The following is a 144,179-nucleotide window of genomic DNA, read 5'->3' as shown; positions in this document are numbered from 1 at the left end:
GATAGATTGGGTTAGCGTATGGCAGTGATGGCGAACCTATGGCACGCGTGCCAGAGAGGGCACGCAGAGCCCTCTATGCTGGCACGGTTGCGGTCTCCCGGATCGCTCACTAACGGGGAATCCGGTACAGGATTCCCCGTTAGTGAGCAATCGCTGCTTTCAGCTGGATGTGCAAATGCACATCCAGCTGAAAGCTGTCAGTGTAGGCCGCGCGGTACGCACGGCCTACATTGACTATACAGAGTGTGACCTCTGCACTGGTGCGGACATGATGACGTAAGTCATCAGCGCCCGTAGTGAATAGGTGAGAGAGAGGATGCCTGGCGGCCCTTCAGGTAAGTATATATGTGTATTGTCTGGGGAGGGGGCTGCTCTGGACCATTTTGTGCTGTTGGGGAGAGGGAACTACTGTGGAATATTTCATGCTGTGTGGGGAGGGGGCTACTGTGGAATATTTCATGTTGTGTGGGGAAGGGGCTACTGTGGACCATTTCGTGCTGTTTGGGGAGGGGGAACTACTGTGGACCATTTCATGCTGTGTGGGCAGGGGGCTACTGAGGACCGTCTCATGCTGTGTGGGGAGGGGGCTACTGTGGAATATTTCATGCTGTGTGGGGAGGGGGCTACTGTGGAATATTTCATGTTGTGTGGGGAAGGGGCTACTGTGGACCATTTCGTGCTGTTTGGGGAGGGGGAACTACTGTGGACCATTTCATGCTGTGTGGGCAGGGGGCTACTGAGGACCATCTCATGCTGTGTGGGGAGGGGGCTACTGTGGAATATTTCATGCTGTCTGGGCAGGGGGCTACTGAGGACCATCTCATGCTGTGTGGAGAGGGGGCTACTGTGGAATATTTCATGCTGTCTAGGCAGGGGGCTACTGAGGACCATCTCATGCTGTGTGGGGAGGGGGCTACTGTGGAATATTTCATGCTGTGTGGGGAGGGGGCTACTGTGGACCACTTCATGCTGTGTGGGGAGGGGGCTACTGTGGACCACTTCATGCTGTGTGGGGAGGGGGCTACTGTGGACCACTTCATGCTGTGTGGGAAGGGGGCTACTATGGAGTATACAGGTATAATCCCTTGGGGGGGGGGGCCACCGCGGGGCAGATTGTACTGTCTGTGGGGGCCACTGCAGGGCAGATTGTAGTGTGTGTGGGGGCCACTGCGGAGCAGATTGTCCTGTGTCTGTGGGGGCCACTGCAGGGCAGATTGTACTGATTTTGTTTTGTTTTTTTTATGTAGATTGTGAGTCCCACATAGAGCTCACAATGTACATTTTCCCTATCAGTATGACTTTGGAATATGGGATGGAAATCCATGCAAACACGGGGAGAACATACAAACTCCTTGCAGTTGGTTTTATGCCCTTGGTGGGATTCGAACACCAGGATTCCAGCGCTGCAAAGCTGCAGTGCTAACCACTGAGCCACCGTGTGGCCCCCTGGCAGATTGTACTGTCTGTGGGGGCCACTGCAGGGCAGATTGTACTGTGTGTGGGGGCCACTGCGAGGCAGATTGTACTGTGTGTGTGTGGGCCACTGCAGGGCAGATTGTACTGTGTGTTGGGGCCACTGCGGGACAGATTGTACTGTGTGTGTGGGGGCCACTGCAGGGCAGATTGTACTGTGTGTGTGGGGGCCACTGCGGGGCAGATTGTACTGTGTACAGACCTTTCATTACAAGCTCTGTAAAGCCCAATTCACACGACTGTAATTTGTGAGTCCGCAATTGTGGATCCAAATAGTTTTAAGGTTAAATTGCCGTGTTGGCACTCCGTGATAATTTATTGGGTTTTGGGTTACAGTTTGGGCACTCGGTCTCAAAAAGGTTCGCCATCACTGGTGTATGGCATATTTCACTTTTCGACATAGGAATTATCTTAATTATAGTTCCAGCCAGGCCGTTTATTAGAGGAATATAAAATCAAAAATCATAAGTAATGATTAGTTAGTTACTTGTTAAGGGTGAAGTATAGATCAGATACTATTTAGAACATAGGGTGAGGTTAAGTGCGTTTTTTTTTTTTTTTTTTTCCCCTGTTCACCCTGTGGTTACCGGTATATACGGCTGTAACTGAACCTATAGGTATTTGTAGTAGTTAGGGCTGGCTTCTAATAAAGCGGAGTAGCTCTAAATTTGATTGGCTGGCATAAGAAAATGGGCGGTTCTATGTTTGAGAGGCGGGTGCTGAGAATACAGAACCAGTAGTGAATGTAGCTCGAGTGCTGATTGGTTGGCGTCTGCCATAAGCAGTTTTCATTCAGGTCCGCTGATGGTAGGCGGGGCCTACGCCACTATCTGAGACTAAATAAACTTATAGATAGTTGGAGTAACCAGAATCGGTTGGTAGTGAAGTGTAGTAGCTCTAATTTGGATTGGTCGGTGTAAGAAAAATGGGCGGGTCCACGTCTGAGAGGTTTACACTGGCGGCATAGAGCTAGCAGTGAATGTAGCTCAAGTGATGATTGGCTGGTGTCTACGATAAGCAGTCTTTCTTTAGGTCCGCCGAGAATGGGCGGAGCTTCTATCGTTATGCTTAATAGACGTATACTGATAATGTAGAACCAGCAGTGAATGTAGCTCGAGTGCTGATTGGCTGGCGCCTGCCACAAGCAGTTTCCATTCAGGTCCGCCGATGATGGGCGGGGTTTATGCCACTATCTGAGATGAAACCAACGTACAGGCAGCTGGAATAGCCAGGGTTGGCTTGCAGCGAAGCGTAGTAGCTTTAAGTTTGATTGGTGGGTCTATGTCCACGAAATTTACACTGGTAGTGTAGAGCCAGCAGGGAATGTAGCTCAAACGATGATTGGCTGGCATCTATGATAAGTAGTCTTCCTTCAGGTCCGCCGAAAAAGGGCGGAGCCTATGCCGCTATTTGAAATGAAACCAAGTAGCTCCGTCCGCGATTGGTTAGAGTAAGAAGATAGGCGTGTCTAGAATACAGACAAGAATTGGGAGAAGCGGTCTTCTTTCAAGTCCGCCGATGAGGGCGTGGCTAAAGCGATTCTAAGCCTATCAGAGGATAGATATGTTCCAGGAGAATAAAAGTCACAAAAAAGTTTATAAAGTAATAAAGTTAAGGCGATATGATGTTATAAGTGTTTGTTCTGATTTGTTGATAATGTTTTTAAAAGATTTTTAATGTTGTGTCTTTTTTTGAAGTGTCATATTAACGTGATGTTTGTAGGAGTGGCAAAATTGCGTATCCTGTTAAATAGCGGGCGGAAACGCTTAGTTGGAGGGAGCCTGATGAAGTGCAGCATGCACGAAACGATCGTCGCTTCTGTCAGATCTTGTTTCATCTATATTTAATCCCGTATGTGAGTGACACAATGTGTGTTCTTTTTTAATGGAATGAATTAAAATTTTGTCAAGTTTTAACTACTGGCTGGCTAGTGCCCTGCTTTTTTTTCTATGTTGCTGTGTATCCTTAATAGCTCAACCCCTTTAAGACCGACATCCCTCAGACATTCCGACAACCAGAATGCAGTCTGTTTTTTCCTGTTTATGTCAGACCCGGATAGGTATTTGTCTCCATTACTTTGAGTCTTTCTTCCTACAGCTCCAGGGAGCTACAATTGGACTTTGTTATCCCTTGCGTGAATTTGCTCCTCGGGCTGTGGAAGAGGAAAGTTTTTCATGTCAAACCTGCGCCAATGATTGACCAACTGAGTCCAATTTTTGTATTGGAAAATTGATGACGTGGAGGACTTAACTCTTTTGATTAACTCCTTACTGAGAATGTTGTTAATGATTTTTTTAAAAAAAATTTGCCATGTCATGATATTTTTAGAAATTAGTCAATCGTAAGTTTTTTCACCTCGCTCACAAAGCCTAATAGTAAATTACTAGAGATGAGCGAACAGTGTTCTATCGAACACATGTTCGATCGGATATCAGGGTGTTCGCCATGTTCGAATCGAATCGAACACCACGTGGTAAAGTGCGCCAAAATTCGATTCCCCTCCCACCTTCCCTGGCGCCTTTTTTGCACCAATAACAGCGCAGGGGAGGTGGGACAGGAACTACGACACTGGGGGCATTGAAAAAAATTGGAAAAAGTCATTGGCTGCCGAAATCAGGTGACCTCCATTTTAGACGAATAGTGGATTTCAAATCCGGGTCATATGAGAATGTGAACTTTGTGACTATGAGACAGGGATAGCTGTACAGGCAGGGATAGCTAGGGATAACCTTTATTTAGGGGGGAATGTTATTAAAAATAACTTTTTGGGGCTCTATCGGGTGTGTAATTGTGATTTTTGTGAGATAAACTTTTTCCCATAGGGATGCATTGGCCAGCGCTGATTGGCCGAATTCCGTACTCTGGCCAATCAGTGCTGGCCAATGCATTCTATTAGCTTGATGAAGCAGAGTGTGCACAAGGGTTCAAGCGCACCCTCGGCTCTGATGTAGCAGAGCCGAGGCTGCACAAGGGTTCAAGCGCACCCTCGGCTCTGATGTAGGAGAGCCGAGGGTGCACTTGAACCCTTGTGCACCCTCAGCTCTGCTACATCAGAGCCGAGGGTGCGCTTGAACCCTTGTGCACACTCTGCTTCATCAAGCTAATAGAATGCATTGGCCAGCGCTGATTGGCCAATGTATTCTATTAGCCTGATGAAGTAGAGCTGAATGTGTGTGCTAAGCACACACATTCAGCTCTACTTCATCGGGCTAATAGAATGCATTGGCCAGCGCTGATTGGCCAGAGTACGGAACTCGACCAATCAGCGCTGGCTCTGCTGGAGGAGGCGGAGTCTAAGATCGCTCCACACCAGTCTCCATTCAGGTCCGACCTTAGACTCCGCCTCCTCCGGCAGAGCCAGCGCTGATTGGCCGAATTCCGTACTCTGGCCAATCAGCACTGGCTAATGCATTGTATTGGCTTGATGAAGCAGTGCTGAATGTGTGTGCTTAGCACACACATTCAGCTCTACTTCATCGGGCTAATAGAATGCATTGGCCAGCGCTGATTGGCCGAATTCCGTACTCTGGCCAATCAGCACTGGCTAATGCATTGTATTGGCTTGATGAAGCAGTGCTGAATGTGTGTGCTTAGCACACACATTCAGCTCTACTTCATCGGGCTAATAGAATGCATTGGCCAATCAGCGCTGGCCAATGCATTCTATTAGCGTGAACTGAGTTTGCACAGGGGTTCTAGTGCACCCTCGGCTCTGCTACATCAGATTGCTACATCTGATGTAGCAGTGCCGAGTGTGCATCAGATGTGTAGTTGAGCAAAACTGACTCAGCACTGCTAAGTCTGCATTCGCATAGGAATGCATTGGCCAGCCTTCGGCCAATCAGCGCTGGCTCTGCCGGAGGAGGCGGAGTCTAAGGTCGGACCTGAATGGAGACTGGTGTGGAGCTATCTTAGACTCCGCCTCCTCCAGCAGAGCCAGCGCTGATTGGTCGAGTTCCGTACTCTGGCCAATCAGCACTGGCCAATGCATTTCTATGGGGAAAAGTTAGCTTGCGAAAATCGCAAACTGACAGGGATTTCCATGAAATAAAGTGACTTTTATGCCCCCAGACATGCTTCCCCTGCTGTCCCAGTGTCATTCCAGGGTGTTGGTATCATTTCCTGGGGTGTCATAGTGGACTTGGTGACCCTCCAGACACGAATTTGGGTTTCCCCCTTAACGAGTTTATGTTCCCCATAGACTATAATGGGGTTCGAAACCCATTCGAACACTCGAACAGTGAGCGGCTGTTCGAATCGAATTTCGAACCTCGAACATTTTAGTGTTCGCTCATCTCTATAAATTACCACTTGCCAATTCTTTAGGGTCTTTGTGGCAGTCAGTCTTATTTATATGAAAGACAAAATGAAGAGGATTACAATAGAAGATAACACCTTTATAGATGACATCACTGAGCTATCATTGCAATCACTACTGACAATAGATGATGTCACAGCTTATCTACCTCCCATGGGCTACGTTCACAAGACAGTTATAGGGGGCTTTTAGTTGGACATTTGTCCCCTGTCCTGTGGATAGAGAATAAGCATCTTTAATCCACTAACATGACATCCTGCTCCTATTAGACTTTGTTATCTTGAAGCACGACAGTGTTAAAAGAGCTCCCCAAGTAGAAGAGTGTAGAGGCAGAAATTCATTGTATGTGTTTTCCTGCAGCTCCTTCTCCCCCCTCCCCTCTCCACCACAAGAAGGAAACATATACTTGTACATATATATTCACATGTACTATGATTGGATGTCCACCCTATGGATTTGTGACAGGGTTATGCATCTTCGTTCTACCTATATAATATTCCATATTGTACTGACCTACCTCTTGATATCATCTACAGTATCCTGATTAGTTTCTCTTATACTGTATAAAATATTCTACATTCAAGCTAAGCTTATTCTATCAAGTTACCGCCAATGGTTATACTTTACATTGTCGCGGAACCTGCTCCTAAACAAATGATCTGCGGCACTGGAATAAAAAAATGGATAGTCCGAGACCTGTTTAGATAATGTTACATGTGAGTGTCCAAGAATGATTTATATTTTAAGCTACTTTAGACTTTAATCCCTGTGCAGACCAAGACCTAGATCTTATCATGTCTCCGAGCTTAGCTGTATAATGAGATTTTGGCCTACTTCTGTCCCTTCCTAGAGTTGAAAAAGTAAATAAAGCACTTCAAAACATTGGCCGATACACGGATATACAGGAATGATGGCAACCAAGCACAAATAACTGAGAATCCCGGCCACATGGATGTGTCAGCCAATATTCTCTGCTTCTTCAAAATTGTACTGTCATTGGAATAAGTGAGATAAATGTCAGGGTGGAGGTCTGAATGTTTTGTGCCTGGATTGCCGGTGAGGGCAGAATGTTGGTCGTGTCGAGGAGTTGATGCAATAGAGGGGAATCCTAGAGCAGTGTTTCTTAACCTCTTCAAGTTAAGTGCCCATCTTATAAGTGACAGTGCCCCGATGTGTAACATAAGAGTCCCCACCTATAATATAATGGCCCCACATGTAGCATAATAGCCCCCACAGTGCCTCATATTTAACATAATGGCTCCCACAGTATCCCCAACACAACAAGCCCCGCCTTCTCCCAGCATCTGTAACACTAGCCTAGGGAGGCGGGGGCGCGTACGGTGCTCTACCGGCGTGTGAATGACAGAGGAGAAGACAGAGAACAACGTCCAGGAGCTCCAGGGAGCGGCAGCGGTTCTGTGCAGGTAAGGTTGAGCAATCGGAATTCCGTTCCCGATCTTTTTTAGACGGGATCAGAACCCGATCGCGATCGTGAAATTTACTCAATCTCCGATCGGGATTCGATCTTTTCTGATCCCGATCAATCAACCCTAATCAGAAGGCGTCAAGAGTTCACATGTAGTGTCTGAGGGTTTCTTAGAAATACACTACTATACAGGAGAGGGTGCTATAGGGTTAATCAGGCACCCCTTTCACCGCTAAAATAACCCAGGACATAATGACTATGCATTTATAGCATGGTGGCTCATTGGTTAGCACTGTTGCCTTTGCAGTGCTGGAGTCTTGTGTTTGCGTGGGTTTCCTCCAGGTACTCCGGTTTCCTTCCACACTCTAAAGACATAATGATAGGGAATGTATATTGACAGCCCTATATGTGACAGTGACTGTTGATGTCTGTAAAGTGCTGCGGAATAAGATGACACTACTGTATATAAGTAATGGCACTACTGTATATAAGTAAGCATAATACAGTATGTTAATTCTTCGTCACATTGTGATGCAGTGCGGTGGAATATGTGAGTGCTATATAAATAAAATAATTAATTAATTAATTAAAGATGGGGCAAATAACTGGAGTTTAACAGGATTCATAGCTGGTAATTGGGTTAGAATAAAGGTAATGTAGATGGCGCTTTGTTTTGCAGTGGGGCGTTGTGGCTTGTAATAATAACCCTCTGGCAACGGGGATGAAATTGAATCTGTTATTACTAGAGATGAGCGAACACTAAAATGTTCGAGGTTCGAAATTCGATTCGAACAGCCGCTCACTGTTCGAGTGTTCGAATGGGTTTCGAACCCCATTATAGTCTATGGGGAACATAAACTCGTTAAGGGGGAAACCCAAATTCGTGTCTGGAGGGTCACCAAGTCCACTATGACACCCCAGGAAATGATACCAACACCCTGGAATGACACTGGGACAGCAGGGGAAGCATGTCTGGGGGCATAAAAGTCACTTTATTTCATGGAAATCCCTGTCAGTTTGCGATTTTCGCAAGCTAACTTTTCCCCATAGAAATGCATTGGCCAGTGCTGATTGGCCAGAGTACGGAACTCGACCAATCAGCGCTGGCTCTGCTGGAGGAGGCGGAGTCTAAGATAGCTCCACACCAGTCTCCATTCAGGTCCGACCTTAGACTCCGCCTCCTCCGGCAGAGCCAGCGCTGATTGGCCGAAGGCTGGCCAATGCATTCCTATGCGAATGCAGACTTAGCAGTGCTGAGTCAGTTTTGCTCAACTACACATCTGATGCACACTCGGCACTGCTACATCAGATGTAGCAATCTGATGTAGCAGAGCCGAGGGTGCACTAGAACCCCTGTGCAAACTCAGTTCACGCTAATAGAATGCATTGGCCAGCGCTGATTGGCCAATGCATTCTATTAGCCCGATGAAGTAGAGCTGAATGTGTGTGCTAAGCACACACATTCAGCACTGCTTCATCAAGCCAATACAATGCATTAGCCAGTGCTGATTGGCCAGAGTACGGAATTCGGCCAATCAGCGCTGGCCAATGCATTCTATTAGCCCGATGAAGTAGAGCTGAATGTGTGTGCTAAGCACACACATTCAGCACTGCTTCATCAAGCCAATACAATGCATTAGCCAGTGCTGATTGGCCAGAGTACGGAATTCGGCCAATCAGCGCTGGCTCTGCTGGAGGAGGCGGAGTCTAAGGTCGGACCTGAATGGAGACTGGTGTGGAGCGATCTTAGACTCCGCCTCCTCCAGCAGAGCCAGCGCTGATTGGCCGAATTCCGTACTCTGGCCAATCAGCACTGGCTAATGCATTGTATTGGCGTGATGAAGCAGTGCTGAATGTGTGTGCTTAGCACACACATTCAGCTCTACTTCATCGGGCTAATAGAATGCATTGGCCAGCGCTGATTGGCCGAATTCCGTACTCTGGCCAATCAGTGCTGGCCAATGCATTCTATTAGCTTGATGAAGCAGAGTGTGCACAAGGGTTCAAGCGCACCCTCGGCTCTGATGTAGCAGAGCCGAGGCTGCACAAGGGTTCAAGCGCACCCTCGGCTCTGATGTAGGAGAGCCGAGGGTGCACTTGAACCCTTGTGCAGCCTCGGCTCTGCTACATCAGAGCCGAGGGTGCGCTTGAACCCTTGTGCACACTCTGCTTCATCAAGCTAATAGAATGCATTGGCCAGCGCTGATTGGCCAATGTATTCTATTAGCCTGATGAAGTAGAGCTGAATGTGTGTGCTAAGCACACACATTCAGCTCTACTTCATCGGGCTAATAGAATGCATTGGCCAGCGCTGATTGGCCGAATTCCGTACTCTGGCCAATCAGCGCTGGCCAATGCATTCTATTAGCTTGATGAAGCAGAGTGTGCACAAGGGTTCAAGCGCACCCTCGGCTCTGATGTAGGAGAGCCGAGGGTGCACTTGAACCCTTGTGCACCCTCAGCTCTGCTACATCAGAGCCGAGGGTGCACTTGAACCCTTGTGCACACTCTGCTTCATCAAGCTAATAGAATGCATTGGCCAGCGCTGATTGGCCAATGTATTCTATTAGCCTGATGAAGTAGAGCTGAATGTGTGTGCTAAGCACACACATTCAGCTCTACTTCATCGGGCTAATAGAATGCATTGGCCAGCGCTGATTGGCCGAATTCCGTACTCTGGCCAATCAGCGTTGGCCAATGCATTCTATTAGCTTGATGAAGCAGAGTGTGCACAAGGGTTCAAGCGCACCCTCGGCTCTGATGTAGCAGAGCCGAGGCTGCACAAGGGTTCAAGTGCACCCTCGGCTCTCCTACATCAGAGCCGAGGGTGCGCTTGAACCCTTGTGCAGCCTCGGCTCTGCTACATCAGAGCCGAGGGTGCGCTTGAACCCTTGTGCACACTCTGCTTCATCAAGCTAATAGAATGCATTGGCCAGCGCTGATTGGCCAATGTATTCTATTAGCCTGATGAAGTAGAGCTGAATGTGTGTGCTAAGCACACACATTCAGCTCTACTTCATCGGGCTAATAGAATGCATTGGCCAGCGCTGATTGGCCAGAGTACGGAACTCGACCAATCAGCGCTGGCTCTGCTGGAGGAGGCGGAGTCTAAGATCGCTCCACACCAGTCTCCATTCAGGTCCGACCTTAGACTCCGCCTCCTCCAGCAGAGCCAGCGCTGATTGGCCGAATTCCGTACTCTGGCCAATCAGCAGTGGCTAATGCATTGTATTGGCGTGATGAAGCAGTGCTGAATGTGTGTGCTTAGCACACACATTCAGCTCTACTTCATCGGGCTAATAGAATGCATTGGCCAATCAGCGCTGGCCAATGCATTCTATTAGCGTGAACTGAGTTTGCACAGGGGTTCTAGTGCACCCTCGGCTCTGCTACATCAGATTGCTACATCTGATGTAGCAGTGCCGAGTGTGCATCAGATGTGTAGTTGAGCAAAACTGACTCAGCACTGCTAAGTCTCTGCATTCGCATAGGAATGCATTGGCCAGCCTTCGGCCAATCAGCGCTGGCTCTGCCGGAGGAGGCGGAGTCTAAGGTCGGACCTGAATGGAGACTGGTGTGGAGCGATCTTAGACTCCGCCTCCTCCAGCAGAGCCAGCGCTGATTGGTCGAGTTCCGTACTCTGGCCAATCAGCGCTGGCCAATGCATTCTATTAGCTTGATGAAGCAGAGTGTGCACAAGGGTTCAAGCGCACCCTCGGCTCTGATGTAGCAGAGCTGAGGGTGCACAAGGGTTCAAGTGCACCCTCGGCTCTCCTACATCAGAGCCGAGGGTGCGCTTGAACCCTTGTGCAGCCTCGGCTCTGCTACATCAGAGCCGAGGGTGCGCTTGAACCCTTGTGCACACTCTGCTTCATCAAGCTAATAGAATGCATTGGCCAGCACTGATTGGCCAGAGTACGGAATTCGGCCAATCAGCGCTGGCCAATGCATCCCTATGGGAAAAAGTTTATCTCACAAAAATCACAATTACACACCCGATAGAGCCCCAAAAAGTTATTTTTAATAACATTCCCCCCTAAATAAAGGTTATCCCTAGCTATCCCTGCCTGTACAGCTATCCCTGTCTCATAGTCACAAAGTTCACATTCTCATATGACCCGGATTTGAAATCCACTATTCGTCTAAAATGGAGGTCACCTGATTTCGGCAGCCAATGACTTTTTCCAATTTTTTTCAATGCCCCCAGTGTCGTAGTTCCTGTCCCACCTCCCCTGCGCTGTTATTGGTGCAAAAAAGGCGCCAGGGAAGGTGGGAGGGGAATCGAATTTTGGCGCACTTTACCACGTGGTGTTCGATTCGATTCGAACATGGCGAACACCCTGATATCCGATCGAACATGTGTTCGATAGAACACTGTTCGCTCATCTCTAGTTATTACCAAAATTAAGTGAATAAAGAAGTAATCTAGATCAAAGCAGTATTTGGTGCGACCTTTGCACCTTGGAGGAGCAGTGCTGGAAGTGATGGTATGGCCTACTGATATCATCATCATCATGCAGTCTGTCTGGGATGACATGAAGAGACAGACGGATTGGAGCAAGCCTATCTCGTTCCATTGGTAGTCAGGAGTAACATTGTAATTGTGATTGTATAACTGTCTGAATCTGCTGTTAGAGATGAAAGGAGAAGATCATGTTATGTGAATATTGGCATAAGATTAGTAAAGTAATACATCTTCAAAGCTGCCCAAGTTATCCAGCCTATCTAAACTGTGAAATGTTCTTATTATAAAACAAGAGGTCCATTGTCTTTTAAGCTGTGATATTTCCAGGAAGGCTCCACATGAATCAGTGATAATGTATTTAGTGATCCTCACATTACTTATCCTCACATTAACCATGTTACATTCTTTATCCTCACCATAACAAAGTAAAGCGTGCTCAGGAGTCACATCACAAACTCTGCCTTACTATTCATCTACAGCTGCCTATGTGTACCCGATATCAGGGGATAAAGGGTCTACAACCCGCTCTTCAGGAATAAAACCAATTCCGTCCACGTTACCCTCCAACCTTTAGAGTATTCTCTTTAATAACGTTGTATTACTTTGTATTGATGATGTAGTTCTATATATTTTCTTCCATATCTCGCTTTTTAACTCTACTGAATTACTTAGGGATAGGATCAGTGACCCAAATCGGCCACATTGCCTACAAAACTCTCCCATAGAAATCAATAGGCCTAAGGTTGACACAACTGTGTCCAGTGGCGTAAATAGGAATGAACAATTATTATACTCTGGGGTCTTATCAGGCCCCAGAGTATAATAATCAAAGACCCAGGGGAGGATACGAACATAAAAACCACTGTTACTTACCTCTCCCTGGCTCCAGTGAAATCCTTGATGATATCGGCCATCTTCAATGATGTATGGGACGTCACTTGAGCCGGGCTTGAGTTGTGATGCATAATGACACAAGACCGGCCCATGTGACATCAGGGACATCACACAAGTAGGCCTGAAGCCTGCCTGGAGCCATAAGAGGTCATTAACAGTTTTTTTATATTCTCTCACCTCCCCTGGGCCTCTGATCATTATACTCAGGGATCTGAAAAGTATAATAATAGTGTTTGTGGGCCCACGGCCTCACGTACCAATTCCGGCTCCAGGAACCAGGATTGGTAAGTAAATAGGGCCCGTTACCCGTTACTCCAGCAGGTAAGGGCCTATTAAAAAATATAAAAATGCAGCAGTAGCGGCTGTCGCTGGGCCCCCTAATGTCCAGGGCCCTATGGCAACCGCCACTACTGCTACCCCGGTATTTACGTCCTGACTGTGTCCATGTTGCTGATCCATGGTTGTATAGCACAGCTGCCCATGACTTCACAGCCCCGTTCCCTTCCTTCAGTGAGTCTGGACGGCAAAATGGACAGGTCTAGGTCCTGTCCTGAGTTTTGCCCTGGGTTCACTGCCACATACATCATCCCATGATAATAAATGGATGGGTACATGCGGCCATAGAGAAGAATGGGTCAATGTGTTAGCTGTGATGTATTCATGCATACATCATTCATTCTAAAAGTTAATCCATGCATGCACTTTGTTAGGCACTGTTTGCATTTAGCCTTGTTTTATGACATAAGCTCTGACGCACGGCTAGACTTGTTATACAGCCAAAAGCACTAGCACTTATATACGCCATTGTCATATGGTCTGTCCCTTAATGTACAATACAGATATGGACACACAAGTCATTTCATCTCTCATGTACAGTATTGACTCTAAAAGTCTCCCAAGTACTGTTTCCCTTTTACTTCGAGTCTCTTCTGGGTGGCCATAAATCAGATTATGTGTGTGACAGATCGTACATAGGATGAGAGGAATATAAACGCAGTTGTCTTTGTTTCAGTAAAACAATTTGAAGTGTAATAAATATCTGTGAGATTTCTATATACAGATAGAGGTTTTGTTCTGTTTCCTTCTGTAGGGTGCACATTGTGCTCTACGCCACTATTCACATTGGGTAAATATTTACAGGTCTCCCTAGTATAAAAGTAATGTGATGATAAATAAAGGAGGTCACTGGGAACAATCCTTTATACAAAGGCTGGAAGGTCTGGTGACTTTATGAACTGAGTAATCTCCAAGTTAGTTGCAGAAATGATAGTGATATAATCATGCATAGATGAGATTAATTCAGCAAATTGTGCAATGTGGCCGGATGGAATACTTTTGTAGTCAACAATTATCCAGAGGATCCCGTAGTCCCGGTATATAGCTGTCTCAGGGGGTCCTCGTAGGTTACAGTCAGAGGGGTAGCATTGCTTAGATTTTGTTAGATTCCACCACTGGGTTTCCATCAACCTTTCCAGTACTTTTGTGGCCAGAAGTGTGCTAGCTGCAGTCCTAGTATCAAGTCAACAGATTTTGGGACCCTGAAGGTATCATGGCTTTGTTATAAATGGGAGCCTGTTAGGGAATTGCCCAGTAATTCCCCAGTAGCTGTTGAACCCTGGGACGGGACACAAGAGACAGTGAGCCCTAAACTGAAGCCTCCAACTGTCCCTTCCTATTGCCAGGCCCTATCCTACGTAATAGGCTGCAACCACGAAGACAGTCCCTTCCTAAGTGATACACAAAACGCAGACAGGACGAACAACAACAAAGGGAGGTCAGCTAACCAAGGGTCAGTAACAGTCGAGTGATGCAGTGCCAATTCGGAGTCCAAAGATTAGTCAGTAGGGGAAACCAAAGGTCAAGGATAAGAATGCAAGCAAAAATAGGGACAGTACGGAGCAAGTATGCACAAGGCAATAGCAAGCACTGGTGTGAATGAGAGTCAAGACTAAATAGGGAGGAAGAACCTGCCCCTGGAATTGACAGGAAGGCAGGCTGTCAATCATACGAATTAACACTTCAAAAACAGAGGCAAACAAGGGCAAATGACGGGTGTGGTGCAAATACAATCACAGAACTAAAGCCGTGTTCATACAGTGCGACCAAAAACTTTAAGCCAAGAACCAAACTGCACACGCCTCCTGCACCGCCGCACATGAGCAGAGGGTGGCGCAGAGACCCGAACAGGCAGAGATGTTACAGAGCCATAATGCGCAGCATGCTAGCTCAGTGGTTAGCACTGGTATCTTGTAGTGCTGGGACTGAATCCGACCAAGGGCAACATTTGTATGGAGTTTGTATATTGTCCCCATGTTTGCATGGGCTTACTCCAGTTTCCTCCCACATGCCAAATATATATTGATAGGTAAATTTTCTTCCCATACAAAACAACTGACCCCCTGCACCTCTCTCCGGTCTCCTCTGTCTACTTCTCACTGTTTAAAGATATGTTTAGTGACAAAAGAGGTTTGTAAACATTTAATAGAACCTATAGGCATATAATGGGAAACTACAACGCCCTACACATTGTAATCTGCTAAATATCATGCTGCTCTATGGTCAACATCAAACTCTTCCCTACATAACCCTCGAATTAAAATAAGAATCTAATATTATCTTACTCCGTATTCTCTTTCAATTCTACTTATTCTATTTTTAACAATATCTAAAGTAATTTCCATCTTTTAACATTTTTTGTGAAGGATAAAATCAAAGGCTGAGATTTTCTACTATAAGTAGGGGTGTAACTTGAGGGGGTGCAGGGGTTCAGTTGCATCGGGGCCAGGAGCCTTAGGGGGCCCATAAGCGCTGACATCAGTATTGAGATTGCAGCTTCCATCTGGCCCATAAGCAAAGGAGACCCACAGATTACCCTAACCACACTAAGGGGGATTAAACTCCTTATCACCCGTAACCATCACTAACAAGAATTCGCTGTAGGAATGACGTAGGGGGCCCTGGACATAAGATTGCACCATGGCCCACAAGACTTTAGTTACGCCACTGGCTATAAGGCTATATTCACATGACTATGCTTATTTCATCCCTTGCGGCATGCATGTTTTTTTGCAGACTTGTTGCCCTGTTTCTGAACCAGCAAAAAGCAGCATGCATTACAGTTTCGTGGATCACGGACAGCCATGAATTCTAAACTCCTGACAATAGATACAGTTAAAAAAATCTATAAAATCAGGCGCTCTCTTGTCACCAGTTCCAGAAGATGAGGAGCAAACAGGGATAGAGGTGAGTAATACAGTTCAACAAAGCCATTTACTAAGTATGTGCTGTATGTGGTAAATATCTCATACCTACAGGATTATCCCATAAAACATGAAGAATCGCTCAACATTACTTTCAACTCTACGTACAAATCCCTCCATCACCATGATGTACGGGCTGTGCTTGACTGCTCAGTATTATCCTGTTACTCGTATACTCTAGTATGTGACCTGGTCTGCAGTCAGGGCCGCCTCGAAGTTAGCCAGATTTCAGCAGTGTTCCCCGAGGCGGAGGAAAAGGATTCTGGGGAAGGTTCGGAGAGGGATTAGCTGTATGTTTAATTTGATGTCGTATCACAAGTGTTTATGGGGCTTTGCCATCTGTGAAAGTTTTAGGAAAGTTCTGTAATATCAAAAACAATGGTTGTGTAATATTTGTATTCCCGGCTTGTTTGTTTTACAGTTGTTTTCTTAGTTCTGTTTTGCTTGTCTTGGGGCGGGGGGCTTATACTCACATGTGCGGATGTAATGAAGCAGATGAGATTAATCAAATGTTTAGATTTTCCCAGAATTGTTGTATTTCTCAAGTGAAGAATCTAATCCTGACAATTAAGCCTTGTAAATGGGAAGCATCAAACATTTTGGAAACAACCCTTCGTTAGAGTTTTCAAGTTTCATACCAATTATAAGAGACAATGTTATTGTTTGTATAAAAAAATTGTCCAATTGTCCAATATACTTTTTGTATCAATTCCTCACAGTTTTCTAGATCTCTGCTTGCTGTCTTTCATTCTGCTTACAGCTATGGATAAAAATCAGTCCATGTTCATGTGATGTACAGTCCATGGTCATGTGATGTACTGGTCATGTGATATACAATCCATGGTCATGTGATGTACAGTCCATGGTCATGTGATGTACAGACCATGGTCATGTGATATACAATCCATGGTCATATAATATACAGTCCATACCATTTGATGTACAGTCCAAGGTCATGTGATGTACAGTCCATGGCCATGTGGTGTACACTCCATGGTCAAGTGATATACAGTTCACGGTCATGTAATACAGTACATGGCCATATGATGTACAGTCCATGGTCATGTGATGTATAATCCATGGTCATGTGATATACAGTCCATGGTCATGTGATGAACACACAGGCGCCTAAGAATGCTCCCTAGTACTAATCTATGGACGAGTACAGTCGGGGGGTGTTCCTCACAGCTTAGTGTCATCGCTGGGCGGTAAGGATCGCCCCTTTGACAGTATAGGGCTATGGACAAGTACTGTCAGGGATAACATTCTTCACAGCCCAGCTAGACTGTCAGGTATGCCCTTCTGACAGTGGGCAGACATCGGTAACGGCACCGATATCTCCAGCCTTGGGGCACATAACGGGAAAGCCGACAGTGCATTGAATTCAGCGCCCTGTCGGCTTTCTAGCGGTATATAAAACCACATGTGCACATGAAAGGTCCTCTTTAAGCTTTACGACATAGATCCAAGTGACAAAAGAATAGAAAAACTTACATTGTTTTTAGGGAGTTACTGTACATACTGATGACCTATCCTTAGGAATTCACCCTCGAAATATTGTAAAATTGAGTGTCTAAACAGAGTCAAAATGGGGACTGTCTTGTTCAGTTTTGCCCCACTAAACTAACCACTAGGCAATTTACAGAAGAAACAATAGTGACTTAATGTAAAGCATGAACATAGAAGCCACATCGTATCTCATCTGTTCTGTTCTAGTTCTCCTCTCCAGGCTGAATTACTAAGCCATGCTGATGTCAGAGCGCCATGGTTTCATTCATTGTTTAGCTGTACTGTACTTCTTCTACCTCTGGGTCTAGTGCTTGTTTATATTCACTGTGAATTGTGCGCCATGGTTGTGATCTCCAATGAGGATGTGCTTTTAGTGCATAATATATTATATAATCATTGTACTGTCGGTAACAAGTATTGTAATGTATTCCAAACTAATAAATAAACCTGAACATTATACAAGACGTGAAAGGAGAATCTTTAACTAAATGTCATAAAATGAAAAAAACGTTAAAAAAAATTATAAAATTTCACTAAAGGTGTTTAATAATGACATTCATAATGGAGAAATCACAGCGGGGAATTCAGTCCATTATCCCTTTACTGTCACACACTAAATTGTCTCTCCTGCGCCGGGCTCCAGAATGGGATAACATCTTTAATTAGCTGTTCACATTGCGCAGCTGCTCTCTATAAGGAGCTTACTGGACTTGGGTCTGAGAGTTCATCGACAAGGGATCTTTAAACTAATAATAATATCTTTATGTAGTGTCAGTATATTCTGTAGCACTTTACAAATGAGAGGGTACATGAACAGGCAACATGAGATACTCAAATGTGACAAAGAATGAACATATCATACAATATGAACGAGGGCCTGTTCCCAAGAGCTTACAATCTATGGAGAGGAGTCAGGTTCTGAAGGTTTAGCTTAGGATAAGAAATGTCAGTGTAGTGTGCAGAGTTCTTGTGATAAACCTGCCTAAATAGATATGAATTTAGGGCAGCTTTGAAGCTGTTGCGGTTGGGTAGTAATCTGATTGTCCTGGGTAAAGCATTCCAGAGGACCGGTGCAGCTCGAGAAAAGTCTTGGAAATGGGAGTATAAATATGGCGCCCGCTCAGGAGTGGAGCAGGTCTATTTAACACAGTAGAGACTTGCTATAAGTGCCTGTGATCCGATATATTCTGATGACAGTGTTCAAGACTTCAGGTGACGTGGTCAGATGTATCCATGTCACTTGAAAAGTTCCGTGGTCAATTGTGAGCATGACGCTTGAGGAATTCTGTTCACTTTCCAACTGGCTTCCTTGCCTGAGATTACAGGAGTTGGTTGGTTGCTCTAACAGCCTGTGGACGGCTTTAAAATTCATGCAAGGATTTTTCGATAGACTGCAATAGCATTGTATTCTATAACACAAGCAATCTAATGGTTGAAGATCCCTGGGGGCTAAATTTATATATATATTTTTTAAAAAATTCAAGTTACACCCTTTCCTGTAAAAGGAAATAAACACATTAGGCATCCGAACATCACAAAATACCCAGACTATAAAAATATAAAATTATTTATTCCATATGGCAAATGACGTAACAGGAAAAAAAATTGAAAAAGCTCCAATCGCCATTTCATTTCATGTATGTACGTCTCAAATATATTTGGTTGAAAAGTGATATAAACTCATACATACTCCAAAATTATATGAATAAAAACATCTAACGCTGCAAAAGAGACACCTTACACAGATATATTATAGGTTAACAGATATATTATCAGATACGTCCTGATATGGCTCTTTGATTGAAAAAATTAAAATGTTATGGATTTTGGAAGATGATGAGTCAAAAAAATGCAAATGCGAAAAATGGATTCAGCATGAATGGGTTAAAGATGCTTTTGCTTGAGTCTTAGGTCACATTCAGACGACCGAGGAGCAAAGCTTGTAAAAGTATCTTTATTAAAGCCTTTGTCCTACAACGCATTTCGGAACCCTCACCGGTCCTTTTCTCAAGTGTCCAATAGGTCAGCATAACAAATGAGAGTAGAGGACTGGACAGATATAGACATACAGGTTAAAAGGATTTCACCCACCTGACCAATATTCAAGTCACATCAAAACGATGTAAATCAATCAATAAAATTCATTGGAATTCATTGAATTTATTTGCTTGATTTGCATGGTTTTGATGTGACTTGAATATTGTTCAGGTGGGTGACATCCTTTTCACCTGTATGTCTATATCTGTCCAGTCCTTTACTCTCATTTGTTATGCTGACCTATTGGACACTTGAGAAAAGGACTGGTGAGGGTCCCGAAAAGCGTTGTAGGACAAAGGCTTTAATAAAGATTAGGGTTGAGCGATCGTGTTCGGAAAAGATCGCATTCTGATCGGCGATCGAGAAAATTTCACGATCGCGATCGGAATTCCGAACACGATCTTTTTAGGTGGGATCGAGATCGGTGATTATTTCCCACAATGCTTTGCTACTGGCCAAGCATTGTGGGAAAAGCTAACAATGTTAGCCTTCACACTGAGTATACGCTCCGCTCATTCTGAGCGGAGCGTATATTCAGTGTGAAGGCTCCGCTGCGGTTCCATAGGAATGAATGGAAGCAGTCGGTACACAGCCTTAACCCCTGCACGCCGGCTGCATCCATTCATTCTAATGGGAGACTAGCTAACATCTCTAGTAGCTACTTACCTGCAGAGATGGCTGGTCCGGTGCCCGGTGTTCTCGTTCTTCTTCGCCTAGCTGCCCCCGCCTCCCAGGTTAGTGTTAAAGAGCTAGGAAGAAGGCGGGGTTTGTGACTTAGGAGAGTGTGGGCGGGTACAGTGCGGGGAGACATGACGTCTCCCCTCCCAGTACCCGCCCACACTCTCTTAACCCGCCCACACTCTCCTAACCTGGGAGGCAGGGGACAGTGAGGTGAAGAAGAACGAGAACACCGGGCACCGAACCAGCCATGTCTGCAGATAAGTGGACACCAGGGGGACTAAGTAGCCAGAGGATTTAAAAAAAAAAATCCTCTGGCTACTTAGTGATTAAAAAAAATCACTACACAGCGTGGATTCTAACAATTAAAGTGTTCACTTGTTAGATTCCATGCTATATAGTGAATAGGATTGTTTTTAAAATCCGATCTCCGATTAGTAAAAAAATCCCATTGACTTGCATTGGGATCGAAATTGGGATTGAGATCGGGTTCGAATGAAAAATTATTTCAAAATCGATCCTGAAAAGTCAAGATCGGCTTAACCCCAATAAAGATACTTTTACCAGATTTCGGAGGTAAGCGCGGATCTTTACTCATTCCTTCACTCCAGTGGAGAGTTGTTTGGTTTGGTCCTGTTTCTGGTCCCAAGGGCAAAGGTCAAATCAAATATTGATGGGATTTAGATTTCTCTTTTCTTCACTCACTTCATTTTGTTAGTTGACAAAAAATAAACTATTAACCCTTCTATTTCTGAACACATTCTTACTTCCCATAATTTTAGATGCAGGCTCGCTCAGATCCGTCTGTCTCAGTATATACGGTAATACTTTTGGACAGAACAATAGTTATAGCTGAAGTAATCTTTCCAATCTGATAAAGACCATAATTCTTTATAGGCTGTAAAAATTGTTCCCGATCGCTCTACAAAACATTTGTGTATTACAGCATTGAGTGCTAATTCCCCCCATGAGACCATCCATTGGAAATGTTCTAGCCTTGGCAGGCCGTGATGATATGTTACCTCACTTCATTTGTTCTTACTGCACCAAGTTGTCAATTTAACATGTTTTCCTATTTTTCACTCCTAAAAACAATTCAATACATGATTTAATATAAAATTTAGCAAATGATCTGGCCCCGTCCCAATGGATAAACACAGGTGGCGTGAAACACTCTTTTCCCTTAGTAACCCGTCTTATGGAGACCAAATATGATTATCACATGATATTCATTTGTTGAAAGAACCTGCTAATCATTAATGTCTGACTCTCCGATTAAACTGGAAACATAAGACAGTCGCAATATGTCCTTCCAAAGGCCCGTGTTTACAGAAGAAAATATCGGGTTGCCAAAGTCTTGTTTGTAAGCTCGCTATTGCCATTGTCACAGTTTAAAATGTTTCCCTTTAGATTTAAAGGGAATGTGTCACTGGACAGATTTTTATTCTACACTTATTTAAGATTTGTGTAGAAATTTTTAAAATTTAAATTATTAAATTTAATAATTTAATTGAATTACATAATGTTTTTTTTAAAAAAATTTACGTTATCTATATTAAAAAAATCTTAAAAATCCTGCAAGTCCGATTCTTGCCACTAAGCCAAATAATATAGTGATAATTCCTTTTTTCTATAGCCACCTGATTTATCAGTACACTGATGGTCTCGTGTATGTATGAACATAAGACCTTTGTTTTTTAAAATGCAGATTGTGAGCCCCATATAGGGATCACAATATACATTTTTTTTCCCTATCAGTATGTCTTTTTGTAGAATGGGAGGAAATCCACGCAAACATGGGGAGAACATACAAACTCCTTGCAGTGAACCAAGGAACACTGAGCCACCATGCTGCCCCAACATAAGACCTTTGTGACCTGTGGAGAACCCATATCTAGAAAACTCTTCCTAATTCTCTAGAACATTGTCCATCACCAGAAAACAGGAAGTCACAGATTATTTTAGGCTTAGTGGTATGAATGGCACAATTTTTAGAATTTTTTTTTTTAAATATAGATAATAACAAAAAGAGAATTTAAAAATATCACCAATTTTTTTTTTTTTTTTTAAAAACAAGTTTATCCCTTTCCCAACATCCAACTGTAACAACTGTTTCGGTGGATGTCAGGTGTTTAAATATGCTGGCTGGTCAAGATTGTTGGCTGCTAACACCTGACATCCTCCGTAACAGTTCGGTAGATATTGAGAAAGGGTTAAATATATTTTAAAACATTTTTGACGACCAGGAGTCCAGTGCTATACCTATTGTAGGGGTTGTGCTTGGGATAGTAGCTCATCCCCATTCACTTGAATGGAACTGAGCTGTTGCTGTACCACGTGACCAATGAAGATGACCTCATCGGCACAGGAAAGGGGTTGCAACAGCTGATCGTCAGGGGATCCCAATGTCAGACCGCCACAGATCACATATGGATGATCAAGTCTTGGAAACCCCCTTTAAATGATCTCCAGTTTAAGGACTCCAATCTCTTATGAATATCGTGAAATGTTAGCACAAGTCTTGAAAAGCTTCAGTGCATGGAGAAAAATACAGTAGGATAGTTAGCATATCATTTTATGATAAAGTATCAGAAAATCATTGCACTTTTAGAAACAGTGCTCATTTTGTGATATATATCATACACGTATATGGAAATGTACAGACAAGAGAACAGGTATGGAAAGATACATCTGTATACATAACCTAGGACCAATGTCAGAAGTCAATGAGTGATCAGATAGTAAAGCAGGTCAAAGGTGAAGAGCTGAAATCTGCTGGCAGTAGTTTGTATTTGGTTCTAATTTCCCATGTTTTTAATCCTTTATGGTATATACGCCATATATGCTAGATGTAAAAAAGTAGAAATGATCTCTGCAATAATAAATACAATGGCCATAGATTACATTCATTACATACTATAAAGCAAAACATTGACAAAAGAAAATACAAAACATTCAAAAATGAGTATAATCCTACAGGTATAATTGTCAGGAAACATGGCTTCAGTGTCAGGTTGTATGGAAACCTGAAATGTAACCATGGCAGCAAAAATAAAAAGGATAATTCTAAGATTTACAGAAGCCAAGATGGATTTGAAAACGTCTCCAGCTCTGCTACGCTCTGCGATCATATGTTTCAGTGTTCATGGCTAATCATAAGGACCTCTGGTGCCAAGGCAAAAGAAGAAAATGACTGTCAACTATTCAGAACAAATCTATCTGCAGTATCTGAAACCTATGTATCTCATTTGTAAGACTATTGCCTTTAAGGATACATTATACATTATTACCTATCAACTTTCTTCCTCTAGGGTTCTATTTCACAGAATCCCCTACCTCCCAACTTTTGAAGAACCGAAAGAGGGACAAAATTTAACCCCACCCACTTTTGTGTTGACTCCACCCACTCGTTAATTTTTCATGTGCCCGCACACAGTATAATCCTCCTACAGTCACCCGTAAATTATATGTCCCCCCCTCTATCTCTCCCCCAGTTTCATATACACCCTTCATCTGCCCCCAGTTTCATGTCCCTCTTCCATCTCTGCCCCCAGATTCATGTCCCTCCATCTCTGCCCCCAGATTCATGTCCTCTCCATCTCTGCCCCCAGATTCATGTCCCCACATCTCTGCCCCCAGATTCATGTCCCCACATCTCTGCCCCCAGATTCATGTCCCACATTTCTGCCCCCAGATTCATGTCCCCCATCTCTGCCCCCAGATTCATGTCCCCCATCTCTGCCCTCAGATTCATGTCCTCTCCATCTCTGCCCCCAGATTCATGTCCCCACATCTCTGTCCCCAGATTCATGTCCCTCCATCTCTGCCCCCAGTTTCATGTCCACTCCATCTCTGCCCCCAGATTCATGTCCCTCCATCTCTGCCCCCAGATTCATGTCCCCACATCTCTGCCCCCAGTTTCATGTCCACTCCATCTCTGCCCCCAGATTCATGTCCCTCCATATCTGCCCCCAGATTCATGTCCCCCCATCTCTGCCCCCAGATTCATGTCCCTCCATCTCTGCCCCCAGATTCATGTCCCCCAATCTCTGCCCCCAGATTCATGTCCTCTCCATCTCTGCCCCCAGATTCATGTCCCCACATCTCTGCCCCCAGATTCATGTCCCACATCTCTGCCCCCAGATTCATGTCCCTCCATCTCTGCCCCCAAATTCATGTCCTCTCCATCTCTGCCCCCAGATTCATGTCCCCCATCTCTGCCCCCAGTTTCATGTCCACTCCATCTCTGCCCCCAGATTCATGTCCCTCCATCTCTGCCCCAGATTCATGTCCCCACATCACTGCCCCCAGTTTCATGTCCCTCCATCTCTGCCCCCAGATTCATGTCCTCTCCATCTCTGCCCCCAGTGTCATGCCGTCCTCTCCATCTCTGCCCCCAGTGTCATACCGTCCTCTCCTTCATCTGCCCCCAGATTCACGTTCCACCTCCACATTAAACTTACCTTCTCCTCCGCTCCCTCGCCGCTCTCTGCCCGCCTCTCTCGCTGACACATGCGGCTGAAGGAAGGAGCTGACACAGTTCAGCTCCTCGCTTCGCCGCTGCCCGCCTCTCTCCCTGACACATGCGGCTGAAGCTGCTCGCGTGCTCGCTTCGCCACTGCGTCTCTCTCTCGCTGACACATGCGGCTGAAGCGAGGAGCTGACCTGTGTCAGCTCCTCGCTTCGCCGCTGCCGCCGGCTCCTGGCTTGTACATCGCGTCTATAGGCCAGGAGCCGGCGGCAGCACCGAAGCGAGGAGCTCCTCGCTTCAGCCGCATGTGTCAGCGAGAGAGACGCAGTGGCGAAGCGAGCATGCGAGCAGCTTCAGCCGCATGTGTCAGGGAGAGAGGCGGGCAGCGGCGAAGCGAGGAGCTGACCTGTGTCAGCTCCTTGCTTCAGCCGCATATGTGTTCAACTCAGATCTGCGTCCTCTGGACGCAGATCTGAGTTGAAATCGGGACATACCTCCCTCCAACCGGGACCGCGGGACATGTCACCCAAATCAAGACTATCCCGCGGAAATTGGGACGGTTGGGAGGTATGGAAACCTCAGGTATTCCTGGCTGGTTCCGACTCAGGGTCACATGATTGGAACCAGCACCTGAAATACAAGTTGATCTGCTTCCTTCCTTCTCGCATGTTCACAGGTATTATTTATTCTATGGGGTCTGTCTTTATTATGACAATGATCTAGTCTGCCTGCCTCTAGTAGTACAAGTAATGCTAGTGCACATAGGAGAGGAGGGAGGAGGTGGATCAATTTTAAGGCCAGTGGTGGTTCACATCACATGCCTTTATGTTGAAGACATCCTGGAAATCTGAGCTTTGGGCAAAATAGAACCCCAGAAGATGTATATACTCGAGCATAAGCCAAATTTTTCAGCACTGTTTTTGTGCTGAAAAAGCCCCCCTCAGCTTATACTCGAGTCAGCAAAAAAAACAAAAAAAAACATTTTTTGGGGGGTTCTATGACCAGCTGCAATAGTAATGTATAGAATTTCCCATAAAATAGTGAAAGAAAAAAAAAGCTTTAAAAAAAGTAATAAAAAAATAAAGTAAATAAAAGTTGTAAATCCCTCCTTTTCCTAGAATACATATAAAAGTAGAAAATAACTGTGACACACATACACATTAGGTCTCCCTGTGTCTGACAGTGCCCGGTCTACTGAATATAGGGGATCTGCAGTGCTCCTGTTCCGTCGGGAGGGGTTAATAGGAGCACTGCAGATACCCTATATTCAGCCAGGCTGAATTTCAAGTGGGGGAAAAAAAAACCCAGTCCTCAAGCTCAGGGAAGGGGCAGACAGACAACCAAAACACCCCCTCCCCTTCCCCAGCAACTACTGCACCCAAAAACTCCAACCATTTTAATTTTTGAAATTTTCCAGTAGCTGCTGCATTTCCCCCCCTCGGCTTATACTCGAGTCAATAAGTTTTCCCAGTTTTTTGTTGTAAAATTAGGGGCTTATATTTGGGTCGGCTTATACTCGAGTATATACGGTAAGTTAAAAAAAGTTAAAGGGCAAAATTAATGAGAAAGGGCACAGTGATAGGGAGTTGTATCATTCCAAACTATGCAAAGTATAGGGCACTAAGTAAGCACTAGGGTAACAACTGCCTGACCCTATTTTTAAAGTGGTAGGGCACTGCTGTTTTTCATTCCTACCTTCCTAAAGCCATAAAAAATCATCATAGCCATAAGAAGATTTGTTTAATAAGCAATACTGCCTTTATTCTGGTGGGTTTTGCTTAATAGACTAGTAGAGCTTAAAGAGGATTGCTCTGTATCACTAAAGTTAGTAACATACACCCCGACCACCTATTGTGCCGATGCTTACATTTTTACAGCTCTGTAAGGGCTAAGAAATCTCATTCATGGCCAAATCCATTGGTAACTGATCAAGACAAAAAAACTGTCACCACTAATACTGAATTCACACCATCGCTTGTATTCCATTCGGGGATTCCGTTCCTGAATCCACTGTCCTGCAAGCAGGACTTTTCTCTATGCATTTTTCGGGAGGGCTGACCTCAGTATAGTCTATGGAGTCCACGGGTTTCTGCAGGTAACTGTTTTTTAAGCAGATTGGGTTTCCATTTTTTGGGCTCCCAAATGGACCCAAATATCAGAGACCCGAACGAAGTGTGAACCTAGCGTAAGATGGTTAGAAATGTATTTATTTTTTACAAAAAGTGCTCAATTTTAATTTGCTACATATTTATATATGGTTATGTTTAAGTTACAGCTCCCTTTAAGGAGGTTGTGCAGGATTAGAACATGGCGGCTTTGTTCCTAAACCAGTACTGCATCTGTCACCGGTTGTATTTGGTATTGTGTCCCTACCCTACTGCTATTCCAGACATAATCCCATGGACAAGTGATTTGGAGAAAAGATGCCATGTTTTTCTTATCCTGGGGTGCGGAATCTGTTTGCTCCCTGACATTTAGCCTTGACCCTCTTGGAGGGACAGACTGAACTGGAGGCTACACTTAAGTCATGGTCTTCTTGAAGCTTCAATGTAACATAAGCATGTGCCAATATATTTTATGGTTATTAGATTACAGAATAAGGTTTTTTGTAAAGGCAGCAGCATCCATAATGTAAAAAGATTCTGCATTTTATATCACCATCATAATATACATGTATTAGGCTGTTATGATACATTGATCATGCAATGTAAGGCATGAAGCAATTACGTCCAGCCTGGTTTTTCCCTATTGATCAATCTGCCTCTGTGCATATGCCATTTTATTTATAGCATATCGATGTATCAGCGCTTCCTCCTTCTAATCATCATTGCAGCCAGTTACCTAGCTCTATGAACTTGCTCCAGGCTTGAATTTGTCCAGTTTGAGTTGGGCCATGTAAAGTTCACTGAGAATTGTCTGTCCGTGTTAGTGGCCTGCAGATGACCTACTGCGCACAACAGATATAGTTTCTTGAACGTGCTAATGATGCCCAAGTTCAGTGAGCAGAGAACACAGAGCAAGTGTGGGTGGCCAATTTAATCTGCTGTGTGTGTACAGTAGACAAATAGGAGTCTGTGCAGTCATGTGACGCAGAATGGGTATTCAGTATAAAGGAAATAGTGACACCGCAGATTAATTCATCAGTAAAATATTCATCGAATAATTCACGTCATGCCCTTCCGTGATGGCTGTAACAATGTTGTCAATATTATCTAACCGTGAGACAACCCCTTTCACATAGAAGCCATGGTAGCTTCAGGAAATGCCCTATTATTTTAGATCTATTTAGGTTTTCCCATTAAGGACATCTTTCCCTTATCCACAGTATAGAAGATAATCATCTGATCTATGGCTGCTCTAGAAGATCAGAAGAATGTGGGTCTACAAGTTCTTCTTAATGGTCCATGTAAATGGAGCATTGGTGCACATGAATGGCCACAGCCCCATTTACTTCTAAGAGACTGTTGGGATGATCGTCCCAATGGAGTGAGTGGAGCGGAAGCCATGAATGTGCACCATTAGTCCATTCATATGGAACATTCAGGAGAACTTGTAGACTCCATTCTCCTAATGGAAAAGAAAGGGAAAGTGTCGCCTGGAAGTGGCCGATTGTTTAAATCATATTTTTATATTAAATATATATATACAGTGCTTACAAGTAGTATTCAACTCCCTGCAGATTTAGGAGGTTTGATAAGATGCAAATAAGTTAGAGCCTTCAAACTTCAAACAAGAGCAGGATTTATTAACAGATGCATAAATCTTACAAACCAAAAAAGTTATGTTGCTCAGTTAAATTTTAATAAATTTTAAACATTAAAGTGTGGGTCAATTATTATTCAACCCCAAGGTTTAATATTTTGTGGAATAACCCTTGTTTGCAATTACAGCTAATAATCGTCTTTTATAAGACCTGATCAGGCCGGCACAGGTCTCTGGAGTTATCTTGGCCCACTCCTCCATGCAGATCTTCTCCAAGTTATCTAGGTTCTTTGGGTGTCTCATGTGGACTTTAATCTTGAGCTCCTTCCACAAGTTTTCAATTGGGTTAAGGTCAGGAGACTGACTAGGCCACTGCAACACCTTGATTTTTTGCCTCTTGAACCAGGCCTTGGTTTTCTTGGCTGTGTGCTTTGGGTCGTTGTCCTGTTGGAAGATGAAATGACGACCCATCTTAAGATCCTTGATGGAGGAGCGGAGGTTCTTGGCCAAAATCTCCAGGTAGGCCGTGCTATCCATCTTCCCATGGATGTGGACCAGATGGCCAGGCCCCTTGGCTGAGAAGCAGCCCCAATACATGATGCTGCCACCACCATGCTTGACTGTAGGGATGGTATTCTTGGGGTCGTATGCAGTGCCATCCAGTCTCCAAACGTCACGTGTGTGGTTGGCACCAAAGATCTCGATCTTGGTCTCATCAGACCAGAGAACCTTGAACCAGTCTGTCTCAGAGTCCTCCAAGTGATCATGAGCAAACTGTAGACGAGCCTTGACATGACGCTTTGAAAGTAAAGGTACCTTACGGGCTCGTCTGGAACGGAGACCATTGCGGTGGAGTACGTTACTTATGGTATTGACTGAAACCAATGTTCCCACTGCCATGAGATCTTCCCGGAGCTCTTTCCTTGTTGTCCTTGGGTTAGCCTTGACTCTTCAGACAAGCCTGGCCTCGGCACGGGAGGAAACTTTCAAAGGCTGTCCAGGCCGTGGAAGGCTAACAGTAGTTCCATAAGCCTTCCACTTCCAGATGATGCTCCCAACAGTGGAGACAGGTAGGCCCAACTCCTTGGAAAGGGTTTTGTACCCCTTGCCAGCCTTGTGACCCTCCACGATCTTGTCTCTGATGGCCTTGGAATGCTCCTTTATCTTTCCCATGTTGACCATGTATGAGTGCTGTTCACAAGTTTGGGGAGGGTCTTAAATAGTCAGAAAAGACTGGAAAAAGAGATAATTAATCCAAACATGTGAAGCTCATTGTTCTTTGTGCCTGAACTACTTCTTAATACTTTAGGGGAACCAAACAGAATTCTGGTGGTTTGAGGAGTTGAATAATAAATGACCCTCTGAATAAACTTTTCACACTTCCAGGCTGACCTACAGTCCAAATGTCACAATGCCAAGTTAATTCCGAATGTGTAAACCTGCTAAATCTGCAGGGGGTTGAATACTACTTGTAGGCACTGTATATATATATATATATATATATATATATATATATATATATATATATATATGTATATGTATATATATATATATATATATATGTATATATATATATATATATATATATATATATATATATATATATATATATATATATATATAAAAGAGTTGAAGGGTTCACCGACCCCGGTAATGTAAGGCAAATCATTCCAAGTAGTAAAGGACAATAATAAATTACGGTATAGTTTATAAATTATACAACATAGTAAAAGGTCAAGATCACCGAGTCTTTGTGTGTAACATCCAGAGAAATGGGGTAAGTGTTATTACAATATTCTTTAGTTCACTATGAAAGGCTAAGATCAGCTCATCCCAATGTCCCCATCACAACACAATGGTCTGAAACAGACCCTATTGATTTCCATGGGAGAGTCTTCTAGGCATGTGTTACGGTTCTGTCTATATATATATATATATATACACTCACCGGCCACTTTATTAGGTACACCTGTCCAACTGCTCGTTAACACTTAATTTCTAATCAGCCAATCACATGGTGGCAACTCAGTGCATTTAGGCATGTAGACATGGTCAAGACAATCTCCTGCAGTTCAAACCGAGCATCAGTATGGGGAAGAAAGGTGATTTGAGTGCCTTTGAACGTGGCATGGTTGTTGGTGCCAGAAGGGCTGGTCTGAGTATTTCAGAAACTGCTGATCTACTGGGATTTTCACGCACAACCATCTCTAGGGTTTACAGAGAATGGTCCGAAAAAGAAAAAACATCCAGTGAGCGGCAGTTCTGTGGGCGGAAATGCGTTGTTGATGCCAGAGGTCAGAGGAGAATGGCCAGACTGGTTCCAGCTGATAGAAAGGCAACAGTGACTCAAATAGCCACCCGTTACAACCAAGGTAGCCAGAAGAGCATCTCTGAACGCACAGTACGTCGAACTTTGAGGCAGATGGGCTACAGCAGCAGAAGACCATACCGGGTGCCACTCCTTTCAGCTAAGAACAGGAAACTGAGGCTACAATTTGCACAAGCTCATCGAAATTGGCCAATTGAAGATTGGAAAAACGTTGCCTGGTCTGATGAGTCTCGATTTCTGCTGCGACATTCGGATGATAGGGTCAGAATTTGGCGTCAACAACATGAAAGCATGGATCCATCCTGCCTTGTATCAACGGTTCAGGCTGGTGGTGGTGGTGTCATGGTGTGGGGAATATTTTCTTGGCACTCTTTGGGCCCCTTGGTACCAATTGAGCATCGTTGCAACGCCAAAGCCTACCTGAGTATTGTTGCTGACCATGTCCATCCCTTTATGACCACAATGTACCCAACATCTGATGGCTACTTTCAGCAGGATAATGCGCCATGTCATAAAGCTGGAATCATCTCAGACTGGTTTCTTGAACATGACAATGAGTTCACTGTACTCCAATGGCCTCCACAGTCACCAGATCTCAATCCAATAGAGCATCTTTGGGAAGTGGTGGAAAGGGAGATTCGCATCATGGATGTGCAGCCGACAAATCTGCGGCAACTGTGTGATGCCATCATGTCACTATGGACCAAAATCTCTGAGGAATGTTTCCAGCACCTTGTTGAATCTATGCCACGAAGAATTGAGGCAGTTCTGAAGGCAAAAGGGGGTCCAACCCGTTACTAGCATGGTGTACCTAATAAAGTGGCCGGTGAGTGTATATATATATATATATATAAATTGTAACTTGACAGAACCTCTTGACTGCGGTAGTGGCAGCAGTCGAGGTCCACAAGCCCTAGGAGGGCGGCCGTCTTCCTAAGCAGAGCAGCAGTAGGTCTGTGCGGCTCTAGTGTGAACAGGGAGCAACACACATTCACCAGTTAACTTCACTGGGTGAATGTGTCTGCACAGCTCCCAATGTGAACAGACTGCAAGGAGGCTTACACCAGTTGGCTTCACTGGGCAAGTGTGTTTAGGCAGTTTCCTAATGCGAACTGGCTGCAATGAGCCTTACACCAGTTGACTTCACTGGGCAAACGTATTTGTGCAGCTTCAATGTGAACAGGTGGTAACAATGGTTCACCAGTAACTTACTGGGGAACTGCACCTGAGTATAGGCTGCAGCAAAGGCTGCCAAGGGTTAAATGTCACCCCTGGTCAGCAACACAAAGGGCTCCACAAACAGCTTTGGAGCTACAATACTACTGGACAGTTCAATCAGGCTAATTAGTTCCCTACGGGCAGTACCCAGGGATCCACGAACTGACAACCTGCCTTTCACAGGAACCTAGCCCTGACCTACTGTCTCAAAGTTAATAGTCAAAGTGTGAGCACCCAGCGGGTGTCGGCTCACACCATATAAAGGCAAGTCCCCGCCCACAGGGCAGTGGCCATGACCTCACTGGGCATGCCCAGTATGGGCCGAATGGGACTTAGCCTCTGAGTGCCTCCAAAATGTCTGAGCATGCTCAGTAGGGAGTGAATAGGACTTAGCCTCAGAGCGTCTCCAAAAAGTCTGACCAAACACTGGACTTAGACTCCACAAACCTCACCGTCGGACGCTGAGGGCGAGAGCTGGATCGACCCGCAGGTGGCGCTGTGCGCCAGAAGGAAAACCTGCGGGACCCCATCCTAACAGCATGCTGTAACACTCTTGTCCGTTCAGACTTCTGCGCCATCCTCTGGCCACATGCTGCAGCGCGGAAGGCGTGTCCACTTGTGATTCCCTGCTCCTGGCCCTCCTGTTGAATTCTGTGTTAGCACAGCTGAGAGTTTATTTCAATGTATCAGTCCAGCCAGTACTCTGAGTTCACTCTGGTTCACTAAGACTTAATGTTAGTTGCTCCATGATTGACATATCACCTTCCAATCACATCTGGGGCATATTCCAGGCTTCTGATATACAGCCAATTAGTCTACACATGGGTGCTTACTAGAAATTAGCGAACAGTGAAATATTCGAGATTCGAGATTCGTTTCGAGTAGAGCCTCAATATTCGACTACTCAATCGAAAATTGAATATCGTTATAGTCTATGGGAAAAAATGCTCGTTTCAGGGGAAACCACTATTCAACTAAAGGAGAGTCACTAAGTCCACGAATAACAGGAGGAGAGTGTTTAGGAGCAGCGCTGTGCAGTTAAAGTGCACCAACCCCATTATAGTCTATGGGGACCGTGTGCTTTAACTGCACAGCGCTTGCAGTTGCGCTGATAAAAAGTCAGCTCCCTCATAACCGCAAGCTGCCAGCTCTCCTGAGTAGCAAGGACGAGCCTGCTGCAGAACCAGCGTTGATTTGCCGCAGGCTCGTCCTTGCTAGTCAGGAGAGCTGGCAGCTTGCTGTTACGAGGGAGCTTACTTTTTCCTCATAGGAATGAATAGACTAGCGTTGATTGGCCAGTGTACAGCAGTCTCTATTGTGGTCCGATTTTAGACTCCGCCTCCTCACAGACAAGCCTCCGGCAGAACCAGCATTGATTGGCCGAATGCTGTACACTGGCCAATCAACGCTGGTCAATTCATTCCTATGAGAAAGAGAGTCAGCTCCCTCATAACAGCAAGCTGCCAGCTCTACCAGCTAGCAAAGACGAGCCTGCGGCAAATCAACGCTGGTTCTGTAGCAGGCTCATCCTTACTAGTCAGGAGAGCTGGCAGCTTGCTGTTATGAGGGAGCTGACTCTCTTTCTCATAGGAATGAATTGACCAGCGTTGATTGGCCAGTGTACAGCATTCGGCCAATCAACGCTGGTCCTGCTGGAGGCTCGTCTGTGAGGAGGCGAAGTCTAAAATCGGACCACAATGGAGACTGCTGTTGTCCGATCTTAGACTCCGCCTCCTCACAGACGAGCCTCCAGCAGGACCAGCGTTGATTGGCTGAATGCTGTACACTGGCCAATCAACGCTGGTCAATTCATTCCTATGAGAAAGAGAGTCAGCTCCCTTTCTGATTAAAAAATATCAGACTTTTTTTTTACTTTAGGGTTTTACAACAGTCTTTGTAAGGTATAAATAAAGGAAATAGGGAGCACCAGGAAGAGAATCAGTAACAGTAGCCCAATCCACAGGACTAGCCATATTTTCTGTTGTTACCCAGTAAAGTCATGGATTGTTAATATGAAATTGCTCAGATTTTTTCAGATTGCTCAGATATTTTCGTCCATGATTTCCCCTGTGCTAGCAGATGTTCTTATTTAATGACAAAGCGTACACCTTCTTATGAATTGAGTTCATCCAATAAATCTCCCCCATCATGCCTGATATTTTAGACATTATGGGACAGGTTTGAAAGCTGCACTATGATTGGTTCCCATTGGCAACTAAGACAGTTTTTATATTTCTCAAGGTTCACAATAGTGTTGAGCTGTTCGTTGTTCTGGTTCATCAGAGGACCAGAACAACAGACAAGTGGACCACTATAATAACAGACAAATAAGGAGCCCCACTGACTATAATGGGTTTGTCAGGTGTCTGTTCTTTTTAAACAAAAAGAGCAAGATGAAAAAACTGCAGCTACGGGCGGGTTCACATCTGCGCCTGGTCTCCGCTTTGTGGGTTTTGGCAGTCAGTGAGCGCCTGTGAGCGTCTTCTGGTCTCTGCGTTGAAACCTTTTTTTTTTAACTGGACACAAAGTCCTGCATGTCCGACTTTGTGTCCGGTAAAAAAAAAAAAAACGGGTTCGCTGCGAAGACCAGAAGACGCTCACGGGTGGACACTTTGCAAACCCATTCAAATGAATGGGTTTGAAAACTGACTGCCGGTTTCCATCTCCTGTCCAGTTTCTCGGGCAGAAGACGGAAACCTGAAAGCGGAGACCGGGCGCAGGTGTGAACCCACCCAGAAATTCCCACTATGGAACATAAAGAAGAAAATGGACTAATGTGTAAAAACTAGCTGTGACTTACGGGTCGTCCTAAGTGACGTGGCTGCAGCTGTCAGGGTTTAATTTGTTCCACACACTCAATCTTGCATTTACCCTTCACTCAGGCTGCAAATTGAGGGTAAATCACACCCCAGCACAATCCACACACACCACATACACGCTGACACCAACTATTGCATTCAGAGCCAATAGAAATCCAGGACATACATACGCTCACTGCGTCAGATGGCAACCAAACTTGAAAAAGGCGATGGTATGGTAGAGCATACCCGGAGCACCATCAAAGTGAGTGCTTGAATACCAAAAGGTCCAGCACTGACAAAAGAGACAAAGTTGACATTGGCAAGCAAAACAGTTGTAAAATAAAATGGGGGAAAAACAGAAAAACCTTATAAGTTACAGTCTTTCTGATTACACGGAGCCTGGAAGAAGGATAGCACCACCTAGCTGTTGGCTGGCTCCAAAAGTGTGACCGTTTCTTATGGGAGTGACAGTTTTTGTAATGTTAGGCCAGATATCATGTTTCGGAAATGCCCCCTCTGTTCCAATTTTCTTTGCTCAGATTAATAAATACATAAAAATGGCCTGATTGGTTGCTACATGCATCTGCCCTACTTTATAAGTGCACTAGTTTTTTTTGTTAGTGCACTAGTTTTATTAAGTACACAAGTTTTTTCCATATAAGACTGAAGTGTTTGGCTCAGAAGAGTTGCGAGCGGCCACAATTAAGTATATAAAGTTCATATCTATGTGTGAATGCGGCTGATCACAGTACGCAGGTAGACTAACCTTTGGATATAGAGAAACTGTATCCCCTGTGGATTTGAGTTCATTACTATAGGAATACTAAGTATCTACCATTGCAATTGGATGTGATGAGGAAGGTATATTTTTGTCTTCTATTTTGCTTTTTAATAGTTGGTGAAATACACAGAAATGAACATGTATGCAATGCAATGCCATAGTATTCACCTGGTTAACCTTCTGCCAACAATAAACAGGAACTCTCAATACTACGGTAGTAATAAATTCTAATGTTACCATGGCGACTGCAAATTGTAATTTCCTGCTGCTTTTCTGGGTATATATAAACCTTTCAGGTACATCCTGGAAATATCTCTTTACAATCCTGTTACGTTCATATATTATGTATAATAAGGTGTATTTATCTGCGCTTATTGCAGTCATATAGAAACGCTTGAATTGATTCTTCAATGGAAACCTGGAAAGAGTCTATTGTAGGGTCCCGCTAGGACGCTACTAGAGGATAAATGGTGGAGGTCTCTTAGGGTTTTATATAGCTTTACATATGTCTGTATTTACAGGAGCTGAGCCCTCTCCAAACATGGGGGATGCCGGCTGTATAATACAACCAGCCCCCGTCGCAAACATCTGCAATGGTGCCTGCATTTATGGCTGTTAACACTTCAGATGCTGCAGCAAAATGCGACTGCCTCATCTAAAGTGCACAGAATCCACTGGTGCCACCATTTTTAACAATTTCAGCCCTTGAAAACATCAGCCAAGAGCCCATTGAAGTCCCCAGGATTTTCATTACTATGGTTCTTTTACACACAGCCATAGGCAGTGTGCAGTAGAAATCAATGGATTTTACCATAAACTGCAATGCATTAGTATTGGGGTGTATTATTGTATGAGCAATCAGACCCCCTAGGGTTCAAGGTCCCTAGGAGGTCTGAAAATATAAGTAAAAAATAATATTAAAAAAACATGAAAATTCAAATCCTTTCTTTAGATCACATATAAAAATAAACAAAAAAACCATAACGCTTTAGGTCTCCCCCATGCTTAAATATGCCCAAACTATTAAAATATTAATCCTATACAGTTAATGCTGTAGCAAGGAAAAAAATCAAAATGGCCGAAAACATTTTGCCTTCTAGAAAAAATTTGATAAAAAGAGATAAAAGTATCAGACCTTCCCCAAAATGGCATTAATAAAAACTACATCTTGTCCCACATAGAAAGACACCATACCCAGCTCCATACACATGAATATAAAAAAGTTACTGGTGTCATCTGGTGTCAGAACGTGGCAACATAAAAAAAAAATCTATTTTGCAAAGTTTGGAATCTTTGAGATTGTACTGAGCCACAGATAACATATAACATGTCAATTTTACCACGTAGTGAGTGTTTTCTTAATAGTGCCACCTTATTCTGAATTTTTTTTCCAGTTTCCCAGGACATTGGACAGAATATTGAATGTGGTTTTAGGAAATGGAATTTTACAAAATTTACCCAGGATGCACGCTCACTCTCGGCAGAACACGACACACACGTGTGGCAAACAGAAGGTCATTTATTGATAAAAGATAACTCGTTTTGGGGTTTTAAGGTGCTAAAGACAAGCGCCATCCCTTCGTCAGGGGTGAAAATCGGCTTGGTCCTAAAGAGGTTAAGTACCTTAATGCCGGTCTACCAGGAAATACATTTTTTTCCTTGGAGGTCAGGGAAGGTGAAAAATAAATAAAAACCTCCAGTAGAAAAAAAACAACAACATTTACTCACATGTCGCTGGTGTTCTGGTGTCCATGGCTGCTGTCTGGTCCATGGCTTTTACCAGTGGAAGTCCTCACCACACGTGACCACTGAAGCCAATCTGCAGCCTTAGGAAAGGAGCCAGAACCTCACTCACATACGCCACCTGTGATGTCCCAGGTTCTTTCCTTAGGCCGCTGATTGGCTTCAGTGGTCACATGCAGTAGGATCTCCATTGGAAGAAGCTCCTGGATGCCTTGAGAGCGGACAGCAGGGGGAGACACCAGAGAACCAGGAAAAGGCAAATGTTTATTCTTTTCTTTTGTCTTTACCATCCCTGTCCTCTAGAAAAAGAAACCCTGTATTTTCGGGACAACTCCTTTAATGACATTGAGACCAATTCAGTAATATTTTCTGATGGATGTTTCCAATTGTAATGTGACTTTTAGGGGTTAATGAGCATTAGAGCATTGGAAAGCTTGAAGTGTAAAGAAATGGAGATAAAATACTACGGCCTGCCTGTATCAATAAATGAAGGGAAATACCAACACGCTGCAAACAGAACGGATTTCATATCTTACTTCTGACAGCAGACAGTAAAGCAGCAGGAGGTGCGAATCCATGTGGGAGATTCCCTGAGAGGTGAATGTGTTTATTGAGGATCTGTTATTTTTAGCAAGGTCACATTCCATTATTAAAACACATAGTGGTAAGTATGTAAGTATGTCAGAACATGGACATAGTTTCTCAGTTGCATAAATCCAACTCATGGAAATGAAATGTTCCCAAATACAAACACCCCGACTATGTGGACACAGAGGAAAATGTGGTGGGGAAAACTGAAATGATAAACTAAATTGGGTTTTCCTAAAATGCTGCTTAGTTTTACTATGACAATCGAATTTGATGATGGTATGGCGTGAGGTTGGTTCACACTAGCACTTGTATTCCGTCTGCAAGGAGTCCGCATGAAGACCACCCCCGGACGGAATGCAACCGCAATTGCAAGCGATGTGCTTGCAAAGCACATGGAGCCCATAGACTATAATGGGCTCCGTGTGCTTGCCGCGCACTGCCCGCATGAATGAATTGCTCTCTCACCATCCATTCCCCACAGTGGGGAAGATATATTTTTGTAGAGACTTATAGTCATGGCCATAGGTGTTGGCACTCCTGAAATTTTTTTCAGAAAATTAAGTAGTTCTCACAGAAAATTGTTGCAATTACACGTGTTTTGTTATATACATGTTTAGAAAAAAAAGGCAAATTGGACAGAATTTCACACAAATTGTTGGCACCTTCTCAAAATTGTGGGTAAAAGAGTTTACAAAAGAAGAGAGGTCCAAAATTCCATACAAGGGGGCTTGGACACATTTGTGTGGAGAGCAGAGGACTAGTACCATAGCCATACTGTTCAATCTCTATTTCTAGCAGTAGACTGCCCAAATCCCCAATTTAGGAACAGTAGCATAAACGTAGGAGGCTTTCCTGAGTCTGTCACCACCACATCTTTGACTGATACTTTGCAAGCTGTTTTCTCAATTGCAATGGTTTCCCGCTGCTTTCTTAGACAGCACAGATTCCCAGACCATGCAATGCTGTCTATGTAAACTATGCACCAAGATATGGAATGAGCCAGTGAGTGAGATGCCAGAGCTACTGACTCAGTGGAGTTCCATGAAGATCATGTCACCTTGTTCCCTGGAGAACCATTCATCTTTGCTCAGCTCTTAAACCTGTAGTCGTTAAATTGCAGAAGGACGTCCCTTATAGATGGAGGTCTCTGCTCTTCCCTTCTGTCCAGCATCACAATTAGTTGTTAATCTTCTATAATCTCATCTTAGTCCATTCTGTCAGGCTCTGGACATTACTCCCCTGGAGTTGCCCTCACATATGGAGGGCCGGAGTCCTTCTACTACACTGGTGGCATCATAAACCCTGTGGGTTGGTTTGCTTCAGCTTTGTCTTCCCTATTAAAGAAACAGCCACATTGTGTTTGGTCATATAAGTCACTCTGGCACTCCTTGCAGATAACTGTTATTTTCTTGCAGCATCTCTGTACCCCTATGCCGCCTTCCACTGATCTCCAGTAGGCTACGGAGGACAATCTCTATTTTAGTGTGATTACAGTTTTCACCATTGACAATTCATTTAATCTCTGACCGGATGTTGGGAATTTTATTTGTAGCTTTCTTCTGCCTTCTGATACAGCTCTTTCGGGTACAGCCTGGATTGTTTTTTATATAATAATACATTGTTTATTATATAATTGTTTATTATATAATAATAAATTTTATTTATATAGCGACAACATATTCCGCAGCGCTGTACAATTTGTAGGATTCAAATACAGACAGAAAGATACATTACAAAGAATATCATTTCACACAATGGGACTGAGGGCCCTGCTCGCAAGAGCTTACAATCTATGAGGTAGAGGGGGTGACACAAGAGGTAGCAGGGGTGGCATTGCTTATGCAGTATTCAGACAATGTTGTAATAGAGGTTACTGTCATTACACAAACAAAACTTTATGAGCCATCACTAGTGGTGTCCTGTAACATGTGGATGGAGCTTGGACATATAGTTATCCTGAAAAGACATCATATCATGTGGGGTAATGTGGGAGCGGAGACAGAGGAAAGTTACATTTTGGGGATTCTAATTATAGTATGGAAGGGTTTACATTAGAAATTGTGATAGGCCTGTCTGAAAAGATGTGTCTTTAGTTTGCGTTTGAAACTGTAGAAATTGGGAGTTAATCTGATTGTCCGGGGTAGAGCATTCCAGAGAAGTGGTGCAGCTCGGGAGAAGTCTTGTATACGAGCGTGGGAGGTTCTCATAATAGAGGATGTTAAGTGTTAGGTCATTGAGCGAGCGGAGAGCACGGGTTGGGCGGTAGACAGAGATGAGGGAGCAAATGTAGGGAGGTGCAGCATTATGGAGAGCCTTGTGGATGAGGGTGATAACTTTATATTTTATTCTATAATGAATAGGCAGCCAATGTAGCGACTGGCACAGACCAGAGGCATCGCTGTAGCGTCTAGCCTGATAGATGAGCCTGGCCGCTGCATTCAGAATAGATTGTAGATAGATAGATTGATAATTATACAGATTAGGTTATACCGGTATCTCTTTTTTGATGTATGCTGTTCTACACACTGCATATACACTTGTGTCATGCTTTATTGTTTCTTTGACTTGTAATGTTTTAGCAACTAAATATAAAGCAAAAAAAGTATCCATAAAGAGTTAAACTGGTGGGAGCCATATGTGCCCTTCGAACTGGAATGACATACACCAGCACTGTATAAGGGATGAATTTTTGGTGCCAATCCCCGTTTTACTGGTATCTGTGTACAGTTTCTTAGTGAGTCAGTATCACTGTGAGTAGGAGGTAACAATGTACAACCCCCCGAGCTCCAGTTCAGAGGGGGCTGCATAGTCGGAACATTTTGTGAACTCTTACTTAACTCTTTGTGTTTAGCTTTTAGAAGCTGTAATAGTAGATGCCCTTAAGATACCTTATTAAAAACATTGAAAAACTATAATTTACCTATTGCCTATGTAATAAGAGTAGGTTCACACCACCGTTATTAATGTCCATTGCTTTCATCTGTAGGTTGAGAGGAATGGACATTAATTGAAGATCGTAAAGCAGCTCCCTCTGTCTGGTGTCCGTCTGTATTCACTCTTATGTTAAAAACATGACGAAACGTTTCCTCCGCCATATTTCTTACTTTTCTGCATGCAGGACTTTTTCTTATGATATAAGAGTAAATAAACATGACACAAGAGAGCGTCCATCATACTGATTACATTATAGTCAATGGGAACGTACGCCGGACGGCTGTAAGAGTGCATTGCTCTCATCTTATGATGGATGAGAGCAACGGATGTTCATGACGGTAGTGTGAACATCCCCTAACATTCTGCAGCTCTGTACAGAGGCGGTCACGATTCACACTCAATAGGTCTTAAAATAATTATATAATAAAAAAAAAAAAAGAAATTATCAATGGATGGGTTATAATTAGAGATGAGCGAACACTAAAATGTCTGAAGTTTGAAATCCGATTCGAACAGCCGCACACTGTTCGGCTGTTCGAACTGATTTCGAACCCCATTATAGTCTATGGGGGGAAATGCTCATTTCAGGGGTACGCAAAATTCGATAAAATTATACTTACCAAGTCCACGAGTGATGGTCGGGCTGGATTCCCCTTGAAGTCTTCTCCCGGCGCAGCGCCCCCGAAGCGTCTTCCGGCTGGAATTCACTCTGCCTGGGCACGAGGCCTAGGCAGAGCCAACTGCACATGCGCGGTTGGCTCTGCCCGGCCCAACGCCTGAGCAGAGCCGACTGCGCATGCGAGGGCATGCCCGCGCATGCGCAGTCGGCTCTGCCTAGGCCGGATGCCTAAGCAGAGTGAATTCTAGCCGGAAGACGCAGCGAGGACGCTGCACGGAGAAGACTTCTAAAGGTAAGAGAAGAACCAGCGTTGATTGGCAGAATGTATAGCATTCTGCCAATCAACGCTGGTTCTGCATCGAACATTAAACTTCGAACAGCTAGTAGTGTTCGATCGAGTACGAGTATTTCGAATACCGTAGTATTCGATCGAACACCTACTCGATCGAGTACTACTCGCTCATCTCTAGTTATAATAAAACAGACACATCAGTTAATTTCCACTATTCCACTCTAACAATTTGGAATATTCAAGTCGAACTTGACTCATTACGAGTTGATTCACCCATCTCTAATTGGCACCCACTAGCATAAAGACTGACAGGTGCTGATATGCGACAACAACAGGAAAAAATAGCTGCTTTGGCAGACTTGGCCGAACCTTGGACCAATATTCTTGGCATCACTTTGATGCAACTTTTGGTGGCGGTAGACTCTCTGAGTGTCTTAAGGTGTATTAGTCATGGTTTTGCATAGAACTGGAAGCAAACCTACTCGAAAACAACTTCATCTCTCCCCACCTTCTTCCCAAGTTACTCTAAAGGACAAAATTCGAGATCTCCATTATGGCACTTTATAACTTTGTTCGAGTTGACGGTATATTATTTGTATTGTTCCATGGACGGCTTATTTTCCACTCCACTCTTAATACAAAGCCCTTTAGCTGTTTTGTGGCAGCGCCGGTGTCATCTCCCGTGGATTTTAATAAAACTGGCTAATCCTTCATTTGCTGATTATCTATATACATTTATGAAAGCGTTTTCATTATCCCCCTCTCTGACTTGTTCCTCTCCTACATTCCCTCCAGAACGCAGCTTGATTATGTACTTACTAGAATTTTCTTACTGCCGTCTGACTAATCTCCGGGTCTGACCTAAAAGAAACCTTGGCTTCTTCATGTACATTTGCTGGTATTGCTTTACATTCCTGCCTGTACTCTTATCTCCGAAAAGCTTGCTCTCTACATGTGATGTTACACAAAACAAGGTCCGGTTACCCCGAAAGGAAAAATCTTCAGTATTCACTAATAAAACTCAGCAATTGTTAATATATTAACATTTGTGATCGGAGACAAACATAACATTGTGTAATTCTTGGGGAAAGCAGAAATACGTAAGAATTATGAATTAGAATTACGTAAGAATTAGAAAAACAGGGAAACTCCAAGGCATAGGTTTTAAATAAAAAATAAATTAAAGCTAACATCGCTATAAAACAGCTTTTAGAACATGATAGGCTTAGATACACCTCTGCATCAATATATTGTCCTGAGGTATTATTTTAGAATGAAACCTGTTCCCATAGAAATGCTGGCCCCAAATAATTTCCCCGTTGGAAACACTAATGTATATGTAATGATAGGTTGCAAGCCTAAAGTGGTCTGCGACCTATGAGACTGAATGGCAGAGCAGATAGCTAATAACTGTCATAGAATACAATTGTATCTGAATTCTGAGGATCCAGGTACATTGAAAGTGGACGTTGCCAAATTCTTGATGCAAGCGACGCCCCGTCCGCTCCTTTCCAGAAACCACACCAGGTATCCATGGGTTGTGTTCGGTATTGCAGTATAACCCTGTCACTGACTAAACCTACTCAATGCCAGATTCAGGCTATTAACAAGAGTGGCATTGTTTATGGAAGATCTCTGACAACCCTTTAATTCAACCCATATAACCCCCAAATGCCCCAAAGTTTTGTCTGGAGTTTATCTATTTAAGGGGGTTGTGCCACTATGGACACTTATCCTCTATCCACAGGACAGGGGATAAGTGTCCGATCACTGGGGGCTCAATCACCAGGTCCCTGAGGGATCAGGGCGACCAAAAGTCCCCCTAAGGCCTACTTGTGAATGAAACACCTGTGCGCTTGCATGACCAATGCTCCATTCAGTTCTCTGGGGCTGCAATCTTCAACAGCACCAACAGCCCCCCTAGAAGTGAATGGAGCACTGGTCGTGCAAGTGCACTGTTGCTCCATTCACAAGGCGACTTTAGAGGGACTTTTTGTCCTTGCCTTCTTGATCATTGGGGAAACAGGCAGGGGCGTAACTTGAGGGGGTGCAAAGGGTGCAGTCGCACAGGGCCCAGGAGTCTTAGGGGTCCCATAAGCACTGGCATCATTATTCAGATTGTAGCTTTCATCTGGCCCATAAACCAAAGAGACCCACAGATTACCGTAACCAAATTAAGGATGACTAAACTCCTTAGCTCCTGTAACCATCAATATCAAGAATTCACTGTAGAGATGAGGTAGGGGGCCAGGACAAAAGATTGCATCGGGGCCCACCACACTTTAGTTACACCACTGAAATTAGGTGATTGTATCCCTGTCCTGTGGTTAGAAGATAAGTGTCCATTTTGGCACAAAACATGAACATGAAAGTAGTAGTGATATCACAAGCCCTGCTGTTTCCAGGAAAATCATTTTTTTATGAACATGTATTCCTTAAAAGTATTTTCCCACCAGAAATTCTATAACTATCTAAAAGATCCCTGTTCCACCACTAGGGCCCACATCTATATAGAGAATAAGGGACCTTGAGGTTACATGGTTGGGCATTGACTATATGCCAACGCTGGGTTCACAGAGATCAGACTCTGACTTATTGGCACTCTATAAATATTTGTCATCATTACGGTTGAGCCGATCTTGAGATTTCAAGATCGATTTTAAAATCCGATTTCCGATCATTTTCCAGCCGATCTCGATCCTGATCGCGATCGTGAAATTTGCTCGATCACCGATCGGAATCCGATCCTTTTCCTCAACCCTAGTCAATGCTTCTCTATGGGAAAAGTCACTTTTAGGGTTGAGCCGATCTTGAGATAACCTCCGATCTTGATCCCGCTGGAAAAGATCGGGTCGGAATTCCGATCACGATTGTGAAATTTACTCGATCACCGATCGAAATCCGATCTTTTCTGATCCCGATCGCTCAACCCTAGTCATCATATATATATTAACAGAATTTCAAGTATTCCGTAGAGATCGTCACACACATCCTCTCCATTGGCTGGACATGTCCAGATATGTGTGTGATAAGTTGACTAGCTATTCCAAAACACATGATTTTGCAATATTATGTCATGAGATGTCTACCCTATATGTGTCTATATGTGGTCACCCATTGAGTGTGATAGGAACTGCAGCCTGTTAAGGATTTTGCAAGCATGTCATAATATTATATTGAATTGGTTTGATAAGAAATTGGAGTCCTTAACCCCATAAAAAGTTAAGATAAGAGTGGACACATATCTATATCTAGGGGGTGTTCACATGTAGGAATTTGATACTGAATTTGTCAAGTTGAATATCTCTGCTTCAGGAATTTGAAGCAGATTTTTTCTGCTTATAAAAAACTGACGAGGATTTTGAGACTGAATTTGAAGCAGAATTTGTAGAAAAATGCCCCTGTATTTTACCTTTATTGGGTAAAGCGAAATTCCATGAGTGGATTTGGACAAATTCCACGTCAACGGGAAAAGTTTATTTTTCTGCCTCCCCTTCATTTCAATGGGATTCTTCAGACAGACTCTTCATGAAGAACGATCAGGACGCATATTTTTTCTGCTTACTTTCCAGTTGCATTACAACCTACTCAGCTACTTCTGCTGACAGACTGGCTGTCATTCCTAACCAATCTCTGCCACACTCACACTGTCACTAGGGTTGAGCGATCAGGATCGGGAAAGATCGGATCTCAATTGGCGATCAAGCAAATTTCCCTATCGCAATCGGGATCGGCTGGATAATTATCAAAAATCGGACTTTAAAAATGATCCTGAAATCTTAAGATTGTCTCAACCCCACCTATGACTTATTGCATTTAGGGTTGAGCGATCGGGATCGGATCCTGATCGGTAGTCGAGCAAATGTCACGATTGCACTCGGGATCGGATGGAAAATGATCGAAAATCGGATTTTGAAAACGATCCTGAAATCTCAAGATCAGCTCAGCCCTGTCACATATTAACTCCTTTGACCTGCCTTGTCCCTCTCCAAAGCCACAGACTTACTTATCCAGCCTCCGCCCGGTGGAATCCTCTGCAAAAAAAACCTTCCAATCAATTCCAATAGTAGCCGCGCGCTTCAAAAATTCCGCTCGCTCAAAAAATCTGCAAAAAAGTGTTCTGCAAGAAAAATCTTCCTGCTATTGATTACAATGGGAGGCACATCATTTTTCCGCTATCTGAAACAATAAAGCGTCCTTGCCGATCTTCAGGTGGATTCCACCTATTGAAGTGAATGGGAGTAGAAATTGTTCTGCCAACTTGTGATGGGTGAAAGGAATCAAAAGTGGATTCCGTGCAGGGCATCGACATAACGCTGGCCCTGTATAGGTTCCACATCTGACGACTTTATAATACATAAAACCTATGGGGCCCCCAAGCTAACTAAGATCAGATATCAGTCTCCTGCTGTAACTTTATCTTCAGTTTTGGTCCTGGATATCAGCTCCAATATGGCACTTACACTAGACAGGGCTAAGAGCTGCAGCCCGGGCTCCAAGCTGATTCCTGCTCTTAGGTTTTGCTACTAATAGGAGACTATTTTGTTTCTGATCCTGTTCCTGCCCACTCAGGCATTAAATATGTAATGCATTAGAATATGAAATCCCCCTACCGCCTGTAAGGATTTTTTTTTTTCTTATACAGAAGCTCCTGTAATGCTTCAAGTTGAGTTACTAAGTGCAATGAGAGCTCTGAATCCACAGCTCTAGTGGAGTGGAGGGGAGTTGGTTCTTACATGTGCTGCCTCTATTCACTTGCTCTGTAAAGGTGCTGCTGAAGCTTTTATTCAACCCACGATCCAACCGGTGGCAAGAAGAATTTTGGACATCCACATTAACCCTTATTCATCTGCGCTGAGGATATAACACCTTATTGTCTATATCAGATCTATAGACCGGACCTCATGCTCTTGGATCTAATGTCTTCCTCTGACCACCCAGAGATCTACTTAACTTGAACTACTTTATAAGATGAAGACAATATCATCTGTGCTCATTGTAACTTTTCCTCTCCTGCTTTTTGTGAGTATCTGGACTGTGTAAATCTGGGGTACATCTCTGCACATATAGCACCTTCTCCCTATAGATATAGTCTTATACACCATTGTATATATTCTATTGACAGAGCGTAAAAATTTTGGATATACTGGGGCTATAACAATAATTACTAGTAATAGTAATGTATAGTAATGAATGTAATAGTCTGTAGAGGTTCCTAACAACATAAAACAGTTGGAATAAGGAGTTAAAGACAATGGAATTTTATTTTTAATGACTTTTTAGGTTTCTTGTTACCTTATTGGATTTCTTTGGCATGTTATTATGTATTATATGTGTAAGTAAAGGATCACACTGATCATTCCTTTACTATTATTCTGATTTTATTACTATTATTATCAACAGTTGTCTGTTTTCCTATTAGTTTGCATTAGTAGAGATGAAATTGCCAATTTACATAAGGAACTGAGATATATGTCCTATGGAAAACGACAACATAGACACGGTATCACAAGACGCTCTCTCCTGCTACATTGTTATATAGTGCCAACCTATTCCGCAGCCCTGTACAAAGAATGAACCTATCCACATCAACACACTCTGATGAATTTGATGCAATTTCTGCCCTATATGTTGTTTTTAGCCCTAAGTTTACAAGTATACAGGCATGTGAATGGTTACAGCTGCCCCATTCATCTACATAGGGTTTGCAGAAATCCACGTGCTCGCTGCCAAAACAACTACATTCAGATGCAGTTCACATGCAGAAATGTAGGTAACAAATCTGCCATGTGTGAATATACCCTTATCCTTCTCCTCTATATTATATCCACACTTGCAATTATCTCCAAAATGTAAAAAAAAAATATGCATGTGTGAAACCAGCGAGATACACAAAAGTTTTTCACAGAAGTCAACCTATAATTTTAAGTAAACATAAAAGTTGCTTGGTGAAAATTCACACCAATATGTTTGACTACTGCTATTACTGTTTATGCCTTAATTTTAGAATATATATATATATATATATATATATATATATATGATAGAACATGTGTATAAATATATCTAATATATATATATATATATATATATATATATATATATATATATATATGTATATTAGAATATATGTATAAATAGGATATATGTATAATGTGTGTATATATTCACTCTTACGCACACGACAATATCTACAAATTGTGTAGCTCCCGCAGTGGGTCCTGACTACCCATAGAGGGCACTGTTGCCTTTTACTGAATGGAACGTAAACTTGCAATGTTTCGCTTTATTCTTGTATCACTTTCTTATTGTAACACTTTGTACTCACCTTTATAGTGTTTATAGTACAATATCTAGAAAGTAGTTCCTATATTTTACATTTTTTCATAATGTTTTTTCCGTCTTTCATAAATCTTTGATTCCGTATCTCAAGTGTTACATTTGTAGATTATACAAAGGCTTTAGCCTAGGTCATCGGTGGTTTATGTCTGTATTTATATCATGTATGTTTACCGATGTGATGGACTCCTTGTTACAATCTTAGCAGTCTAGTCCAGAAGGATTCTCCTTAGAAGTTATGACTAGATCCTCTTGACTGTTATCTTGTTTCTATAGAGCCGGGCACTGTAATGCACATGATGGCAGGTTTGCTAAACATAGAATCTTTCAGATATGGAAATATTTATATCTGAGATACATCGAGTCAGTCTATGTTCAAGTGATGGGGTCCTTAGAGGAGCAACGAAAACAATAAATCTCTCCTTATTCTCAGCATATGGCACTACGGAGACTTTTTCTTCCATATAGAGGAAAGTTTCTTGACCTTAATAGAGATTTGATACAAACTATTAATAGAGATACAAAATAACAACATTTAATATCAGTCCATAAGAATATTTAGGTCAATTAATTACAAGTATATAATCTATGTTGACACTATACTAATTAACCAGGTAATGACCAAGTATTGTAAATGTACGGTGCTTGGTCCTGAGCTTTAAACCCATGCCATGTAGGCAGACCAAACAGCTGCTATGGGGCCCAAAGGGAAAGGGGCCCGATACTGATCTTCTTCTGTTAGACAATAATTCAGTGCACTTTACTGCAGCCACCACTAGAGGGAGCACAGTGTAAGGGCATTTTTACAGCTGTCATTAAGCTCAGCTGTAGCTGTACTAATCACTATGCTGTGAGCTCCCCCTAGTGGTGGCTGCAGGGAGCAAGATTTATCAATTACAGCTATGCATCTATACCAGTTGTTTGATGGAAATACATTGAAAAATATGGGGCCAGATAAAAAAAAAAAAAAAACACTGCTCCCACTAATGGAGATGGTCGTCTTAGCTGTGTTCACCTGAGATTACATCACAAAATCACTGTAACAGAATAATAAACCAAGAATGCTACTTTTTTTTCGTATCATTCTGTATACCCCCCCCCCACCCCCTTCCCTAAGAAAAGTTGAAAGTAATCTAACCAAAAAAAGTATTTTAATAACTTGCCCTATATGTCATAAAAATGTCACAATTTTTTTTAAAAAAAGGGGGATCAAACACTCATGTGCGGAAAAACGCTAAAAAGTGTCTGGTCATTATCAGCCCAGGTCATTAAGGGGTTAAAGCAAAGCAATGTAATGTCAGAAAATCATTTGTAAACAAGCTCCTACATATACAGTGATAAAGCTGTACAACCCATAGCTTTACAATATTAGGCTATGTTCACACATCTGAATTTTGTGGACCCATGAGACCTCAGTTCTTTCCAATGGATCAATGCTCATGGAACATGAAGCCCCATTAAAGTCTATGGGTCCGTGACCCACACACATGGTAAAGTGCAGGAATTTCTGGAAAGAAGAAAAAAAGTTGATCTGTTATTCATAGACATAAATAATGAACCAACTATGGACAGCACAAACCATAGAGATCATAGTGTGAATGAGACCATAGAAACTCATGATATCTCAATATGGTTTTTACATGTAGCAGAGCAGAGCTTGCTGTCTGGTAAAACTCCTTATAATGCCACAAATCACATCTTACTGTAGATGGACATCAAAGTTATAACCTGGAACAACGTATGAAATCACCATATAGTTTGTTAGATGTAGTTTAGCTAGTAATACAGCCTCCAATTTGTCATATATGATACTGAGCTCTGCTATATTTGTGGGCATAGGTGTAAAGAGAGGGGACTGTAACCCTGCACTCAGCCATGAAACTCAGTCCATGTGTTGGTCAGATGTACCGACTGGGCGAGAGACTTCTAGCAGTCTTATAGTCATCTATGCCGCTACAAGACCCTGCCTCTTAGTGACATACTGTCCTATATTGATTATAGTATGGGACAGTATGTGGCAGTATGTGGGACAGTATGTGGCAGTATGTGGGACAGTATGTGGCAGTATGTTGGACAGTATGTGGCAGTATGTGGGACAGTATGTGGCAGTATGTTGGACAGTATGGGACAGTATGTGGCAGTATGTTGGACAGTATGTGGCAGTATGTTGGACAGTATGTGGCAGTATGTGGGACAGTATGGGACAGTATGTGGCAGTATGTGTCCTGTAGTGATTATAGTATGGGACAGTATGTGGCAGTATGTGGGACAGTATGGAACAGCATGTGGGGCAGTATGTGGCAGTGTGTGGAACAGTATGGGACAGTATGTGGGACAGTATGTGGGACAGTATGCAACAGTATGTGGGACAGTGTGCGACAGTATGTGGCAGTATGTGGGACAGTATGTGGCAGTATGTGGGACAGTGTGAGACAGTATGTGGCAGTATGTGGGACAGTATGTGGCAGTATGTGGGACAGTATGCGACAGTATGTGGCAGTATGTTGGACAGTATGTGGCAGTATGTGGGACAGTATGTGGCAGTATGTGGGACAGTATGTGCGACAGTATGTGTGACAGTATGCGACAGTATGTGGCAGTATGTTGGACAGTATGTGGCAGTATGTGGGACAGTATGTGGCAGTATGTGGGACAGTATGTGGCAGTATGTGGGACAGTATGTGGTAGTATATGGCAGTATGTAGGACAGTATGGGTTTTCCATGTGGAGTTAATATGCTTCATGCGGTAAGAATTTTTTTTTTTTTGCACATATCTTGTTTTTTTGGTGGATTATTTGGTAGACTTCCTAATACAAACTTGTCCTGGACTGTCCATTGTGCAGCGCTGTATACTTCTGTAACCCAGATATACCATTGCATCCGATATAGTACATACTGTGGCTGTTAAGAATTCAGGGCTCAGTATACAGCGTAATCTGATTTACATGAATCCATTTCTAGCGTTTCCAATCATTTTTGCTTGTTTGCATGAGAATTGGTTAAACATATTACCGGTATTTGCCATATCATTGTCATATTTGACAGCTCTCTTCTCCATCTACACTCGCGGACACAGGGGATTTCAAAGCAAATTTGAACATCATTTTACAGAGGAAATGTTACAATCTGTTTTGATGGAATCTGCATTTCTTCAGTATGTGACAGATTTATAACATTTTTGCACAATGTTTTAGTACTATGGACTTTCTTTAAAAACAAATGTTTTCTGGGCCATGTATATTGACCATGTATCATTGGGACAGGTAATCAATAATCGATCGGTGGAAGTCCGATGCTTGGGACTCTCGCTGATCAGCTGTTCTCAGAAACCGAACCACATAGCTATATTCTCTGTTAGTGGCTTTGCAAATGTTTTAGGCATGAACAAAAGAAATCTAAATCCCATCAATATTTGGTGTGACCACCCTCTGGAGTTCTGGAATTGATGACCCCCACAGAGCCCTGATCTAAATATTATCCAGTCTGTATTGGAATGACATGATGAGACAGAAGGATTGAAGTAAGGGTACATCCACAGAAGACCTGTGCTTAGTTCTTGGGGGGAAAACCTCTCTGCCGAGATCCTTCAAAAACTGAGTGCAAGTACCAAGAAGAACTGATGGAAGGCAAAGGGCAAAGGTCACACCAAATATTGATGGGATTTCCATTTCTCTTTTGTTGAGTTTCTTTTGAAAGCATTCTTACCTTGCAGCATTGTTCCACAACTGCCTAAAACCTTTGCACAGCACTGCACATAATTATACTTTTAAGTCAACAAACAGGAGGACATTTTGCTATAAAACCATTCAGAATATTAGATAAAAAGGTGTGTCAATGGTTGCTGGTGCAGGGCCAAAATTTGGTATTTCCAAAGGTGTCAGTGACTGGGAGAGACTGTCAACAGTTTCCCAAAATATATTAGTCTTGGCAAGGAATAAAAGCAGCAGACATTGACTTCCAAGTATACGAACCATTGAATATACACATCTTGTTATTGTCCCAGTATTTGGTATTGCTACTATTCTAATGACCAGTCTTCAATCATGTTTCATCACAGCAAAATGTGATCAATCTAATAAGAGGTGCTGCCCTTTTTGGCTGTTCCAAAGACAGAATATGCAATGTATGCTATCTAAGCTATGAGCTGGGACAGATCTGTACTTCAGCTTGTGCTACTTTCCAAAATCTGCAGCCATATCCCCTCCTAGATAACCCTATTCATATTTGTGCAACCTTTGCGGAGCCAGAAGAGATGAAAATTATTACTCAAATAAGACATTTGACAAAATTTTCAAATATTATAATCCACAAGAGTGACGCAAGTTGGAACCTCAAGTTTAGAACCTGCAGGGCAGATTCCGGTAGAATAGTCCTGCAAGCCCGTCACCTGACATACCGCATTATAGTCAATGGGGTTCCCCTGGGATTGACTGCTGTCCATCATTATTCCGATGGTCCACAAGAACAGACAAACCCATACAGATATGAACTTAGTATTAGGATATGTTCACGTTTCAGAATCTGTCACTGATTTTGAGCAGCAATCCACCACAAATTTAGCAGTATATTCCACCAGAGATCGGAGCAGGACACTGAAAAATAAATTCTACAATATTATACCATTTAAAGTATAAATGTTACAAATGTAAAGATAAAATATAACATGCAGATGTAGCCATCTTCAACCTGAATCTGATAACTTGCTGCACTGTGATAACTCACAACATAAGCCATGGAAAAAGGTCAAGTTAAAGTGATTAGCAACTATATGTATATACAGCTTTATACCATATGGACCTTCACTAGATTATGGGTCCAGCATCTACACTGGCATTGATGGCACCATCTGGCTTCTCTCAGAAACTTACTTGTGTCTTTCTGTTTTCAATAAAATCTGTAAATCTACAGCCATAAACTCCTCATCTAGTGGTTCTTTTATACTCTTCAGATAAAGATCTACAGAGCCTTTGTCTCGCATCTTGTTTCTTTCCATCAGACATTTATCAGTAAAGACCTGTCTGAAATAACCAAGATGAAAGTAAGTTAAGATCTTCTGAGCTACTTGAAAGCCTCACAGCGTTTCCACAACAAAGTGTACGGAACGTGCACATGGTCCTAACTTCACTCAGGATTTTGGACATTGGCCAAGAACTCTAGAGAATTTAATAGATCAAGGACTGACTGACACATTGTAACGACTTGTCTATACAGTAGTCATAGCCATACCTATCATGTACGCATTACAATATACAGTATGTCCAAATCTATTAATATTGTACAATGTATCCTGCATTTTTCATCAAAGGATCACCTTTTAACTACTTCTCTTTTTTATCTTAAGGTTCATGGTTTTCACCCAGAATGTAAACTTCAGCTGGAAATTAAAGAGGAGCAAAGAAAATGTTTAGCTAAGTTGAGTAGGCAGCCACATCCAGAATTTCGAGGTAAGTCCATATACAATGGTAGAAAGTGTCTACTGTGATACTTTGGAATTCTATTACTTCTGTTCTATAGATATGAACCGCGTTATATTTGCAGAATGTTCATGTAGTTCTCCAAGACCAATTCAGTTGAATAGTCATAGAAATTCCTGCTAAAAAATAAAGTTCCAATGGCGGTGTTATGGAACAAAAACATTTTCAATTAATTTTTATTAAAACATTTGCTTTACTTGGATTCTGCAGCCTGTATGTATTCTCATACATTGCATGCTGCTCAGTGCCATTCAATTCCAAGTCCATCAAGCAAGATCTCTGATAGCTAAGTTAGACACTCTTCATACACCCCAATTTCACCCCAGGACTGGACACTGTTGAGGGGGGTTCTGAAGCACTACTGGATGATGGTGGTGGTAGTAGTATTATCCCCAGGGCCAGGGGCATGACTACCGTGGTAGCTGCAGTAGCAGCTGCCACAGGACCGTGGACATTAGTGGGCCTGGTGGTAGCCACGACCATTGCAGATGTTTTCTTTAATAGTCTGTTACCTGCTGGAGTACCGATCCTGGCTCCTGCTCTCAAACATTGTCATTATACTCAAGGGGGGGCTTTTCAGGGGCCACTATGGGGCATCATACTGTGTGCAGGGGCCATTATGGAGCATAATACGGTGTGCAAGAATGTGGGGGGGGGGGTTGTTAGTTGGTCGGGTTCCCATGTCATAAGTTTGCTATGGGGCCCCGCCATTCCTATAGATGACTCAATACGTTTCAGCCATTTTTATAATGTTTTTCTATTGGGTACTGAACCCAGGACCTTTGGTACACAATGCAAAGATGTAGGAAGGTAAAATCCACATGTTCATCCTTTACCAGCGGACAAATGTTCTCAGCCTAAAAGTTTCACAAACAATGTTTTTCTTGACAGGCACAAAATACTTTTGTAACACTTGTAAAGTATTGGTGTACTAACCTATATCTCCATAACCCTATATTATGTACTGTGAGAGAGTGGAGGGTGTGGTCTGGGAAGACAGGTACATTCCAGCCAGGCACCTAAAGTGTGTATGGTAAAGACTCACACCAGGGAGGTCAGCTGACTAATCAGGCCCTAATAAAAGTCTGTGTGTGAAGACTAGCAGGGTGGCACCACACTGACAGAGTTGAACTGTCCAAACCGGACCTCCAAAACAGGTACTGTGCCACCGGTTGTTGTTGCCAAGGTGGAAGACTGGTAGCCAGTCTCCTGTATAGTCAGGGAAAAGTTTCCTTACATTAAAGTTAGTTTTCTCAGCCGAGAAAGTTTTTTTTTGTTTTGTTTATCCTGTGGCTTTGCAAAAGCAGTGTATGCGTTACATATGAATAAAGCCTAAACTCATGTGCAATCCAGTGTCTGTGTCCCTGTTTCCTGCACTGCTACCGAGCATCTACCTGAGCGATTCCCCACAGTACCTATAAAAAAAGAACATTGCTATTAAGGTTTTTAGACTGAGAAAATCCTCCCTTTAGCTATAGGTGAGCATACGGGTCACCTGACTATGTTCATATCTTTTCTGGATGGTGCCCAGAGCTCTGACCACCACCGCCACAGTATTATGGATATTAGATAGTGCCACAAACCCTGTTTATCAGCTTGGTAGGGTATATTCACTACTTTGGAGGAGAAATCAGAGGAGAAAACTCTAAACTTGGGAAAGTTGGACTGTGCAGCGAGAAATGACAAATGTAAGGGATTAAGGATGTGTAACACCTGCTGCAGTGTGACCTTCATAGTATTGGCAGCATCAATTTTCTTCTCAAAGAAAGATCCTTTAAATCCTAAACCATTTATTTACCTCTGTTAGGCAGACGTGTCTTTTGGGTTCAATGCCAGCACATAATGACAAATTTAATTTAGCAATTTTGTCTGCACAATGTTTTAAAGTAATTTCTCACCTGCTGAAGCGAATTGCAGGTTTATGAAGTGTTTTTTTTTTTCCGTCAGATAGATGGGAGGATGTAGAATGTCACCACGGGGAAATATGAACACAGTAATTTAGCCTATAAAATAAATAAAGCTTGTACCGATAGCGACGTCTGGTCACAGAAAATCCTCCTGCTCTCGGTCACCCTGTTCTCTTGCTCCATGTGTAGTAGTAGTGAGCCGATATTATCCTGACACACATTACTCATTCCTTAAAGGATAAATAATTCTAGATTAACATGTTCATTGTTGTCATGATCAAGTTGTTTAACAATATTTATTACATGTTTTAGCCTAAAAAATCTCATGGGTTGGTTTACTTGCTCCCAATCTGAACCAAAATGGAGCGTGCAAAATAATATCCAAAATCAAACGGACAAAATTGGATATTTTTGTAAATTGGTTTTGTGCAAGAATTGCTCTATCAAGTTATAGTTACAATCTGCCGATCCCCCCATTACCATCTTGCCTGAATTAGCCACAGATTCCGTGGCTCGAGACTCCCTGCTGATGAGACATATTCACCTGGGCCAGCAACGACATCCCATCATGGGTTAGCCCGAAGCCAAATACAGTGGCAGAAAATTAAGAGGAAATCAAAGAGGGCCTGGATGCCTTTCTTGAACAGAACAATATTACGGTTTATGGGTTCTAGATTTTAAGGAAACGTTGATCCAGGGGTTTCATACTGACTGCCAGATTAGAGTCGGGAAGGAATTTTTTTCCCCTGAAATGGGGCAATTGGCCTGAGCCTCATGGTTTTTTTTTTACCCTCCTCTGGATTAACACTGTAGGGATTGTAGGGTTATAGGTTGGACTTGATGGACTGATGTCTCCATCCAACCTCATCTACTATGTAACTATTTTCTGCCGTGTGAACATACCCTAAGGCTAAGGTCCCACGTAGCGGGTCGCAACAAAAAAGCATTAGCGGTTTCTATATGAAGAACATTTACTAAATCTATTCTGGAAGTTTCATTATAATGTCACAACAGATCCCGGTCTTGCAAATTCCAATATGCAAAAATCTTTTCTTGCTTCGATGTCATCCTCTATTGTCACACTATGTAAGAACAATTCACATTTGGCTCTTGAAAAATGAAAGTCGTGCAATTTTTTTTTTTTGCTATGTGCTGTGATTGAATTTTCAGTGAAATCCTTGGCACAATCTTCACATATTGCATACAGATTTTCTAGCAGAGGGTAAAGGGTAAAATCTGCAATAAATAGCCACAGCATAAAGTGATGCAGATTTACAATTTGCTGGCAGCATGTTGGCTCAGTGGTTAGAACTGCAGCTTTGCAGTCCTGGGTTCAAATCCTGCCAAGGGCAACATCTACAAAGAGTTTGTATGTTCTCCCCATGTTTGCATGGATTTCTTCCCACACTCCAAAGACATATTGATAGGGGGAAAATAAAATTTGCACCACATAGTTTTCTGCAGAATATGGATCCATTTTGCTGCTACCTAATATCTTTCTAGCCACAATGTCCCTATTTCCAGCTCCAGGACCCTGATCGCCAACTATAGATGCCCCAGTACTAACCACTGCCCCCTATCTGTAATGAACAGTATTAAATACTATCGATAACCAAATTACCTTTAGGAAGTTGGACTGTTTTCCGTTATGATCCAGACACATCATGTACCCATGGAAAAATATTACTGACTATATAAATCACTCTCTATATATCTTATTCTTGCATTTGTCTCTGGTGGGTTATTTGTTTGTCTATAACCTTCCATTTAGCTTTATATTTATGTCACCACAAAGCAATTTTCTGCAGTCATGTCAAATTACATTGATGTACAACCCGTCTAAATACAGGACGTTGCTTTTATACCTATGGGTCAGTATATGTCTACTCAATAGATAGCACAGCCCTGGGAATGAGGCCGGGTATATAATACTGAATTAACAGCTTTATATATTCTTTATAGGATGTTTGGGAGTTTGGGATAATATTACATGTTGGGACCAAGCTAAATTTGGAGAAACAATCACTCAGAAGTGCCCTTCAGTGCTGCGGCATTTCTTCAGGAATGATGGTAAGTGCCATATGTAGCGATATATTAAGAGGCAGTAACCCACATGTCATATTCCATTTACTGACCATATTAGATCTCTTATTGACTATATATACAGAGCCCAGTCGTGTCTATGACCCTGATATATCATTCTGATTGACTCAGTGAATATTTTATATGTTTCTTCTCTTTCACTATAGAACATTATAGGTGAATGCTCAGAATAATTGTAAGATTATCAAATGACATGTCCTATAGATGACCACGTGTCATATTTCATCAAGGATGAGATGGGGTAGATACATATGTATCAACTGATATTTGTTATATTAGTAAATATTTGTATATTTGGTTATGTATTTTGCACAATGCAAATTGTGTGAAGGGTATTTAGGATTTTAGTCAGCGAAAATCCTCCCGCAAAAAAATCATCTTCTGACTCAGATAGTGTTTTTTCCTCCCATACAGGAGCTTCTGAGTGATGCTAAGTTCACACTAGCGTTTGGTTTCCGTTTTTTTGGTTACCCATGTACTCCATAGATTATAATGGGAGCCACCTGATTTTTACCCCCCAAAAAAACTTGCAGGACTTTTCTCTCCACATTTTTCAAACGGAATGGGGATGGAACCTAGTGTGAACCTAGCCGTACATATTCAGGGTTATCTCCAAGGCTATGGAGTCATTAAGTCACACCACTAACCCCGGCTCCTCTATTTTTCTATATTCCAACTCCAACTTCGCCTCCTTCATAAATGGCTGACAGCGATGGTCAAACATACTATTCATAATTGATCTGTCTATGGTGGAATCAATGTCTAGAGGTCAATGGATTCTTACTTATACTATGATTTTCAAGTTAGTCCGGTAAATGGTAACGTGTCTGTTTTAATCTCAGGTCTGTAAGGGTCCGCCTATAAGGGTAAACACCTGTATAATCTTGTGCTCATTGGTAGCCACATGTAGAAGAGTTTTCACTCATAAGCAGCTGCTGTCAGTTTAGAACTCAGTTTAAGGCTTAGCAGATCTTTAAAGGGGTTCACTTTCTTATGATAATGGCCTATTCTTAATATAGGTAATCAATAACAATACTCAGGAGGTTCAATAGCCAGGACCCCAGCAGATCAGCTGCTGCAGTACCTAAATCCACTACTATTCTATATATGGCGATTAAGTAGCGTGGCTCCCAGGATATGAAGTTTATCAGGAGCCATGCTGACAATCTCCATGGGGTCTTGGGTGTCAGACCCTTGCGGTATATATTTCTATGGCGGCCACGCTCCATATCGCACCTCAGCCCTTGAATGACATGAATGGGACTAGGCTGTGATCAGGTCATGTGACCAATGTAGTGTAAGCTCGGCTCAGTGGGCACCTCTTCTGTTCCAAGCCATCTGACCCCCACGGACATAAGGATGGGTTATCAATTTAGAAGTCCCTGAATACCCTTTAAAGACAAAAAATAAAAATAATACTAGCAACTTTTCTCATGATTTCCTTCCCTTCCTTACTCTTTGTCTTCCACATCACAATCCTAACAGTAAAACGAAATCTAGACCTTCCGTATTGTGATCTTGAATGACAAAGTATTTATGAGCATACAGTATGTCTTCATTGTGTGTTCCCCTTGTAGTTGCTGGTTTATTTGGAGGCTATTATTAGAAGTGGCCATATCTTATTATTATGCATTTGATTTCTTTGGCTGTCCTTCATATTGATTGAACTATTTCGGAGAGCCACCGGCAGCAGGTCCTTTGATTTTTGAGCATGCAGTTTCGGCTCCACAATTTGTTTCAATCAGTCATAAAACACTCGAAGATGACTCCTTTATCTTCTCTACGGTAATCCGCATCTCAGGTTCAAAGGTTAAGAACTGCAGAGAGGTGCTCATAGGCAAAACTGAAAACCATACCAATTACTGGCGTACGAAGAGGGCCGAGCGAGCCAGGGTTGGGCCCTTCTCTCCTTGGCTTCTATTTTTAAAGAAGCTATGAGATCTCTGATGGACTGATTGTAAAACATGTAACACATCATAAAATATGATTATAATGAGATTCACCAAAAGTCCAGAATATTTTATAGTAAGAATAGTACTGCAGAGCACGCTATTGTTGCCCTCAAAAAGCAATGGAACTGAAGCAGAACTAAAATCCAATGAGGACAGCGTGTGACATTTTGTGTCTTCCAATGAAGGAAAGGATCCTCAACCTGTTTAGTAGTGGTATTATTAATAGTTTACTAGGTTGGTATTAGTAGCAGTTTGCTAAGGTAGTATTACTAGTAGTTTGCTAGGATGGTATTAGTAGTAGTTTGCTAGGATGGTATTAGTAGTAGTTTGCTAGGATGGTATTAGTAGTAGTTTGCTAGGATGGTATTAGTAGTAGTTTGCTAGGGTGGTATTAGTAGTAGTTTGCTAGGGTGGTATTAGTAGTAGTTTGCTAGGGTGGTATTAGTAGTAGTTTGCTAGGGTGGTATTAGTAGTAGTTTTCTAGGGTGGTATTAGTAGTAGTTTGCTAGGGTGGTATTAGTAGTAGTTTGCTAGGGTGGTATTAGTAATGGTTTGCTAGAGAGGTATTAGTAGTCATTTGCTAGAGTGGTATTAGTAATGGTTTGCTAGAGAGGTATTAGTAGTCATTTGCTAGGGTGATATTAGTAGTAGTTTACTAGAGTGGTATTAGTACTTTGCTAGAAAGGTATTGGTAGTAGTTTGCTAGAGTGGTATTAGTAATGGTTTGCTAGAGAGGTATTAGTAGTAGTTTGCTAGAGTGGTATTAGTAACAGTTTACTAGGGTGGTATAAGTAGTAGTTTGCTAGAGTGGTATTAGTAATATTTTGCTAGGGTGGTATTAGCAGTAGTTTGCTAAGGTGGTATTAGTAATGGTTTGATAGAGAGGTATTAGTAGTCATTTGCTAGAGAGGTATTAGTAGTAGTTTGCTAGAGTGGTATTAGTAACAGTTTACTAGGGTGGTATTAGTAGTAGTTTGCTAAGGTGGTATTAGTAATGGTTTGATAGAGAGGTATTAGTAGTCATTTGCTAGAGAGGTATTAGTAGTAGTTTGCTAGGGTGATATTAGTAGTAGTTTGCTGAAGAGGTATTAGTAGTAGTTTGCTAAGGTGGTATTAGTAATGGTTTGCTAGAGATGTATTAGTAGTAGTTTTCTAGGGTGGTATTAGTAGTCGTTTTCTAGAGTGGTATTAGTAATAGTTTGCTAAGGCAGTAGTAGTCGTTTGCTAGGGTGGTATTAGTAATAGTTTACTAGGGTGGTATAAGTAGTAGTTTGCTAGGAATCCTTTGATCTGGAAATTCTGTTGTGAATTTGGTTTTATTTCTGATAGTAAAATAGCAAAACTCTTGTATCGAACCTATTACTACATTACAGCCAAGTTCATACTCATATTGTTTAGTCCATTCTTGTGTTCCATCATAGGAACAGAAAGAGGGACTGAACAGGGGGGATAAATCTGTCTAATGAATGATGAGGTACTCCATTGTCTATATTAGGGTCTGTCGGGTGTCCATTATGTTCTTCATCATTTTGCCGGCCAAAAAAGTCCCACATGCAGCACTGTATCATCCGTGAGTTTACACAGATTCTACGATGGAAGCCTAATAGACCCTCTTATGTGGTTGAGATGTAGATTTAGTTCTCCTATAAGTACAATTATCACAGCTAATAATAATGACCATCATTTTACATTTCTGAAAACCCAAATCTGTATCCTTGAATTGCACCTAAGAATCCTAAGTCTAAATTTTTTTTCCCTGCAGGAAATATTAGCAGAACCTGCACATCGCGTGGATGGAGTGACACATATCCAGACATTTTTGATGCTTGTGGGCACAATGAAAATGTTACTCAATTTAATAAGGTAGGGACTTGTCATATTATTACAGGTACAGAACATGTAAGCTGATTTTTGTTCAACTCTAAACTCTAAATTTATTTTGGGTCTGGGGGGTGCAGAAACAACATTGAAAAAAATGGCACAATCTGTATGAAACACTAATTCTGAGTACATGTTAAAATGACATTTTTCATTCTAGTGACAGGTCCTCTTTAAATGCAGCATAGGGTAACGTATTACGATACAGATTTTCCACATTGGAATCTGTGCTGAAAATCTACACGTAATCCTCAAAGTGTGCATGCAACCTAATCTGTAATGGTTCCTCAATCCTGCCTTTCTCTGTGCTGTTGTAGCCTGCGGTGTGATATCTCAGGGATGACGTAACTGCAGGATCAATAACTAAAGGGTTCAGTCTCAGTACTGGGGGGGCTTTTATTGAATGACCCTGACTACATAGGAAACTGCTTTTAGACTTTTTCAAGTCACCGTCTTGAAAAATGCATTGAATGGCTTGAAAATCTCTTCCAAATCACTGCAGTCAAGTGAGATAAAATCGCTGTGAAGTCGCAGCAGTCTAGTGAGATATTATCCTTAGCAATAAATTGCTCCATCATAGTCTAAGCCACCGTAATAGCTTCCATACAGTAGTGTGCTCATTCCAATACTAAGTATATTACGGTGCATTATATAAACGCATAGGCTCGCTGTATTAACCCATAGCACACCTTGGGTGTAACATGGTACCTTGGGGGCCCCAATGTAAAATCTGTACCAGGTCCCCCAACTATAACATATCAATTATTATAGTGGTCTCTAGGGTTGAGCGATCGGGATCAGGAAAGATCGAATCCCGATCGGCAATCGAGCGAATTTCACGATTGGGATCGGCTGGAAAATGATCGAAAATCAGATTTTAAAAACAATCCTGAAATCCTCAAGGTCGGCTCAACCCTACTCCATAAACATAAAGTAACTAGGGTTGAGCGATCGGGATCAGGAAAGATCGGATCCCGATCGGCGATCGAGCAAATTTCACAATCGGGATTGGCTGGAAAATGATCGAAAATCAGATTTTAAAAAACGATCCTGAAATCTCAAGGTCGGCTCAACCCTAGTGGTCTCCTATATTGGGAAAAGACATCTTATGGGCCTACAAAGGCCTCTGGGCTCAGGTGCGACTGCATCCTCTGTACTACCTTTAGTTACACCCCTGGAGATCGCTGCCTAATCAATAGGTAATGAAAATATATTCCTAAGCGATAGATTTGTATATTTTATCCACATAAAAGTAAAACAAATTGTAAAAAAAACAAACCCAAAAATATAAAAACAACAAGTTAAATTTCCAATGCCTGGAGCGGGCACAAAGTAAATGGTTGGTGATGGGAATGGTAGCTGTGTCTCTGATCTTTACAGGTGTTTAATACTTGATAAAAAAATTATTCATTTTCTGTTACCTCTTTCTCTTTAATATGGATAAAGGATGTCGGCTGTCCACAAATCAAGTTATCACATGTAATGAGAGTCAATTTAGACAACTAAATTTAATAATCTGAAGAAGGAAGCTGACTAGTGGAATTGGGAATAGGGTCGGGGATGAAATTGGTGGGGGAAGTACAATAATGGGGAAGTACAATATCCTGGTTCTGAAGTTTGTAAGAAAAGGACATAGTCAAATTTGTTCAGATTTGTGATGCAGTTTTGAAACCAAAAATCAGGTGTGAGGGTAGGTTCATATCTGCCCCCGAACGGAAACCTAATCCGCATAAAAAAGCGGTTACCTTACGAAACCTGTGGCCCTCATAGACTGTAATGGGGTCTGCATGGTATCCTATGGGTTTCTGCCCAAAAACGGCGAAAAATGTGGTGAGAAAAGTGCGCATTTCTCAGGGTACAGGAGTAGTCTTGATTTATGTCCTCGCATCGACTTGACTTACATAAATTCCCTTTATCAATGAATAGGATTGCGATGTGTTTAGCATTTTACAGGACAGACATAAATGAAGTAGACAGCACATATATAGAATACTATGTGCCTCATACACCCCGCACAGCACCGCCCCATCTCACATCATTAGTCTGTAAAAGCAGAAGCTTCCAGACACTATGACTCAATGGCCAGGGCATACCTTATCCAAATTTGGTGCCTATATTTCTTGGGCATAAATACAATATTTCCATTCAGCCACGAATAGAATGACAAATTAGTCTAAAGGCTCCACATAGTTTACTGGAGTTTGAGTCCAAATAATGGACACGAAGAGCCGTGAATTATTATTCATTGGAATGAAATTTGTCTTCATAGTGCCGGCGCCTGTAAAATACGCGGCTTCTCCTATCTGTGTTTATTAACAACAAAGACATAACTCATGGGCTCAGCTTGGACCCCCCTTTGCAACGTCTCCTCACAACTGTCAGCCACTCCTATCTGTACATTTAACAACACATATTTCCTTTTCTACCTGTCTGGAAAACTTGTTCATAACATGTCAGTTCACACAAACTACCCGACATTCCCAACCCATGCCAGTGCCCACACACAGTAATTGTAACACCTTTGTGCCATAGCCTCCCCCCAAAAATCCCTCCTTACCTTTATAATGACCAGAATCCAGAATGACTCATGCGGACAGTGCACGGCAAGCACACAGACCCCATTATAGTCTATGGGGTCCATGCGCTTGAACTGCACAGCACTTGCAGTTGCGCTTGTATTCCGTCTTGGAGGGTCCTCATGCGGACTCCTTCTGGACGGAACACATCAGCATGTGTGAACTGGCCCTTAAAGTGGCTTAAAACATAGTGTAGAACACTCTCACAGCTCCTAGGACTCTATATACCCAATCTATAGCTCTATTAGGGTATGTTTACACAGAGTTTTTGGAGCAGATTTTGACGCATGAATCCACCTCAAATCCAGCTCCAAAAATGGCTCCTATTGACTCCCGTGAGCTGCCCTATCTTGCCACGGATTCCGTGGCTGACTCGGCATCTGTGGCGCAAGGCTCCCTCCTGATTAGGCCCATTCTTCAGGCCTAATCCGGAGCAGAACACTGCGACTGGATGCTTGTGCACTGCACCGGCATCCCGCCACGGCTAGCCACACAGAAGTGTTCACACGCGGAATGCAGATTACGCTGTGTGAACATACCCTAAGGCAAACACATCCAAAGTTATGTCAAAGTGAATATGATATTATTATACTCTGTCCTTGACCTCCACCTGTTATACTCTGGGATCTGAAGAGAGACAAAACTGCATTTGTTCACTTTCATAAAAAAAGAATGAATAAATTCAGGATATTCGGGTCGAACCTAACTAGGTACGACTCGGCCCACGTACTTCTACTTGGAACCGTGATAGTAAATCTTGACCTCTGAGTGTTGAAGTCATTCAAGCATAAGAATGGAAACATCTGAAAACCCCGTCTGATGGATTTTTGTTGCTTTTTGTTCATGTATTGTGGAATTTTATGCCAAATATACGAGGACTGAGGTCAGTTTCAAGGACCTATTAGTAGAGATGAGCGAACACTAAAATGTTCGAGGTTCGAAATTCGATTCGAACAGCCGCTCACTGTTCGAGTGTTCGAATGGGTTTCGAACCCCATTATAGTCTATGGGGAACATAAACTCGTTAAGGGGGAAACCCAAATTCGTGTCTGGAGGGTCACCAAGTCCACTATGACACCCCAGGAAATGATGCCAACACCCTGGAATGACACTGGGACAGCAGGGGAAGCATGTCTGGGGGCATAAAAGTCACTTTATTTCATGGAAATCCCTGTCAGTTTGCGATTTTCGCAAGCTAACTTTTCCCCATAGAAATGCATTGGCCAGTGCTGATTGGCCAGAGTACGGAACTCGACCAATCAGCGCTGGCTCTGCTGGAGGAGGCGGAGTCTAAGATTGCTCCACACCAGTCTCCATTCAGGTCCGACCTTAGACTCCGCCTCCTCCGGCAGAGCCAGCGCTGATTGGCCGAAGGCTGGCCAATGCATTCCTATGCGAATGCAGAGACTTAGCAGTGCTGAGTCAGTTTTGCTCAACTACACATCTGATGCACACTCGGCACTGCTACATCAGATGTAGCAATCTGATGTAGCAGAGCCGAGGGTGCACTAGAACCCCTGTGCAAACTCAGTTCACGCTAATAGAATGCATTGGCCAGCGCTGATTGGCCAATGCATTCTATTAGCCCGATGAAGTAGAGCTGAATGTGTGTGTTAAGCACACACATTCAGCACTGCTTCATCACGCCAATACAATGCATTAGCCAGTGCTGATTGGCCAGAGTACGGAATTGGGCCAATCAGCGCTGGCTCTGCTGGAGGAGGCAGAGTCTAAGGTCGGACCTGAATGGAGACTGGTGTGGAGCGATCTTAGACTCCGCCTCCTCCAGCAGAGCCAGCGCTGATTGGCCGAATTCCGTACTCTGGCCAATCAGCGCTGGCCAATGCATTCTATTAGCCCGATGAAGTAGAGCTGAATGTGTGTGCTTAGCACACACATTCAGCTCTACTTCATCGGGCTAATAGAATGCATTGGCCAATCAGCGCTGGCCAATGCATTCTATTAGCTTGATGAAGCAGAGTGTGCACAAGGGTTCAAGCGCACCCTCGGCTCTGATGTAGCAGAGCCGAGGGTGCACAAGGGTTCAAGTGCACCCTCGGCTCTCCTACATCAGAGCCGAGGGTGCGCTTGAACCCTTGTGCAGCCTCAGCTCTGCTACATCAGAGCCGAGGGTGCGCTTGAACCCTTGTGCACACTCTGCTTCATCAAGCTAATAGAATGCATTGGCCAGCACTGATTGGCCAGAGTACGGAATTCGGCCAATCAGCGCTGGCCAATGCATCCCTATGGGAAAAAGTTTATCTCACAAAAATCACAATTACACACCCGATAGAGCCCCAAAAAGTTATTTTTAATAACATTCCCCCCTAAATAAAGGTTATCCCTAGCTATCCCTGCCTGTACAGCTATCCCTGTCTCATAGTCACAAAGTTCACATTCTCATATGACCCGGATTTGAAATCCACTATTCGTCTAAAATGGAGGTCACCTGATTTCGGCAGCCAATGACTTTTTCCAATTTTTTTCAATGCCCCCAGTGTCGTAGTTCCTGTCCCACCTCCCCTGCGCTGTTATTGGTGCAAAAAAGGCGCCAGGGAAGGTGGGAGGGGAATCGAATTTTGGCGCACTTTACCACGCGGTGTTCGATTCGATTCGAACATGGCGAACACCCTGATATCCGATCGAACATGTGTTCGATAGAACACTGTTCGCTCATCTCTACCTATTAGAAATAAAGTGATATATTTCACTATCTGGTTTTAATACATAGGTTATAAAATTGTCGGTACATTCCCTTTAAGCCATTACTGGCCACAGTCTACATGACTGTATGACGTAAGGTAATAGTCTGCCTAGTAAAGTAGTGTCTTTCATTTGTACCTGAGCATTGGATAGTAGTTCCATTTCAGCGGTGACTCGTCTTCGATCTGAAAATGAGTTGTATTCCAAATATAGCGGTGAATGAGTCACCTTTCCATTCTTCCCTCTCCGTGACCGCGGCCGGCTGGCTCTTCCAGGCGCTGTGTTATTCACAGTTACTCCAGTAACATTATTGTTTAGGGAAAATGAAGTAACAAGTCATAAATACATTTTCACTTTCAGTCTTGAAAGGCATTTAGAAAGTAAACACAGTAATAAGTCGCCTGCGCCCGCTTCACATTATCTGCACAGCTTTATTCATCTTATCAATTGTCTGTCTATTAGTACTGCAGATCACTACTGGCATAGAGATGAAGCAGAGCTGGACCGAGGCTCGGGCCCTCCGGGTTAGAGAGGCTCCATCATCATCTGGGTAAAAAGCTCCATACATCTCTTGCCAAGGGTGTGGTGAGGATCTGTCTTTCTAATGGAAGCGATAGGCTCGGTAAAGCAGAAGCGCGACAAAAATGTAAAAACAAAAATATAACGATAATGCAAAAAAAATAACCATTATGGCCCTGACCAATAAATGATTATAATTTATTATCACTACAATACAACTACAATACATTTTATAAATATTCTGTATTATTTGTGTATGGTATCAATAATAGACTTATGTCGGTCCATGGTATGGTCAGGGGTAGTAACCAAAGGCTCGAGGGCCCTGGTGCAAAAACTCAGCTTGAGCCCCCCTGTGTGACCTCTCCTCACAATGATCCACAGTGCCCATCTGTACATTTTGGGAGCCTCACTTTCCTTCTCTATCCAGACCACCATAAAAGCTTTTCCCATCACTCCCCTCCCCTGTCAGTGACCCAACATAGTAATCACATCCCCTTTTGTGCCACAGCCTCCCCCATAGAATCTCTTCTTGAGTATATGCCGTTGATGAATATTTTTGCCATGAAAGGGTAACATTTTCTCTTTTCTGTCAGTGGAAGGCCAGGTATTACAAATCGTCTCACTCCAGTGTTCTAGAGGGCAGGGCTAGTACATTTACAATACACAGAGTGCCAGCCAGCAAAAGAAAGCAAAAAGAGGATTAAGTGATGTGTATCCAGATGTGGGTCACCTGTGGGCCCCCTTGCCTTTTGGGCCTATTTGCAGCTGCGACCATTGCGACCCCTATAGTTAACACCAGTGAGTTTGATCTTCATATCTCTTCAGATTGCTGGGTATAATAAGTGGAGGCCCAGGGGAGGTGTAAAAAAATTTAAAAAAATTTATACTCAACTTCCCTCACCTATTTTGGGCATCCATGTTCTGTCATAGCCTCCTTGGTGATCTCATGCGACCCCCTATGAGATGGCTGAGGCCCAATCACAACCTCAGCATTGACCTCAGACAAATGACATCACCAGGAGAGCGATGGACACTGCATACAGACCCAAGAGAGGTCTCTGTTTTTTTTAAATATTTTGTTCACCTCCCTTGGGCCTACACTTATTATAACAATTTAACACAAGACATGTCATGTTGGCCATTTCACTTAGTCCAAGACGTCAATTGTTCGGTTTTGTTAAAAACTGAACAATTTGGGATATTTTGGTTGAACAAATTAGTTCACTCATCTCTAATTATTAGGCTTAATGGCCTGAGTGAAAATTGTAGGATATTGTACCTCTTTAGAAATAAAGATGGAAACATGGAAAAATTACAAATACTCATCAAAAGTTCTTAAAAACATATGTTTGACATACAAAACTTGGTTTAAAAAATAGGCAACTTTTGATGCTACATTTCCTTTAAGGCAGGGGTAGGGCACCTTGGCTGTCCAGCTGTTACAAAACTACAACTCCCAGCATGCATACTTGTTCTGCTTTTCTTGTAACTCCGATGGAAGTGAATGGAGCATGATGGGAGTTGTAGTTTCACAGCAGCTGGAGAGCCAAGGTTCCCTACCCCTGCTTTAAGGTGTGCACTGTGGCGTCACTGTATTGGACATTACTGTGTACTTTACACCTGTACTATGACATCGCTGTGCACATTATCTGACCTCTGTGACATCACTGCTTATATGGTTCAGGAGCTTTAACGCTGATGAATTGATTATCCATGCACAGGCATGCCTTGATGCCTTTGGGCCCCGGTGCAAAATCTGTCATGTGGCCCTTATCTACCTTGTGCCATTGAGAATAATGTCATATTGTATGTATCAAAGTGATCTCTGGGGCCCCTCAGGGTTCAGGGCCTGGTAGTGACTGCTATCTCTGCCCCCTATAGCTAAGCCCCAGTATTTCTGTATACCGGCATCTCATGTGTATTATCCCTGTACCGTGGCCTCCTTGTACTATGACATCTCTCCTTATACTATGCCCATTCTGTACATTCTGAGTGTGTATAATGGGAAAAGCACCTGGTGCAGATTATAGAAGAAAATAATCAGAACCTTTTAATGTTCTGGTCTCATCATGGTCATCATGGACTGGGGCCCCAATCCAACCTTCTCTGTGGGGCCCCACCATTACATGTAACTTCCAAAGTATGATCAGTAAAGATTCAGCCTTATATTTAAGCCACAGAAGACGCGTATCAGCTATTACTACACTGTATAGTATCTATGGATCTTGCATGGCCATGTGAATATCTCCATTATCAGAAGATCTTCTAGAATTCTTCAATAATGGACTGAAAAGTTATTTGTTGTTTTATATTCTAATCTTTCCAAGCAGACTTATACAATGCCTTAAAGTGACAAGTCTAGCGTTATATCTGGGCTCCCAGCCAGGATTTTTTCGGCGCGTACTGGTGTGTCTCTGATAAAGCAGAAAGGAGGTCACCTTCACATTACAAAACACAGATAAGACGGAGCTCCATTTCTTAAGTATGCCTCCGGCTCCACTGCAGAAGTTATTGTCATTTTAATTGGTTTCTCTTAAATGTTTAAAATAAACAAAAAAAAACGAGTGTTTGTTTTTATGGAATTTGTTAAATTTTTGATATAAATGAGGATTAAACTCTGTAGTTATCCATGGAAGACGTTCCAGTTTATCCACAGGCGTATTATATATACAGACTTGAAGCTCCTGGACCCAAATACAAAATTTCTGATGGTGCCCCTATCTATCTTGTATCATATAGAATAGTGGGGACGTGTGTTCCATATAGAGCGAAGGTCTTTCTCATGGTTTTTGTTATGGTTTTGACTCGGCTTGTTCCTGACCTCGTTCTTTCTGCCGCCTGCCCTGACCTTTTGCTTGTTCCTGGTGTTGCAAGAACTCTGCCTATCCAGACCTTCTGCTATATCAACTGCATATTCTATCATTGATTCAGGTGATGTGAAGTGACGTCACGTCACAATGACTCACAGACACGCTTGTCTTCTGTATTGTCACTGCTTAATGCATGTCCCAGCAGCCTTTTTAGTTCATCTGAAACAAATCAACATTTATTTGGATTTGTTAAATTTGGAATATTCTGGTCGAACCCGACACAGAATGAATCAGTACGCTCTTGTATGTGTGGCCACCCAGTGGTTGTTTTGTGAATTACATACCGTCAAGAGTTTGGGTAGCATTTTGCAAAATTGTATTGAATTGATTTCATGAAAAATTGGAGTCTATAAACGGATTGGAACAAAGTTAAGGGTGGACATATCTGTACACACGTGGTATCATTTTTCACTATATGGCTTAGGAAATAGTGTAGTCGACTGCAGTATTCAATACAGCAAAAAGGTACTGCCTTCCATCAATTCTTCTCAGTACTTGGTACACTCGCAGACAGTTTTTGAAGGAACTCGGCAGGGAGGTTGTACTAAACATCTTGGAGAACTAAGCACAGATCTTCTGTGGATGTCGGCTTGCTTCAATCCTTCTGTCTCTTCATGTAATCCCAGACAGACTGGATGATGCTGAGATCAGGGCTCTGTGGGGGCCGGCTCATCACTTCCAGGACTCCTCCCCCAGAGTAAAGGTCGCACCAAATATTGATGGGATTTAGATTTCTTTTTTCTTCATTTACATCATTTTGTTAATTGACAAAAATAAACTGTTAACCCTTCTATTTCTTAAAGTATTCTTACTGTACAATATTTTTTCACTACAAGTTTGCAAAACCCTCTATATACTGTATACATGCTGCATATATAATAAGTAAAATGCTTGGTTGTCGACCTCCAAAGGTTCACATATAAGGGTGCATTCACACTGAGTAAACGCTAGCTTATTTTGTAGAGTAAAATTACACTTGTAAATTTTGCTATCCCATTGACTTCAATGACATTTTACAGGCGTATTTTTACAGGCGTATTTTTACAGGCGTATTTTTTACAGGCGTATTTTTACACTTGTAAAAAAATATCATTGAAGTCAATGGGATAGCAAAATTTACAAGTGTAATTTTACTCTACAAAATAAGCTAGCGTTTACTCAGTGTGAATGCACCCTTTAGTCAGGGCATAAATCTTCCCATCAAGGGTTAACCAAAGCCGCACAATTCTATTAACAAAGGATGACGGTGAGAATGTTTTATATATTATTTAGCTGCAAAATCTGTACATTAGTATAAAAGTGTGCGGTGACTGCCCGGTGCACATCTTACAGTACACCTTCCCCCTCGTGCCTGTACCATTACTTGTACCAAGCACTTAGCACCCATTTACCTTGTTAATGTAAATCATAATTTAATAAAATGATTTATAATGGAGAAATACTATTTTAGCAGAGAAGTTAATACGTTTTTTTCTTAGTAACATAAATTATGTTGAGCATTAGAGAACAGCTATGATAAATGTGGCAGAGAAGTGCTACATCCATATCTGTAATGTAAAGTAAATGGCATAACAAGAGATTAAGATTGCAGATTAGGTCATTGTGTCACATGGCAAACAATATTTAATATACAGCTAAAATAATCCAAATAAAAAACAAAAAAATTGTTACAGTACGGAAAGAATATTCACAGTGATGTCACAGTACAGGGATAATACACACAGTGATGTCACAGTACAGGGATAATGTGCACACAGTGATGTCACAGTACAGGGATAATACACACAGTGATGTCACAGTACAGGGATAATACAAACAGTGATGTCACAGTACAGAGATAATACACACAGTGATGTCACAGTACAGAGATAATACACACAGTGATGTCACAGTACAGAGATAATACACACAGTGATGTCACAGTACAGGGATAATACACACAGTGATGTCACAGTACAGGGATAATACACACAGTGATGTCACAGTACAGGGATAATACACACAGTGATGTCACAGTACAGAGATAATACACACAGTGGTGTCACAGTACAGGATAATACACACAGTGATGTCACAGTACAGGGATAATACATACAGTGATGTCACAGTACAGGGATAATACACACAGTGATGTCACAGTACAGAGATAATATACACAGTGATGTCACAGTACAGAGATAATACACACAGTGGTGTCACAGTACAGGGATAATACACACAGTGATGTCACAGTACAGGGATAATACACACAGTGATGTCACAGTACAGAGATAATACACACAGTGATGTCACAGTACAGGGATAATACACACAGTGATGTCACAGTACAGAGATAATACACACAGTGATGTCACAGTACAGAGATAATACACACAGTGATGTCACAGTACAGAGATAATACACACAGTGATGTCACAGTACAGAGATAATACACACAGTGATGTCACAGTACAGGGATAATACACATAGTGATGTCACAGTACAGGATAATACACACAGTGATGTCACAGTACAGGGATAATACACACAGTGATGTCACAGTACAAGGATAATACACACAGTGATGTCACAGTACAGGGATAATACACACAGTGACGTCACAGTACAAGGATAATACACACAGTGATGTCACAGTACAGGGATAATACACACAGTGACGTCACAGTACAGGGATAATACACACAGTGACGTCACAGTACAGGGATAATACACACAGTGATGTCACAGAACAGAGATAATACACACAGTGATGTCACAGTGTAGGGATATTACACACAGTGATGTCACAGTACAGGGATAATACACACAGTGATGTCAGAGTACAGAGATAATACACACAGTGATGTCACAGTACAGGGATAATACACACAGTGATGTCACAGTACAGGGATAATACACACAGTGATGTCACAGTGTAGGGATAATACACACAGTGATGTCACAGTACAGGGATAATACACACAGTGATGTCAGAGTACAGAGATAATACACACAGTGATGTCACAGTGCCAGTATAATACACACAGTGATGTCACAGTACAGGGATAATACACACAGTGATGTCACAGTACAGGGATAATACACATAGTGATGTCACAGTACAGGGATAATACACACAGTGATGTCACAGTACAGAAATAATACACACAGTGATGTCACAGTACAGAGATAATACACACAGTGATGTCACAGTACAGGGATAATATACACAGTGATGTCACAGTACAGAAATAATACACACAGTGATGTCACAGTACAGGGATAATATACACAGTGATGTCACAGTACAGAAATAATACACAGTGATGTCACAGTACAGGGATAATACACACAGTGATGTCACAGTATAGGGATAATACACACAGTGATGTCACAGTACAGGATAATACACACAGTGATGTCACAGTACAGGGATAATACACACAGTGATGTCACAGTACAGAGATAATACACACAGTGATGTCACAGTACAGGGATAATACACACAGTGATGTCACAGTGTAGGGATAATATACACAGTGATGTCACAGTACAGGGATAATACACACAGTGATGTCAGAGTACAGAGATAATACACACAGTGATGTCACAGTGCCAGTATAATACACACAGTGATGTCACAGTACAGGGATAATACACACAGTGATGTCACAGTACAAGGATAATACACACAGTGATGTCACAGTACAGGGATAATACACACAGTGACGTCACAGTACAAGGATAATACACACAGTGATGTCACAGTACAGGGATAATACACACAGTGACGTCACAGTACAGGGATAATACACACAGTGACGTCACAGTACAGGGATAATACACACAGTGATGTCACAGAACAGAGATAATACACACAGTGATGTCACAGTGTAGGGATATTACACACAGTGATGTCACAGTACAGGGATAATACACACAGTGATGTCAGAGTACAGAGATAATACACACAGTGATGTCACAGTACAGGGATAATACACACAGTGATGTCACAGTACAGGGATAATACACACAGTGATGTCACAGTGTAGGGATAATACACACAGTGATGTCACAGTACAGGGATAATACACACAGTGATGTCAGAGTACAGAGATAATACACACAGTGATGTCACAGTGCCAGTATAATACACACAGTGATGTCACAGTACAGGGATAATACACACAGTGATGTCACAGAACAGGGATAATACACATAGTGATGTCACAGTACAGGGATAATACACACAGTGATGTCACAGTACAGAAATAATACACACAGTGATGTCACAGTACAGAGATAATACACACAGTGATGTCACAGTACAGGGATAATATACACAGTGATGTCACAGTACAGAAATAATACACACAGTGATGTCACAGTACAGGGATAATATACACAGTGATGTCACAGTACAGGGATAATACACACAGTGATGTCACAGAACAGAGATAATACACACAGTGATGTCACAGTGTAGGGATATTACACACAGTGATGTCACAGTACAGGGATAATACACACAGTGATGTCAGAGTACAGAGATAATACACACAGTGATGTCACAGTACAGGGATAATACACACAGTGATGTCACAGTACAGGGATAATACACACAGTGATGTCACAGTGTAGGGATAATACACACAGTGATGTCACAGTACAGGGATAATACACACAGTGATGTCAGAGTACAGAGATAATACACACAGTGATGTCACAGTGCCAGTATAATACACACAGTGATGTCACAGTACAGGGATAATACACACAGTGATGTCACAGTACAGGGATAATACACATAGTGATGTCACAGTACAGGGATAATACACACAGTGATGTCACAGTACAGAAATAATACACACAGTGATGTCACAGTACAGAGATAATACACACAGTGATGTCACAGTACAGGGATAATATACACAGTGATGTCACAGTACAGAAATAATACACACAGTGATGTCACAGTACAGGGATAATATACACAGTGATGTCACAGTACAGAAATAATACACAGTGATGTCACAGTACAGGGATAATACACACAGTGATGTCACAGTATAGGGATAATACACACAGTGATGTCACAGTACAGGATAATACACACAGTGATGTCACAGTACAGGGATAATACACACAGTGATGTCACAGTACAGAGATAATACACACAGTGATGTCACAGTACAGGGATAATACACACAGTGATGTCACAGTACAGGGATAATACACACAGTGATGTCACAGTACAGGGATAATACACACAGTGATGTCACAGTACAGAGATAATACACACAGTGGTGTCACAGTACAGGATAATACACACAGTGATGTCACAGTACAGGGATAATACATACAGTGATGTCACAGTACAGGGATAATACACACAGTGATGTCACAGTACAGAGATAATATACACAGTGATGTCACAGTACAGAGATAATACACACAGTGGTGTCACAGTACAGGGATAATACACACAGTGATGTCACAGTACAGGGATAATACACACAGTGATGTCACAGTACAGAGATAATACACACAGTGATGTCACAGTACAGGGATAATACACACAGTGATGTCACAGTACAGAGATAATACACACAGTGATGTCACAGTACAGAGATAATACACACAGTGATGTCACAGTACAGAGATAATACACACAGTGATGTCACAGTACAGAGATAATACACACAGTGATGTCACAGTACAGGGATAATACACATAGTGATGTCACAGTACAGGATAATACACACAGTGATGTCACAGTACAGGGATAATACACACAGTGATGTCACAGTACAAGGATAATACACACAGTGATGTCACAGTACAGGGATAATACACACAGTGACGTCACAGTACAAGGATAATACACACAGTGATGTCACAGTACAGGGATAATACACACAGTGACGTCACAGTACAGGGATAATACACACAGTGACGTCACAGTACAGGGATAATACACACAGTGATGTCACAGAACAGAGATAATACACACAGTGATGTCACAGTGTAGGGATATTACACACAGTGATGTCACAGTACAGGGATAATACACACAGTGATGTCAGAGTACAGAGATAATACACACAGTGATGTCACAGTACAGGGATAATACACACAGTGATGTCACAGTACAGGGATAATACACACAGTGATGTCACAGTGTAGGGATAATACACACAGTGATGTCACAGTACAGGGATAATACACACAGTGATGTCAGAGTACAGAGATAATACACACAGTGATGTCACAGTGCCAGTATAATACACACAGTGATGTCACAGTACAGGGATAATACACACAGTGATGTCACAGTACAGGGATAATACACATAGTGATGTCACAGTACAGGGATAATACACACAGTGATGTCACAGTACAGAAATAATACACACAGTGATGTCACAGTACAGAGATAATACACACAGTGATGTCACAGTACAGGGATAATATACACAGTGATGTCACAGTACAGAAATAATACACACAGTGATGTCACAGTACAGGGATAATATACACAGTGATGTCACAGTACAGAAATAATACACAGTGATGTCACAGTACAGGGATAATACACACAGTGATGTCACAGTATAGGGATAATACACACAGTGATGTCACAGTACAGGATAATACACACAGTGATGTCACAGTACAGGGATAATACACACAGTGATGTCACAGTACAGAGATAATACACACAGTGATGTCACAGTACAGGGATAATACACACAGTGATGTCACAGTGTAGGGATAATATACACAGTGATGTCACAGTACAGGGATAATACACACAGTGATGTCAGAGTACAGAGATAATACACACAGTGATGTCACAGTGCCAGTATAATACACACAGTGATGTCACAGTACAGGGATAATACACACAGTGATGTCACAGTACAAGGATAATACACACAGTGATGTCACAGTACAGGGATAATACACACAGTGACGTCACAGTACAAGGATAATACACACAGTGATGTCACAGTACAGGGATAATACACACAGTGACGTCACAGTACAGGGATAATACACACAGTGACGTCACAGTACAGGGATAATACACACAGTGATGTCACAGAACAGAGATAATACACACAGTGATGTCACAGTGTAGGGATATTACACACAGTGATGTCACAGTACAGGGATAATACACACAGTGATGTCAGAGTACAGAGATAATACACACAGTGATGTCACAGTACAGGGATAATACACACAGTGATGTCACAGTACAGGGATAATACACACAGTGATGTCACAGTGTAGGGATAATACACACAGTGATGTCACAGTACAGGGATAATACACACAGTGATGTCAGAGTACAGAGATAATACACACAGTGATGTCACAGTGCCAGTATAATACACACAGTGATGTCACAGTACAGGGATAATACACACAGTGATGTCACAGTACAGGGATAATACACATAGTGATGTCACAGTACAGGGATAATACACACAGTGATGTCACAGTACAGAAATAATACACACAGTGATGTCACAGTACAGAGATAATACACACAGTGATGTCACAGTACAGGGATAATATACACAGTGATGTCACAGTACAGAAATAATACACACAGTGATGTCACAGTACAGGGATAATATACACAGTGATGTCACAGTACAGAAATAATACACAGTGATGTCACAGTACAGGGATAATACACACAGTGATGTCACAGTATAGGGATAATACACACAGTGATGTCACAGTACAGGATAATACACACAGTGATGTCACAGTACAGGGATAATACACACAGTGATGTCACAGTACAGAGATAATACACACAGTGATGTCACAGTACAGGGATAATACACACAGTGATGTCACAGTGTAGGGATAATATACACAGTGATGTCACAGTACAGGGATAATACACACAGTGATGTCACAGTACAGGGATAATACACACAGTGATGTCACAGTGCCAGTATAATACACACAGTGATGTCACAGTACAGGGATAATACACACAGTGATGTCACAGTACAGGGATAATACACATAGTGATGTCACAGTACAGGGATAATACACACAGTGATGTCACAGTACAGAAATAATACACACAGTGATGTCACAGTACAGAGATAATACACACAGTGATGTCACAGTACAGGGATAATATACACAGTGATGTCACAGTACAGAAATAATACACACAGTGATGTCACAGTACAGGGATAATATACACAGTGATGTCACAGTACAGAAATAATACACAGTGATGTCACAGTACAGGGATAATACACACAGTGATGTCACAGTATAGGGATAATACACACAGTGATGTCACAGTACAGGATAATACACACAGTGATGTCACAGTACAGGGATAATACACACAGTGATGTCACAGTACAGAGATAATACACACAGTGATGTCACAGTACAGGGATAATACACACAGTGATGTCACAGTACAGGGATAATACACACAGTGATGTCACAGTACAGGGATAATATACACAGTGATGCCACAGTACAGAGATAATACACACAGTGATGTCACAGTACAGAGATAATACACACAGTGATGTCACAGTACAGGGATAATACACAGTGATGTCACAGTACAGGGATAATACACACAGTGATGTCACAGTACAGGGATAATACACACAGTGATGTCACAGTACAGGGATAATACACACAGTGATGTCACAGTACAGGGATAATACACACAGTGATGTCACAGTACATAGATAATACACACAGTGATGTCACAGTACAGAAATAATACACACAGTGATCACAGTTCAACCTTTATAACTTACTAAAAATGAACTTCCCACCATAGGAAGTCAAGAACTGTCATGTTCAGGCAGCCCCACTGTCTGGCCATCTTGGTCTTTCTTCTACTTTGATGCTAAAATAGAGGAGCAGCCAGCTGGGATCTAAAGGTGATAGTCCACACTTTCTACTAATTTCTGTGCTGGTCCATTACAATTCTGGGTCTCAGAAAGCCTCCTTATAAAGCAATAATCACTGCTTTATTATGTGTTCCTGCAGGGCACCCAGGCACCAGCAACCAGGAGGTCAGGTCAGCGTGGCTGAAAACTGGGTGACTGCTGGGAAGTCCAAGAGACCTGACATGTCTGCAGTGGTAGTAACCATAACTAGACTTCCTTGGAGTTAATTCACACTCCTGTTCTTTACAGGAAATCTTTAATTTAGCCACATGGAAGGGATTTTTTGCATGAACTAGCAAAAACATCCCGAAGGAGAATGTGCGGTCATCAGTCAGTGATGAGAAGCTCAAGTGCAATTGGGTTATACAGCAAAACAGTGATAAATTTTGACCATTTCACTTGCATCAGTTCACCTCTGTAAGGCTCAGACATAGTACCAAGACCTTAAAAGGTATTCCTAGCCAGTCATTGGTTTTCATATTGATGATAGAAGGGAGCTGATAGGAAGGGTCTGGCCACGGGAGCCTGCACCGCTGGACCTCACACCAGTCAGCTGACCAGTTACTGCACTGGACTGAGCTGGAAACAGTTTTGCAAAAGGGGCTGTGACTCATCTGAACAGGAGGCATAGTCTGTGGGTGTGGTCATTACAAGCAATTTGGTTACTTTTGGATGTCATATGGATTTTATAGAACCCCCCACTCAGAAGCCCCTCTATGAGCCAGAGCAGAAAGCTACACTCCAACAGCGCATTTCCATTCCGGCAGACTTTGTACCATTACAAGGCAGCCGTCCATCTGAATGGCCATTATGTAATATCACAGTAGCCTTTACAGTGCAAGTCCTTGTCTGGCTGTGGCTTTCCCCAAAATCAACTGTTTGCCAGTGATACCAGGAGCAGGACTGGAGGCTATTAGAGGAAGGTGTCCATTTTAGATGGCCACTTTTTGTTAAATTTATTATAAGATTTTCACACTACGTCTCACCGATGATCAGTTGTAATATGTGGAAGATCCTGGCAACAAGTGTGCACTATTCCTACAGCACCACCATTGGCGAAATTAGGTATTACACAATTCCCTTTGTATTTGGTCCTCCAGACCCTATTTTTTGTAGGTTTTCGATAATGATCCAAAATAAAGAACCCCATTTTTCACTGGTTAAAGTCAAATAAGGAGTCAAAAAACTTTTTTAACAACTTGCCAATTAAAAAATAAAAATCCGCTTCACGGTTGACCCCACCATGTTTTTTATGTACAGAAAAGTGCAAACATTTTTAGCGGATTTGGATTACTGCAGACTAAGAATGGTTTCAGAAATTGAAGTGTTAAATGTTATCTCTTACCAATTAACAAAATTAAGTTCATGAACAAAGGAGAAATCTAAATCCCATCCATATTTGGTGTGACCTTTGCCCTCCTGGGAGTGATGATACGGCCCCCACAGAGCCCTGATCTCATCATCATCCAGTCCGTCTTGGGATTACATGAAGAGACAGAAGGATTGGAGCAAGCCGACATCCACAGATCTGTGCTTAGTTCTCCAAGATGTTTGGGATTTAGATTTCACACTTTGCATTTTGTTAATGGAATTTTTATTTTATTTTTTTTTTAAACTACTATGAACACTTCTATTTTTGAAAGTATTAATACTACGCAGCATTTTTTCCACGCCTGCTTAAAACTTTTGCACAGCACTGTTCTTGATAACTGGATATTACTTGACATCTAAAAACATTCTTTTTTTGATAGTACACACGCTGTCTTCATATAAAGTAACAGAAGGCTTGTCACGGATTAATGGGTCGGCTTTAATATTCTGCTTTCTTCCAATGAGAATAATGGCGGATCTGTTGGAGCTTCATTAAACTTTATAAACATGTGAGACGACGAGGCGCCAAGATTGTTTAATTACGGCGCTAAGTAGAGAACACAGACGCTCCATATAACAGTGTACGATAATCCACCTACAATTACTCTTACGTGAGCGATGGCTTGCCCTGGGCATCTAGTGCCATGGCTGCCGCTCTGTCATTCCAAGAATGTACTCAAGTAAATATGGAGATTCCAGGCTAATAATAGATGTTCTGATTATTCTTCAGTCTGAAATCTTACCAGAAAGAAAGCAGTTCCTGCTCTATAAATAAAAGGATTGAGGATACTGTCAATTACGTCTTGATATTTTCTCTTACCAAAGGAGGCTCCGTAGTTAAAGGGATTCTACCATTAAACTACTTTTTTTTTCTAATGAACACGTTGGAATAGCCTTAAGAAAGGCTATTCGTCTCCTACCTTTAGACGTGGTCTCCGCCACGCCGTTCCGTAGAAATACCGGTTTTAACCGGTATGCAAATGAGCTCTCCGCAGCAATGAGGGCGGGCCCCAGCGCTGAAAGGCCGATGAGCGCATCCCCATTGCTGCCCAAGAGCTCTTTCCTGCGCCGCCTCCTTCTTCTGCAGCAACTCCGCCTCTTCTGGCTTCTCTTGCTCTTGTAGTTCTATACGGGAGCATAGAGAGGCCACCCCAAAATGGCTGCCAGCCAGCTACTGTATTGAACTGCAAGAGCGGCCACCCCAAAATGGCCGCCGGCCGGCTCCTGTATTGAACTGCAAGAGTGGCTACCCCAAAATGGCCGCCGGCCAGCTCCTGTATTGAACTGCAAGAGTGGCTACCCCAAAATGGCCTCTCTATGCTCCTGTATAGAACTAATGGGGATGCGCTCATCGGCCTTTCAGCGCTGGGGCCCGCCCTCATTGTTGCGGAGAGCTCATTTGCATACCGGTTAAAACCTGTATTTCTACGGAACGGCACGGCAGAGACCACGTCTAAAGGTAGGAGACGAATAGCCTTTCTTAAGGCTATTCCGATGTGGTAATTAGAAAAAAAAAGTAGTTTAATGGTAGAATCCCTTTAAAGGGGTTGTCCACCCACAGGAAATTACCACCTATCTACTGGATTCGGGGTCACTCACTGATTGTAGATGTTCCAATATTGGGACTCCCTCATGGATTTCGAGAACTGAGGTGCTATAGGCTGAAGCCCCCACGTAGCAGGCCATAGCATAAAAGCAAAGCAGGAAAAACCGTAGTGTATGAATTGGATTAGAGCAAATCCCATCCACTATGTAGGGACTGTAAAAGGCCGTGTTTACGCCACGTGGGGCCCCGGCCTTACACACCAGTTAGAATGGAGCAGCTGGCTGGACAACACACACTGCTCCTTTGATTTGAATGGGAAACACTGGAAATAGCCACCCAAGCATTTACCTATCTCCGCCAGTCCGTACTCAAATGAATGCAGTGGCACACACTGTCTGACCAATTGTTCCTGTCAAAACTGGGAAGGGGTGCAATGAGCTGATGATGAAATATCCCTGCAAGGGGGGCTTTTCTCTTCGCCAGCATCAGAATAAAACCATCTGAAACGTGATGGACCCCATTATGAGCCCAAAGACAAATCCAATGATAAAAGGCAGCCTTATTCTGTTAGGATAGGAATAATGGATCTAGAATATTATAGATGAAAATAGAATGTTACACTTGCCATGGCTATTTATACGTGTATTGTCTCTCTTGTCACTCTCTGTCATACTTGCTATCAGTCACTTATTGAGTCGCTGTCATGTTCATGGTAAGGACCCTTTAATAGATGGGGCAGAGAATATGGTATAATTTTTCTGACACTCAGATATTCTGAGATGTTTCTCAAAATAAACTCTAAATAATGAGAAAGTAATTGGCAAACTATGATACATAATTCTAATGTATCTCCATAGCTCTATGCTCTTATATACAGTAAACCAGGGGAGCAGCACATGCATGTTGTCACCTAGGTATGCATAATTCATATGACGTGTGTCTAGTGTGCAATATAATCCTATGACAACTTTCTGGTCGAGATAAGGTCTGTTTTATGTCTCGGATTGGCTGTGATAGGCAACAAAGTCACATATTCTGGTTTCATACGGCTGGGGAATTTAGAGTATGAGCCCTACTGAGGGCAATGAGTTGTGACAATATCTGTAAAGCACTGCAAAATATGTTGGCGCTATATAAGTGAAATAAATAGTAAATTAATAAATCTTGAATAGGACCAAGAGTAAATGTTTATTGTATAGTTGTATATAGGTTTGAGGGGATATCGTCACTCCATAGGGAGAGAACCACCATTTAGGTGTGTGGAGTCTTATTAAGCCATGAGCACTCCACTGTGCAAAGGAACATGGGAAGAATATGCAAATCTGACTTCCATGATGTAATTAGGAAGACAGAGTCTCAGTCAAGCAATCCAATAGAGGGCGCTCCCTTTAACATCATGCCAACCTTCTCAGAGGCCTTTGTTTGCAATGATGTTGGGATTATACCAGGTACAGTCTCTCAGCCAAGGTCAGCCGTTTCGATGTTCTTGCATCTCATCAGCTTGGCGCAGAGAGGACTGACCTGGCAGAGGAGAGAGGCTTAGACAGGGTTGAGGGGATATCGTCACTCCATAGGGAGAGAACCACCATTTAGGTGTGTGGAGTCTTATTAAGCCATGAGCGCTCCACTGTGCAAAGGAACATGGGAGGAATATGCAAATCTGACTTCCATGATGTAATTAGGAAGCCAGTGTATGGAGTGATAGATTCTTATCTTGAAATATAGCAGTGTCAGAGCTCACTCACTCAAGGAGTAGCAGAATGTAGCAGCTCCGGCTATTTCTGAAATTTCCCCACTGTGGGACTATTAAAGGATTATCTTATCTTATCTTATTTATGTGTCTTTTCCAGCAGCCTTCTTCTCCTTTGCTTTAAACAGAAATCTTAACTCATCGTGATAAAAGTAGAAGAAAACACTTTCTTTAACGATATAGATCACAAAGTTTCTTATATTCACCTGTACTATTCATTTATGAAGTTATTTTAGAATCGGAGGTACACTTTAAGTCCGTATTGGCAGCAAGTACCGTATAACTGATGTTGTATTCGAGTCTGGTTTCTGACTTGGCCAGTGCATTGGCATTGCTTTTAAAAGGAATGTATCAGGAGATTCATGCCCAAACCGTGGACAGCATGAAATCCTGACAGACTCTCTCATGTCAAACACTCTAAAACCCTATGATGTTACAATAAAAAAAAAACATAATAGAGAAAGTGTCCTGAGAGTGACGCTCCGCAGTGCGCCAGCTTCTCCCGACCAGGCTCGGCTTGTTTGACAAGTTTCTCTCTTTATACAAATAGGAGAAGTATCAATGAAACCAAGAGAGGTAGAGAGAAGCCAATACAGTGAAGGAAATAAGTATTTGATCCCTTGCTGATTTTGTAAGGTTTTTTTTTTGTTTGTTTTGTTTTTAACCCCTTCCCGCCGATGGCATTTTTTGATTTTCGTTTTTCGTTTTTGACTCCCCTCCTTCTAAACCCCATAACTTTTTTATTACTCCGCTCCCAGAGCCATATGAGGTTTTAATTTTTGCGGGACAATTTTTTCTTCATGATGCTACCATTAATTATTCTATATAATGTACTGGGAAGCAGGAAAAAAATTCTGAATGGGGTGGATTTGAAAAAAAAATGCATTTCTGCGACTTTCTTACGGGCTTTGGTTTTACGGCGTTCACTGTGCAGCCAAAATGACATGTCCCCTATATTCTGTGTTTCGGTACGGTTCCAGGGATACCAAATTTATATGCTTTTATTTACATTTTGACCCCTAAAAAAAATTCCAAAACGGTGTTAAAAAATTTTTTTTCTAAAAGTCGCCATATTCCGACGGCCGTAACTTTTTTATACATAGGTGTACGGGGATGCATAGGGCGTCTTTTTTTGTGTGACCGGGTGTACTTTTTAGTTGTACCATTTTCGGGAAATGTTATTGCTTTGATCACTTTTTATTCAAATTTTTATCTGAATCAAAACAGTGAAAAAACGGCGGTTTGGCACTTTTGACTATTTTTCCTGCTACGGCGTTTACCGAACAGGAAAAATATTTTTATAGATTTGTAGAGCGGGCGATTTCGGACGCGGGGATACCTAACATGTATATGTTTCACAGTTTTTAACTACTTTTATATGTGTTCTAGGGAAAGGGAGGTGATTTGAACTTTTAATACTTTTTATATTTTTTTATATTTTTTTTTACTTTTTTTTTATTTTTTTTTTTTGCATTTATTAGAGCCCCTAGGGGTGTTGAACCCCAGGGGGTCTGATCACTAATGCAATGCATTACAATGCTAATGCATTGCAATGCATTGCAAAAAATCATCATCTCTTTTGCAGGCTGCATAGACCAGCCTGCAAAAGAGAGAATTTGCAGACCGGCTGGGAGCCTTTAACAAGGCTCTCGGCTGTCATGGCAACATGACGTCGGCCCTGGAGCATGCTCCAGGAGCCGGCGATCCCTGCCAAAATGGCGGCGCCCATGCGCGGCCGGGAAAATGGCGCCTCCGGTGCCTTTGACAGAAGCGCCAGAGGGGTTAATGCCTCCGATCGGTCCGGGGACCGATCGGAGGCATTAGAGCCGTTTGTCTACTGCTTAAAGCAGTAGACACCCGGCGGCTATGGCGGCCGCCCGGCTCCCAGGCGGTCGCCATAGTTACAGACCCGACACGCGCCGTACTATTACGGCGCATGTCGGGAAGGGGTTAATGTAGAGTGTGAGCCCCACATAGAGCTCACAATGTACATTTTTTTCCCTATCAGTATGTCTTTTTGGAATATGGGATGGAAATCCATGCAAACACGGGGAGAACATACAAACTCCTTGCAGATGATTTTTTGCCCTTGGCGGGATTTGAACAGCAGGACCCCAGTGCTGCAAGGCTGCAGTGCTAAACACTGAGCCACCGTGTGGCCTCCAATTTTGTAAGTTTGCCCACTGACAAAGACATGAACAGTCTATATTTTTAAGGGTAGGTTAATTTTAACAGTGCGAGAAAGAATATCAAAAATAACATCCAGAAAATCACATTGTATAACGATTATAAATTTATTGGCATTTTGCCTAGAGAAATAAGTATTTGATCCCTCTGGCAAAAAAGAGTTAATACTTGGTGGCAAAACCCTTGTTGGCACACACAGCAGTCAGACGCTTTTCGTAGTTGATGATGAGGTTTGCGCAACATGTCAGGAGGAATTTTGGTCCACTCCTCTTTGCAGTTCATCTCTAAATCATTAACATTTGAGGCTGTCGCTTGGTAACTCAGAGCTTCAGCTCCCTCCATACATTTTCTATTTTTTCTATGGGATTAAGGTCCAGAGACTGGCTAGGCCTCTCCATAACCTTAATGTGCTTCTTTTGGAGCCACTCCTTTGTTGCCTTGTCTGTATGTTTTGGGTCATTGACCCAGCCACGACCCATTTTTAATGTCCTGGTGGAAGGAAGGAGGCTGTCACTCAGTATTTTACAGTACATGGCTCCATCCATTCTCCCATTGATGCGTGAATTAGACCTCTTCCCTTAGCAGAGAAACACCCCAAAAGATAATGTTTCCACCTCCATGCTTGAGAGTGGGGACGGAGTTCTTTGGATCATAGGCAGCATTTCTCTTCCTCGAAACACAGCAAGTTGAGTTAATGCCAAAGAGCTCAATTTTTGTCTCATCTGACCAATCTGGATGTTTCTGAGAGAGATTGGGAGAAGGTGCTGTGGTCAGATGAGACAAAAATTGAGCTCTGACATTATCTCAACTCGCCGTGTTTGGAGGAAGAGAAAAGACAGCCCCCACGTAGCGTACCCGAAGGGGTAGTGGAGTAAGGGCACATGACTGTAAATGGACGTAGAGCAGTAGGTTAAAGAAAGTTCAGGAAAGGGTTCACTTAGAGGACAGTGGGTGGGCTTATTATATGTTTTGGTAAACATTAAAATAGTGACGGTTAGGCATTAGTTTTCAGGAGCTTGGAGAGGAAAGTTGTCTCTCTTACCATGGAAGCTGAAATCGATGCTCTTCTGCGTCAGATGCGCCAGGCTGCGGAGCACCGTGGTCTGGACTGGCTGCAGGGATGCCTGGGGACCCCTTCTCAAGGCGTCGCTCCTGCGTCTGATGAGGGAAATAGGCCGCGCAGGAGACGAGCGCGGCCACCTGAGAGGCTCAGTCCGGAGCTTCCCCCGCCGTCCAGGCGCAGCAGACGGAGCCCCGTAAGGGACCCTCCTGAGGTGGTTCCTGGCCGGCGTGCCTCGTCTGCCAGGGGCTCCTCCGGGAGGAATCCGGCCCAGCGGTCTGGACGGGCGGCTCCGGGGGGGTCCCGTCATGTGTCCCCTTCCCCCCGGCGTCAGGCTGCTGTTCACCTGTCGGCGGCTGCTTCCCCTGCTGATGATCCAGGCAGGGGGCGGGCCAGTAGATCCCGGCGGTCCGGCAGTCGGCCGGAGCCGCTTGCTTCTTCCTCCCCGGCGTCTGTGCCTGGGCGCCGGGTCGGGTGTGAGCCGGAAGGCGCTGCGGTCGCGCCGGAAGTCCCTGGTCAGCGGCCATCTTGGGACTCCCGGCCTGTGGCTGGCGGTGGGGCGGGCTCTGGAGCGAGTGGGCCCGCCCTCGGATCCGAGTGCGACGATGACGGCGGTTCCTGTGACGGGGAAGGGGCGGAGCCTCTGTCCCCGCCCCTCCGATCCAGCGTTGAGCTTCCTGCGGTGCCCGGAGTGCGTGCAGGCCGCTCGGGCGGCACATCTTCCCTGTTTCCAGCTGCTGCGGGTGGTCCCGGACCGGCCTCAGACCACGGATCCATCTCTGCTGCACCGCTGCCTGGAGGCAGTGGCATCTTGGAAGGGACGGCTGCTGGGGCTCCTCCCCCTCGAGCTGGTGAGTTGGACGTCACCCCTTCCCTTGGGTCTGGGGGTGGGGGAGCGGTTCAATTGTTAGCTAATGTTCAGGGTTTGCTTTTGGGGGTACAACAGATGTTGGGGGCTTTTGGGGGTGGGGCTGGGGGGTCCCCGGTCGGTGTTTGGGGGGCGCTGGGTCCTGGTTTGGCGGTCCCTGGGGTTTTGAGTACGCCTGCGGTAGTCCCTGCGGTAGTGCCTGCGGTGAGTGGGGATGGGGGGGCTGCGGGGGCTGAGGCCCTCGCCTCTGATAAGGCAAAGGATGATGTGCGCATGGCGGATTCTGCAAAGAGTGAAGTGTACGTTTGTTTTGAGGGGCCCCTGGGAGCTCACCTAAAGCAGGAAACGAGGGAGAAGATCTGGCGGGGGGAGTATGTGGAGATTTTTTCCCTTCTCCCCCTTGAGAAATTTAACTTGGACCGGGTTAAACCGGACGAGTGTAAAAAAGAGGAGGAGGAGCGTCGTCGGTATAGGCTTATCCCTAGGACGTTCTCAAATTGGCTTCAAGCCTTCGCCATTTTGGCCAGCGTAGTGGGTGAGAAGGCGCCCGAGAATTGCTCGGCCCTTTTCTGTTATCTAGATTCGATCGGGGAAGCGTATCGGGTTTACGGCGGTAATGCCTGGCTCCGCTACGACGAACACTTTCGGCAGAGGAAGGCTGTGCGGCCTTCCCTGCGCTGGGACCATAAGGACATCAGCTCCTGGATGAAGCTGATGGCTGCTCCGAAAGCTGGTGGGGGGCAGTCCTTTCGTGAGGGAGGCGGCGGTTCGGGGTCCGGAAAGTCAACAGGGACAGGTAAAGGATGTTGCTGGCAGTTCAACGACGGCCAATGCAAATTCGGCAGCGATTGCCGATTTAAACACGAGTGCTCGGGTTGCGGGGGGGCGCATGCCCTCACCCGGTGCTTTAAGAAAGGAAAGGGAAAAGGGGACGACGCTGATCAGAAGAGGGGTAACGCCGGTGATGGTGGGAAGGATGGTGGATTTGTTAGGACAATATCCAAATAGAGCGGCGGCGGCGCGTTTATTCGAGGGGTTTTCGGAGGGGTTCAGGATTCCTTGTTCAAATGTTGGGGCGGGGGGGAGGGAGCCGCGCAACCTAGCGTCGGCCCTGGCTCACCCTCAGGTAGTGTCTGATAAGCTGGTGAAAGAGGTGGAGCTGGGTCGCATGGCTGGGCCTTTTCAATGTCCACCATTGGACGGTTTACGTGTGTCTCCTTTGGGAATTGTTCCCAAGAAGGAGCCCAACAAGTTCCGCCTTATCCACCACCTTTCATATCCACATGGGGAGTCAGTTAATGATGGGATTGACCCGGCGTTGTGTGCGGTGTCTTACTCTTCATTTGATGCGGCGTTGGGTTGGGTGCGGCGGTATGGTTCTGGGGCTCTGTTGGCTAAGACCGACATAGAAGCGGCCTTCCGCCTTCTTCCGGTTCACCCGGAGAGCTTCCACTTACTGGGGTGCAAATGGCAGGAGAATTACTATGTGGATCTGTGCCTTCCTATGGGGTGCTCGATCTCCTGTGCATATTTTGAGGAGTTCAGCACCTTCTTGGAATGGGTAGTGCGGCAGCAGGCGCTGGTTGACTCGGTGCTGCACTACTTAGATGATTTCCTGTTCATTGGCCCCCCGGGTACGTGGGTGTGTTCTTTGTTGCTGAGAACGATGGAGCGGATTTGCCGTTGGTTCGGCATTCCCCTGGCTCCGGAAAAGACGGAGGGCCCTACTACTGAGGTCAAATTTTTAGGCATAGTTATTGACACCCTGGGTATGGAATGCCGTTTGCCAGAGGATAAACTACAGGAGTTACGGTCTCTGGTGGAAATGGCCTCGCGCCGGCGGAAGCTGCGCCTGCGTGATTTACAGTCTTTACTGGGGCGGCTTAACTTTGCTTGTAGAATTATGCCGATGGGGCGGGTTTTCTGCCGGCGCCTGGCTGCGGCCACGGCAGGCGTCAGGCAGCCTTTTCACTTTGTACGTTTGGGAGCTGATTTGCGGGAGGATTTGGCGGTTTGGGGATCGTTTTTGGCTCGTTACAATGGGCGTTCGGTGTTTTTGGCAGAACCGGTGTCTAATGCCGACCTGGAGTTGTTTACAGACGCGGCGGGTTCCTTTGGTTTTGGGGCTTTTTTTTCAGGGTCAGTGGTGTGCTGGGGAGTGGCCTGATGTATGGCGTCGGGAGGGCCTGGTGCGTAATCTTGCGTTGCTGGAACTCTTCCCGATAGTGGTGGCCACGATGATCTGGGGGGAGCGGCTTCGTGACCGCCGCGTTCGTTTTCAGTGTGACAACATGGGGGTGGTGCAGGCCATCAATTCGCAGTCCGCCAACTCTCCGCCGGTCGTCCGTCTGCTGCGTCAGTTGGTTTTGAGGGGATTGGAGCTGAATGCTCATTTTGTTGCTGTACATTTGCCGGGTTGTAAAAATGTGATCGCTGACGCCATTTCTCGTTTTCAGTGGGATCGGTTTCGGGAATTGGTGCCAGATGCGGATCCGGTGGGCATCCCTTGTCCGGAGGAGCTGTGGCGTCTGGTTTGAGGATGGCTATGGCTTTGGTGAGGCGTTCTTTGGGGGACTCTACTTGGCGGGGATATAGTTTGGTTTGGGTTGAGTGGGAGCGTTTGGTCGCTGAATTGTATGGGGGTCTCTCTCCTTCTGATTGGGAGGCGGCTGTTTTGTTTTTCGTGGGGTCCTGCTTTGGGTCCGGGATTTCTCCTGCGGGTTTATCCAAGAGGTTAGCCGCCTTGGCCTTTTGGTTCAAGTTGCGGGGTTTTCAGGATTTTACTAAAACCTTTTTGGTGCGGCAGGCCGCTAGGGGTTTTCGGAGAGGTGCTGGGGTCCGTGACTCTCGTCGGCCTTTGTCGTTTTCTATTCTTAGGGATCTTCTGGGAGTTTTGGGGAGGGTTTGTTCCTCGGATTATGAGATGGGGTTGTTTAGCCTGGCTTATTCTCTGGCGTTTTTTGGGGCTTTTCGGGTATCGGAACTTGTGTCTCCTAGTCGGGTCCGAGCGGGTGGTTTGCTGATGTCTGACTGTTGTGTGTCTGACGGGTAGTTGGTTTGTCGGGTTCGCCGATCCAAAACCGATCAGGAGGGCAGAGGCATGGTGGTGCGGTTGTGTCCCCTGCAGGGGTCGCTCGCTTGCCCGGTGTCGCTTTTCGAATCTTTTGTGGGTTGTCGCCCGCCGGGTGGCACCTCTTTGTTGGTGCATGCGGATTCCTCCTGCTTGTCTCGTTACCAATTTATTCAGGTGTTGCGGCGGGGCTTACAGATTTTGGGCCTCCCTCCTGGCGAGTACAGCTCCCATTCTTTCCGGATAGGTGCGGCGACAGAGGCGGCCAGGTGGGGATTGCCGCCCGAGGTCATCCGGCGTATAGGCAGGTGGGAGTCTGACCGTTTCAAATTGTACGTTAGGCCTCATTTGGTTTGAAGGGTTGCCTTTGTTGGGGGAGGGTGGGGGCGGCCACATGTCGGTCTCCTGTTGGGGATGCTTGATTTGTGTTATGGTTCCTTTTTGTTGTTTTCTTTGCAGATGCGGCTCCTTGCTTGGTGTGGGTCGTCGGCCACTCTTTTGTCCATTGGGGAGGTCTTCGTGCGGATGTCCGGCCATCCGGCCGCCAGCTGGGATTTGATCGCTCCTTGGTACAGATTAGGTGGATGGGAGTAAGGGGCATGTTGTGGTCCAGATTGTTGTCAGAGGTGCAGTATTATGTGGATATGGATAGGCCCCCTGACGTTTTAGTCATACACGCAGGGGGGAATGACTTGGGTCTGCGGGCATCCAGGGAGATCTTGAGGGATATCAAGTTGGATTTGCTGCGCTTATGGACTTCCTTTCCTGGGATCCTCATAGTGTGGTCAGATATTGTGGCCCGTATGCGTTGGAGGCATGCTCGTTCGGAGTCGGGTATTGATCGGGCGAGGATTAAGATTAATCGGGCTGTGGGCCGCTTCGTCGCTCGCAATGGGGGCTTGGTGGTTAGGCATAGGGAGCTTGAGAAGGTGTCGACTGAGTTGTTTCGGAGCGATGGCGTTCACCTCAATGCCATCGGGCAGGATATCTGGTTGCTAGGCGTTCAGGAAGGGATCATTAATGCTGTGCGGGTCTGGGGAGACGAGCGCGAGTAAGGTGGTCACTCGCGCCCGTCGTGGCGTGCACAGGAGGGGTCTTTGGAGGCACAACGGGGGTGGAGGAATAAGGGGTCATCTCCACCCTCTTGGTAATATGCATGTTGGTGGAGAACCGTGATGGATAACAAGTTCTGTGGTCAGGGGTACCCAGGACGTAATTGCCTCCGATGTCGGTGCCCTTGGGCTAGGTGAATCACGGCTGGGGGTAATAGTCGGAGGTGATGGTGGTGTCTCGGGGGTGGTGCCTTCAGAGGCCTCTCCTTCTTGGAGGGGATACCATTCATGTTTTATGTTTTGGGATTGGATGGTTAGGTAAACGGGGAGTTATGTTTTGGATATGCAAATTAGGAAATGTTTGGCATGTGGGTCTAATGGCATTCTTGATATGTTTATGAATATGGTAATTTCTGATGCTAATTAAGTGGTTATGTTAATAAAAGCCGCTGTGGCCTATTCTTCCAACCTCTGTTGTCAGTGTCTTTATTGGGTTTCACGGGGATAGGTTGGGGGTAGGCATACAGCTCATATAGGCCAATTTTATAGTCAAGACAGCCCCCACGTAGCGTACCCAAAGGGGTAGTGGAGTAAGGGCACATGACTGTAAATGGACGTAGAGCAGTAGGTTAAAGAAAGTTCAGGAAAGGGTTCACTTAGAGGACAGTGGGTGGGCTTATTATATGTTTTGGTAAACATTAAAATAGTGACGGTTAGGCATTAGTTTTCAGGAGCTTGGAGAGGAAAGTTGTCCCGCCCGCCCTCCCTAATTTTCGTTTTGTCACGGCGGCGTGCACAGGAGGGGTCTTTGGAGGCACAACGGGGGTGGAGGAATAAGGGGTCATCTCCACCCTCTTGGTAATATGCATGTTGGTGGAGAACCGTGATGGATAACAAGTTCTGTGGTCAGGGGTACCCAGGACGTAATTGCCTCCGATGTCGGTGCCCTTGGGCTAGGTGAATCACGGCTGGGGGTAATAGTCGGAGGTGATGGTGGTGTCTCGGGGGTGGTGCCTTCAGAGGCCCCTCCTTCTTGGAGGGGATACCATTCATGTTTTATGTTTTGGGATTGGATGGTTAGGTAAACGGGGAGTTATGTTTTGGATATGCAAATTAGGAAATGTTTGGCATGTGGGTCTAATGGCATTCTTGATATGTTTATGAATATGGTAATTTCTGATGCTAATTAAGTGGTTATGTTAATAAAAGCCGCTGTGGCCTATTCTTCCAACCTCTGTTGTCAGTGTCTTTATTGGGTTTCACGGGGATAGGTTGGGGGTAGGCATACAGCTCATATAGGCCAATTTTATAGTCATGCAAAGAACACCGTCCCCACTGTCAGGCATGGAGGTGGAAACACTACAAAATCAGCAAGGTATCAAATAGTTATTCCTTCACTGTAGAAACTTTTCCCCGGATTCATTAAACAAGTTCAAAGAGGGCTTGGATGCCTTTCTTGAAGAGAAAAGTATAACAGTTTATGGATCCTAGATTTTAAGGACACGTTGATCCAGGGTTTTTATACTGACTGCCAGATTTGGAGTCGTGAAGGAATTTTTTCCCCTGAAATAGGGCAATTGCCATGAGCCTCATGGGGTTTTTTGCCTCCCCCTGGATCAACACTGTAGGGATTGTAGGGTTATAGGTTGGACTTGATGGACTAATGTCTTTATCCAACCTCATCTACTATGTAACTATTCCAGGCTTGGTGTTGAAACATTTTATCTGGAACATAATAGCATTTCAGAATAAGACAATGGTATCCTTAAAGAGGAAGCACTTTGGGATTTTAAGCTGCCATAGTTCAATCATGAAAGTTTTTCAATGGTAATGAAGTACTGAAAACAGAAAATGATGAACACTGTGTGGGTGGGTGTTGGCACAAACGCATTGCCACTATACAAAAATCTCCCCTAGCTCTGTTAGTCTAGCCGATACACAACAGAGATCATGACAGAAAAAAATCCAACACAATAGATTTTGCTTCTGACCAAGTTGATGGTTGGCCCTATGGGACAGCCAATGACCAACCAACAAGAGACAGCCTAATCTCTGCCACATCAGCAGTCTAAAGTCTAATGGGTATAGCCAGCTTTATCCTCTTCACTCGGGTATTCCTGTAACTCTCATAGAAGTTAATTGAAAGAATATTTGTTGCCAGCTCTCCCTTCATTGTATCTGTGTAATAGAGGAATAAAAGTTTTTCTAAGTATTCTCTTAAGTTTTTGTTGGAATAGAAACCTCAGGCCGCAATGTCATTTTCATTAGTCGAAATTTTTGTTTTGTTGTGGTTCTAGTTATGTTTCCTGCTGGTTCCTCACATCGTTCCTTCTCCTCAGTGGGGCTCGCAGTATAATTTGCCTATCTCAGATGTACACATATGGCGAGACCAGTTTCCTAGGAAGCCAATTAACCTATCAGTATGTTTTTGGAGTGTGGGTGGAAATGTTCAATGTGTTTTTGATATTATTATTATTACTATTATTATGCGTTGCATTTTGGAGAAGTAGCAACCACTGTGATAAATCTGGTATATTTTCAGACTGCCTAAGTTTACATTGTCTAAGTAATAGTAAATGTGACCCTACAGGTGTTGTTTTCTATCTAAATTTTGACCAAATGGTTCTGCCGCTCTACTTTCATCACTAAATGTATTCTTATATTTCCAGCTGTCATTCTATGTAATAGTGAAGGCAATCTACACGCTTGGACACAGCGCCTCTCTGATAGCTCTAACATTTGGAAGTGCAATTCTTTGTTTATTTCGGTAAGTACCCCAAATCACGATTTTTGACTATCCCATAATAAGCAGGGGCAAACACAGATATCATAAGGCCCCATAGCAAAATGTAGTAAAGGCCATCCCTGTGATGTTTATATAGAGTTGAGGAATTTTTTTCAATAAAAAAAACTAATATTCAGTATCACCAAGGTATGTGGGGCCATGCTCATTCAATAATATGGGGAGTTTATTAAAGAGGACCTTTCATGTCCTCGGACACCTCCCTCACTCTCCTGACTGTACTCGTCCATAGACTAGTAATGGGGGTGTTTCTCACCGCTCAGCGTTATTGCTCGGTGGTAAGGAATGCCCCCTCTGACAGTAGAGCGCTATGAACAGTACTGTCAGGAGGGGCGTTCCCAGCTAGACTGTCAGGAACGCCCTTCTGACAGTGAAGAGATATCGGTAAATGCACTGATATCTCTTCCCCTGGGGCACATAATGAGAAAGCCGACAGTGCGCTGAATTCAGCGCACTGTAGGCTTTCTAGCGGTATATAAAAATGCATGTGCCCGAGGACATGAAAGGTCTTCTTTAAGTATGGTGGTAAGTTGTAGAGAAAAGTGCCAAAATTACTAAGACATTTACACCTCTCAATTTCGGCCAGTCTCAGCCATTAGCCTTTATTTGCACAAATAAATTTGTTGGGGTGCGACGCCCTACCCCCTCACTGCTCAGCTTTAAGAAAAGTGCAGTGCAAACAAGAAGAAAAGTAGCAATTTTATGGCCATGTGCCATGAACATGCCTGGTATAAATCGATCCCCAGATAATTGGTATAAATACATTGATAAATATCTTTATTGATAAATATAACCACTATGGGGACCGCAGTGCATAGAAAATAATACAGCTCACTGAACTCAATGGAAGCTGTAAAAACCACGTTACACTGTGCTCCCCCTAGTGGTAGAGGCAATAAAATACTGTGAATTAGTATCAGGAAGCAGGAGAAGATCAGTGACAGGCCCGCCTTCTCCCACGGGCCCCGCAGCAGAAGCGTGGTCTGTCTATAGACTTCCCATTTGGTAGGTGTTTCAAATGGATACACAAGATACTGACCAAAACACCTCCTGAATCTTTAAGTAATTTAATTATAACAGATGTGTAGCGAGAGAAGGAGTGACAGAGAGCCAAGTGGAGTGGTGCAGCATGGACCTGTGGAACCTCTATGGGATTGGTAGTGAGTAGAGATGAGCGAACAGTAAAATGTCCGAGGTTCGATATTCGTTTCGAGTAGCCCCTCAATATTCAACTACTCGAATCGAATATCGAACCCTATTATAGTCTATGGGGGGGGGGGAATGCTCGTTTCAGGGGTAGGCAACGATCGATCAAATTATACTTACCAAGTCCACGAGTGAGGGTCGGGCTGGATCCTCCGAGAAGTCTTCTCCGTACAGTGTCCCTGCGGCGTCTTCCGGCTGTTCATTCACTCTGCTAGGCATCGGGCCTGGGCAGAGTGACTGAAGAGCTGGAAGACGCCGCGGGGAAGCTGCACGGAGAAGACTTCTAAAGGTAGGAGAAGAACCAGCGCTGATTGGCCGACTGTATAGCATTCGGCCAATCAATGTTGGTTCTGCATCGAACTTTTACATTCAAACAGTGAGTGGTACTCAATCGAGTACGAGTATTTCGAATACCGTAGTATTCGATCGAATACCTACTCGATCGAATACTACTCGCTCATCTCTAGTAGTGAGGCCAGAGGTTCCAGAGTCTGCTGCATATGGGTGCTGTACAAGTAGGCGTCAATGCTGCCATTGGTAAAAGATACTTGTGAGGGAGTGTATAGAGAGAGACTAGCTGTCTAGTGACCAGCATGTTCATCCAAGTCCACTGGAAGCTTTGATATAATGGAGATGAGAAGGGACAGCAATAAGTCCAACAGGATCTTGAAGGTCCAAGTGATAGAAAGTAATTTGTCAGGTGTCAGGGGACACTCAGATCATCTAAATGCTGTCTGTTCAAAGAATAGATTTTAGAAACAAAATACCTATAAAAACATATCTGTAGGTGGACCTAAAGGGGAGATTTCCTAAGACATGTGTTTTCCTATTTCCTGCGCTGGCAGTGGTTGCTTCTCATAAATCCGTGCACCTGCAGTGAAATCTATGCCAGATCGTAGCATTTTACTGGCGTAAATGATGGCCTGAAATGGACGCCAGCGCATAGCACAATTGCTTTTTTTTTTCCCATTCCACCAAACATATCATTTTTTATCTGTTGAGCAATACATTATCATACAACTTGTCTTGCATAAAGCAAGCACTGATATGGCTATGTGGACAGCAAAGTGGAAATAGTTATGGCACTTGGAAGGCCGGGAGGTAAAAATGGGTATAAAAATAAACTTGTACCATCCTTAAGGGGTTAAAAAGTTAGTACCGCTTTCTTACAAGGGCTTTGGCTGAAACTGTGTGGGGGATGAGATCTAGTGTAGTTTGCAGTGAGTTAGCTGCTTGGGATTTTGGTGAAATTTTTTTTGAAGAACAGTAACCCTGGTCCAGTTTTAGCCTTGTGTACGTGCTATTGTGGACATGCTGGGCCTGGTCGCTGTTATGCCGTAACTACTCTGGTGTGGAAAATATTAGTGCGTTCTGAATTATCTTTTATGTCCTTCAAGGTTGAAAAGAGACAGACATAGTGAGAGGTAATAAACCTTAGGCAAGTTAACAATTAAATATTTTACACCATCTGAACAACAGCGATGAGTGGCCGAGATTAGAAGAGATTTTCGCTTTGTTTTGCAAATGCCCAATTTATTTTCATAGAGTTTAGAAGGTCAGAATAATTTACTGCAATAATCCGGCCTGAATATTGTGTTACTGAATATTTATTCACTTAGATTTTCTCTCATTTTCAGCAGAATAGGTCACATAAGTGGGAAAGGAACAATTTAAGCGGAGCCATTGGCTTCATATGTTGCCCTATGTAAAGTCTTTGAGACCGCATGGGGACCCACCCCAGAACGGAATACTGAACGCATTGACAAGCGGTGAGCTTATGAAGCACACAGACCCCATAGACTATAATGGGGTCCATGTGTTTTCCGTGCAGTGTTCGCACAGAACATGCGAAGAGAAAAGTACTTCATGAACTACTTTCCTCTCCGCATGATTCGTGCATTTCTTTGAGACTGAAAAAGTGATAATGCATTAAAAAAGAAACACATTTAGTATCATCCTAATCCTATGGAATGGCACATGAGGATAACATTACATTATCCAACAGAGTGAACATTATATACACAAAAATTACAAAATTGTGGAATTGCTGTTTTTCATTCCTTCCCCAAAAAATCTAAAGTTTTTCAATACATTATATCAGGGATTCAGCTACTGTTGAGACTCCAGTTGGGGTGAGACTACAACTCCCAGCATGCCCCAGTCACTTATATGGGAGTTCTGAGACGAGACGAGCACGTGATCATACCGGGAAGTGTAGTGTCATAACAGCTGGAGTGCCAAAGATTGCCGATCTCTTCATGGCGTGTATCCAGAACACTGCCGTTATGAAATTTTGTGTCCCACAAAAAAAAATAAGCCATCATACAGCTATGTAAATGGGAAAATAGCACAAAATTGTGGCTTTCAGGCAGGTGGAATGGGAAAAAAAAGGCTAAAATGGGGCTTGTCCTTAATGGATTAAGAATATTGTGTTATCATATGGTGTGATTTTAATCTTGATCATTTTTTTTCTTTTCTTTTCGACCTAGAAAACTTCATTGTACAAGAAACTACATCCATCTGAACTTGTTCCTCTCTTTTATTTTGAAAGCTATCTCAGTATTAATGAAGGACGATTTCCTCTATTCCGATTATTATGATTGTCCAGATTCTCTGGTAATTACATTTTCTTCTGATTTACATGATGTGCCTACAATATGTTACTTCCAATCCTCAATTTACTATAATATACTGAATCAAACTCACTAAGGGTTATTTACAGATGTCTGCTATGGATGGAAATTTTGCATACCCTTGTTTTACGGCAATGTAGACATGTAGGCATTATACACAATGAAGACGCTAAATGTGATCTTTATGGCTCATAATTCATGCAAAAGATAGTCTAAAGTAGTCTTCTGTTCCCTATTTGGTACATAACCACAGATTACAAAGTCTATGACCCTGTGTGTGTGCAAAGAGGTCTCATCATGGAAAATTCCTGTGCCATTACCCTAGGTCGACACCCAAAGTACACAATGGGGTCAATGGAGGTTGAACCTAATTTTTCAGTACTGATCGCTTTATTATATCTGCAACCTGCTGATGATTGTTTTATGGTCTACCTATATTGTAAAGTTGTAATTGTAGAAACTGCATAACATCTTTGACTATCCCAAGGCCCTTAGCCAAAAAAATCATTCCCCATGCCATCACAAAGGACAAAACAACCTGTGTCGGTTTGCTGGGTTGGTCCTAAAATTATTAATAATAATAATAATAATAATAAATTTTATGTATATAGCGCCAACATATTCCGCAGCGCTGTACAATTTGTAGGGTTCAAATACAGATATAAAGATACTTTACAAAGAAATAGTCATTTCACACAATGGGACTAAGGGCTCTGCTCGCAAGAGCTTACAATCTATGAGGTAGAGGGGGTGACAAAACAGGTAGCAGGGGCGACATTGCTTATACAGGGGTCAGACAATTTTGTAATAGAGGTTACTGTCATTACACAAACATAAATCTGTATGAGCCGTCACTAGTCACGTGCAGATGGTGTCTGGACATATAACGTTAGTCTGAAACGGCATCATATCGTGCAGGGTAATGCGGGGACATGAAGAGAGGAGGGTTAATTTTAGGGATTCTAATTACGGAATGGAAGGGTTTACATTAGAAATTGTGGTAGGCCTGTCTGTAAAGATGTGTCTTCAAGGTTGCGCTTGAAACTGTAGATTTTGGGAGTTAATCTAATTGTCCAGGATAGTCCATTCCAGAGAAGTGGTGCAACATGGGAGAAGCCTTGTATATGACCTATCGTAAGGATAGATCATCAATAGCAGAAACTGGATGTCCCCATTAAAGCCTTAAGTAGTAGAAGTCTAAGGTGGTATTGGACGCCCAATTGGCTGTTCTACCCTTAGACTCAATAACAGTTGCATAGATAGGCAAGGAAGGAAGCAAACCATTGTTCACACTCTGTTTGTGGTTTTACCAAGACACAGCCTCAGTGCAGTGTGACATGGCTTGGTTTCCCTAGACATTGTTACTCAAGTTGTATTGCATATTGTACTATGTTGCTATAGAATGTGCACTGTGTAATATGTTAATTGTCACATGTTACTTGGCTTGGTACCGGTCATCATGTGGTCATTTCTTCAAAAATATTTCTGGGTGCTGGATTACGTGAAGAATCTTAAAAGGTGGAATGGAGCTGAACCTGAGGGTTACAGATTAGGAGAAGTTATGTGTTGATGTTCAGCGATGTTTGGAGTTTCCTGGGATATATTTGGTGGGAAGGGACATACTACTTGAGGGCCAGTTCCCAAACTGTGGTGGAGGTGGAATTCACGCAGCAGTCAGTGGACTTGCTTTATAGCTATCAGAAGGTGTCATACATGGCTCGGGCAGCTTGAGGAGGTCAGGCACCTCATTCCTGATTCTTTAGCTGGTTCTTGGTGTGTGTATTGTGTCTTCATTCCACCGGGCGTGTTGCCGGACGTCTTCTCCCTGAAGACAGGCTAGACCGGTGGTACATCAGCGACCGTGGAGTGTGGCACTGGGCACAGTCCAGTCATTGCCATATTGTGTACCCCATGGGCCAGACTTGGGTGTGCATTGGTTAAAGAAGTGACCACAGAGATTTTAGTGCTGATAGACTTGCTATTGGTCTCTGTAATGTACAAATGATCGGTTTCTATGTTATAATACTTATGATCATCTTTGTCTTGTGTTACAGACCGGCTGTAAGATCATGTTAGTGTTTGTTCATTACTGTATAACAGCAAATTTCTTCTGGCTATTGGTTGAAGGAGTTTATCTGCACACTCTACTAGTGGTTATATTCTCTCCGAACCGACATTTTATAATATATCTCTTCATCGGATGGGGTAAGCTTTCCTTCCTTGTTCTGTTGTCTGTGTACGTGGTGGTGTATGTGTCAGGCCTTATTCACACCTCTATGATTTTCATCCGTGTGCGGTCTGTGATTTCCATGAACAGTACACGGAGGACCCTTTGATTCTTATATGTTTATTCAGACTTCTATTTTTTCATCTACCAAGGTTCCAGCTGGCCACCATGTTGGCTGTCTGTTTTAGAGGGCAGAAAAAGTCTATAAAAATTAAAGGGGTTTTCCAGTTTGCTTTCTAGTATCAATAGTCTATCCTTAGGATACTAGATCTGAGGGAGTCCAACACCCAGGACTGCATTTTTTTTTTTTACTATGAAAGGCTGTGTATCATAAATCTTCTCACTCCACTTCACCAGGGATCATAAATTTACGATGTACAGACTGCCATCCATCAAAGGAAACAAAAAGTAGATCAAAGCAGTTTATCCAGCTGCATTATGTTGAGACTGACCTTTGGGCCCAGTTGCAGCTGCGACCCCTGTGATCCCTACAGTTAAGCCAGTGGCGGTAGTGTCAGAGTGATGACATCATCATCGCCAATGTCACCAGTGAGGCCCAAACATAGACTTCAGCTGTGACCTCGGGGTCGAATAAGATGATGGATGACTGTGGAGTGGAAAAAAGGAGGATGCCGCAGTGGAGCCCAGGATAGATAGATAGATAGATAGATAGATAGATAGATAGATAGATAGATAGATAGATGATAGATTCAGTTATTGAAGAGACCCTACAATATAATAAGCAACAAATCAGTTTGATCTGTAACAAATTTTCTGTGAAATATTTGCAAATGGAATCTAATTGGAAACACTTACATTTTAGTGAATTAACCCTTTATATTCTTCTATTCATCAGGTATCCCTACTATATGTATTATTGTATGGATATTTACAAGGATTTATTTGGAAGATACCGGGTATGTACAAAGTCTTTATATTGGGACTTTAAGGGGAAGTGTTTTATTTTTGCTTAAAGGGGTATTCTCATTATACTACACATGCCTCACAACATACAGTGAGTAAAGTTATTAATATGTACAATAGATTTTCATGATCAAAAATAAAGCAGAATCCACATCTTTGCTCACCTATTTCTCTGTGGTGTGAATTACTTCCTATACCTGGTTGCCGCAGTAATGTCCACCAGCTGCTGTGAGACGGTGGACACACTTTGTCCACCCCTCCGCTTTTCCTAGAGGTCCCTGCCTGGTTTTACTTCCTACTGAGCACACCACATGGGGGCGGGGTCAGACTGCAATGCACTCCAGGGAGGTGCAGTTGCTTGATGGTCACATGGTATAGACATGAGCCTGCCCACATAAAATGAAAATACTGGAGATGCAAAGGGGTGAATAAAGATGTCAAAATCAGTGAAAATGACTCTGTAGGGCTGTTTTTTTGGTATTGTTAATGTTATCACATTTGTATGAATCAGTCTATGAAGTTTTTCCAGTTTTTGGGATCACCCCTTTAAGTGTATATTTTGGCTATATCTCAATATGCTTCTTGTTGCAGGTGCTGGGATACCAATGAGGAGAGCATTCCTTGGTGGGTTATAAGGATACCAATCATTATTTCCATTATTGTGAGTGAATTTCCATTTAGCTATGCATGGAATACATTTCCTAACACATATTCTCGATCTATTGTTCACCTTTTCTTATGTCTTAACTTTCCGATAGAAAAGAAGATTGCAAATAGGAAAAAGTGCAGCATCCGCACGTTCTTCCCTCCCGCCATGTATAGAGATGCACAAAGCAAATAATGAGACAAATAAAAAAAAAAATCAATTTGGAAAACATACTAGGAATAAAAAAAAATTGTTCTCTATACCCAACTAGTCATCTACTCATATTGGATTCTGCAAAGAAAGCTGCAGTTTTCCTAAAGAACAGTGTGATCTCCCAAAGGGTATAGATATCTAGAAATCTAGCCAAAAAGTGTGACTAAAATTTGCTTTATAACCGATGTAACTTGGACATCAATCCGATGTACAGCCGCAAAAACAGATCCATTGATTTTTATGGGCTCTGTGAGACCCTCAAAACAGACGAAAATAGAGCAAGTCAGTATTTTTAAGGGTGCATTCACACTAAGTATACACTGAGCTGATTCTGAATGTAAAACATGTTCAGAATCAGTGCGTACGAAGCAGATCCCATTCATTCCAATGGGAGTCGGCATACGTGCGCTCCCCATTGAAATGAATGGGAGGCTTTTTTCCCTATTAGTTTCAATGTGATACGCTCGTAATATATTGAAAGGATAGGGGGAAAAAAAGCCTCCCATTGATTTCAATGGAGAGTGCACGTATGGCGGCTCCCATTCAAGTCAATGGGAGCTGCTTTTTACACGCTCATTCTGAATGTGTTTTTACGATCAGAATGAGCGCAGCGTTACATCGTGTGAAGGCTCCCTAACAGTCCGCTTCAGCTCTCTGTAAAAATACAGACATGTGGATGTGCTCATTCACTCTCACTGTAGTTAAAACCATTGTCACATAGCCTTGTTTCCACTCTTGTGTGAATAAGGCCTTACTCACCCTTTATAACATATTAATGACAATAATTCCTATATTGTTATAGCATGATATACATATAGGGTCTTTTATCACATGGCATCAGCGGCAGTATTTCTTTGCAATACCTACAGTATATATGTCATGCTTAAAATAGAATCTATATGTTCTGTTCTTTTAAGCCAGCATTGTGCAAAGTCTATGAATTGATTAAAACATACTTAACCTTTCATAAACTCATAGTACAGTGGAGTGAGATACAAAACTTACCCCTATCTACAGCAGTCTCTCTATTTGCCTCTATTTGGCGGTTCTTCAGTAGGCTGAACGCTAGTGTGAACATAGCATTACTTTATTATTACCACTATTGTATTTTAATGGGGATATTCTGCAAAGTGTACATGACTGCACTTTTTTTATACAGTAAAAATTATATATTAATATATACTGGCCTCTACATTTTTGGATATTTGTTATGTAAATGGAGTTGTTGCGCTTTCCCAGCATATACTGTATAGCAAATGTGATTAAAATAATCCTATAGCTTTGTGCATTCAGCCCCTTTACAGGGCTATGCCCCTCCAGGGTTATACATGCATTACTCCCTTTCATCCACCCCTTGTCCATAGATTAACACAATGCAGTACTAGATTTTATGACACACTAGAAAGTAATAATGGAAGAACCTTTGTCATTATTTGCAGGTAAACTTCTGTCTATTTATTAATATCATCCGGATTCTGCTGCAGAAGTTGAGATCTCCTGATGTGGGTGGCAATGACCAGTCACAATTCAAGTAGGTGTTACTGTGAGCGTCATGTGTTAAAGGAACAGGCACTGGCACATTAGGATTTCTAGATGTATACAGCCAATGGATGTAGGGGCGTACACAGATATCATAGAGTCCCATAGCAAACTATGGTAACTGCCCCAACCTGTGATGGTTATATAACGTCAAGGAATTTTTTAATTTAAAAAAAAAATCACATTTTGCATCATCAAGGTAGTTTATTAGAATAGTACTCATTCTGAACACCATGGGGTCAATTTATTAAGACTGGCATACAGTCTGCCACTCTAATGAACAGCCATGTCAGAGCGAAGTGTGCCAAAATTATTAAGAGACATACTTCTCTTAATACATTTTTATGGTGTGAGACCCCAGCCCTTCTGTACGATGCGGTCAGTTTTACATGATAATACTTGTTCCCTGTAGTCACCAGTAGGGGGAGCTCAGTACATAAGAAATAATACCACTACCATTGAACTTAAAGGAGTTGTGCCATTATGGATACTTACCCATAGGACAGGGGATATTGTTGGATCGCTGGGGGTCCAATTGCCAAGTCACCCAATGATCAGGAATGTGGGGGACCGAAATTCCTCCTAAGGCTTCCTTGTGACTGGAGCACCAGTGAGCTTGTGTGACCAGCACTCTATACACTTCTATGGGGCTGCAGCAACTGTAATGCGTCTAAAGCCATATACAGGTGAATGGAGCACCGGACACAAACCAGGCTTTAGGGGAACTTTTGTTCCCCCCCCCCCCCCCTCTCCTTTTAATCACTGGTGACCCAGAGTTTGAACACTTATCCCATGTCCAACCCCTTGCATAGAAGCTGTAAAATCTCCTTAAACAGTGCTCCCCTTAGTGGCGGCTGCAGGAAATTACATTAAATCTCTTGTAAAGCAGGGGTTGATCAGCGTTGGGCCCTATAGCAGCTGCGGGGTCTGCCTATGGTTGGTATGCTTTTGGATGGGTTGTTGTGATGTACATCAACATAGGCTTTGATTTAAAAAAAAAATGTAAAAAAAGAATTCTTCTCAGTATTTATTTTTACGTAGTAAAGTATCATCTAACTCTATTCTTCTGTATAGTTAAAAAAAAAAAAAAAAAAAGTATAATAACACAAACCACCTCGACAGAGGCCAGAAGGACACTATCTTGGCCTCTATTGTGTATGGGGGCTCTCTGGCTTCATCCACTGTGTTCAAATAAGGTAATGTGAACAGAGCCTTACGCAATAGTTTTTGGGTTTTTTAGCTCCTTGCTAGCATTTCCATTGGTAATTTGCCTAATTTGCGACAAGCGCAGTCGCATGAAAAATAAAAATCTAATTTTACATGTCCTTTCAGTGGAGTAATATAAAAGCTCCTGAGCTCCAATGAAAAATCTGTAATAGAGCCCTTCATACTAAGTTGTGGAAACGCAGCTTTTTGTTGCAGATTTTGCTGTTTAAAGGGGTATTCCCACGTCGCATACTCACTAGTCTTCGCTGCAGTAAATTCTTCTGTCTTCCGGCTTTGTTGCGTCATTGGTGGGCGGGGTTACATATGCAAAGCCAGCGGCGAGAAGTCATCGCTTCTATGCCGCTGGCCCTGCGTGTGCGCTGCCGATGCACTAGGCATCGGTCGTACAGCCTTCACAATGTAATACAGACCTGGAATCCGCTGTAACAGAGAGGCAGATGCCGGGGAGTGTAGACGCTGGCACAGGTGAAGCCAGCAGCGGCAGGAGCAATGCTGCTATTCCGCTCCTCCGCCCCCCCCCCCTCCGGAATATCAGCATCACTCCTGCCGCTGCTGGCTTCACCTGTTCCGGCGTCTACAGTCCCTGGCATCCGCCTCTCTATTACAGCGGATGCTGGGTCTGTATTGGTGGCCCCTTCCCCCCCCAAAGTGTAAACTACCCCCCTCCAGGCTCGCTCCCGTGCACTTAGCCCCTCCTCCCTCCCCCCTGAGAGCAGCAGATACATCACTTGACTTATGACTTGAATACAGTAAGATAGTGGACAAACAAAGCAGTTTTGCTGAAGCAATGTATTTAGGAAAAGTCTTACATTCACATTAACAAGCAGTATAGATAGGATCCTTGTGATGGGACAATCCCTTTAAGGCTGCATTCACACTGAGTAACGCTGGCGTTTTTTGTGCTTATTTTTGCACATAGCGCCGCGTTTACGCCGGGCAACGCCACCGCAAAATAGCACGGCGCTAACGCGGCGTTACCTGGCGTTAACGCGGCGCTATGTGCAAAAATAAGCACAAAAAACGCCAGCGTTACTCAGTGTGAATGCAGCCTTAGGGTTTTGTGTTAGAGTGTCTGTAGGACTGAAATAGCCGCAAAAATAGAGTGGTGACTATATTATACCACAGGCATATCAGTAATTGTTCTGTCCTCTTACACTTTCTTTTTTGGACTACTCATTTTTATGAATCAATTTTATACGGACTTAATAAAAGTTACATTTTAATAGTTACTCACTCAGTGATATTTAATTTCCAAAACTAGTGCAGTTTTGGAAATCATTGCATATCAAATCTATCTACAGAAACGCTCGTGTTTCCCCCTTTGGTACAATTGTTACAGAAAGTCCACAAATTTTCTGTTTAAAGTGCTGCTAAAGTTGCCGCCACGGTTTTTCCCACAGCGCTTTATTGCTGCAGGACGTCCCATGGAGCCTTAGCCTAAGAAATCATTATTTTAGGGAGAAACTTCAGTGGCAAGTTCATTGCCATAAATCCAGCTGTTATTGCAAGGGTCGGAGAATGGTAGATATGGCAATCCATTCTGGTACATAGAAAAAGGGCCTCATAGAGTGTACGGACAGAGTTTAAATCCCTTTAAGATAATCCCTTTAAGACACCTTAGAATAGATTCACCAATGGATGTATATACAGTATAAATTTAATACCCCCTAAATAGTGAAAATGTTGCACACCCTTTGCTGATGGTGAGCCATTCTGTGCCTATTCCCATCTACAGTTGCATTCACAATTCTGCAGTTGTACACTCAGATCTCGCAGCGTTCCCTGCTTGTTCAGTGTCTGCCTGGAAATAGATTAGTTGTGCATTCTGCGACGTAACGTCATTACACCGAACACTGGATGGTAAAATCACATAGAAATAGGAAATTTTAAGAATTTAGTGCATTAATTTGGGCTAAACTATAATGGGTGACTATCGACAAGTTTTCAAGTAGTTTAAGACATGCTGTACAACAGCCAGTTGAGTATAAGATAAGTAAATGTAATTTTATGTATATTTACATATATTTATAAGTATTTCTGCATTTCTACTGTAAAAGGTCAGACAACACTAATCATATTATCCATTAATTCTATTACATATCCTCACAAACCTTATAAAATAATCTGCTGTGTCTTCATAGAGACTCTTTGCTTTATTCCAGGAGACTCACTAAATCTACTCTATTACTTATACCGCTGTTTGGAGTTCACTATATGGTGTTTGCTGTTTTTCCGATATCGAGTTTTAGTGAATGTCAGATATGGTTTGAACTTTGCATTGGATCATTTCAGGTAATTCGGAAGTCATGAAAATATATACTGCATGTAAATTCTCCTCCATTACCAGTATACATTTACTTAGCCTAGAATTTTATCTTATAGGGACTGGTTGTGGCAATTCTATACTGTTTCCTGAATACAGAGGTAAGTGCAACTTATGTTCTTGATAGTTAAAGGGGTATCACCATCTCAGTATGTATATCTATATACACTGTCTACCAATAAGTATTTGGACACCCAGACAAATGAAGATTGCACAAAAATTGGAAGATATCCAGTGCCTTTGGTAGGTTTTTACAAATGAAGATATCTGCGGTCGTGATGAACGCCACGCCTTCCGGTGCTAAATAGCAAACAGCATTGGCATTAGTCGCATGGAAGATGCCATGAAGTACAGAGTTGTCCAATTTTGAGAAAGGGGTAATTGTGCGGTACCACAGAAATGGTCGATCCTTAAGGGACATAACAAGTGAACTGAATTATCCAAAATCGACAGTGACCTATGTGATTACAAAGTGGAAGGTGAACAATGATTATCGGAGCGTGCCCCAAATCGACAGACCCGCGAAACTGGGAGTTAGAGACCGACAAGTGCTGGCCAGAGAAACCGCACCCAACCGATGGCTCACATACACCAGGAGTATCACCAGGCGTCCGGAAGTATTGTGTCGCTCAATCCCATCCGTAAGGAAGCATCTGCTGGGGTCTACCAACTATTGTGTATGAATAAATGTTGTTTTTCTATTCTACCGCAGGGGTCCAAATACTTATTGGTAGACAGTGTAGGATATGCCCTAAATATCTTATATATGTGGGTCATATCTACCCTCAAAATGGGTCCACAAAAGTGAATGGAGAAGTCAGTCTGTATGGGGTTCACAGAATAAAGCTGAGCAGGCCGCTTTGGGTATTTCCAAACCTCCTGTTTAAGTGAAATGAGAAATACAGGCATGTACGGCTCCTATAAATTCATTTTTGCCAACAGATGGGTCCCTATCTCAAGATGAAGGTTCTAGAGTTGGGATGTGGAGCTATAAGGTATTTATGGCATATTAAAAGTATATAGCCATAAATACGGAGATAGGAAACCTGTAAGCATGTCAACATTTATGGTCAAACCTGAGCTTAGTTGTGTGTGCAACCTGTATATACTCACATTACACAGCATTTGTCACTACTCAAGATGATCTGTCCTTACCTGCGGATCCCCGTGCCTAGAGCTTGCACCCTAATCTCATCCTTAGAGCCGAAACCTGTGGACAAGCCGCCTCAATACGCAGCTTCATGCCCTAGTTGGGTATTGCTGTTTAGGCAATGGGTTGGCAGGCACTATTTTTAGGCATTGTATATATTACTCGGGTACCTTATGGCATTCCATGAAGAAGGACTTTCACATGAACGTATGAAAAATCTCCAAGGTCGCACCTGCAACAAATGAACAATTTGTCATCCATTTAGTTATTCCATAGAAGAAACAGATCTGGAGAGCCTCAGAGATAGCTATCTATTACACTCCCCAAGTCCTCCACAACTCACATTGAAATATGTATGCTACAGTTTTTCCATACAGACCAGGGGTTACTGTCGAAAAATGGTTGTGTGAATTGTAGCATATACTACTACGGTTCCTTGTGCTGTCCATTTGCACTCACTTCACTTATTTGCCTCGTTTCAGGTTCTAACCTCTGAATATCTCCAGCTATTGTCCTCACAGACTTACATTCAGACTTGCATTAAAGATATTGCATCTATTATTGTAGTCCAGTCCATTTAGTGCAGATCCATACTGGTGCAGCTCAGACCCATTGTATTATATGGGGTGAGTCACTATACTGGACACTGTCCATAGATAAGAGAGGCGCCCTATTTTCCTATCGTCCTAACCACTTTACCCATATACTGGGGTTTCCTTGGTTTCTTATATTAGGCATATCCTTAACCTGAAAGAGAGCTGAGCTGCAGTAATCATGAATGACCACTAAACAGTAAACGGAGCTGTGTACCTCTAGCTCCATCCACCGTATAGCTCGGACAAGCAGCCTCAGCTGAGATAGTCATTCAATCAGAGATTGATGGCCTATCTTGACATATAATGGAAGGAATAAAATAATGTTTTCTTGTTGACCAATTAAATATTCTTTCTTTGTATGTTTACTAGGTTCAAGGAGAGTTGAAAAGAAAATGGGGGAGTCTTTATATGAACAGATACTTAAATCGAGACTACCGCCTCCACAGTCTATCCATTTCACGTAATGGCTCTGAATGTACATCTCACCTTAAGCGCAACTCAAGGGCGCCATCCATTATGCAAACCGAAACAACGGTCATATAACACCTGCAACTCTGAAATGGACTTGGCAAGGGTGTAAAGGACTAAATATAGCATGTGGCTATAAATGGTGAGAAGACGATACTTCTGTACAGTGAGTAAGGGCTTTGTAGCCCCGATGACCAATGGACTATCTGAACGTTAGGAATTCATCATAGCACTTTCTGCTCTTTAGGCTTTACTACCATCCATTTATTTTAATCTAATTTATTATAACGTTGTATCTTTTTTTATGTATTGTGGATGTATTCAGTTTATTTGAGCATTAAAGTTTATGTTTCATTGGACTGGTAAAAGCTGGTAAAGAACTGTGTATTTATGTAAATTTCTGTAAAATGTATGACACTTATGGAAAATATCTAACAAAATGATTTTGTCACTTATTTGAGGTGTAAAACAGTAAATCATGAAAATGAGTATTGTAAAGTATGAGGCAGGATCACTGTGGACAGCTTGTGCATGCCTTGGATATGCTAAATTTACATGCAGTATTCCATCACTCTTAAAGAGGATCTGTCCCCTTTCTGTGCTTATTTTCTAGCACAATTTGCTATATGCAGTGCTTACATTTTAAAAATAAACATTTGTATTTTTACATGGAAGAATCGGTCTCCTAGACTCAAGGGATCAGGCCAATTTCCCTTCTTCCCTCCTTAAACATTCCCACAAGCTTTACAATTAAATTTCCCTATCTGTACAGACCAGAAGGGCACTAGAGAAGAAGCTGAACAGGACAAACACTAAGCGCTAGGCTCAAGGGGTATGGACAGCTGCCCTTCTCCATTCCTTAAACATTCCCACAAGTTGTACAGATTAGAAGTGCATTAAAGAAGAAGCTGGACAGGACAAACACTTAGGGTCCATTTACACGGAGGAACCCATTGAAGTCAATGGAAGGCTTTTTTTCAGCATTGAAATTCCACACCAAATTCCTCACCATTTTCCTCCGTGTGAATGGACCCTATGCACTAACAAAGGAGCTGCCCTTCCTCCCTCCTTAAACATTCCCACAACCTTTGCAATTAAATTTCCCTGTCTGTGCAGACCAGAAGGGCACTAGAGAAAAAGCTAGATATGACAAGCATTAAGCGCTAGAGTCTAGACTGCCCTTCTTCCTTACTTAGGCCAGGGCCCCACGGGTTGGAAATGCCACGATTTGCCTGCGTTGGAAACACCATGGGAAAAATAGCAGCATTTTACAGTAATTTGAAAATGGATGGGATTCTTGCGAATTCCATGCCCACTCTACGGGAAACACCGTGGCATGAACACAGTGCGATTTTGGAAATCGTAGCATGTCAATTATATCTATGGAAACCCCGGTATCTTCAGCGTAGATAGAACTGTAACAGAAAGTTCATGGAGGAAAACTTCGAGAACTTTCTGTTTATAGTGTTGCAGGAAGAACCGTAATGCATTCCCGCCGTGGTTTTTCCTGCAGGGCTTTAGCGTCCCATGCGGCCTTAGCCTTAAACATTCCCACAAGCTTTAGGCTAACGCCCCACATTGCAGAAACACAATGTTTTTGCCTCAGCGGGAAAAAAAACAGCGTTTAACGTTACCTGGAAAGTGAATGAGATTCTAGTTAATCCCATCCACACAGTGGAAAAGCTGCATTTTCAGACACTCATGTTTTTGAAAATCATAGCATGTCAATTATATGATGATCATCTTATCACCATAGGAGTCTTCTAAGATCAGGCAGTGTCTTAATGTGACTGTAAGTAAGCAAACAGAAAGGGAGCCAGGTTCTCTTTAACTCTTGTGGTGTGTAACAACTGTGACGCTTCTTTGTGCCTGTTATGACATTAAGCAGTGCTTGTCATACATCTTTTGTATGTGTATATATATGATCCTGGAGACACAAGTAGTGCAGTTTTACACTGCACTACTGGTAAACTGATCTGTAGCTCTTCACTTTTCTTCTCCCACATTGTATAGTCAACCCATTTCCATGTTCCCTTCCATCCTATTGTAAAAAAGTACTTAAACCTTTGGATGGCTTTTCAAAATAAGCTCTCATATGTATGTACATAAGGAATGACACTATTTTTTGGCCATTATACTGTGTATATTTTGTTTATTTTTTTTACAGTTTTCCTCTCTGTAGGATATATCTCTAATTTTCAGTTGTCTGTGCGCTGGGGGTAGAGAAATGTTATGATGTTTTCTATAGATAGCACTAGTTAAATATAGGAGATTCTGCTCCTCAACTCTCTCCCACTCACTCATAAGAAGCAGAAGCCCCTAGTAGAACACTATAGAGAAGTCCTGCACAACACTGAGGTGAATAAAGCACTTGGATTGAGATACAAACTTACCGTTAGCTACAGCAAAATGTCTGTGCCGGTATCTATTCTTTTCTTTCACTTTGTTCCTCCACCCTCCTCTCCTACCTGGTTTGGTCATCTTTAGGTAGACGCACAAAAACTAATGTTAGTTATCTATTCTATTGTTTGTTACTTTGCTTAGCTAAAAAGTAAGGGCATTCAATTTAACAGGTTTTTTTAAATACTTTTGCAGCATAGTACGATATGCCGTAGTTAGATCAAACAGCATAAATCTAGGGCATGGGAATGATGTAGTCACAGGCACTGAATCTGAGTCACGTATAGGACATGTCAGCTGTTTGTTAAAGATGACACTCTGCTACAATGGCCGGGATGAGAGATAATTCTGATCCGCACAGTTTAGTCCCTTAAATGCTGCAGGATTGTATGGCAACCAGGGTCCCCATGAAGACCCCCAAGGTCTGCCATCTTTATACTTTTAATAGAATGCCTGCAAGTTGTACACAAGCATAATATAATGCAATACAGAAGTACTGCAGTGTATTATATTAAACAATCACATGGATAAGCCCCCTAATGGAATTATAAAAAAAAAAATAAAGAAAAAAATTAGAATAGCAAAATGTATTTTAAAAAAATGAATAAAAAATAACAAACCTACTAATGATTTATAATTTTAAAAAAACATTTATGAAGTATCCAAACTGGTACCAATAAAAAGTGCAGCTTGTCCCACCAAACACAAGCCTCAATACAGCTATATTAATGGAAAAAAAACACTTTTCAATACATTATATTTACCTTAAAATGGGGAAATTAAAGGATTCTTCTGATCCATCCTTTTGATAGGTTCGACTTCTGTCACAACCCCAATCAGCAAAATGAAGGGTCCATGGAACTTGGGCAAATGGTGTATCTCCTCTTTGTGATTGTGATGTGACACTATTGTCATTTGACCGGTCTGCATATCAATTTCAGGCAGCTGCTAAGGGGCCCTTGGTGATAGGGGCGCCAGCTCTGCAGGAATCCAACTCCTTTGCTATTGGATATGGAAGAAAACAAACATCAGTCCGTTCTGTCCTTGGCAGCAAATCCTGGCACTAGAATGAGGGCCTTATTTTGATCTTTGCTAAGATGCACCCACACTTTAGTGTACACTGCAGGTTCTGCGAAATTCATATTGGTACTTCTTTATCCCTTTATATGCTAATTTACAGTGTTTTTTAGGTATTTATCTAGTTACATAGCTAGTCTCTGTTGTCAGAAGGCTGTACAGACATTAATGGTAAGTGCTTTATTCCCCAAAAATTGTGACCAGCGTACAGTAATAATAAATGGAATTTCAGCAATGTCTTTAACCTCGGAAGTTGATATAAGCCCTTTCCTTACATGGATATATTCATAGGATGGGACATATTGCATGGGATAAGTCACTCTACCCAGTCCCTCTGTCTTCTCTTCCAACCTACTGGCTGACGTCATGTGACATCATGGGTGACAAACCTCAAAAGTTTTGGGTTTGGGTTGAACTTTTGGAAAATTCAGATTTAAATTGGTTTTATCTGTACCAGTTCACATCTCCAAATATTCTGATAAATGGGTGAATTTTATAGGACATACCTTATAGATAACACTGCATAGATATATTCCAGTGCACTTCCAATTGCAAAGGAGACACCAAAGCCCTTAGCTAAGTATAACTATTCTCATTTTAAAAAAATGCATATTTTAATGTAAAGGGTTTATCCATAAAAATAGCAGAAGGCCTCTGACTTCCAATCTATGGGCTATGCAAACAATAAGTGCTACCTCCTTAGGGCACAAGATGGCTGCAGACATGTGATTTATCCACGTGACCATTTTCTTTGGCAGACAGATCCTCTTCCCTGTCGTCCCACCAGCGACACAATACGGAGCCTTGTGCCACTGTTGGGACTAAGGGAAAACAGATTATCTACATAATCATCCATTCTGTGCAGGTGCTGAACGTATTTAGTATATGCACATATGCAAATGGCAGAATCGCCTATATCTGAGCATGCGCACAGAAAAGACTATACATTCAACAGAATGCAAAAATAAATCATTGGAAAACATTGGATCAGAGTTCAAGGCATATGGGAGCCATATTTTCATTTGTGTGTAAATGTCATTAGTCATTTATATGTGTTGTACAGTGCAAACAAAAAAAATTGGGGTCTCATCTAAGGCTCTGTTCACATTTTCAATAGAAATTTTCTTATATTTGAGGAAAAATTGTTCAGCAAACTGCGCTACAGTGTCTGAGATGGATGACAGACGTGTGAACAGAGCCTAACAAAACTTTGTTTCCCATAGCAGCCAATCAGAGCTCAGCTTTCATTTGATAAACTGCTCTGGCAAAATGAGAACTGCTCTGTGATTGGTTGCTATAGGCGACAAGGCCTGTGTCCTGTTTTGATAGATGAGGCCTATACTAATATCATTTTGTATATATGTACATTATTAATTTTGTCTGAAAGATACTTACACATTCAGTAATAAATGGATTGTTGTGTAAAATTAATAATTTCCTGCTACTGTTTCTGAAAGCATGGGGATGCTCGGATTTTAATAAATCTGTTTCTAAGGAATATTGTCTCTATGGTTATTATCATTCTGTAGGGTTGGATAAGGACAAATCCATCAAGTCCAATCTATAGAGCCACCAAGTCCTAGTAGTGGAATTATACTCACAATTAGAGATAAGCGAACACTGTTTGGATCAGCCGATCCGAACAGCACGCTCCCATAGAAATGAATCGAAGCACCTGTGACGCCGGCCGGCCACCTGCAAAGTCAGCGTCACAGGTGCTTCTATTCATTTCTATGGGAGCGTGCTGTTCAGATCGGCTGATCTGAACAGTGTTCGCTCATCTCTACTCACAATGTTAATATTGGACGTAATGGTGGATATATATATATATATATATATATATATATATATATTCCTGAATCATGTTCTGAAGCTGTTTTATTCTTAGCATATGTTCACACAGAGTTTGCAGGTGGATATTGATGTGGGATCCGCCTCAAAATCCGCCTGAAAAACGCCTCCCGTTCATTTTAATGGGAGTCACTCGAAGTTTTATTCCGCTAGCGATTTTTTTCAGCTAGCGGAAAAAAAATGTGGCATGCCCTATCTTCACACAGATTCTGCGGCAGAGTCAGTCGCATTTCCACAACGTGGGGCCTTAGCCTGAAGAATTGGCAGCACATCTCGGAGTTTATCTTTTGGGTGGTATCCCTTTACTCAGGAGGCCTCCTGTACAGTATATTATGGTAGAGTTGGCAAGTATGCATAAATATGTTTTTGAACAAATTGATAGAAAATCTCATAAATTTCTACACATCTCCAATCGACTCATGTCTTATATGAACATGAGTGGTTTATCAAATTCAGTCAAGGTGCGATTTTCATTGCTATATAGTTCCTTACAGGTCATGCACTGGAGGTCGATCAGGAGTCATAATGTAAAAGCTATGTTCCTAGGTATGTTTCGGTCTAGGTTCCCACCTGAATGAGATGGCATTGTCAAGGCAGATGGGCTATCACAACCTTGAATCCTACATACAAAGAACCTCAAATTTATATGTATAGTAACTAACAGCCGCAAATCTGTAACATATGGCAGCAATGCATTTCCCGCTCTTTTTTATATAGGCTTTGGTGATGTTCGCAGAGCGCTGCTGTAGCTGTTTTATCAGTAGCATCTGGTACCAGGCAGCTGCTGCCAAAACAATTAAAATCATTAGATACATCAAAGGGTCATAGATACACATGATAAAAACCGCTTTAGGCCGGGGCCCCATGGGACGGAAACACTGCGATTTGCCCGAGGTGGAAACGCAGCGGGAAAAAACACTGTGTTTTACAGTAAGGGAAAAGTGGATGGGATTCTAGGGAATCCCATGTCCACTTTGCGGTAAAAACCACAATGCGGACACACCGCAATTTCCAAAACTAGCACAGTTTTGGAAATCGCAGCATGTCAATTATACCTATAGAAATGCGTTTTCCCCATAGGTATAATTGTAACAAAAAGTGCACAGAGAAAAACTCAGCAAACTTTCTGTCTAAAGAGCTGCACGAAGATCCATGATGTGTTACCGCCAAGGTTTTTCCCACAGCGCTTTTTTGCTGCAGTAAAAGGCCCTACGTTGCGGAAAGGCAGCTTTTTTGTTGCAGATTTTGTTGCAGTTTTTGAGCCAAAGCCAAGAATGGCTACAAAAGGGATGGGAAAGATCCCTTTTGTTCAATCCACTCCTGGCTTTGGCTCAAAACACCGCAACAAAATCTACAACAAAAAAACCTGCCTTTCCGCAACGTGGGGCTTTAGCCTTAGGCTGAGGTCCCACATTACAGAAATGCAGCTTTTTTTTCTTGCAGATTTTATTAAGTCTTTTTGAGCAAAAGCCAAGAATGGTTACAAGTGAAATAGGAGATATATCTAAAATACATACACTTCTACATTTTGCGCAACCCAGTCCTGGATCGGGCTCCAAAACGACGCAACAAAATCTTCAACAAAAAAAATGCTGCGATTCCGCAACGTAGGGATTTAGCCTCAGCCTGAGGCCCCACATTATGGACACTCAGATTTTTTTTAGTTGCAGACTGTATTTTTTTAATATAACTAAACATATGAAATGTCAGTATAGAGATCTATAAATAGAGGAAAGAACGTTTCACACCAACATAGAAGGGGATTCTTTACTGTAAGAGCAGAGAGACCATGGAACTGCTGACTGTGGAATTTGTCATAAGGAATTCATGGTGGAAAATTCATTGAAAGAGTTAAATAAGGGTCTGGAAGTCTTTCTTGCAGGTAATATTACACGTTATATGTACTAGATTACCGGTGATAGGTTGTTGATCCACGGATTTATTCTGCAATATTTGTGGTTGGAAATAAATTTTTCTTCTAAGATGAAAATTGACTTCTGTCTCATGGGGGTTTATGCCTTCCTCCAGATCAACATTGCAGGAATACTGTAGGGTAAACTAGACAATGTACGTTTTTTCAACCTCACCATGTATTTTTCCCATTTTCTCTTAAAAAAAGGGGTTCTGCAGCAGACGAGGCTCTGATAAGTAATCATAAATATACATATAAATAAAATAGAAGACAGCACATAGTCTGAGAGACTGCAGTCCTTACACCCAGGGTTACATGCCCTTGGCTTCAGCCGCACACATAAGGTAACCAGTATTAGGTCTGGCAGGTTTTGGTCTGGGTATCACACTTTCACAGTCCGTGGGTCACGTTCATTTAATTCCTCTTAATTCACTTGATTTTATAGAAGTCGGAAAACGCTATTTCTGGTAAGTGGCAGTAAACACGCTGATGTCACGGGTATAGTTCATCCTTTCAACCTCTGTCTTTCTCAACCTGAGGGTATGAATACAGACATAGTTTGTATTTCTATGATTATACAAAGGCTGACAACCTTTGCTATGAACATCCTGAATTGTCTAAAGATGTTGTGGACTTTTAAATGATGCCGTGCAAGGTCATACCAGGGAACACAAGAGTGTCATGTACGGAGAAATGCCTAGAACCATAGTCTACATTACCTAAAACCGTGAAACACTGCACTGACTAATGCCAATAAAGGTTTCCAGGATACTGCTACTACACGGGTCGAAACCCTGTCCACCCATGGTAGCCAATGGGAGCAGAAATTGAAGGTAATATGTTTGTTTACCTGCAAGAACATATAGCCATTGGCTGTTAAAGATGGGAAGGATTTTGAACATGTACAGTTGCCACACTGTGGGAACCTACAAAGCTATAAAGGGTTGTGGTGACCAAAGGACCCCCTGCCATTTAAGAAATCACCAGTATTATAAATGGCACATGGCAGTTGCTGGCTCCTGTTACAGATCTTTCACTGGGATCCAGGAGCTTCAAGTTAAATGGATTTTTAGTTAAACTAATAGTTATATTGTCTGAAAGACCATCCCCTCAATAGGAATAGGCTTCTCCTGACAATGTCTTTTCTTATGACCTCTTTTTTCTAGCATGGGTTGCCATGTTATCAGGAGGTCTCGCTCTGCTATTCCATACTTCCTGTCTTTCTGTTAAGAATTTCCATGTGACGACAGATTCATTAAGGCTCTGGCCCTGTTCTCCTGCCCTACCTCTTCTGTACAAATATCTCGTCTTCCTCCCACATACTCTGCTCCCTAGAGTCCCTTCTCTCAGACACTATCCATGGTTTCCCCTCTCATACAAACAGGTCACCATTCCCCCATTACCTTCCGTCAAAAGCAGTTGGTGCAGGTTCTGTTGAGACATCATCCTCACAAGATAAGGTCCTCAAAGATCTATTTTACTCTTAATTCTGTAGTGTTTTTCACAAATAGAAACTAGACATGGTTACAGGTACTAGGCGTGGTCACAGATACTGGACATGGTTACAGGTACTAGACATGGTTATAGGTACTGGACATGGTTAACAACAATAGATTCAGAATTTAGAATAGGTGTAGCTGGAAGCTACTTAGCCTGGCTTTCAAAACTTTCATCATTGTAAGGACTTATTAAAGGGAGATTGTCATGAGATTGATGCTGTCCAAACCACACACATGGAATATTTGCAGGCTCCGACATTACAAAGACCTACCGTATCCTTTAATCTGAAAGAATGAACTGGAAATGAGAATAAGTGTTCACTGGGCGGCCCCTCTCTGGTTTGCTGACCTGCTTCAGCTTGATGGACAGGTCTGTGTATCAATTGCATAAGAACAATCAAGCCGAGACGGGTTGGGAGAAGTTGGATAGAAGCCAGCCATTGTAGACTTTTACCCATCCCTATCTCTAACATTCTTTGTACTATGGAACCCTGTATTTCATGCTGCCCATGGTCAGAGTAGATGGAATTTCCTGCCAGTCCCCCTGTAAAAATGATAAATGCACAAAGCACTGTCGTATTTAGATATTCATCCTACAGGGTTTTACATCATTCCTCTATTAAAGCTTTATATATTTCATTATCACATTTACTCTTTAATAGAGATGAGCGAACACTAAAATGTTCGAGGTTCGAAATTCGATTCGAACAGCCGCTCAATGTTCGTGTGTTCGAATGGGTTTCGAACCCCATTATAGTCTATGGGGAACAGATACTCGTTAAGGGGGAAACCCAAATCCGTGTCTGGAGGGTCACCAAGTCCACTATGACACCCCAGGAAATGATGCCAACACCTCTGGAATGACACTGGGACAGCAGGGGAAGCATGTCTGGGGGCATCTAACACACCAAAGACCCTCTATTACCCCAACATCACAGCCTAACGACTACACACTTTACACACTCAATACCACCTCTCTGACAGTAGGAAAACACCTTGAAACATGTGTATTTGGCACTTGCAGTGAGGAGAGCTTGTCACCAGCAGTGAATTTGGCCCTTGTAGTAAGTTGAGGTTGGCACCAACATTTGTTTTGAAAATCAGGGTGGATTGAGCCTCTAACCAGCAGAGTTTGGGCAAATTCATGGTGGAGGGAGCCTCTAAACACCCCAGTTTGGGCAAATTCATGGTGGAGGGAGCCTCTAAAAACCCCAGTTTGGACCAATTCATGGTGGAGGGAGCCTCTAACCAGCCCAGTTTGGGCAAATTCATGGTGGAGGGAGCCTCTAACCAGCCCAGTTTGGACCAATTCATGGTGGAGGGAGCCTCTAACCAGCCCAGTTTGGGCAAATTCATGGTGGAGGGAGCCTCTAAAAAACCCAGTTTGGACCAATTCATGGTGGAGGGAGCCTCTAAACAGCCCAGTTTGGGCAAATTCATGGTGGAGGGAGCCTCTAAAAACCCCAGTTTGGACCAATTCATGGTGGAGGGAGCCTCTAAAAAACCCAGTTTGGACCAATTCATGGTGGAGGGAGCCTCTAACCAGCCCAGTTTGGACCAATTAATGGTGGAGGGAGCCTCTAAACAGCCAAGTTTGGACCAATTCATGGTGGAGGGAGCCTCTAAAAACCCCAGTTTGGACCAATTCATGGTGGAGGGAGCCTCTAACCAGCCCAGTTTGGGCAAATTCATGGTGGAGGGAGCCTCTAAACAGCCCAGTTTGGACCAATTCATGGTGGAGGGAGCCTCTAAAAAACCCAGTTTGGACCAATTCATGGTGGAGGGAGCCTCTAAACAGCCCAGTTTGGGCAAATTCATGGTGGAGGGAGCCTCTAACCAGCCCAGTTTGGACCAATTCATGGTGGAGGGAGCCTCTAACCAGCCCAGTTTGGGCAAATTCATGGTGGAGGGAGCCTCTAAACAGCCCAGTTTGGACCAATTCATGGTGGAGGGAGCCTCTAAAAAACCCAGTTTGGACCAATTCATGGTGGAGGGAGCCTCTAAACAGCCCAGTTTGGGCAAATTCATGGTGGAGGGAGCCTCTAACCAGCCCAGTTTGGACCAATTAATGGTGGAGGGAGCCTCTAAACAGCCAAGTTTTGGGAAATTCATGGTGGAGGGAACCTCTAACCAGCCCAGTTTGGACCAATTCATGGTGGAGGGAGCCTCTAAACAGCCCAGTTTGGGCAAATTCATGGTGGAGGGAGCCTCTAAAAAACCCAGTTTGGACCAATTCATGGTGGAGGGAGCCTCTAACCAGCCCAGTTTGGACCAATTAATGGTGGAGGGAGCCTCTAAACAGCCAAGTTTGGACCAATTCATGGTGGAGGGAGCCGCTAAACAGCCCAGTTTGGACCAATTCATGGTGGAGGGAGCCTCTAAAAACCCCAGTTTGGACCAATTCATGGTGGAGGGAGCCTCTAAACAGCCCAGTTTGGGCAAATTCATGGTGGAGGGAGCCTCTAACCAGCAGAGTTGGTGGAAATCAGGGTGGAGGGAGCCTCTAACCAGCAGAGTTGGAGGAAATCAGGGTGGAGGGAGCCTAGTATTAGCAGAATTGTGCAACGCTTATGGTGGATGAGTATGTGGATGCGGAGGAATTGGAGAGGTTGAGTACAGACATGGAGTTTCATGTTGGGGTGCTTTACACAGGTGGGCACAAAAATGACGGCTCTACCCAATGGTGGTTCATTTTTATCAAAGTGAGCCGGTCGGCACTCTCAGCTGACAGACGGGTGCGCTTGTCAGTGATGATGCCACCGGCTGCACTGAACACCCTCTCAGATAGGACGCTGGCGGCAGGACAGGACAGCACCTCCAAGGCATATAGGGCAAGTTCAAGCCACAGGTCCAACTTCGACACCCAATACGTGTAGGGCGCAGAGGGGTCGGAGAGGACAGGGCTGTGGTCGGAAAGGTATTCCCGCAACATGCGCCTATACTTCTCACGCCTGGTGACACTAGGACCCTCCGTGGCGGCACTTTGGCGAGGGGGTGCCATCAAGGTGTCCCAGACCTTAGACAGTGTGCCCCTCGTTTGTGTGGACCGGTGAGAACTTGGTTGCCTACTGGAGGAACTGCCCTCCCTGCCGCCAACGTCACATGCTGGAAACATCTCCATCATATTCTGCACCAATTGCCTGTGGCAAGCATTGATGCGATTGGCCCTCCCCTCTACCGGAATAAAAGACGAGATGTTGTTTTTATACCGGGGGTCAAGGATAGCAAAGATCCAGTACTGGTTGTCCTCCATGATTTTGACAATACGCTTGTCGGTTGTAAAGCACCCCAACATGAACTCAGCCATGTCTGCCACAGTGTTAGTTGGCATGACTCCTCTGGCCCCACCGGAAAGTTCAATCTCCATTTCCTCCTCATCCTCCATGTCTACCCATCCGCGCTGCAACAATGGGACGATTCGAAGTTGCCCGGAAGCCTCCTGTATCACCATCACATCATCGGACAACTCTTCTTCCTCCTCCTCCTCCTCCTCCTCCTCCTCCATTAAACGCAGTGAAGCGGACAGATGTGTGGACCTACTCTCCAGCTGTGACGGATCGGATGCTATCCCTAACTCCTCTGTGTGATCTGAGTTATCCCTGATGTCAATCAGGGATTCTCTCAGAACACACAAGAGCGGGATTGTAAAGCTCACCATCGCATCCTCAGAGCTCACCCTCCTTGTGGACTCCTCAAAGACCCGTAGGATGTCACAAAGGTCTCTCATCCATGGCCACTCATGGATGTGAAACTGAGGCAGCTGACTTTGTGGCACCCTAGGGTTTTGTAGCTGGTATTCCATCAAAGGTCTCTGCTGCTCAACCACTCTATTCAACATCTGAAACGTTGAGTTCCAGCGTGTGGGGACGTCGCACAAAAGCCGGTGTTGTGGCACATGCAGGCATTGCTGGAGAGATTTTAAGCTAGCAGCGGCTACTGTCGACTTGCGAAAGTGGGCGCACATGCGCCGCACTTTCACCAGTAGCTCTGGAACATTGGGGTAGCTCTTTAGGAAACGTTGCACCACTAGGTTGAAGACGTGGGCCAGGCATGGAACATGTTGGAGTCCGGCAAGCTCCAGAGCTGCTACCAGGTTCCGGCCGTTATCACAAACGACCATGCCTGGGCCCAGGTGCAGCGGCTCAAACCATATTGCCGTCTCATCGAGGAGGGCATCCCTCACCTCGGAGGCAGTGTGCTGTCTGTCCCCCAAGCTGATCAGCTTCAGCACAGCCTGCTGACGTCTACCAACGCCAGTGCTGCAACGTTTCCAACTCGTAGCTGGGGTCAATCTAACAGCGGAGGAGGAGGCGGTGGCGGAGGAGGAGGCGGTAGAGGAGGAGGAGGAGGGGGGTGTTCTTCTCGTGTCCCTGCCAGGAATGTTAGGCGGGGAGACGAGGTACACCGGGCCAGTTTGGGAAGCAGTCCCAGCCTCAACTACATTCACCCAGTGTGCCGTCAGTGAAATGTAGCGTCCCTGTCCGCATGCACTTGTCCACGCGTCGGTGGTCAAGTGGACCTTTGTGCAAAGCGCGGAACTAAGGGCCCGCCTGATGTTGAGTGACACGTGCTGGTGCAAGGCGGGGACGGCACACCGGGAGAAGTAGTGACGGCTAGGGACGGCATAGCGAGGTGCCGCAGTTGCCATCAGGTCCAGGAAGGCGGGAGTTTCAACAAGCCGGAACGCCAACATCTCCTGGGCCAGCAGTTTAGCGATGTTGGCGTTCAAGGCTTGCGCGTGTGGGTGGTTAGCAGTGTATTTCTGCCGCCGCTCCAATGTCTGAGAGATGGTGGGTTGTTGTAAAGAAACGCCTGATGGTGCCTTTGATGGTGCAGGAGAAGGAGATAAGACAGGACCAGGGGAGGATGAGGTAGAAGTCAACAAAGTGGCGGAGGCAGATGAAGTGGTGTCCTGGCTCGTCCTCTGGAGTGCATCGCCAGCACAGTCAGCAGTGGCAGTGGCAGAGGCAGAGGCAGTGGCAGAGGCAGTGGCAGTGGCGTGAACGGCAGGCGGCCTTTGTCCTGCCGTTGCTGCCTGCCACTGATTCCAGTGCTTGGATTCCAAATGACGGCGCATTGAAGTGGTGGACAGGTTGCTCTTCTCAGAGCCCCTAATCAATTTCGAGAGGCAAATTGTGCAGACAACACTATATCTGTCCTCGGCGCATTCCTTGAAAAAACTCCACACCTTCGAGAAACGTGCCCTCGAGGTGGGAGTTTTTCGGGGCTGGGTACGAACTGGAACATCTTGGGAGATTCCGGGTGTGGCCTGGCTTCGCCTAAGCTGCTGACCTCTGCCTCTGCCTCTAGCTACCCCAATATATTCTTTGAATTCCCAGTCAGACACTGGCACTATATGGCAGTAGCAAGAAATGAGGGTATTTGTATTCCCAATATATTCTTTGAATTCCCAGTCAGACACTGGCACTATATGGCAGTAGCAAGAAATGAGGGTATTTGTATTCCCAATATATTCTTTGAATTCCCAGTCAGACAATGGCACTGTATACCAGTAGTAAAAATTGTGGGTGCACGTAACCCCAATATATTCTTTGAATTCCCAGTCAGACACTGGCACTATATGGCAGTAGCAAGAAATGAGGGTATTTGTATTCCCAATATATTCTTTGAATTCCCAGTCAGACAATGGCACTGTATACCAGTAGTAAAAATTGTGGGTGCACGTAACCCCAATATATTCTTTGAATTACCAGTCAGAAACTGGCACTATATGGCAGTAGCAAGAAATGAGGGTATTTGTATTCCCAATATATTCTTTGAATTCCCAGTCAGACAATGGCACTGTATACCAGTAGTAAAAATTGTGGGTGTACGTAACCCCAATATATTCTTTGAATTACCAGTCAGAAACTGGCACTATATGGCAGTAGCAAGAAATGAGGGTATTTGTATTCCCAATATATTCTTTGAATTCCCAGACAATGGCACTGTATACCAGTAGTAAAAATTGTGGGTGCACGTAACCCCAATATATTCTTTGAATTACCAGTCAGACACTGGCACTATATGGCAGTAGCAAGAAATGAGGGTATTTGTATTCCCAATATATTCTTTGAATTCCCAGTCAGACAATGGCACTGTATACCAGTAGTAAAAATTGTGGGTGCACGTAACCCCAATATATTCTTTGAATTCCCAGTCAGACACTGGCACTATATGGCAGTAGCAAGAAATGAGGGTATTTGTATTCCCAATATATTCTTTGAATTCCCAGTCAGACACTGGCACTATATGGCAGTAGCAAAAAATGAGGGTATTTGTATTCCCAATATATTCTTTGAATTCCCAGTCAGACAATGGCACTGTATACCAGTAGTAAAAATTGTGGGTGCACGTAACCCCAATATATTCTTTGAATTCCCAGTCAGACACTGGCACTATATGGCAGTAGCAAGAAATGAGGGTATTTGTATTCCCAATATATTCTTTGAATTCCCAGTCAGACAATGGCACTGTATACCAGTAGTAAAAATTGTGGGTGCATGTAACCCCAATATATTCTTTGAATTACCAGTCAGAAACTGGCACTATATGGCAGTAGCAAGAAATGAGGGTATTTGTATTCCCAATATATTCTTTGAATTCCCAGTCAGACAATGGCACTGTATACCAGTAGTAAAAATTGTGGGTGCACGTAACCCCAATATATTCTTTGAATTCCCAGTCAGACACTGGCACTATATGGCAGTAGCAAGAAATGAGGGTATTTGTATTCCCAATATATTCTTTGAATTCCCAGTCAGACACTGGCACTATATGGCAGTAGCAAGAAATGAGGGTATTTGTATTCCCAATATATTCTTTGAATTCCCAGTCAGACACTGGCACTATATACCAGTAGCAAGAAATGAGGGTATTTGTATTCCCAATATATTCTTTGAATTCCCAGTCAGACAATGGCACTGTATACCAGTAGTAAAAATTGTGGGTGCACGTAACCCCAATATATTCTTTGAATTACCAGTCAGAAACTGGCACTATATGGCAGTAGCAAGAAATGAGGGTATTTGTATTCCCAATATATTCTTTGAATTCCCAGTCAGACAATGGCACTGTATACCAGTAGTAAAAATTGTGGGTGCACGTAACCCCAATATATTCTTTGAATTCCCAGTCAGACAATGGCACTGTATACCAGTAGTAAGAATTGTGGGTGCACGTAACCCCAATATGTTCTTTGAATTACCAGTCAGAAACTGGCACTATATGGCAGTAGCAAGAAATGAGGGTATTTATAACCCCAATATATTCTTTGAATTCCCAGTCAGACAATGGCACTGTATACCAGTAGTAAAAATTGTGGGTGTATATAGCCCCAATTCTATTGCTAGGGGACTTGCAGGGTATTTCTGGGGTGAAGGTGGGGGGGCACACCGTTGGAACGGGTATCGGGGTATATATCGGGTATACGGGAATACACTGACAGTGTATTCCATTCAGGATCCTGGGAAAGCTGGGTTGCGGCGATTGAGCCCGTCAGTGCCACGTTACACTGACAAGCTTCTCCCTGGAATTTAGCTCTTACAAGAGCTGTTGTGGTTGTCTTCTCCTTCCTATCCTAGCCTGTCCCTGCCTACCCAGAATCTAAGCCCTAGCTAGCTGGACGGAAACATCCGTCCTCGGTGAATTGCAAGCTCAGAATGACGCGAACCTGGGCGGCACTGTTCTTTTAAATTAGAGGTCACATGTTTTCGGCAGCCAATGGGTTTTGCCTACTTTTCTCAACGTCACCGGTGTGGTAGTTCCTGTCCCACCTACCCTGCGCTGTTATTGGAGCAAAAAAGGCGCCAGGGAAGGTGGGAGGGGAATCGAGTAATGGCGCACTTTACCACGCGGTGTTCGATTCGATTCGAACATGCCGAACAGCCTAATATCCGATCGAACATGAGTTCGATAGAACACTGTTCGCTCATCTCTACTCTTTAACCTACAAAGCCTGTAGACTCCAGCTACATAGCAGATGAGTATGGAGACTTGTTGTAGAGGAGGATTGGCTCATCCAAAAGGTTCATGAATAATTCCAAAACTCTGAGAATATGGTAAAAAAAAAAATAGGATAAGGTTCCCAAATAAAGTCAAGAACCGATGGCGAGGATGCCAGCTCTAGACAAATGTACGACAAGCTTGGGATTGTCAAGATAACAATAAAAATTGCTAACAATACAAAATGTTCTCATGAACCATTGGTTTCTCAAAACAGTCAATGAATGTGTGCCTAATGGCTATGTTCTGTATCTGACCACCTGACTACCTTCATCCTTATATGTTGGACAACATTATGCTGAAATTTAAAATAAAATAAAATAAAATCTTATTTCTTTGATAATGCTAGAATTTATACCATACAGAGCCATGATGTCTCTAAAGTCGCATGTTTTGTTCATTCTGAACCTGCGCATCTATCTAATTTGTTTTACCACATTCAGGCAGTGTCCTGGAATAATGTGTCCAATCTGACAATAACGGAGGAATGTGACTTTCTGCAGCAGCGAGATATTATCAGTATCCAGTATACAGAACTCTGACTACATTGTAACAAGTATTTGCCTTTGCTCTTAGAGTCATGTTGGCCTTTCTTCTGATGTGTTTTCCAGTATCTAGAGTATTCACACAAATGATTGTCCTGTTGCCACCTTCTCCGATTGGGAGACTGGAAAATACATAAATATGGGTTTAAGACAGTATATAATTTATGCTGGGGGTTGCCATTCCTCCTGTGACTATACCCTGATACTGTTCAATCTCAAAGGGAATAGTAGCATCCAGCTGTCATGTCCTCCATACATTAAAGAGGCCCTTTCACCCCCTCCACCAGCTTCAACTCTTGCATTGTTTAATAGGCGCCACTCCACAGATACAGACATAAGATGTGCAAGGCCCATCCAGCAGAGGTATATCTCTTCTGAGAAAAGGAATAATGTTAGCCCTCAACATCATCTGTTGGGAGATAGTCTATACATCTGAGTGTCATCCAAGTGTCTTCCATGATTCATTTCAAAGGGGGTTCCGTCCCGTTCCAGTATCACGGAGCGGGATAGGACCTGCTTTATAATTATCAGATCCAAGCAGAGTATCAGAGCCCCACTCGGTCGTGCGCATGGGACCTAATACCTAAGATAGTCAGCTGATCAACACTGACTTGATGAACAACATATGGCAGCATGTTCCTCTTCCATCAACATCGTGTCACAGAAATGTATTTCTTTTTTTATTTCTCTTACTTATATAGCGCCATCATGTTTCACAGCACTATACAGATGTTGTCACTCACTGTCCCATATAGGACTCACAATCTACATTCCCTATCAGTATGTCTTTGGAGTGTGGGAGGAAACTGAAGTACTCCAAGGAAACCCACCCAAACACATGGAGAACATACAAACTCCTCGCAGATGTCGTCTTTGGTTGGATTTGAACTGTAAGGTTGCAGTACTGACCACTGAGCCTTCCCGTGCACCCACTATCTGACATATATGGCCAGGTGTTACGGTTCTGTATATATATATATATATATATATATATATATATATATATGATTATTTTGACAGAACCCTCTTGACTGTGGTAGTCGCTGCAGTCGAGGTCCACAAGCCCCAGAAGGGCGGCCATTTGAGTGAATCAGCAGTATGTTCGTGCAGCTCAAGTGTAAACAGGGGGCAACGCACATTCACCAGTTAACTTCACTGGGTGAAAGCGTTTGCGCAGCTCCACTGTGAACCGGCTGCAAAGAGGGTTATACCAGTTGACTTCACTGGGCAAGTGTTTTTTGTGCAGCTTTAGTGTGAACAGGCAGCAACAATGGTTCACCAGTAACTTGCTGGGGAACTGCACCTGAGTATAGGCTGCAACCTAGGCTTCCAAGGGTTAAATGTCACCCCTGGTCAGAAACACAAAAGGCTCCACAACAGCTTATTTGCTACAATATTGCTGGACAGAACCAACAGGCTATTCAGTTCCCTACCCGCAGTACCCAGAAATCCTAACTAGAATATCTGAACTGGCAACCTGGCATTAACAGAAAGCTAGCCCTGACCTCCTGTCTCAAAGTAATAGTCAAAGTGTGAGCACCCGGCGGGCGTCGGCTCACACCATATAAAGGCAAGTCCCCGCCCACAGGGCAGCGGCCATAACCTCACTGGGCATGCCCAGTATGGGTGGAATGGGACTTAGCCTCTGAGCGCCTCCAAAATGTCTGAGCATGCTCAGTAGGGAGAGAATGGGACTTCGCCTCAGAGCGTCTTCAAAAAGTCTGAGCATGCTCAGTAGGCGGAGAATGAGACTTAGCCTCAGAGCGTATCCATAAAATCCGAGCATGCTCAGTAGGCCAAACGCTGGACTTAGACTCCACAAACCTCACTGTCCGAGGGCGAGAGCTGGATTGACCCGCAGGTGGTGCTGTGTGCCGAAAGGAAAACCTGCGGGACCCCATGCTATCACCAGGCCATGTTTTTCCACTCATCAATGATCTAATTTTTGCATGGTTTTGCCCACTGTATTCAAACTGGTCGTCAACTGTTATAGCTCATCCATGCTAAGGAATAGAAGATTGTACCTTCAGACACATTAGTTGGTGCACTGGTGTTGTTTGCGCTTGCAACTTGCTTGACTCTGCCCCACCTATTTATCACAATGATTCTTTACATCCTTTTCTGCCCCCTTTTATTGATGAGTTGTCCACAGGATCCTCTTCCCCTTGTCTAGCACCAATGGCCATGCCCTGCTGAATGTCACTCAGATGACTTTATTTTCCTATCTTAATGTGAATCCTTAATGAAAGTGATCCACAGAACCGATTCACTTCATTTTATGCTGCACTCTGCGGTTGCGAGACTAATTTCCATTAAGAGCAGCCACAATCAGATAAGGGTAATTGTCTCCAATATAATGGCCATTCGGTGTATATATACCGTATTTTTCGGACTATAAGACGCACTTTTTTTCCCCAAAATTTGGGGGGAAAAGAAGGGTGCGTCTTATAGGCCGAATGTGGCGCCTGGCACCCGCTCTAATAGAGAGGCGGAAGTCGGCAAGTGATAGACGCCATTACAGGTGCCGGGGCCTGCGACATCGCTGCCCTGCCCTGCATGAAGCCAGCAGCGGGAGGAGTGATGCTATTCCGCTCCTCCGTCCCCCCGCCGCTGGCTTCATGCAGGGCAGGGCAGCGATGTCTCAGGCCCCGGCCTCTATCCCTTGCCGGCATCCGCCTCTCTAGTACAGCGGATGCCGGGTCAGTATCAGCGGCCCCTTCTCCCCCGGGGCCGGTCCCCACCAGCCCCGTACCTGTAAAGTTGCAGGCCGGCTCCTGCGCGGCGATATCGCAGGAGCCGACCTGTTCGGGTGACAGCCGGGAGCCTAATGAGGCTCCCAGGCCTGTCACTGCTGTATTAGTATTGCGGCTGGTCTCTATAAAATAGTAAGAAAAAAAAAAAAGCTTTAAAAATATATAATAAAAATATGAAATAAATAAAAGTTCTAAATCACCTCCTGTCCCTAGAATATATATATAAAAGTAGAAAATCATATATCATAAACCACCGATTTTTTTTTTTCAATAAAAAGTGATCTAAGCAATAGATATTCCCCAAAATGGTATAACTAAAAACACTCTATGCGTCCCCGTACAGCTGCAGGGTCACCTGTCAATGTGGCCTTGCAGCTGTTGCAAAACTACAACTCCCATATATTAAATATTTTACCAGTTTTTGCTTCAAAATTTTTTTTCCCTATTTTCCTCCTCTAAAACCTTATAGTCCGAAAAATACGGTAAGTCTATAGTTTGACATGTATAAACTTCTATGGATGAACTGAGGGAATACTTGTAAACCAAGAAATGAGGGTAAAGGGGTGAAGGTCATCCTTTATAGTTGGCATCTTTGAGAGGTGAACGTAGAAGGCCATGTATAGTATACCTATTCCCTACCAAGAACGGGTTGGCAACCCCTGTTTTTCAGTATATATTCAGTGTTATATTCGTCATGTTGACCGTTGTGTTGGAGCTGGATGTTTTGCCATATAACACTGTAGTTGTAACAATTGGGGGAATTGCTTTAGGAAACCCTGTGCTATAACCTCATGATACTGGGGATATTCCTGAGCAAGGACTTGCTCTAAATAGGATAGCCTTCCTGTCTTTTTGGGGGTGCCATTGAATGGACTTTGGTCTGAATAATTTTGGAAAGCAGCTACCAGTTCTCAATGAACTACACAGTCCAGTCACATTAATGTCACCACCTGTCAAAATCCCGAATAACCACCTTTGGCAGAGCGGACCTCTGCGAGACGTGCAGGAAGAGAGGGGGTGTTGTGATGATGTCACTGGGATGTTGAGCCATGCTGACTCCTGTGCCGTGGCCAGCTGCGCTAGGTTACGTGGTTGAGCATCCATGGTGTGAACAACCCGATCGAGGTGGTCCCACAGATTCTCAATTGGGTTCATGTCCGGGGAATTTGCAGGCCAAGGGAGTACGATAAACTCATCCTGGTTCTCCTTGAACCACACACGTACACTGTGAGCTTTATGACACGTCGCATTGTCCTGCTGGTAGATGTCATCATCCTGAGGAAAAACAATTCACATGTAGGGGTGACATGGTCCGCAAGGATAGATGCATACTCATGTTGATCCATCGTGCCTTCCACAATGATGAGTGCACTCAGATGGCTGATGACACGTGCCTTCTGCGATTGGTTATTTAACGCTGACGTCAAAAGTAGGCGGCGGTCACATTAATATGACTGGACTGTGTAATAGCCTAGTCTGCGAATGCAGGAGGCAGCTTTGCTTTTCGGAACAGGAACTACGTCCTTCACCTCATAAGATCAGCTTAGCCATTGTCGTGAAAAAAAAGCGCAAGAACAGAGAAAACTGGTAACTTAAGGAAAAACTAGATCCGTTGACGTGACGCACAGTCTTCCGAAGTTGGATGCCTTGGCCACAAGTTCTATATTATGTGGGAGGAAGAGCTTGTATTTTACATTGTTACCAAAAGTATAAAGTTATTCTAAGAAGCTATAAATCAATAATATTATAAACTTCAAGTGCAGAAAAGTGAAAACCATTATATTTACCAAATATTTACCGAAAAGTAAACTGCGTGTAATCTCCTCTAAAACTGATGACAATGTAGCGAGCACTGCCAAATGCAATCAAGAGAAGTTTAATGTCCCGGGTTTTGGTTTGTAATAATTTATTCATTGTTTACTATGGAATTTCTCCACTCCAGCCCCCCCTACCTCCCCCACCCATGTCATTAACCTGGCAGTGACACCGCATGCTGCTCTTTGGCTGACACTAGAATCAGCAGTTTATTTTCGTGAAGACACAGGCGTTATGTTCACGAATTTTGCTTCATTTGCTATGTTAATAGCGGATAAACAAACATTGTGCCCTTTTTAGTCAATCACCGTGCGTGTCTAGCTGTAAAGTAATTTTGGCAATTAAGTTCTGGCCGCTTTTGGATGTCAGCTCTTTCATTATCATTTTTGGTTAGGAGTGAACGTTAGAAGGTGCGTGATTTTTATCGACATTAATGGAATGCGTTGGAATGAGAGCGGCAGACTTGGCAGCAGAAGCGCATTATATATTCATATGATTTGTTATATTCAGGCACATAATGAAATGCACTGGTCTCATTAGTTATCTCTTCAAGGGGGTTAATTGAGCGATTCTTTTTCCCATAACTACATGAAAGGTGCGACGTGAAAATGCGCCAAACCGAGAGAAAGTGCGCACATTTCTCAAATAACGGAATCTTTACGTAAAGAATGATTTAAGGACAGAAATAGAGATCATGGAAGTAGTCAAGAGCTAAAAAGATATATACATTTATGGGACAGTGATGGTAACACTTCCTTATACACCGCCATGACTTTTTTGTTTGGCTGTTTAATCGTTTCACCATTTTTTCCAATTGGGAGTCACCGAATATTAACTTGCATATAGAGAGATGTATGAATATGCAGATGTAGCATTACTATACTGTGGTTCATAAATACTATGCTATCTCACCATGCACTTCTTAAAGGGATTTTATCATTAGAATCCCATTTTAAGCTAAACCCACGTCGGAATAGCCTTAAAGAAGGCTATTCTTCCCCTACCTTTAGATGTCTTCTCCGCGCTGCCATTCCTTAGATATCCCGGTTTTTGTCCTTATACTAATTAGTTTTCTCGCAGCACTGTGGGCGTCCCCTGTGCTGTGAGAAAACTATCCTGCGCCATCTTCTTCTTGTTCGCCACCTCCGCCTCTTCTTTCCTGTTCGGCCACAGGAAAATGGCTGACTGCGCCCACTGCGCATGTTCATCGGCCATTTTTCTGTGACCTCTCCCATTTGGCCACAGGAAAATGGCGACAGACATGCGGAGTTGGAACTTTTTGACGAAGACGTGACAGGACAAGGAAGAAGAGGCGGAGGAGGTAAACAAGAAGAAGGTAGTGCAGGATAGTTTTCTCGCAGCACAGGCAACACCCCCAGTGTAGTGAGAAAACTAATTAGCATATGGACAAAAACAAATATGTAAGACCTCGTTCACATCTGCATTTATATTCCGTTCAAGGTAATCCGCATGGGGAACCCCCTGAATGGAATACCACATGCAGATAGCAGGCAGTGTGCAGTGAAAGCACACGGACCCCATAGACTATAATGGGGTCCGTGTGCTTGCCGCGAGATCTTCGCAGGGAACATGCGGAGAGAAATGTACTTCACAATCTACTTTTCTGTTGGCATGGCTCGTGCGGAGATCTTGTGGCAAGCACACAGACCCCATTTTAGTCTATGGGGTCCGTGTGCTTTCACTGCACACCGTTTTGCAAATGCGTTCGGTAGTCCGTTCGGGGGGTCCCCATGCAGATTCCTCGAATGGATTACCGAACGCAGATGTGAACGAGGGGTAAGGAACAGCGGCCTGGAAAAGACATTTAAGGGTAGGAGAAGAATAGCCTTTCTTAAGGCTATTCCTACGTGGAATTAATTTAAACATATACATTGCCCAAATAATACTGACACATATCGCTCAAATAACAAAGTAAAAAATACTCCTGCTATTCGATTAAATAGTGGACCAAAATGAATAGGATTATTCGGTATATAGCATTAATGGCTACACAGCCAAGACACATGGAAACAATTAAACACATAACACATATTGCAAGAAAACGCAGCAGTGCACAGAAGTAAACTCAGCAACAGTGTTAAACAAATTGTTACACTTAGAACACCAGGGCGGTAGCTCTTCTTACATCTGAAGATAAAAATGAAGATAGTTCCTCCGTTGGCCAAATATGCATTAATAAAGCAGCAGTGTCAGGATTAATCCAACCTTAAGTGACAGTCCTTGTCCATGGTCATGTCATATAGCGGGTTATTGCTCTAAGGCCATATAGCAGAGCAGCTTGTAGTCTGGCTTCAAGTAAAAGCAAGTTCAAGTGGACCTTTTCCGAATGCTTGAATTGCCTCCAAAAGTCATTATACAATTGGTGTGTCACTCTCTCCGGGTGACAAGTCACAGTTTTCATATAAACTTTCAAGCTTTCAAACTTTCATATCATTGCCTCGCACCATGAAGTAGACACCTTCAAATTGCGTAGAGCCATTTGGAACTATATCCAGTGCATTTATGGGATAAGATATGATGACTATGACTACGGTGAAGTGAATCAGCTACTGGAGAGGAGCTTGAAAGTTTATATGAAAACTGTGACACGCCAATTGTATAATGACTTTTGGAGGCAATTCAAGCGTTCGGAAAAGGTCCACTTGAACTTGCTTTTACTTGAAGTCAGTCTACAAGCTGCTCTGCTATATGGCCTTAGAGCAATAACCCGCTATATGACATGACCATGGACAAGGACTGTCAGTTAAGGCTGGAGTAATCCTGACACTGCTGCATTATTAATGCGTATTTGCAAAACTGAGGAACAATCTTGATTTTTATCTTCAGATGTAAGAAGAGCTACCGACCCGGTGTTCTAAGTGTAGCAATTTGTTTAACACTGTTGCTGAGTTTACTTCTGTGCACTGCTGCGTTTTCTTGCAATATGTGTTATGTGTTTAATTGTTTCCATGTGTCTTGGCTATGTAGCCATTAATGCTATATACTGAATAATCCTATTCATTTTGGTCCACTTTTTAAGTTTGCATAGATCCCTCAAATCTGGACCAGACTCAAGATCATCACTTAGCCTGCCTATGTGAAGTTTTACGAACTTCTAACCAGATATCATTTGGTGATGTCCTGAAACATGTTTCTAACACTATTCGATTAAATAATACATACCTATGACATTACTATTGTTATTTGGGTACATATGATGGTATTTAAAGAGGACCTTTCATGGTTCGGGGCACATGCAGTTCTATATACTGCTGGAAATCCGACAGTGCCCTGAATTCAGTGCAATAACGGCTTTCCCGATCTGTGCTCCGGGTAAAGAGCTATCTGTCCCGGTACTGTAGCTCTTTACAGTCAGAAGGACGTTCCTGACAGTCAGTCAGGAACGTCCTTCTTGCCCAGCAGCGCCTATCGCGCTGTACAGTGTGAGCGGGGAGGAATGCCCCCCCCCCCCCTCCTGATAATACTCGTCTATGGATGAGCACTGTGAGCAGAGGGAGGGGGCGTTCCTCCCTGCTCACACTGTACAGTGCAATAGGCGCTGCTGGGCAAGAAGGACATTCCTGATTGACTGTCAGGAATGTCCTTCTGACTGTAAAGAGCTACGGTACCGGCACCGATAGCGCTTTACCCGGGGCACAGATCGGGAAAGCCAACAGTGCACTGAATTCAGCGCACTGTCGGCTTTCCAGCAATATATGGAACTGCCTGTGCCCCAAACCATAAAAGGTCCTCTTTAAGCAAGACATTTTGCGATAGTATTAGATATGTATTATATGGTACTAGTATTTGAATACTTGTTATTTAACCACATTTATAGAAGACTAGCATTTACCCACGACTTCGTCGGCAGGTCCGGGTTGGGGACGAAGTTGCGACACCCGCGGACCCCCGCTAACTCACAAATCCCTCTTTTGCGCCGGCTCCTCTTGCACGGCACACCTTGAACTCCTCCCCCACGGGTCGCGCGCCACTGGAGTACGTGCGGGCCACCGAAAGTCATCTTGCTTGGCTCCGAAAACCCTCCTCCGTGTCCTCCCTACTCCAAAGCCCTGTGCACCCCACTGTCCCCCCAATTGCTCACCCCAAAGGCTCCACAAGTGCCCCCCGGGTGGCGGGTAAGAGACGGAAGTTGGCGGTTATGGGAGACAGGGATACCTAATATGTATTTAATAACTTTTGTATGTGTTCTAGGGCTAGGGGTGGTGAATGTTTTTGTGTTTATTCTTGGTTGCTGTTTTTACTTTTTTTTTGTTAAATGTGTTTGTGCATTTCCTACACTGTGTTTTGTGGTCTTGGCTTATACATTGTAATGCATTTCATAATACCGGGGCTTCTATTGCAGGCCACGTAGCATAGCCCGCAATAGAAGGACCGGTTTAATGCAATGCATTGCATAATATCTGTCGGTGGCCGCAACGATCGGTGACATTAACCCTTCCTGCGCCTCGGCCAGCTGTCACTGAGGCGCCGGAAGGGTTAATGTCGCCGATCGTTGTGGCCACCAACAGGTAGTATGCAGTTCCTCCGGCAGCGCGTGGGCGCTGCCATGATCGCTGTTATCGCCGGCTCCCAGAGGTTGAGGCGGGTGGCGGCGTCACGTTGCTATGGCAGCCGGGAGACTTGCGCTGGCTCCCCGGCCTGTCAGTCTTTCGCTTCAATTTCAGCCTATGGCAGGTTGACTGCAATTGAAGCGCCGGTTTTATGCAATGCACTGCATAATACCGGCGCTTCTATTGCAGGCTGCGCCGCCTAGACTGCAATAGAAGCGAAAGACTGACAGGTCGGGGAGCCAGCGCAAGGCTCCCGGCTGTAATAGCAACCTGACGCCGGCCCCGGAGACTCCTCCGGGTACCGGCGTGGAGAGGGGACATGGCTGCGCCCTTGCGCCGACAGAGGAAATGTGTTGAGGGTGAATGTGGTTGATCCCTGGGGACATCGGCCGTGACACCGCCCTTGGCCAACCCACCCCCACCCATCGCCCTGTATCTGCTGCACTGACCAGTTATGTGGTGTGTCGGGTGCACCAGCTGCCGGCATGTGCCCTCCTCTTTAGCCGTCCGCGAAGTGACAGTGTGTAGGCAGCCTGGGATAGCTGCGGTGCTGGGACCATGTGGGCTGCCGCCTTCTTCCTCACTGTTTCCCTGCTTAATCGACGCGCCCACATTCAGCCCCCAGCGTATGGTGCCGCAGCCCTGGCTCCAGAGCCCGCTCACACCCAGCCCTGCACCAATAGGAGGTGCGTGCACAGACCAGCGCTGGCGGAATGCCAGCTTCTACAGCAGAGCCGGAGGGTTCTTTGGAGGGTCACGGTGGCGATTTGGGGTGAGTGACCCACATTTAAAGTAGCCTATCCTTCGTTCCTGGGCAATGTGTGTGTGTGTGTGTGTGTGTGTGAAATCTCAACAAAATCCATTCAGCCGTTTGGCTGTGATTGAGGAGCAAACATCCAAACACACATAATTTCACCTTTATAATATTAGTAGGATACCGCCCTAATGTGAACCATGATATACAAACATGGTGCTACTATATTGGCGCCACAGCGCTAACACTACCTATGTATATAGTCATCTACTTGGGTGTCCTCACCACCCAAAGGAAAATGTATATGCTATGAGTACATGTAAGTTCTTCTGGTTCCTTTTTTATTCTTGCCTGTATGCTGGAAATTTTGGTGCCTGTGATGGGAACCATTATAGAGAGTTGAAGGCATGTCATTCCCATTGGGGCACCATGAGATCACACGACCCAACAGAAGAGAAGGATCCCATTCATTATCAGATAGAAAGGACTAACTAAATAAAATAATACAAGCTGCATCCTATTTATGGGAAATAGTTACATAATGAAAGAAGAAACATTACCGGAGTGTCACTTTAAATATTCTGGGCTCCTGCAGTTTACTCCGTATATAACTATCATAATGAGACACTAGGAAAGACTTTTTTTGTGCAGAACTCATTACAATGCCCCAAAGCACAAAGGTCTAAAAACAAGCAGATCTTGTTTAGCATTAATAATGGGAAATGTCTCGATGTAGCCGGAGGCAATTCATTATCATTATGTGTCCATTTTTAATCACATCACATAATTCTCATCCAGTAACATATCGGAGAGAGGTCTGTGCTTGTATCACGTATGACTGACAGTATCTAAGTTTTTAAATATGTATATACAGTATATCCTTAGGCTGAAGCCACATGATGCGGAAACGCAACTTTTTTTGTTGCAGATTTTGCTGCAGTTTTTTGAGCCAATGCCAAGAATGGCAATGAAAGAAGTTTTCCGACATGCTGAGGCCACTCCTGGCTTTGAGGGGGAAAAAAAAATGCAGCAAAATCCAATAAAAAAACCTGTTCCCACAATGTGGGGAAATGTAATGTAATGTAATTCTTGTTCATGCAATTAGTTCAATACCTACTAAGCAGCTGATACTATAAGCGAGGGTTCACACGATGTATTTTGGCTCGTAATCTGGCACGTCTACGCCGCGGGAGCTTTTGCGGGCCGTATACGCTCCCAATGATTTCAATGGGAGCGTGGATCATATACGCGGCGCTATTTTGCGGACGTGATTTTGCGTAGATGTGCCAGATTACGAGCCAGAATACATCGTGTGAACCCTCCCTAAGACTGCGATTGAAGACTCTATTCTATTGCAATCCTGTCTTGGCAAGTGGTAGTCTATTATTAAGCTTAGCGGTCAGAGTGAAAATTGCAGAATATAGTACATTTTATGGAACATACTTAGAACATTATTAAAATTTCGTCCCGGTCCCTTTTTCTTTATGAGGTCTGTGAATATCCCATACTGTACTTTAAAAGACAGATGGCAAGGTAATGGGAAGGGCCGTTCTCCCCTGTTCTGGATTATACATTACCAAACATGATTCTGTCGACCTGTTGCCAACACGGCCATGTTTGCTCTCTGATGAGTTTATTAGAGAAGCAGAAAGATGGCATAAAAAGGATTTCATGTGGTTCTCGGCTTCTAATTCGTGAGCCAGATCCCTGCTGCTCCACGGCACATCTGCATTCCTGGTCACATAGGTCTGTGTATGTTGTCTTTCATTGACCACTTGTTTATTATCATGTTATGACATACTGTCCTCCGACTTGTTATTCTTGGGCCTAATTTTATAAAACATTGATTTAAAATGAGGAAAAAAAAGGTCACGGACTATAAAAATAAATGAAGTCATGTCCTCCAAAGTAAATACTTTACTTAATAAACAGAAGACTATTTTACCATGTTTTGTATATCGAGGATCCAATGAATGTTAACTCTTCACTAGACATGTGCCCTATATTAGGAGATTTCAGATTACATAGACAGCTACTGTATTATAAAAGATCTTTCAGTATTTCCACCACCTCCAGTTCTTTGTATCCTTCAATAGGCTCCACTCCACAGATTTGGGTAGAATTTTTTTCTCTAGTCCCCACCATTCCCAAATCAATGCTGTTATTTTCAGCACCTAATATTCTAATTAGGCTATCTACTGTCAGTTGGGTGGTCCTTGGCTGGAGCAAATAGACTGGGACTGCCCACCTGGCAATAGAGAAGCTAATTGACATATTGGGTGCCGAAACCAATATCACCGATTTCTCAGGAATGGTGAGGGCTGGAGAAAAAATTCTTAGGTTCCATTTTGCAAAAAAAGGATCCCATTGAAGTCAATGGGAGGCTTTTTTCCACGTGGATTCTGAGGCGGATTCAGTGTCAAAATCAGCATAAAAAAATTCAGTGTGAATGGACCCTTAGAGACGACTTTTCACCAACTCCAACAAGTCCAGCTCTTTACATCAATTGATAGCTGTCTTCCCACTGATACTGGCACAGTTAGAATTTTTTTTCTCTAGCCCTCACCATTTCATCTGTCAGTGCAGCTAGTTTTGGTGCTTGATATACTATTTAGTCTCTGTACTGTCAGGCAGGAGCAGACAAGGGGTGTGACTTGGAGATCTGACACTGGCTCCCTCGGATTGTAACTCTGAATCACTCCCCCACCTGACACCGCTCTTCTGACATTACAGAGCTTAAATAGCACATCAAACATCAAAATTACCTGCACTTGTTGCTCAGGAATTGTGGGCGCTAGAGAGAATATTCCAACTGTGCTGGAATCAGTGCAGCAGCAGCTACTCATAGATAATAAGAACACGAATTGGTGGAGATTTTTTTTAAGAATTGGATAAACATATCCCCTATCCCCAGTATAAGGGATAAGTGATCACCAGAACTACCAGCCCCCAGCAATCATAAGAATGGGGGACTCTGATTTCGCTGTCTGAATGTAAAGGTTGTGCGCTTGCATGACCAAGACTCTATTCACATTTATGGAACTAATGAAGCTAAACTGGAATCCAACAACCCATCAGTCCCATAGAAGTCAATGGACCAGTGGCTGTGCATGCCCAATACCATTTTATTCCCACACGCGGAACCTGTGATCATTGGGGTTGATCAGTGGTTGGACCCCCAGTGATTAGGCACATATGTCCTATTCTGTGGATAGCAATACAAATGTTATTTATGGGAGGGAAAAAAAACATTTTAAATAATGATACAGTTGATTCTTTGTTAGTGACTGGGATTGGATCTTGTGATGGTGCCTTCACACAGAGTAAACGCGCGTGTATTTTTGCAAAATACACATGTAAAAACACATGTGTAAAAATAAGACTCCCATTGACTTCAATATTTTTTACACGTGTAAAAATACGCCTGTAAAAATATGGCTATAAAATGTCATTGAAGTCAATGGGAGTCTTATTACGTGTATTTTTACACGTGTAATTTGCAAAAATACACGCGCATTTACTCCGTGTGAAGGCTCCCTGAATGGGGCAACCTGTGGAGTCATCATGATGATGGTCTGAGGCGTCTACGGGCAGGGCTAAGAAGGCTTAGACACAGTTTATCAGAGACAGCACCACTCTTGTCCATAGGTTATGCCTGGAATTGCAGTTTAACTCCACTCACTTGAGATACCCATGATAAGAATAATATACAATCTTAATAGAGAGAAATCTGAATATCTGGATTTAGAATGAGCAGCAAAACAAAGCAATAGTCTTTGAGAAACATGTCAGCTAAATCTGTTGGTGAGCTGGAGATCACTAAACTATTTACCCCCCTCATTAAGCATGGAAGGCACTTGGATAACACTCGGATGTCATCTGAATGTTCTCCTAGTGCCTTCCGTTAAATATTGGCGCCCCCTCAGTCTGCAAACTTACTTGTGTGCATGAGGCCTATGGAGATCACGGCTGCATTTTTGACAAGTGCCAGACCATAGAAGGTTTTTGCATTCATGATCATATCCACCAGCAACTGATCAAGACAAAATATTGTCGCTACGAAGATGGTTAGAGAAAATGTTTAAAACTCAGAAAAATTTAAAATAATTTATATTTTTAAAAATGTTTAACATTCAATTGTTTACAAAATTCTCTTTGACAGTCCTATCAAGGTCTCAAATCTATAAAACAAGGAAGGGAAGGGTAACCAATGGCAACTTGTCTATTCATGAGTTAGAGCAGGGGTAGGGAACGTACGGCTCTCCAGCTGTTGCAAAACTACAACTCCCAGCATGTATACTGGCTCTGCTGTTCTGGGAACTCCCATGGAAGTGAATGGAGCATGCTGGGAGTTGTAGTTTCACAGCAGCTGGAGAGCCGAAGGTTCCCTATGCCTGGGTTAGATCAACTGAGTTTTTGGAGCTGTCGGCACCTGTCGGTTTTGTTTTACCAAAAACCAATTCCCCCAATTCTCCTGAAATTAATAAAGTAGGGGAACATCTGCCCCCTCCACCACCACTAATTTGATATCGAGGATAAAATACCCTACCTTCTCAGTCTCCGCAGTCAGTCCCCCATTGATCAGAAATGTAATCTATGGATAAAGGATGACAATGGCAAACATTTGTTACATGGTTACCCCACACAAGAGGCTCAAAGTCAAATCAAATCAAAGAGCTTTTTTGGTAGGTCCAAATATACATTTGGCATTGCCAAAGCAAAGAGAGTGGTTGGGGGTGAGGAAGAAGGGTGGTTTTGGCGGGTGTGGAGTGGGTGGCTGGGTGGGAAGGTGGTTTGGGGGGTATAATTGTCCTTAGGGTCTCATTGTTCTTGTTTGGGACATGTGGGTATGGGCAGGTGTAGGGTGGGTGGGTGATTAGATGGGGTGATAATGGGGTATAATAGTCCGCGGGGTCTCATCTTCCTCAAAGCACAAGCACAGTGTTGTGGAGTAGGGGAGTTAGTGGCTGTCATACAGGCCCTCATCCCAACACCTACAACGGTCAGTTGTCTTTGCGAAAATGTAATTCACCTATTGGTATAGCTTTGGCATGTGGTAGATAACTCACGCAAATACAGGGAGAATATACAAACCCTCTACAGATGTTGCCCTCAAGGCAATAGCATTAACCACTAAGCCACTGTGCTGCCCTTTTAGGCTAAGGACCCACGTAGCGAACCACAGCCAAAAAGCGCTGCAGAAAGACCACGTCAGAAACTCATTGCATTATTTTCTGTAGCACTTTTTAAAGAAACTCTACAGAGTTTTCCTCTGCAAACTTTCTCTCCCTATGCTACCTATACAGAAACTGCCAGCATTTCCATAAATATAATTGACCTACTGCGATTTACAAAAACATGACAGTTTTTGAAATCGCATCATTTCCGGTGCAGATATTTTTCTGCAATGTGTGGATGGGATCAGCCAGAATTCCATCCACTTTGCAGGTACTGTAAAATGCAATGGACAAATCGAGGCGTTTTTGCAACTTTGATTTTGCTTTTTACATTGTAAATAATTGCTGAAAGCAAGGTACTGCTATGACATGAAGCTTTCTCCTATCCAGGTTGCGCTGATCGATCTCTTGATGAAGTGTTCTAGTTCTCAAACAAATATAATTAGACTTTCTCTAAACGAGATGAATCCTAGAAATCAATTCCCAACACCCTAAATATTCTTTTTACTGTTTTCTATGTAACGTAGTCTCTCCAATATGTCTCATTAAGGAGCGTGTACCTAGGACATTGCATATTAAAGCTACTATAAATTATCCGTAATCTCACTTGGAAAGCAGAAATCCAACATAACAGGTTTCTGTGTCATTGCTAATGATTTGTGTAGAGGTATATACTGTATTGATGCCTCTTCATTCCGCTGTGATTTATAGTGTACATTGGAAAGAGCTTTGTGTCGATAACAATTCGCCGCCGTGATCATCTCGCATGGAATGATAAAGAAGCTATCTGATAGAAATTGATGTCATTGTCGGATAGTTCTAAGTGTTTACAGATGTTTTTATTCCATAAATTGTGGTTTGAAGCAAAAGACGCAAATGGTGTAAAACATTAACAAATACAATATAGCCACAATGACCATAAATGATGCTAAAACCAGAATGGCTTCCAATTCGGGAACTGTACGCTGGCAACCTTCCAGAATGCGAAGATCCTCATGATCCTGAGAATGAAGAGACTGTAGCAATAGTTATTTTAATATGGAAAAACTTCATAGTGAAACTTCATCCTGCACAGGAATCCTCTCAGCCACCCAGTGTGCAGGGAACGGCAACCGGGCCGCATTCACATGAATTGTGCTATTCCGAGCAGCTACTACTTTTTCCATAAAATAATATTTTCTGATCTTTTTATCAAATCTCAAGCGCATAATGCAGAAAAACACTGGAGCGCAAAGTGCTTTGAACTGCGGGATGGGAACCTGCTGCATGACAATAAGGGGGTGTTCACACGAGCGCCGCTGTCCGCCCAGGGGTTTCCATCGTAAACCCCGGAGAAACTGGACAGGAGATGGCTTGCCGGTGGTCAGCTTTAATACTCATTCATTTGGATGGGTTTTAAAGGTGACCTCTGGTGTCCGTATTGCGCAGACTCAAAGTCTTGCATGTACGACTTTGTGTGCATGCGAAAAAAAACGGTTTCGGGGTGGTGAGGCTGCATACGGACACCAGTGGTCACCTTTAAAAACCCATTCAAATGAAGCCAGCTGTTCTCTGTCCAGTTTCTCCAGGGTTTAGGACAGAACCCCCAGGGCGGACAGTGTCGGCCCCCTTATTGCTGCGTGTACCTTGTCCATTTTTAATCATTGCCGTGCAAAGCTTGAAAATTGCTTTGGCCATAGCAGTTAAACCTATGAGGGAAAAAACAGACAATTTTTGCAAAATATATATCCCACTACCAATAACCCATAGCAGACTGTCACATGTAACATGGTAGTATTATGTTCTGTATTTTTTGCCACTATTTTTATGCCAAAACTTGGAATGGATTCTACACAATAGAAAGATTTGTACGTCCCATATAAATATACCCAAGGATATGTTCCCACAGGACGGAATTGCTGCAGAATTTTGGCAGCAGAAAATCGGCTATGATTTTGTAAAAACTGAAAACTGCATTAAGGTTGGGGATAAAGGGGACAAGTCGGCAGCAGTACGGCCATAACAGAATACTGAAAGGAAGGCCATATATACCCGATGTTAGATAAAGCAGTCGAACACTGCAGGATACAGACAGACATTATATGCTGTGAGCACCTTTTGCAGAAGGAGTCCTGAAACTCATCATCATCCAGTCTGTCTAGGTAAGGCCGTCATTGGGAA

The 144,179-nt window shown here is 43.3% G+C and overlaps 1 protein-coding gene across 1 annotated transcript; it reads left to right on the top strand.

Annotated features, from left to right (window-relative positions):
- Positions 1-46,205: 46,205 nt before the first annotated feature.
- Positions 46,206-110,528, top strand: VIPR2 (vasoactive intestinal peptide receptor 2). The gene is made up of 13 exons (XM_075271543.1): positions 46,206-46,563; positions 53,223-53,325; positions 57,225-57,332; positions 61,080-61,180; positions 94,376-94,473; positions 98,205-98,331; positions 100,403-100,553; positions 101,432-101,492; positions 102,091-102,160; positions 103,798-103,889; positions 107,287-107,416; positions 107,507-107,548; positions 109,563-110,528. The coding sequence occupies exons 1-13, from the start codon at positions 46,513-46,515 to the stop codon at positions 109,734-109,736; spliced, it is 1,308 nt and encodes a 435-aa protein (XP_075127644.1). The 5' UTR covers positions 46,206-46,512; the 3' UTR covers positions 109,737-110,528.
- Positions 110,529-144,179: the final 33,651 nt, after the last annotated feature.

This window comes from Leptodactylus fuscus, chromosome 4 (assembly GCF_031893055.1).
Source record: "Leptodactylus fuscus isolate aLepFus1 chromosome 4, aLepFus1.hap2, whole genome shotgun sequence".
NCBI classification, from domain to species: domain Eukaryota; kingdom Metazoa; phylum Chordata; class Amphibia; order Anura; family Leptodactylidae; genus Leptodactylus; species Leptodactylus fuscus.
This window is presented reverse-complemented; position numbering and strand designations above follow the sequence as displayed.

Coding starts and splice junctions, on each gene's coding strand:
- VIPR2 (XM_075271543.1), top strand. CDS start 46,513: ATGAAGACAATATCATCTGTGCTCATTGTAACTTTTCCTCTCCTGCTT. Junction 61,181..94,375: donor ATGTTACTCAATTTAATAAG/GTAGGGACTTGT, acceptor TTATATTTCCAG/CTGTCATTCTATGTAATAGT. Junction 107,417..107,506: donor TTTGCATTGGATCATTTCAG/GTAATTCGGAAG, acceptor TTTATCTTATAG/GGACTGGTTGTGGCAATTCT.